Here is a 144179-nt window from a genome sequence, read left to right as displayed (position 1 = left end):
ACCTTACCTCTTAAACTTTTACTAAGTAATACAGGTCAAAACCATAAGATAATGCCAGAGAATGAGCCAACTAAAACCTTTTGAAGAATACCATTATGTATTTCAAGACCTGCTGCCATAAAACATTGCAATAAATTCTCTTACACTATACAGACAACTTGACAAAGTGTAGGAAAATTAGTAACTACTCCTGGCAGCTTTTCATAGAATGGGAATTGTTTTTGACAAATACTGCAATTGATAGATCAGGGCACAGTTTACAACATTTCATCTGTGTCCATGATCACCTAAATGACACCCCTATACAAATATATGTGTGTGTGTGTGTGTGTGTGTGTGTGTGTGTGTGTGTGTTTAGATCTATATATACTTATATAGCTAGCACTATATATATATATATATATATATATATATATATATATATATATATATATATATATATATCTATATATATCTATCTATCTATATATATATATATATATATATATATATATATATATATATATATATATATGGGATCAGTACTGATCCCCGAAGGAACTTTTGACCGAAGCACAAACAGCCGGGCATACATCCGCAAAAGTGCTTTTTACCGAAAAAACACTTTTGCGTAAGTATGCCTGCAGCTAGAGGGCATCGTGGGGGAATGTCTGTTGCGGAGATCATACTATGGTGCGGATAAGGGAATATTCCCTTTTCCTCACTGTATTGTGATCTCGGAGTGAAAATATTAAAGTAGGGGTGTGTGGGGGGCAGCCTCCCATATGGAGGGTGCAGGGGGGCTTGCCCCCTGCATAAGTAGCTTTATTGCTTTTTTTTTTTTTTTAATCACACTTTAACAGAAATGTTTTTTAGGTGAAAGCGCTTTTGTTAAAGTGTGTTCAGTGATTGTGGATTCAGACTATTGAATTTTCGTTAGTCCTAGATCTATATACACATACACACACACACACACACACACACACACACACACACACACACACACACACACAATAGGTCTTTCAGTCACAGACTCCAGTAATCACTGGAGGAAGCTTTACAATTGTTAAATATAGGTTTGTTAAAGGAACAGTTCTTCTGATGTGGAAAATGCCTCTTTTTTTAACTTCTGGGGTGAGCAGATTTTGCCAATAACATTTGGTTAGCACTAAATGGATATAAACCTAGCTTTGCCTAGTCTTTTAAGAAGCTCATCCACTTTGGACATGGAACTGGAGTTACATTTATTAATACTATTTAGTTTTTTGAAATTATTGCAAAGCTTCATAGACCCATCAGTCTTGTGGACCACTACAATGGGGTGATTAGATTCACTTTGAGATTCCTCTGTATTCTTCTATATTGCTTGGTGTCAAAACTATGATGTTCAGCATGGTTTCAAATTAATTTTGTTACCAGACATTGTTTCTGTATCATGTTAGATTGAATTGGTTCTGTCAGCTACTCTGAAAATGCGGTCTTATTCCATAGTACAAACTACTTAACTTCATGTTGCTAGAACCTTCATAATATCCCACTTATTTCGAATTCAGAACAAGCTGTGGTGACCTTAACTTACTTTGTAAGCAAACTTACAACAGAGAGATGTCACTTTTCTTCCAAGGCTTCTAAACATTTAAATTTTATAACTGCCGTAATTTCCTTATTCCAGATGGTCTCACTTTACAGTTTTATTTCACATATCTTTTCTGTGACTTTAAAAAGTATTTACACTTTATCTCCTGGTTTAACACCTGTAAGATGAGCTTTTTTATTATATGTTCTTAGTTTAATTTCTCCAAATCTTATGCGTTTCTAATAACATGACTGGGATGGACCCCATTCCTAAGTCAGAATATAATTAAAGTTTATGAAATTAATATTATTTTAATCTTGGATGTTAGCCAAAAGAACTCGACAGCACTGCAATGTGCCCAGAATTGAGTAATTTTGCAGTTCATACAAAGCTACATAAATCGATAGCATATATAAATATGACTATATTTTCATCTTTGTTAAACCCATTGCTACTACTACTATTGTAACTGTCTGGGTATCTTTCTTCCACATTGTTCTTATTTCTTCCCACAAATCTTGATATAACATGACTTTGTGTCTCTGTATTTGAGGCACCATAATCACTAGGTATAGCAATTTCAGTGATCAATGCTACTTTTGTCTTTGTTTCTTAGACTGCTATATCTAGTTTTCTCACATCAGTTTTTTGAATTGTTAGTAATGGGTGATCCAATATGATGTACACTTCACAATTCTCTATAATGCTTTGTGGCTCATCTTTCCAATGCTTCTCATCTACTACTATATTGCTGGGATTGCACAATCCCCCAACAGTCTTGGAACATTATTATGCCTTTCAGTGAACAAGCCCTCTACCATGAAAATATCACAAACAGCAACAAAATGTGTGACTGCTTCCAATTCTTTTTTATACAATCTACATTTGTCTTTTTCTCCACATATTGAATGGACTTTGTAAACCAACATGTATGCAGTCCACTTTCCCAGGCTACCATTGTTAAATTGTCATCCTTTGGTTTCATCTGCTATGATTCTTGAAATATCCAGTTTATTACTATGGACGTTATGGCTTCCAACCTATTACAAATGCTGACAAATTGTTGCAATATGCTTTTAAATGAGGTATTTTTCTCCTTCATATTTCTTTTTCTTTATCCAGTAAAGATTATGGATACTGGCCATACAGTAATTTAAACAAACCCAGTTAAAGCTAGAGGTTGTTTTCATACAGATAAGATATGGTAGTACTTGGTCCAACTTTCTTCTGCATTGTTCAATGACCCACTGTATGTAGATCCTAATGTGGACTTTATGGTCTTAGTAAACTATTCACTTCACCCATCTGTTGGATGTTGATATGAAAGTGTTCTCTGCAGGAAAAAAAAAAGAAAGAAAAACTTGGAAAATGGCATGCATTACTGTAGACATGAATGCAATGAGCTTCTGTCAGTAAAAAATTTCTCATGGTGTTTCTACTCAAGAAAACAGCAACATTAATTTCTTGGCTAAGACCTTTATAATGATTCTTTGTAAGGACCCTATCTCAGGAAATTGTGTTGCATAGTTATTAATTCCTAGATTGTACTGATATATTTTACTCATTTGCACAAGTGAACCCACAATGTCCATTCTTATATGTTGAAACCTGCATCATTAATGGCAAGGTATCTCAGGTTTGTTAAATTTTAAATTGGGTACTGTCTTTTGATGCTCTGGCCAGGGTACAAATAAATATCTCTATGTCCTTTAAAATATCAAGGCAGTAAAATCCAACTAAAGGCTTAACATTGGTAAAGTGTTTGGATTGTGTTTGTGGATTCAACATTGTCTTCTCTGTTCTTAAATGACCACCACCCAGAATCTAGCTATGTGTTTACTTCATTATAAGTTTATAAATGGTTTCAGAACTAATAACCAGATTAGTATATGTTCTCTGTCTTTTTGCCCTGTAGAGCAGGTTATGTCTTTGTTCAAAGTATGGGTATCTAATCGAGCTGTTCTCTTTTTCTGGTTCCACATCTACTGTCTCTATATATTGTCACTAGCTCTACTAAGTGTATTATCTTCCCACTCAGCCTTCTTAAACTTTTCATGGCTTATATGCAAGTCAGCCAGGTCAACAATGATGTCATCATTATTTGATTTGTAGTGAAGGCTGTGACCTCTTAACCTGCAAATACAGGTATTGGTTTTCATCTTCATATTGTTCTCACTTCTGTAAGATGTAATTCATAAAAACAATTTTCCTCTGCTATGGGTAATGGTAGCATCCCTAGTTCGGTGTTTATTTTGCTTTTCATATCCTTAGAGTCCTGAGTCTTTTTCTAACTGCCTCTTTGTATAGGTGTAGGATGAAGAAGCTTATGACTTTGTACAGGTTCCCTTTCTCTTTTCCACAATTTGACAGATTATCTTTCTCTCTCTGTCTCTCTTTACCTACATCTCTGAGAGATCCTTAGCGGTAGGTCACTCCTTGCCATTCTCTGTACTGATATTTTATTACTTTAAACATTGGAGATTTTTGTGAAAACCATGTAACAGAATTATCTGCTCTTTTCACTGAGAACCGACTTTTGGGTCTTTGACAAGTTTCATTTCTGCAAATTTTTTCTTTATTAAATCCATGTGCCACTGATAACTCCTCTGCTTGAAAAACTACTCCTGTAGTAAATTTTCCAAAGCTCTTTGGACTGTAGAATGTATTGACCAATTATCATAATGTGGGTTAAGTTAGGCATTAAAACTTCTGTGTGTTACATTTCTTCCTAGAAAATGTTTTATTTCTACTAATCTGATATTCCCTTTTGCCCTCAGGTACACAGATTACCTTAAATTTCCATGCACAAGTTGTTTTTACTTCCAAACATATGATCAAACTAATGTAATCATGATTCCCGAGTATAACAGTTCCTGCAATTCTTTTTCATCTACTTCAGTGTTTATTTTACTCTTACAAACATATTGTGATCTGATTAATGTAATCATGCTCACTAAATCTCACAATATTGCAGTTCTTTTTTCATCTGCATCTGTGGTGCATTGCACTAGGTTAGCAACAGCACAATTAAAAACAAAAACTGTACAGATCTAATAGCTGGCATTGCTTCACATTCTATAAGCATGGAATCAGATATCACATGTTTAGCAGTTGGTGTGTTGGTATTCATAATGTTATTGGCATAAAATTGCTGCTAACTGGATCATACCTTGCTATATATATGCCCCTATTTTAGAACCCCTAAATCAAATTTATTCAGATGGTAATACTTTGTGTTTGTTTGCAGGAAAGTACAAAAAAGCTATGTGCACGATTACTATTATCCTTGGTGCACATGTCTCATTCAGAATGTAAATCTTCAGCTAGCAATAACCATTGTATTGCAATAACTAGAAGAGTCAGTGTCACACTTAAAAAAACTTTCCTAAATTAAACTACAGCTAAGATTTCCAATTTTTTTACATTGTTTACTTCTGGTTCTATTTTAGAATAGCTACTACATTGTGCATTTGCAATATTACTGTTTTATCTAAGATGAATGTCCAGTTTTGAAGTCTCGATGACTATGCCCAAAGAAAAGCAACAGCCCTAACTAGCATTTTTTTTCTTTCACTTTTTGATAACCATGTGCATCATAACTTTCCTGGCCCACATTTGCTTTCAAGATGCCATTAGACAAGTGTGAGGATAGTATCCTTGCACACTCATCTTGGAAACGGTTTTCAAATCTCTTGAATGGTATCTGGTAAATTGGTTTACCATCTTCTGACCTAGCTTTCTTCAGTGTGTACTAGGTTTGTGTTTTCCCAACAAAGTAGTATATTGAGGAGTCTAGTTAGAGTCTACTAAAATTCTCATTAAAGTTTTTGTTTTGTTTTAACAGAACAAAGATGTTTGCAGCACAAGGTTTTAAAGGTAGTTGAAAAATAAACATTTAATTACAGCACAAACACATTGTAGGGAATAACACTTTCCACTACATGAGAACTCTTTAATTATAACTTAATATAATATCTTTTTGTGGACATTGTGAGTCTTCGTACAGCCTCAGGCCATCTAGCCTCTTCATAAAACACAACTTAAGAAGAGTCAATAATCCTGGAAGAGGAGATGAATAGCAATTGCATTCAATTTTAAGAGCCAGTAATTCCCCTTTTAGAAGCATGATTTACTTATACAGACCTGAATTCAAATGCATGGGTAGGCTAGAAATAGCACAGACAGGGTATGCTGGCTTGGAACTACTATTTATGATAGCAGTCTATGAAAAAAAAATATTTCCTATGCCTGCATTCTCCACCAGTGTAGCATATTGGTTAGGACTGCTAGAGACAGTTTTGCAGTTTTTAAACACAAACCTATTGATGTGAATAACAAAAATAATGCATTTTTTCCAGCTAGGGGAATGATATGAGAAAAGTCAATTATAGAAATGCTTTCTCACACCTAGATTAAAGCAGATTATTGCTTACCAATCTCAGTCTTTCAAATGAGTTTCTCATTTAGTCAGTTATATTCCTTCTCTCACAGGGCAACAGTTTGCAAAACACAGTGTCAATTTTCTCAAGAGAACAGTTCCTCAAATCCAGCTCAGTTCTTCTCAAGGGCCTGCAGGCTGCGTTTACCCACAGAATCATGCAGGTTCCTTCCCCAGAATTCTCCCAAAACCCAAAATATCATAAACTTGTCTCCATTCATGATGCTAACATATACTGCCAGAAACATCCTGTGCCCCTCATGAATTATGGACATCTGCTTCATTCTCACCAGGTTGCCTCAAAGATCAGTACCTTCTTTGTATGATACCTCCTATAGTATAAAGCATTACACTACATCTTGCATTTATGGTTGACTCCAAATACACTACATTACAATACATATATGTGTGTATTTGAATATGTGAGAATATATAAGCTTTCATCATATTACTGAGTTAAAAATCAAAAAATACTGGACTCATCACAGCAGCATTTTTGTATGTGTGTGCATCTGTATATGTGCTAAAAAGTTCTAATCTTGACCAAGAAAAAAATTATGTGGAGCCATAAAACTTACAAGTTATTCCACATATTATCCGCAAAGTTCAACACACTAGGCACATCATGTCTGAATTTTCTGTAACCCTGCAAAAAAAAAAGTCTAAGTCTGGTCACTTAAATACTACTTTACTGATGCAATCACCTCCAAATCACTTGAAAATTGCCACCCTTTCAAACTAGTTTTTTAAGGTTTGGAAACAGGAAATAGTCAGATGGAGCAAGATCTGGTGAGTAGGGTGGGTGGTCTATGCACTCATACCCCAATTTTGTCAAAATGTCCATTGTTTTGTCAGCCTTGTGAACAGGTGCATTGTCTTGCAAAAAGAGAACTCCTTTCCATAGCTTCCCTCTCCTTTTTTTCTTTCAATGCCTCCTTTAATCAGCAGAGCAAGTTACAGCAGTATTCTGCATTAACTGTTTGGGTCCTTGGAAGATAGTCATTACAGCACCTTCCTGATCTAATTAATATTAGGAATTAATATGTATAATTTGTTATAAAATTTTTTGTATTGTTCTGCCTATTCAATTATATTAATTTTTTATATTAATATTTATAATATTTATACAGGAATTTTTCACAATAATTTATTTGTAATAATGTAAATATATTTTTTTATAATAATAATAATTTTATTATAATTATTACAATTTTTATAATATTTTATTATTGTATATTGTTATAGCTAGTTATTTGTTCTATATATATAAATATGTACTGAGAGTGGTGAGGAAATCAGGTTTATTTAGAAATGTATATTTAACTTTTGATATCTTGTTCAAAATGTGGGTATTTCTCTTTTAATTATTAATTGTCAGTTAATTAATTATTGTATTTAAATCCTAACTGATTGTTTCACACTGTTTTGTCTGAAGAAGGCTTGGTAGTGACCGAGCCGAAAGCGCTAACATTAAACAGTGTTTTTCATTAAGTGGAGTTTGCTCTTATCACTTCCAGACCCATCTTGCTTGTGTTTTCAACGGTCGAGTATTTTGAAATTGTTTGTACATTTTGTGGCCTCCCAGACCTTGCTGCAAGTTCAGTCACGAAATCTCCATGCTGAAAGTTTGCATACCACTTCTTCACAGTTGGGTAAGAAGGACACTTATCACTTAATGTTTGCATCATACATTCATGGATTTCCTTTTGAGTTTTCTTCTACAGAAATAGAAACTTCATGATGGCTCAGAGCTTCATAGTTGAAAAGTCCACACTTTTTGTCAACATGGTTCAATCAATGATCTGAAACAATGTCAAAACATAGTATTATGATTCTGGAAATTTGCACTTTATAAGATGAACTAACTGTCTTTTCAGCTACAGAAACAAAATAACGCTCAGAATTTAGAAAGTTGGTCAGGCTTAGAAATTTTCAGCACACCGTTGCATATTGGTTACATGACAATTTATTGAATGGTTGTATACTGAAAGTCATAATACTGAAATCAAAATCTTGAAATATCAGAACATTGAAGCTTTACAATTTTAAACTCAAAATACCTGCTAACATTCATGTAATACATACATTCACTGCACTACTATACAACATATCTGTGACACAAGGGAGACACTGCCAGCCCAGCTGCCACATTTGTGAATACCAACATGATGCAATTGCTTATGTTACCAAATGCATTAAAATTATATGTTATGTGTATATTAAGCTACTGGTACACACGTGTGTTGAACAGGGTTTGTACAGTACTGAGTTTCAAGGATGTTTCCACAGTGTGCCCTACTGGAAAAGAACAGAAATATATATAAACTACATACATGTGCAAATATATGTTTTAATAGTCGAAACTGGAACATACTGAGTTAAGTTGCAAAACTTCAGGAAAATAAGTTGAAATTAAATTGTTTTAAAGTTAGTTTATATGCATCAAGAAAACAGGATGTCTAGAACTAAGGTGCCTTTTGCATTGCTTTGTAAGTGTTTTATTGTTTTATGTATTCTAGCAACTACAAACATCTGAAGGTTATGTATTTTTCACAAGGAGATGTCAAATACTACAATGGGGGGGGGGGTTAGCCTGGGAACTGAAGTCAGGTGATAAAAAATGATGTCATCCAAGCTAACCCAGCAGTAATATTTGATATTAATTTAAGAACTCAATCAGAGAGAGACTGTGGATTTTGTATTTTGTCTTGGACCCAGCAAGAACATCCACTCATCATCACCATCTGCACTTGCCTTGCTGTAAGTAAGATTTAGGGCTTAGTATCTCTTTTAGATATAGATATGAATATAGTAATGATTAGTTTAGATATTTTCTGCATTTATTTGAAACTGTCCTGCAATGTTGTTATAAAATATTTCCTGTGATTTTGAACTCTGAATTTACTGTATTGTGTTACTGAGTATGGTCTTGTTCTTTTGTTATTTATTATTAAATATATTTAAACCCATCTTTGTGGCTGATATTTGTGAGACACATTTAAGCTCTTACAGTACTTGCATATCTATTTGGTGACATTGTACAGGCCACTCCATTAGCCTTGCTTGGTCAGACTACCATTTGTATTAATAGTAACATTACACAGTAGGATTGGACATCTTTTGCTAGGGCCTTGGGGTTGGGAGGGTGGCCTAATGGTTAAGGTGTTTGCCTTACAAGCACAAGGTGCAGGGTTTGAGTCTCACAAGGGATAATTGGCTAGGCTTAAAATGGCTCGCAAGAGCAGTTAGCTTAGTACTAATCTATGAACCTATGAACCTATGAACCTTATACAAGCTGATATGTAGAGGATGATGACAGTGGAAACTACCTTATAGTCTGGGCAGAAGGTGGCATAGCTAGTAAACCTGTGCCAGCCTTTGCCAGGTGTGTGTGTGTGTGTGTGTGTGTGTGTGTGTGTGTGTGTGTGTGTGTGTGTGTGTGTGTGTGTGTGTGTGTGTGTGTGTGTGTGTCAGCTACTTGGGCAGGGGACACAAAGCACTGGTTGGGCAGATCCGGTGCTGGAGATCTTGGCCTGGACTCCCAGCTGAGATCCTAACCCTATAGCTGTGCCAGTGGGGCATCTTACTGGGGATCTGGAGAAAGAGGGAGAAACCAGCCCCAGACTGACTGTGATCTCTTTGTTCTCTTAAGGGAAATTGCACTGTATTATGTGTGTACTTCCTCCCAGTGTGTACATCCTATAGTTGTTGCCAGTGCTGAGGCTCCTTGATTACTGGGCCAGTGCAGGGGCATCGCGATATCAAAAAACAATATCAGTCCACTATTAGTGAAATTCAGAAACAATCACTAACAGAAGCCCAGCAGGTGGGGCACGTCCACCTCTCTACACATGTAGGGAAGTAGATATTTTGATTTCAGTATTTTTAACACTTCAGCATTTTGAGTTTTCAACAGTATGCATTCAGTATTATGACTTTCAATAGATATGGATATAGGTATAGATAGACAGATCACACACACACACACACACACACACACACACACACACACACACACACACACACACACACACACACACACACACACACGTACAAAGTAGAAGATATAGCAAACAGTGTAGAGTGTTTCAGATGACCAATTTGAATGGATTTTTTCACCAAAAGATATAATAATCTATAACAGCTCTACATTTCCTGTCCATCCCCAGGTCCCCACTCCAAGCCTTGACTTCTGTTCACTCTGCCCCCATAATTTGCTGTATGACTTGAGTTTGGATAAATACAAATTAGTGCCAGCAAAATGTACAGAGATCATTCCATACTATTTTTTAAAGAAGAATAATCTCAGCTGCAGATGCTTAAATTCTCGAAGTTATTATACTAACATCAGATGACTTATAAATGGATCACCACTTATCCCATCCCCTCTTTATGTGGTTATATCTACATTATGTTGCTGAAACATATCAAACCTTGTCATTGTTAGGCTTTTATAAGTTTAATGGCTTCATTATGTTGACAAGAAGATGGTAGGCCAGGGAGATAGATTATTGAACAGATAGCTGGATCAACAGAGGGACAGACAGCTGGAAGGATGGACAGAGATGCTGAGACAGGCAAACAGACATACAGTCAGACAATAGAAGGGTGTTATTTTCTTGCTGTGTTGCAGTAAAGACATTACCTCTTGTTGCTATTTCATATTAACACATCTTATTCCGTCCTTCATCAGTTTAACTCCTATGGGAATTCACTGCATTCTTCATAAGCCGAGGCAGTGATATGGGTTTATAAAAACTTGGCACAGAACCAGTTTACTTCCTTATGCTCATTGTTTGCTGGGACAAGCTGTGCATCACCCCCCCCCCCCCAGAGTCCAGAATCGTCTTAAATAAGGATCACAGAATGAATGAATGTATGATATAATAGTTTTTCTTTACTGAGGCTTCTGAATTTGGAAATTATAAATTACATCATTTAAGTACAATCACAGTTGAGATAATTACCCAATATCTAAACTACTAAACCTTCAAAACATTTTTGCTTAATCTGTTTTACATATTAGAGAATGAAATTCTATAATTATGGTATTTTAGACTATATGCTTTGCTGCAGTTGCTTATGCCCTGATATTGTCTGGCGTACTGTAATTATGTTATAATATTGAAAATCTACATTTTCTTCAGTTAGATCTGAACATTTTTTGCAGCACAGTTGCTATCTTTCTAGGTAAACAAAACTCTTGCTCTGAAATGTCCTTGATGACTGCTGTTAATTTTGTTTCTAATTTCAAAAGTCATCAAATGTTTTATGGCGTTGATCCATCTAGGACTGACACTAAATGGAAGACAAAATTTAATTCACATGCAGTACCATGAGGATATTGGTAAATTTTCTAGACGGCACAATGTTTGTGCTCAGTACGTGCATTGTTCAAATTAAAACTGTAACCTTGTTTCTTTTCTCTACTTTTTACATACAGTGCCATGAGGATATTGGCAAATTTTCCAAGTAGCAGTGTTTGTGTTCAGCACACGCACTGTTCAAATTAAAATTTAATTTCTTTTCATTCTTCTACATTCCTGATAGGAATTAATTATCATTAACATGAGCCCTTCAAAGTTCTTATCATTTCATTCAATGCAATGTATTCTACAGAACTGCCTCCTGTGGTTCGGCATTTCTTAGTCTTAGACACCTGGAACAAGCAAAGAAAAAAATACTGATTTGTTCATTTGTGCAGAAATAACATTTGCTTTTCAGATATGATTTATTGTATATGTCCCCATTTCTCAATGCAGTTTGGGCAAAGGCTTAGCATTATTGCTTAATATGGTATTTCAGGTATTACCATGTCAGTCTGAATGGTTATGGTACAATAAAATGAGTAAAGCAACATATATAGGATTCTATGATAGACAGGCTCAAGCAGGTGGATTACAGCATGCTAGGACATAAAAATATGCTTCTTAAGAAGCTATCTCATCTTTGATGTGGTATTGATTCTGCAATACAGAGTGGACTCAATTGGTTCTAAATACTAACTGGCTAATAACCATACTGTCTGTTAATATTTCATTCTCGTCAGATTAAATATTTGCTGCAGCAGAGTAAAACATCTCATTCGGGAATCTTTGAGCAAATTAATTGATTATCAGTTGTAAGCATGGCTGTTATATTTACACATTAAACAGTACTATCAGCTATCCAGCCCTCAAAGCAAAACTACCTTGGGAAACTAAAGCAAGTGAATTGGACCCTGCTTTGCTGATTAACAAACTTCCCCCAGAAAGATACATTAAAACATAAAGTATATTCAAGCATTTTAATTTTATTTATTTACTTACTTCCTTATTGACGTATTTATTTTTGGGTTATTGACTGGCAGTTTTAAATTCTCACCAGAATTTTCTTCTTCAGGTAAATCTCTTTTGCCTTCCATGAGTATTCAATACACAAAAAAAAGCCATGAGTAAAAAGGTCACAAAACTCAGTGGAATACTGCAACACACATACAACTGAAAGGCGAACATCTTAAAATCTACTGCTACTAGGTTCAATGGTAAAATTTATGGTGTACAATCCCCAAATGACTTATTGCTGCTATAAGATTGCCACTGTATTTTTTTTTCAGTTATGTAGATCATAGTTTTAATTAAGTAATTTTAATGATGATAGAATGTATTTCCTTTCCTGTTTTTGAAGTAAAATTAACCCTTAAGCTGTTTTTGAAGTAATGAAATAAAACATTTCTGAACAGATTATGCTCTGGAACGTTGATGCAGCCATGGTATTAAACAGAGAAATATATTCTCTACCACTTTCACAGATATCTAGTGGAATGCAAATGTTTTATATGTGCTCTTACTAAACTTGAATGTAGCATACTAGCTCTGGCATTTCTGTTTCCCTATAATTTGCAGCATACAGATCTTAAGACTCTTCCTAATAAACTTCAGCCCTCTTATGTTGAAGTTCCTTCCTAAAAGTTGATGTTTGTTACTGCTGTGTTTTTCCATTGTTCTGTGTAGCAAATGTAAGGTAATGTTTGGTAACAGAGTGACCACAATACCTGCTGATGTGAAGTAAGAAAGCCAAGATACTAATATCTTGTACAGTACACTGTTCATTGGGAGAGCAGTCTGTTAGTTGTAGTTCAGGAAGCTGACATGGGTCATGAGTTGAGGATTCTGAGGAACAATCAATATTTACATCTGCAGGTCAGGTTATTTCAGAATTGGTGTTACTCTTTAACCAGAGTATTGCATCCTCAAAGAGACCAGTTGCCTGGGAGGTTAAGTATAGTCTTAGAAGTCTACAGGATGCGTGGTGACTGAGAACGACTGTGCTGATGTACACCTGTCTAAGTTCTTAGTACAGGCATTGCTTTTATACAGAATGCAATTCAGGTATTTGTTTATAAACATAGTGACACCATCAGCCCCTTTGTAAATTTTCACTTTGGCAGATTAGTCTTGCTAGTATGTATGTGCGATCTGAGCCTAGATCAGTGTTACTGAGTTCTGTGAAGAACTGGATTTACTTAGCTTTGTTGAGTATACATTAACACTAATGATGTTTAGCTCATTGACCTCTGCCCAGAATGCATCACTGCTGTCACATTTTGTAGCCCAGGTCCCAGCTTGAGTTAATTAGTAAATGGACTAATATAAGAGCTATGGTTTAGATGAATATAACTGGCTGGATTTGGAGATCTCATAGCCATAGTCTTAGAAGATCAACATCCTGATTTTTTTATACAAAGTTTCTTTTTAGGAAATAGATGGTAGTAGGTAATGTCTAGTGTTTCTTTACTAAAGAAGCTTTTGAGGGATGGCACAGGCTGACCTTGAGAAGAACCTAAGGATAGCATTGTCTTAAGAGAGTATGGTGTGAATGACTAATTTAGCTTTGATGTCTAGGAAGTGCCAACAAGCTCTAGGGGATACAGATATTTATCTGTAGTTTATTAGGCACAGGATAGTGTAGACAGGCAGGGGAAAAGCAAGGGTCAAGTTGTGCATTTCCTTATATTTTATATTTGAGACAGGACATAAAAATAATATAATTTCAAAGAAAAACAGAAAAGAAAGTATACCAAGTATTTCCTTCTGATATAACCTGTTTAAAAGATGCTTAAATTAAACATGTGCTTTGGGGACAAAAAAATCTGTATACAGCTAATGTTAGGAATTTTAGTTGAAGTCCTTAAACTAGCAAGTCTATGTGGTCTTCTATTAGTATTTAAATATGTAAAGACAGAACAGATGGTGTCAAAGTTAGGGTACTGTAGAATATTCAGATGCATTTGGAAAAAGCAGAAGTGAATTAATATTTGTATGTATGTATTATTATTGGAACATGGACTGTTTCAAACTCAAAACGAGGAATGTTCCTAATGCACTTGAGAGGCATGTATGGAAAGAGAGCCTACATGACTAAGCAATAGAACAACTGGGGGAGATTATCCCAGGAGCTTTTAGCAGTAAGTAACCCTACTCAGCAAAGGTAAGTTCTCAGCACATTAATGCAGTTTCTTAGTTCTGTTAAATATTTATTATATAGCAACAGTAACTTGTACAGAAGATGTGTAAGTTGTTACTGATAGCAATAATGCAGGCACATGAAAGCTGACATTTTGAGTGTTTAGATTTTTTTTTAGGGGGTGCAGTCACAGTAGAAGTAAACATGACTGCAAGAATATGCTTATAATTTCTTATTCTTGGAAAGTTAAAGCATAGCATTCTTAGCATTTAGTTTTTGAAACATGCTCTTTGGGAACAATTTATGGAATGGGTAAACATAGTATGAGTTTACTTTCTTGGAAGATTATATATATATTATAACAATATTCAGCAAAGCTGAATTCTCTTGTCTCTGGTAAGCTTCAGTACTATTGTTATATCTTACGTCAAAGAGGAGAAAGTCCCTACTGTCTAGCAATTATAACAATGCAGGCAAATGGAAGTCAAAGCTTTAAGTGTTTAGATTTGTTGTGGAGAAACTACTTGTACTGCAAGCATGTGTTAACAAGGGAGGGACTGTCTTCAGTTTCTTACACTATTGATATCAACAATGTAGGCAGATTGAAGTCAGGGCCTTCATTGTACATTTATTTATTTATTGGGGGCAATTACAGTACAAAGATTTATTATTGCAAGAGGACTATGTAGCACAGACACTAGAGACAGTGGTTCTGGTTCAAGTGAAATTTGTTTATAGTGGGAAGAAAATAAATTTAGAGATCTCTTCCAAACAGATGTGACATATTCTTGCTCAACTTAAATACTGTTTACTTACAGTTCAGTGTAAAGTCTGTCAAAGAAATATATCAGTTTCTGACAGTCCACATGCTTGGTGCTTCAGCTCAGGTCAGGCTCTCTTACAACTCTGAATATATCCACACGCATGTATCTGGTCCTGAGTGTCCACAGTCAGGCTTGTGTCATTCTGAGCAGATAAACATATAGATCTGGATACTCTTCAGATCCTCTGGTCAAGGTTCCTGAAGTGTGTCCACTCAAATGCAGTGCTAAAATCATTAAATGCTTTGAACTTCAAGGGTGTTGGAAGAACATCTAGGCTATGACATTTATGGTTCTGTTCCTTCCCTGAAGTTAGTCTGATTACAAAGACTGGTTAAGCTCATATTATACCAGAGTACAATCTTAGTGATAATAACAGATATGATGTCATAGCTCCCGTGATGCCTATACTTTAGTGCTAGATACAATTATAGGCGGAGACTAATGATTTTAGCACCACATAGATATTTATGATATTAGTAAAATCAAATGATAGTTTAAGTATATTTCTGGCATGTGAGTTACATATTATAAGAGTATGTTGGCAATAGCTGAAACAGATTCTTGCTGATTGGCAAAATATCAACCACATTTCCCTGAATGCATATAATGATAAATAGGCATTGAAAATTTAAACCAAACACTTTCTTTGTATGCCCTCTGTACTACACACATCATCTACTTATATATACTAACTCTGTGGTCGCACAATAGTGAAAAAAAAAGGAAAAAGTCTTAAACCCCACTGTCACATGTTCTTGCACTAACTTAATGTTTGGCAATCTGAGAGTCACCAAAAACCATCAGCCAATTTTCAGCTCAACCAAAAAGTCAACAAAAAAAACTGAATCCATATAAATATATATATATATATATATATATATATATATATATATATATATATATATATATACATATAAATGCACACACACACACACACACACACACACACACACACACACACACACACACACACACACACACACACACACACACACACATCCAGGTTACTTTTTTATAAATCTATAAAGCTCATGAATACTAAGCATTTGTGGGAAATATGTTCAGACAGGGTATCCTTACAAAAGGAGGCACACGATCATCACAGTATGGTCATAGAACCAGTTAAGAAATACTTGTGTATGTGAATGCATGCATTATATTTCTGTACTTAGATGTCAGTACTGGGAATGCTGGATGAATTTCTTTTTTTTCTCAGAGGCCTGTATACTGATATTACAGTAAATATCAGGGCTTTGAAAGTGACATTTTTCTCTTTCTTTTATTATGGACATACTGGATAAATAACCTAGTACCTTTCAGATCAGAAAATTCTATATAATTGTGAAAGTAAAAGTAGTGTAAATAAGCAAAGAAACATCACTGATGTTGAAGTTTGCTCACAGATAAAATGCATAAGTTTCAGACATCTCTGAAGTAAACTAATTATTTGACTGATTTAAAAACTTGTGGACTGATTCAGGTGGTATGGAACTTTACAAGTTGTTTTTCACTGCACACTGAGATGTACGAAACAACTGCGGTGGTGGTGCTGTGGTAGCGTTGTCGCCTCACAGTAAGACGTTGTCCTGTTCGATTCTCAGCTAAAGCGTCTTCTGTGTGGAGACATGCTTGAATGGGCATACCTTCGTTGAAAGTTGTGCATCAGGGCTGGCAACTCGGCACATAAAAATCTACTGCCAATCATTAGCGGACCGGAGTTCCACTGTGGCGACCCCTAACTGGGAAAAAGCTGAAAGACACAACAACTGAGATGTATGAAACCTCCACTGCTATAGTCAACAATGACACACAGCTTTAAATGTAGTAGGAAACAGGCATCCAATCACTTAGAATGATGGAACATACACTTAAAGAGTTTGTTAGAATGGATATTATTTTCTTCCTATACAGCTTGTTTAAGTCTAGTCCTAAAGAATGTTGCACCAAGGGTAATTTACACTGAAGTCATAAAAGCAGGTATAGTCACAGGCATCCCACATACACAGACATTAAAATCTATTTTAAGTAAAGAGAATGAAAAGTCAGACATGGTTTAACATACAAGAAGATGGCAGAATGTGTTATTCTATATCTGTTCAGTGTGCTGCATTTATGTGGTGAAAACATGGACTGGTTTTCAGTTTTTATAAAGCTCTGCATTATCATAAGATGTTTATCCTGATTAACACAAAAATAAACATCACACAAACAAGACCATTCTAAAGCAATTTAAGACTGATTTGCATACCTACAGTGCAACATTTGATTACAATTATTGAAGGACAAATATTATACGATACACATTATAGGGACTTTGGGGACACTAAATACATCTCAGTTTGCTATACAGAGTTTGGATTTAGTAATAAAAGCACAGCATGAGAAATGTTCCTGTCATAAAACTGTCAAATATAAGATTTATAAAAAAATGTGTTTGTGTTAATGTGCTTAGGGTTTTCATATATAACATTTAATAGTATTTACATAGTGGAAAAAAGGTTCAACACTATGACAAATGTATTCCAGATCACATTCTTATTTTGTCATTCTGAGCACAGTAAGGCCATTCATGAATATGCATTTCACAGCATGTTTAATGTCCAGCTACTCCTACAGTTATAATTTTCTAGGTATGAAATATCTTTTACTACTGATCTTTACAGGCATCATTTTGTCTTAGCCTAGAGTTTTATACTGGACTCTGGGAAGGATACTGCATTCAGCTCTCTTTTCCCATGTACTGAACACCGGAAGATTTTCTAGTTTATATTGCAATGGTGACGTTGCTATGGTATCTTAAAAGAAATGTCAGTAGAGCAGTAGTGGCACATTCCAGTAAATGAATTCTGTGCACATTCAAAGGATACTACACACATGATATTAGGTTGACAGCAAGGGAGCCCGCAGGATTTTTTGCAGGGGGGTGCAAACCCAGAGCCCCACCCACATAGCTCACCCCGCCCCCCTGCCAACACAGCCCCGCCCAAGTCCACCCACCCCAAGCCCCGCCCACACAGCCATTCCAGTGTCCCATTACTTGGCTATTTCTCCCCATTTACTGTAGACACTGTTCAAATCTGTGTGCATACTGTTTTATGCTTTAGTTCTACAATGATTACAGGCAGTTGGATTTAATTTACAACTTTTATTTCAAACATTATAGCCCAAACACTGAGACATTTACTAAACTTAAACAAAGCAATAGTCTTACAATGAAAACAGACTTGGCATTAAAGCTTCTCTACTTTTGAAACTCACATTCAATGAAACAGCATTGAAACCCACATTCAAAGAAAATGCATCTGGCCAGTGGCAGGTTATTTACCTTTGAACTGTTTTCAAGCAATAGGCTCCTTGCACACAGTTAGGGCCATGCAAAAGTTATTAGATTTACCTGATTGAATTATATCCCTTGTATTATACAGCAGCACTTGTTTGAGTGACTCTGCTGAAGTAAAAGTAATCTGAATAATTCCACATTAAAGATATCTGAAACTAATGAAGATGTTGTTGCTGTATATTTCAGTGTTTCATTTACAAATTCAGTGCCTGTTGCCATCAAAGAATAAATTGCCTATGTTAAATTAAAAAATGGTAAGCTGGTATATTGCAATAGAAAATGGATGACAAGCTGAAAAACAGGTTCATAGTTATTAGGCATCTCATCCAAAGGAGGGCATCCTGAGGACTGCAGCATACAAATGTATATGCTGTAGGAATAGAACCTCAAGCCTTTACATTAAGATGCAAGTATTCTACTTGTGGTGCTACTAACATAGCTTTAAAACGTTATACCACAATAGAGATACCATTTGCTAAACAAAACAGTTGCACATTGTAAATAGACTTGGCATGAGCAGCAGTGGACTTAGCTTCCTTAAAACTCACAGTTCCTTGAAAATGCACTTGAAAATTCCACCTGTTAACTCTAACTTGGGCATTTCACTTTCTCACAAACATACCACACCCTCAAGGCCTCAACCTTAGTGCAAGAAATCTGGACAAAGCCTAAAATAAATAGGGACAGATTATAAATATGGCTCTCAGAAACTTAGAAAATTACAAGAGTAACAGGATTTGTGTTGGTATGCATTTTTCTAAATGACATCTAAAACTGAAATGTCTCATTTAGCAACTTCAATCCTTTTTAGGAGGAATATGGGGCAAAAATCTGGACAGCTGAGGGGTATGCTACCTCCCTCTAATACACACACCAAATAATTCTGGTCAGACATTAGTTCTGGGAAGGTTGCACTGAACGGCACCGTGCTTGAGCTGAAGTGGGTGAAATCCTGGTAGCCAGTGATAACTGATCTCAGCATTGTGGAGCATTAAAGCATTTTTAGCAGAGCATTGTTTCATCACTACCTATTGTGTTTACACATAAGCTGTAGTTATTTTAAACATTTGCCTTTTTTGATTACTACAGAGGACATTTACCCACCAGAGCTATTGTGTTTTGACTTCAGTGTGGAGCTAGTTGTTGCAGGGCTTGGCTTTTAAATAAGGTAGCAATGCTCAGTTACCATATACCATTAAAGCCACCCTGACCCAACTACAACTGTACTAACACACAGACACTGCTATAAGACACTGGTCTGCAATAAAATGTAATGAGCTTCTGAAAATACTGTAATCCTGTCCTTTTATTACAATGAATATAAAATACTTCGAAATAAGGTAAAAATTAGACTGACAAAACTACTTTTCCACACTTCAAAATAATAAAATCAAACCCTCAGAAATTTTGGAAAGGTATCTCTACTCTACTTAACCCCAGCAAACCAGATACCCCTACCCCAGACCCAAATGCTCCTGACCAAGACTTGGCTACCCAATTTAACTCTTTTCATTGAATCCATTTCCAAATTAACGCCATCTTTCTCTAAGACCACTACACTGCTACTACTTCCTCATTCCCGTCTACTAACTCCCATCCCTCCACTCCTCCTACTACTTCATCAGCTTCATCTGCCCCTAATTCTCCCTCTTCACACTCATTTTTTCTCATTTAAACCTATACCCAACTTCTACTATAAAGAAATTCCTTATGAAACTGAAGCCATGCACCAATGCTCCTGATAACATCCCTTCTTACTTTCTTGGCAAAGCTGCTGAAGCAATCGCTACCCTATTAGCATTTTAATCAACTGCTCTATCCAAGAATGTATAGTACCCCAAGTCTGGAAAAGGGCCTTTATCATACCTCTACATAAAAGGTGGCAACAACAATGTTACTAATTTCCGCCCCATCGCTATTCTGTCCCCCATCTCTAAACTCCTAGAAAAGTGTATCCAACTACAACTCCTTCCACATCTCTTAGATAATCACCTACTAACTCCCACACATGGAGTCAGACAACATCATAGCATTATGACCGCCCTCCTCTCCTTCCTTGAAACTGTAAATAAAGCCCGCGACTCTGGCCAAATTGTTTCTACCCTACTACTCGACAGTGGCGGCTGGTGACTTCAAATCACAGGGGGGCTGCAGGAGACGCTGAATGGGCGGGGTCAAAGGGAAGGGGTGTGGTCAACCATAAAGGGGAGGAGCTATGCACAAAACCACAAAAAAACTAACTTTAATTAAATACGCTGCCCTGGGTGGCAAACCATCATTATGAAAGTCCAATCAAGACAAAAATAAGTGTAGAAGAATAAAAATATTTCAATGCATTGGCTGCATGACAGCTTACTTAATATCTAGATGGAAACAAAAGGTTGTGAGGCATGAAAAAATAAATTACTTTTTAAATACATTACTGGAATGCCAGTCAAAATCAAGTATAAGAAAAACCAGAAGCACTCAACTCAAACTACTTCTCCTTGCACTGCAGTTCTAATTATAATATATTCAGCTTTATTAAAGTACCAAGCAACATGCTGAAAGTAGAAATCTATGTGATGCATCCACTTGTAAAAATGTTGCTTAGCCGAAAAAGACCTGCTGCGTGACGTGTGATGGGGAAAACATGATAAAAGTAAAAATGAAAAGCAAACAAGAAACAAGCTCAAGATACATTGCTTAAAGGATTACTGTACAGGTTATGGACCACACATGATTGGCATTCTGTTTAGTTTACGGGTAAAGCCTGTAGAGATGACTGGAAGTCTCCAACAAGTGTAATGAGCTTTTTAAAATAATGGAATCCTGTCCTTTAATACCCAAGGCTTATACATTATCTAGTCAAGTATTCTCTGCATGGCAACAACAGAAAGGCTTTCAATGTTGGCAATTCTTTAACAGTATGCTTATTAAAGCTTACTTGCATCTTACGATGTCAGACAAGCTTACCTTATGGTCATTAAAGCATTGCTACTTAAACACAGAGCAACAGGCACTTTGAGTAATAAGCATAAATCAACAGTACAAAAATATGACAGAAACCAGACCATTCTGCAAAATCAAGGACAGGCGAAAAGCCACTGTAGTACTTATGCAGTGTGTCCTCCCCATCCAAGGTAGATACAACTACTCCTTGCCTTGCTTGGACACATCCAGAGTCACTACATGGGGAGTGGGGTGCAACAAGCATGTCACAATTTGAAATCTCTCTGGCTGACTGTGATGGCCCTGACACATTTGTCATACCTCTCAACTTCAAGAGCAAGAAATCTGGACAAAGCCATACACAGAAGTGGGACAAAGGCACAACAAGAAGGACAATTTTTAAATATTGCTCTAATAAACTTAGAAAGATAATAGAATAGGTCTTGCATTAGTATGAATTTTCTGAAGGGTATAAAATCTGAAACTCAAATGTCTGTCATTTTCTAACTTCAGTCTTTAGTGATTTGTCACTAATTTGCCAAAAACACAATTTTATGAAAAATTGACCAAAAATGTGATGCAAAATATAAAATAGACACACAATACAGCTTCTACCTGTCAAAGAAGGGACACTTTAATATTAGTACTGCTACCTTGAGCAGCTGACAAAATAAAAGAATCTACATGCATTTCAAGTAATCTATAACTTTGATTATTACAGTTATTTCTTAATTGTAAACCCTCCATGTTTTCTTCCAAAATTGCTATTTTGCGGAGGGATTATTAGGGGAAGAGCAACATTTTGAGCCAAAATTGGGGACAGTTGAGAGGTTGGCTATGCCTAATTCTATAAAGCAATTTATTTGCATGTACCTCTCAACCTGTTAATGCAGTAAATCTGAACAAGGCCAAATATATTGGGGCACATATAAACAGTACTAAAATTGCTCTTGTATAAATTGAGACAGTTGATAGAACGGCTCTTACTTTAACATGCATTTTTATGAAGGTTATGAAGTCTGAAACTTATTATTTAGTGACTTCTGGCAAATCATTTAGGAATTAAAACTACAAATTTTATGAACAACAAACCAAAATAAGAAGCAAAAATCTATTCATTCTTTGAAAATCTGGACAGTTGGGAGGTATAGTTCAGCTGGGCCTGTCTGAGTTTGCTGCCCTTCCCCTGACAAAATAATGGTTGAACTGGAGCCTCTGCAGCCATTCCAATTAACCATTACTTGGCTATTTCACTCCATTTACCATAAACACTAATGTGCATACTGCTTTACTTCAATGATTGGACTTCATTTGAAAGTTTTATTTTGTATTTTACAGCACAAACATTAAGTAATCTGTTAAACAAAGCAATGCAGTCTCACAATGAAAACTTAGCATTAAAACTTCTCTGCCCTTGAAACTCACATTCATTGAAACAGCATTGAAACCCACATTCAAAGAAAATACATTTTGCCAGTGGCAGATAAAGATTAATTTTGGGCTGTTTTGAATCATAGGACCCTTGCATATGAAACATACATGTGCTCTTTGATACACCTTCCTCATTGTACTAAAATTATATTCCTTGTACAATACAGTACACTTGTTAGAGGGTGTTTTAAATTTGTTTTGAACATTTTTCCAGTAAGCAATGAAACAAAACATATGCACCCATAATGGCAAAACTGCCCAGTTGAGAACATTTATCATAAAAAGTCTACTCAGACTTCCACAGTCCACCATTATTAGTAAATATACACAATTCTACAGTCCACCATTATTAGTAAATATGCACAATTCCACAGTCCACCATTATTAGTAAATATGCACAATTCTACAGTCCACCATTATCAGTAAATATGCACAATTCTACAGTGCACCTTTATCAGTAAATATGCATAATTCTACAGTCCATATTCAGTGAATTCAGTTCTTGCCATAGCTGTCAACCTTAGCACAAAAACCTGGGCGAAGCCAATAATGGGGGAATACAGTCCCAAAAATAGGGACAAATTTAAAATATTCATCTTATAAACTTAGAAAATTGCTAGAAAAAAGGTTGTGCTACTATGTATTCTGAAGAACATGAAGTTTGAAATTCAAATGCCGGTCAATTCTACTGCGGACAGAACAAAAACAATTTTCAGCAGAGGGATTAATACTGCAGACACGTCTGTGTAAAATGGCAGGGCATCAGAGCAAATCCACACAAACACAGGCAGGAGATGCAGACTCCACACAGAAGCCACCCCAACCAAGAATCAAACCAGAAAACCTATAGCTGTGAGGCAACAATACTACCACTGCACCATCAAATCTGCAAGGAATTAAACATTCAGAAACCTGAAGTCTGAAATTCAAATGCCTGTCAATTTTACTGCGGACAGAACAAAACAATTTTCAGCAGGGATTAAAACTGCAGACACGTCTTTGTAAAATGGCAGGGCACCAGAGCAAATCCACACAAACACATGGAGGAGATGCAGACTCCACACAGAAGCCACCCCAACCAAGAATCAAACCAGAAAACCTATAGCTGTGAGGCAACAATACTACCACTGCACCATCAAATCTGCAAGGAATTAAACATTCAGAAACCTGAAGGCTGAAATTCAAATGCCTGTCAATTTTACTGCGGACAGAACAAAAACAATTTTCAGCAGAGATGCAGGGATTAATACTGCAGACACGTCTTTGTAAAATGGCAGGGCACCAGAGCAAATCCACACAAATACAGGGAGGAGATGCAGACAGAAGCCACCCCAACCAAGAATCAAACCAGAAAACCTATAGTTGTGAGGTAACAATACTATCACTGCACCATCAAATCTGCAAGGAATTAAACATTCAGAAACCTGAAGTCTGAAATTCAAATGCCTGTCAATTTTACTGCGGACAGAACAAAACCAATTTTCAGCAGGGATTAAAACTGCAGACACGTCTTTGTAAAATGGCAGGGCACCAGAGCAAATCCACACAAACACATGGAGGAGATGCAGACTCCACACAGAAGCCACCCCAACCAAGAATCAAACCAGAAAACCTATAGCTGTGAGGCAACAATACTACCACCGCACCATCAATTATGCAAGGAATTAAACATTCAGAAACCTGAAGTCTGAAATTCAAATGCCTGCCAATTTTACTGCGGACAGAACAAAACCAATTTTCAGCAGGGATTACAACTGCAGACACGTCTTTGTAAAATGGCAGGGCACCAGAGCAAATCCACACAAACACATGGAGGAGATGCAGACTCCACACAGAAGCCACCCCAACCAAGAATCAAACCAGAAAACCTATAGCTGTGAGGCAACAATACGACCACTGCACCATCAAATACGCAAGGAATTAAACATTCAGAAACCCTTAAGTCTGAAATTCAAATGCCTATCAATTTTATTTAACATTTTTTAATCAGGACAGTCTGACTTGGAACAAATAAACAAATTTTCAGCAGAGGCCCAGGAAGAAATAATGCAGACATGTCTTTGTAACATGGGAGGGCACAAAAGCAAACCCACACAAACACAGGGAGAAGATACAGACCCCACAAAGAAGGAACCCCAGCCAAGAATCAAACCCAAGAACCTGCAGCTGTGAGGCAACAATGCTACTACTACACCATCAAATATCAAGCATTGCAACATTTACAAACCACAGATATTATGAGGAACAGATCAGATCGAATATGAGGTAAAAATCTGAAATTTTTTTACAAATGGTGGTGGGTAGGGAACTCAAGTCTTTAACACCTGCATACAGGGTACAGGGTTCAAGCCTGAGGCATTCCCTACCACACCACCATAAGCACCTGGGGCATTTACACACACACACACACACACACTCCAGTAAAGCACAAGCACCATACACAAACTCCAGTAAAGCACAAGCACCATACACAAACTCCAGTAAAGCACAAGCACCATACACAAACTCCAGTAAAGCACAAGCACCATACACAAACTCAAGAAAAATAAACATTGTAAATTAAAAGGCACCTTACCTGAATGAATACATCCAGAGTTAACGTCCGTACATACATCCTTCCCGCGCAATACTGAAGACCCGTGAGATCCACATGCTCCTTCCGGCACCCCGGAGATCCCTGAGGCTCTGTCCCGAGTCCCTGCTGCTCCTCTTGCAGTCCGGACGTCCCATAATCCTGGCGGGTCTGTGCACTGTAAAAGTGCACAGACGCTTCCTTGCCCCTATGGGGGCGCGACGGCTGCCTTGAGCATGCGCATAGACCGATAAGCCGGGACTCGGTCTATGCCAAGTCCGCCAATTTTAAAAAATGTTTTTTATTTTTCATTTTGTTTTCTTTCTTTTTCTTTCTTTTTTTATGTTTGAGGGGGCTGCAGTCCGGCAGCCCTATGCCACGAGCCGCCCCTGCTACTCGACCTCTCTAAGGCCTTTGACACACTCTCACAGCCTGCTACTAACTAAACTTTACCCATCTCCCTCCTCCTTGGAACTGGTTCTCCAGCTACTTATCTAACAGATCTCAAGCAGTCAAATGGAAAAAGGCCACCTCCTCATTTCTAAATACTCCTACTGGGGTACCCCAGGGCTCTATACCGAGTCCCCTTCTCTTAAATATATTTATAAATGATTTCCGCAACTCTATCCCATTCTCAGACATCATCCAATATGCCGATGATTCTGCTATTATCTGCTGCCACCTCTATCCCTCACTCCTAAAACTGACTCAAGATGCTTTTACAACAACTGAGCAATGGATGAAAAGGAATCACCTAGCACTCAATGCCTCTAAAACCAAATTAATGTTATTCATCCCTCTAAGGCAACTTCTTTCAATATAAACACATTCCACATCTCTAGACAAAATAATCTACCCCTGGAACTGGTGTCAGAGACCAAGTTACTTGGGGTCCAAATTGATACCAGCTCAAATTCAACTCCCACCTACAGTTAAATATCAAGAAAACCCGGTATGCTTTACCGACAAAATCATTACCTTACACCTGCTACCAAAATCACCCTCTACCTCATTTCTTATCCTCTCCCTTCTCTATGGAGCTCCACTCCTAACTAATCTACAGACCTCCAACACAACTTTCCTCTTGCTACAACAAAATTGCCAAGTTCGCTACCAACCACAAGTCCTCCACCCACCACTGTTCCTCTCTCCAAAACTAAAATGGCTAGAGCTACCCAGTTCTCACATATACTCAACTAAATCTTGCACATAAGCTCATTTTCAACCCTCTCTTTGTCCCTCCCTTTCATCAGCCTTTAAAATGCACCTTCCTGCAAGAGTATCAAGATCCAACAATCAAAATCTATTAGAAGTATATAAACCAACTAGTCCCCAGGCAATTTCAGTGCTTTTGTGCTAAATTTCCCTTTAGTCTGTATTACCTATTAATTTCATCACTAGATTGTACTCGCTCTAGTTGTATTATTTTCAAATTGTTATTTCTTGTATGATTAACTTCTGTGTAATTGTATAATTTGTATATCTATTAATAACCTTAGTTTTGGAGCTTTTCTCCCCAGGACTCCATTGAAAACGGGTTCATTTGGCCCAATGGACTATCCTGGCAAACCAACTGCAAATAAAATAAATAAAACTGTCATATGCATTTCAATACCCAAGGCTTATACATTATCTAGTCATGTAAATATTCTCTGCATGGCAACAACGAAAAGGCTTTCAATGCTGGTAATTCTTTAACAATATACCTTACTAAAGCTTACTTGCATCTTACAATATCCGACAAGCTTACTAAAGCTTACTTGCATCTTACAATCTCCGACAAGCTTACCTGATGTTCATTAAACCATGGCTACTTAAACAGAGCAACAGGGCACTGTGACAGCATACAGTTCCAGAATAAGAAGCATAAATCAACAGTACAAAAATCTGATAGAAAACCAGAACATTTTGCAAAATCAAGGACAGATGAAAAGCCATGGTCGTATTTGTGATCTACTTTGGATGGGGGAATACTCTGCACATTTACACTGCATAACTGCTTCTTGCCTTCCATGGACACATCCAGAGCCACTACAATGGGGAGAGTGGGGTGCAATAAGTATGTCACAATTTGAAATGTCTCTGGCTGACAGTGATGGCTCTGACACTCATGCCTCTCAACTTCAGAGCAAGAAATCTGGACAAAGCCATACATAGAACTAGAAGTGTGACAAGCCTAAAAATAAGGCCAATTTTTAAATATTGCTCTTATAACTTAAATAGAACAGGTAGATCTTGCATTAGTACAAGTTTTCTGAAGGGTATGAAATCTGAAACTCAAATGTCTGCCATTATTTTCTAACTTCAATCTTTAATGACTTGCCACTAATTTGCCAGAAAAACACAATTTTATGAAAACGGACCAAAATGTGATGCAAAATACCTGTCAAAAAGGGACACCTTTTAATATTAACAGTTAACTTGAAGCAGCTAACAAAATAAGAGCATCCACATGCATTTCTGAAATAGAGGTAATCTATAAGTGATCATTACAGTTATATATAATTGTAAACCCTCCACATTTTCTTCCAAAATTGCCATTTTGGAGGAGGGATTATTAGGGAGAGCAACATTTTGAGCCAGAATTGGGGACAATTGAGATGTTTGGATATTCCTAATCTACAAAGTGATTTGCACGTACCTCTCAACCTCTTAATGCAGGAAATCTGAACAAGGCCAAATATATTGGGGAACATACAAACACTACTAAAAATTGCTCTTGTATAAACGTAAAGACAGTCTTGCATTAGCATGCATTTTTCTGAAGGTTATGACATCTGAAACTCAATGTCTGTCATTTAATGGCTTCATTCCTAAATAATTTGCTAGAAAATCACAAATTTGGGAACAAACCAAAAATAAGCAGCAAATATCTATTCATTCTGCAAAGATATGGACAACTGAGAGGTATAGTTCAACCGGGCTGTCTGAGCTTGCTACTCCCCCCTCACAAAATCATCGTCAAATGGAGCCTCCCCCTGCAGCCATTCCAATGTCCCATTTATCATAAACACTAATGTGCATACTGCTTTACTTCTGCGATGATTTAGGATTTCATTTGAAAGTTTTATTTTGCATTTTACAGCACAAACCCTAATACATATCTGTTAAAGCAATGCAGTCTCACAATGAAAATAGACCAACATTAAAACTTCTCTGCTCTTGAAACTCGCATGCATTGAAACAGCACTGAAACCCACTTTACATTTTGCCAATGGCAAATATTAACTCTGGGCTGTCTACAAAATCATAGGCCCCTCGAACATAACATACACATGCTCTTGATACACCTGCCTGACTGTATTACATTATATTCCTTGTACAATACAGTACAGTTGTTAGAGGGCATTTTAAATTTATTGTTTTGAACATTTTTCCAGTAAACAATGAAACAAAAAGCATCCACTAATGACAAAACTGCCCAATTCAGAACATTTCCATCATAAGTCTACTCAAGTCCACCAGTATCAGTAAAAAAATATACACAATCTCTGAAGTAGTAAACTCCACATTGAAAAAAATTTGTAACTAATAAAGAGGTTGAAAGTGCCTGTTACTCTTGAAGAATAAATTGCTTTTGTTGCATGCAATAAAAAAATGAAAAGCTAGTAATACCGCAATAGGGAATGGATAGCAAACTGTTAACAGGTTCATAGTTACTAGGTATCTTTGCCAAAAAGACTGCAGCATCCACCCCCTTTACAACACAATACAGAATCAGCAATGCATTTACCTACTGTGGGAGTAGAACCCACAGCCTTCAGCATCTAAAGCAAGTACATTATCTGTTGTGCTATTAATGCGAGCAGACTAAACACAAGCAGCACTAAACATTTGCTCCCCTGCAGCTCTCAGCTCCTTGTAAAATCTACTCCGACACCCAGCTGTATCTCTGAACTTTTAAGCACAAGAAATCTGGAAAAAGCCAAAATTTATTGGGGGGGGGGGGACAAAAGGCCAAAAACCAGGGACACATTTTAAACATTGCTTGTATAATGTTTGAAAGTTGCTAGAATAAAATGCTGCGTTACCACCATACATTTCACTGCCACGTCTTGAACCCAGGGGACCCCGTGCAAAACAGTCAGAGCAACATACCACTACGCCAAATAAACTGTTTTGTGAAAGAGGAAGACTGAAACTTAAATAGCTACCATTTACTGAATTCAGTTCTCACCATAGCACAGCTGTCAGCCTCTTAGCACAAAAGACCTGAACAAAGCCAATAATGGGCGACTACTACAACCACCAAACATTCAGTGAATTCAGTTCTCACCATAGCTCTCAACCTCTTAGCAAATAACACCCGGACAAAGCCAGTAATGGGAGAATATAGCCCCCAAACATATTCAGTGAAATCAGTTCTTACCATAGCTCTCAACATTAGCAAAAAACCTGGATGAAGCCAATAAATACCTGAACAAAGCCAATACTGGGTGAATACAGCCCTCAAACATATTCAGTGAATTCAGTTCTTACCATACCTCTCAACCCTAGCACAAAACCTGGACGAAGCCAATAAAGAATATGAAGTCTGACAAGTGTGTCCATTTTTTTTTAACTTTTGTTAACCAGGAAAGTCTGACTTTGAAAAAAAAAAAAAAGCTAAGTTTTAGCAGAGGCCCAGGGAGAAACACTCCAGACAGCCAAGAATAAAACCAGAGAACATGTAGCTGTCAGGCAACAAGGACACAAATGCAGAAACCACAGATTTTATGAGGAACAGAAAAAGTATGAGGGAAAATCCTGCAACATTTTCGCAAATGGTGGTGGGTAGGGAATTCAGGCTCTTGCCACTTGGGTCCAAGGTACAGGGTTCAAGCCTTATTCACTACCCACCACCATGTACACCTGGGGCATTTTACACACACACACACACACACACACACACACAACCTGAAAGTGCCCCATCTTCCTTCCACACACACAACCTGAAAGTGCCCCATCTTCCTTCCACACACACAACCTGAAAGTGCCCCATCTTCCTTCCACACACACAACCTGAAAGTGCCCCATCTTCCTTCCACACACACAACCTGAAAGTGCCCCATCTTCCTTCCACACACACACAACCTGAAAGTGCCCCATCTTCCTTCCACACACACAACCTGAAAGTGCCCCATCTTCCTTCCACACACACAACCTGAAAGTGCCCCATCTTCCTTCCACACACACAACCTGAAAGTGCCCCATCTTCCTTCCACACACACAACCTGAAAGTGCCCCATCTTCCTTCCACACGCACAACCTGAAAGTGCCCCATCTTCCTTCCACACGCACAACCTGAAAGTGCCCCATCTTCCTTCCACACGCACAACCTGAAAGTGCCCCATCTTCCTTCCACACGCACAACCTGAAAGTGCCCCATCTTCCTTCCACACGCACAACCTGAAAGTGCCCCATCTTCCTTCCACACGCACAACCTGAAAGTGCCCCATCTTCCTTCCACACGCACAACCTGAAAGTGCCCCATCTTCCTTCCACACGCACAACCTGAAAGTGCCCCATCTTCCTTCCACACACACAACCTGAAAGTGCCCCATCTTCCTTCCACACACACAACCTGAAAGTGCCCCATCTTCCTTCCACACACACACACACACACACACAACCTGAAAGTGCCCCATCTTCCTTCCACACACACACAACCTGAAAGTGCCCCATCTTCCTTACACACACAACCTGAAAGTGCCCCATCTTCCTTCCGTTCGTTTCAGCTGCCGCTTGCTAAGTGTCAGGTCCCGCCCGCTCCCATCTTCTCTCTTTCTGAGTGCTGCAGCTTGCTAGGTCCCACCTGTGTGAGTTCCCGCTCACAAACCTTAAACTGACAACGATGATGTCAGCACGCCTGCGACTGGACTCCTTCTTAAAGGAGAATGTGCATAAAAAAAAAAAAAACTTTTTTTTTTTAATTATCTAGCCGCAGCCGATTCCAGGGGGGTGCAAGTGCACCCCCTTGCACCTGCCTGCGGGCGCCCTTGGTTGACAGAATATAATGATGTCTTTAAATGTATATGATTTGGTTAAAAGCCAAAAATATACCTAAACAGCTCCCTATGAGATGCATTAGTGCAACTGTAACTAAGATCCAGTCTTCTTAAAGTCTTACTTAAGAATTGCTATGTTATTTAACAGTAACAGAGATTCAAAGTTACCTTGTTACATGTTTTCCCTATTTATTTGTTTAGTTGCCATGTATGAATCAGATAGGTGGGCTAGCCACCTAAGCCCTTTTAGCCATACATCAGGTGAAAGACATCAATACAGAAACAGTAAACAAATTACAAAACCAATTTTTCAGACTATCACAGGAGATTACTAAAATAAATGTTGCCTATAACTTGATGGCAAGGTTATACTTATAATATAGTACTATAGTATGCATACATGCCAAGTTAAACAACTGAGAAAGAGCATTAAGTGGCCTTATGTATAATGTACTACATGTATGCTTTAAGTTTGGCTGAGAACAGGCTTCATTAAAAAGTTTAACCATTGTCCTTGTAACATTTGTAACTAGATTAATTGTTCATAGGTAAATACTAGCCAAACGGTCTGCAGACTATTACATGCCTAGCCAAGAACCAGACAGTGACCAAAGGTGAGAATCAAACCCTGTGCTTTTTGCCTGTGAGATAAATGCTTTAGCCATTGTGCCAAACCTCAACCCAATGGAGAAGCTTCACTGGCCACTGTGTGATTGACAAAATATCTGTCCAGCTCTACTTCTTTAAAGCTAAAGGCTTACCTTTACAGTAATCTAAGAATTATCTCTAACAAAATCGAACACCTTTGGATATCTATACTTCAGTACCCCCAAATCTTTCACTATCTACACAAAAAGCCTCCTCTTAGGCACTCCACTTAAATCACTTCCCATAGGTGAATTGCGATGATATGGGGAGTACCCAGTGCTCCCCCTCAAAAATTATCTCTCCTTCTCAGACTGACTTCACCTGCTGCAACCTGCCTATCGGAATCATGGGGCACAACAGAGCCTTGCACAGCTCCTGCTTTTTTATGCCAGCACTTCATTGCTCCATGATGACATCTGCCCAGTGAGCAAACATGTAAATCTCCAGGAATGTCAAGTGCTTCTCCATCCATTAAACACCCAGCATGTCCCCCACTGGAGGTGTCTATTGGCCCCCAACTGTATCCTATATGATGCCAGCATGTCTGGACTGCAATCACAACAACATTTCTACTAATTTCATCTCCAGAAATGCTGGCTGGAATACAGCCACTCATTTTCTCCTTGCAATCTCTGAACTTCCTTAATGGCTAGAAAATATGCCAACAATGGCAAACCCAGGAAATAGCATTATCCAAAAATCACAGCCATCAGATACACAAATCCTAACACCCAATTCTCCCACATCAAGGCTCTAAACCTACCCGACCTCCCCTTGTCTAAAGTTGCAAACACTGCTAAAAGGTCCTCTGCCCCAAGGGCTTCAGACTCTACAATCCTCTGGGCCCCATCTGCATTTATCAAATCAAGTACATTCACATATTCTCCTGCTATATCTTTTGTTTCACAGGCAGCATAATATATAGAGTTATAAACACACCTGTCCCATCAAAAAGCATTGTGTTCCAAGCCAGTCTGTGGAGAATCCCTACTAACTTGCGGGTCTACTTTAATTAAACGAAAGCGCAATCTGTCAAATACGAATCCGTTGACATGTAAACAGCGAAATACAGAAATGTCAAACGCACTAAATAGCGAAATCTGAAATGTTGAATTGTTATAGTTGGCCCGTCTGCGGTATAGCTCCGTAAGGTAAGTGTGCAATAATTACAGACCTTAGGGTTAGGGTGCGGGTTAAGGTAAGTGCATAGATAGGCAATGTATGTAAGATTTAGTGTAGGGCTTTGTTATGTGTATGTGTGTGGAATATTTACTTTGTGTAGGTATAGTTCTGTAGGCTAAGTGTGCAGTAGTTATGGACCTTAGGGTTAGGGAGGGGTTAAGGGTAGTGCATAGATAGCTGTGTATGTGGGGTTTAGTGTAGGGTTACAAGTGGGGTTTTGGTGCTTTAATTCAGGGTTAGTAGTAGGGTTTTGGATAGTGTATGTATGTATGTATGTGTTTTTTGTTGTTGTGTTTGCGTAGGTAGTATGTTACGGGCGGTGGGGTTGGCCAACTATTGCGGTTTTGATGTTTAAATTTCGCGGTTTTGCGTGTTCGACATTATCGCGTTTCACTGTTTATGTGTCGATGGATTTGTATTTGACAGATTGCGCTTTCATTTAATTAAAGTAGACCCCTGACTTGCGCCCAGTGACTCCACAGAGCCAATCATATCCCTGCCCAGTAGCACAAACTCAAACCTCCCACTGGAGGCTGGGCTGCCCTAGCCATCCTGTTACCCTTCCGTAACTGACTTCTGCTATGCACCCAGCTCTTGAGCCCCTATTTGTCTAACCTCACCAATTCATGAAGCCTAACTCCTTCTGCCTCACTGAAGCCCTGGAGAAACCCTACCAAACACTTGGCAGTTATTGCACATGCCCATGTCTATCTTTCTTGTTCAATAAATAAAGAATTACATGTTGACAGCTGTGGCCTTGACAACAAATCTACCCCTGCCCCTTGCTCTTTTCTTTGTGATGTCCTCTTTGTCTTGCTGGATTTACTGGCACTGAGCTACTCTGATGTTTATGCTTGTAATTGCCTCTCTTGACAGATTCCACAGAATTTCCAGCAACAGGTTGTGATAGCGCAACCCCACCCTTAAAAAAAGATTCTGCTTGTGCTTCAGTCTTGGTCCAACCATGCTTATAAAGCTTGGATGTGTACCACAGTAAAAAAAAAAAAAAAACATTGCAAATAACCTCTCACTATTACTTTTCCTCCCCTTGACCTGACCGACCTTACATTGAGCCATTAGCCATTCCTTCCCTCCTTTTTTTTTATTACCACATAAAGACTGTATGTTGTTGTTGTCTTTCAGCTTTTCCCAGTTAGGGGTCGCCAAAGCAGAACTCTGGTCCCCTAATGATTGGCAGTAGATTTTCATGAACACCAAGGTGCCAGCTCGGCATCCAACCTTCAACAAAGGCACACCCATTTACACATGTCTTTCGAACACCCACCCAACCACAGGGAGGACATGCAGACTCCACACAGAAGGCACTCCCCGCACTCCAGCCTAGAATCGAACAGGAGAACCTCTTGCTGTAAGGCAACAGTGCTACCACTGCACCATCGCATGTATGTTTAACTATAGGCACATGCTGTTTCCTCTGTTCCCCTTGCTCCATTACCTTATTATTTCCTATTATTTTTTATTTATTAGTACTATTCTCCTTGCTTATTTCTTCTTCTTCTTTTTTTTATCCCCCCCCCAATTCACCTAACTGCATATCACCCAACCACAAGGTGCCAGAGCTTTGAAAAAAAAAATAATACGGCAACACAGATCCAGAACAATAACATGATTTTAAACATCACTCTTAAACTTAAAATAAGCAAATTACCGCAAACCAAATCAAATGCTGTACCAAAGAAACAGCTACTCACAGCCTTAACCTTTTGCACCAGTTGCCAGACCTTCCAACTTGTTTGATTGAATTGCATTTAATATGTTTTTTTTTTAATTCATTTATTTATTTTAACTAATATAGCAACCCAGCTATCTCTAAAAGTTGTGCACTTCTTGTATTCTCTCAAGTGCAAAGCTCCACCACCACTGTCATTATCCTTCATTGACTAACACAATTTGCAGCTTCCTATGCAAATTAGAAATTTCTTTCCCTCTTCTTTTTACTTATTTATTTATTTTTTTGAACTGCTAGCACAATTACTCAAACAAATGTCTGGCTTTCCCCAACCCAAAAAGCAACCCTCAGAAGCCTGCCTCACACAGCTCATCATGTGATGACTGCCCTGAACACATGCAGAACCACAGCCAATGACCACAGGCACTGATCCACTAGGCATTTACTGCAAACCTACACTGTCTTTCTGCTGGATAAACCCTATGTCACCGAAATAACAAGGTAGGCCCTTTTTGGGCTCCACTAAATGCTGCTATCCATCTATAGCCTTGTGGTTATTAAAATTATATTTTAAATCAAATGTTTAGCTCACCGAATGGAATGTAGCAGCCTATTCTCACACCACCCAGTCTCAGTGCTGCCAAAATAACTCACATCCCTGTACGTGGACCTCAGCCATAAGCCTGCTGTGAAACCAACCCACTCTCTTGGAGTAAAAATCCGTGAATACCAATGATAGGAGACACTTGTAAACAAACCTCATGGCATAACTGACACCTGTACATTTCCTGCACTCAGCATAAAACATCCCCACACCATCCCTCACCAAAGACAAACAAAAACATGAACCACAGCTGCCTTCCAACCAGAAACTAACACCACCCCCAGTGCTATTTAATCCTATACTTTTTTATCAATTAACTATAAAACTAGCAGAAACAAGCCATACTTACCAGTAGCTCTCATGAAGACAACACTTACCCGAAGACTGCCACACTAGGATACCTGCTAAATGAGCTTTGCAGGTCGATTGGACATAGGCAACCAAACGCACATGTGAAAGAGGTCATCCCCCCCAAACCTGTTTATAAAATAACCTCTCCCCCTTTCCCTTCCCACTTACCTTAACTCTTATCACACTGTTCTTAAACCCTAACTTCTTATTTCCTCCTCACCACACACACATACACACACACACACACACACACACACACACACACACACACACACACACACACACACACATACACACACTCTTACTTAGCAGCATCCCTCATGCTCCTAGAATCAGGCAGGTGCATCTGCCTGGCAAACTCTTTCTATAATATAGACAGCCATTCCCCAGGAATTATTCCCAATGTATAAATATCAAAAGAAGATAAGGAGCTACTACAGATTTGATCCAAAATCACTCAAGTTTTACCAAGACCAAATTCTGAGTCCTCAGTTCCAAAGAGCAAATAATCATCCTTGTCATGTACATTAATTCTAAGAATAAACCCCATTTTATGTATAAAAATAAACCATTTAGACTGTACTACTGGACATGGTCAGATCATATGGAAATAATTAGTGCTCTCCTGAAAGCAGTGCAGGGGAATTTAGTGCCATAAATACCAAATTTTGGCCAGGAAAACTTGTACTAATAGTGGCTATGCCCAGTCACGTAACCTGCCATGACTCTTGATACAGTCCTCAAAGGCTAATGGAGTGTCAAGCATACTGTTCCACTTTTGTCACATATCAGCCAGAATTGTGATTGAGTTACCTGCCACTATATTATATAGCCATGGCAACTTTGGTAGACCTCTACCATTGGAACTATTATTCAGTGAGATTATAAGGTTGGCAGTGTGATCATTATATATTAACTTGATTGTTCTAACAAACCTGATATGATAGCTCTAATCTGCAATTATTACCACCACACTGACTTAATCTGGTGAAACTTTCTTTTGATATCCTCAAATGAAAGAACAAGCTATTACACATATCCTTAATATACACAATGCTTGCTGATAGCCAATTCTGCAATTGAATAAAGTGTCTGTCCATCAGAATAAAAGGTTTATTGCACAAACACACCAGTGGAGAGACAGATTTGTCCTTCTTACTGCTTCTAGATTTATCCCACCTGCAGCCCTCATCTTATACCAACGAGTATCCATCAACCTGTACATATGTTGCATTCTGAGCAGTAATTCTGTATTAAGCCAAGGTGGCTTGTTAGTATGCCTGATATAATACTAGCCTGTCACTGAAACCGCACATGCAGAGGTGTAAGGGACCCCAAAACCTCCATAGGATGTTGGTTTGTATAGTTTTTTCCTAATAATCAGGGACTTCTTCATATTGCAGAGGAGATCAGATACGATCCTGAATCTTGCTGACAATGCATGGGAAACAAAGGCAACATGGGATAAATCTTGAAGAAAAAACATGACTTCGGGAAGTCATTGCATCTTAGCCAGCTGTAATCTGTTATGGAACGGTAGACTCCTTTTTTTCCAGGCAGCCACCTATAAAGGATAGCTATAGTGCTCAAGCACCATGCACAGTAAACTAAGTATCCACTGTCATAAAAGGAGTGATGTTTGTGAAAGTTGCAAGAGGCCTGTGTTTGCCTTGTTAACAATAAGTCGAGTGATCCTAACTACATTATCTGGGATGCTGAATATGGTATTATACTGTATATATAGGATGGTAGCCAGAGCACACAATTGTCTTAAAAGCAAGTTGCTAAACTCGGTTTGATGCTCCTTATGTAATTTTACAGGTATGCAGTGCTTTTTTTCAAGTAACTGTCAATTAGCAACACAGCTAATATAAAAAAATAAGAGGGATAAGAGACACCCCTGTTTGATTCCCCTCTTCAAATCAGGTAAGGCACCCTTCACATGTACTTGCACTGATGGACTTGTATACAAGAATTTGGGCAAGGTAAAATACACATGAGGAAACAACATTTCAGAGTCAAAGGCTTTCTGAAAATCTATCATTATAGCTCCGACAGATAAATTAAGCTTTTGGCAGAGGACTTGGTTATTCATCAAGACTCTAACTACATCTGGTCACTCTTGTCTTTCCTTAATAAAACCCAAATATTTATCATTGACTAGGGAGAGAAGTAGACCTTCCAATCTCTGAGGAAGCATCCTGAAAAAGATCTTAAGGTCTGTCTGAAAAAGTGATATAGGTTGATATTTAGCAGCGTCCACTGAATCCCTAATTGGGTTTGCAAATATCACTGCTTTAGCCTTAACTAAACTCCTTAGAAACTTCTTCTTTACTGCTTGCTTGTACATCTCCAAATGTTTATAAAATTCAATACACAGACCATCAAAACCTGGGGCTTTGTCTCATAGGAGATCTTTTATTGGCTCATGTATTTCCTGAAGCATAACGTGATTGGTTTGGCCAAGGTGGCACACATAATATTAGATAAGGGATTCAGTAAGAACCACCCAACCATAAGCTGTTCCTCCTGCTTAGCTCCCCAGCCAGCACGGCCAATTGTGTGTCCATATTTTTCTGCTAAATTAGCAGCAATTTTGTCTGGGTCCTCTGTAAGCTTTCCTTCGGTATCTCTAAAGGTTCAGACAGACAAATCATTAGTTTCCCTCTCTACATTTTTTTGCACATCAGCTTGGTATACATTATCCCATTTGCCCAGTTGTTTAATCTGTACCTTTCCCATCTAATTGCTATATGAAACTATTGTAGTTAATTGTACTACTGCTTTGCACTTTTAACCACCTACCAAATGTCTTTATGCTGGCAGCCTTTATCTTCGTTTTTAAGGTCTGTGGCTTAGATTTTGACATTAATTTTATTTATTTTACATTTATTTGCTGGATTAGTCTGGCTAGGCCAGTGGTCCCTTTTCAGCAGAGACCCAGGGGAAAAGCCCCCTCCCCCAAAAAAGGTAACAGAAGGAACAAATAAAAAATAGATACACTTACACAGAATAGTAATAAAAATAAATGTACAATGAATGAAATCAAACTATGTTATATATACAAATCAGTGTATAAATATATACAGAAAGCTAGTTTGGACAGAGTAAAGGTAAGATGTATAGCAGGACAGGGCAAAATAGTGACATAATTATCCAGTGATAATATAGAAACAGAGCCAGTTGTTAGCTAGATGCTCTTTAAGGAGTTTGAATTTAGAAGTGGAGGGGGTATTAAGAATGAGTTGAGGAGTGCAGTTCCACATTTTTACTATTTGACATGAAAATAAGGATTCACCAAAAGAGTTATTGGCTTTCATAACTTGTAATAGCAGTTTATTAGATGAACAGAGGAAGCGACTAGTGTTGCAAGGATGTACTAGATGTAGAAGAGCAGGACAGGGGTTAGGTTGGTATAGGATGCTGTGGGCAATACTTAGCTGGTCGAGTGTTAGTAAGTTTGGAAGTTCAAGCCAGTGTAATTGTTTCAGAGTAGTACAGTAGTGGATTCTGTTGTGCAGATCAGCAGCAAAATGAGCGATTTTGGGGTAGCATGTTTCAAGTTTAGGTAGGTCAGTCTTCCTCAGATTCTAGAAAATGGGTGAGGTGTATAGTAGTGTAGAGAGGAGGTGTGTTCTGGCAATTGCTTGTTTAATTGATGAAGTGAGGAATGTTCTAGACCTATATAGACATCCAAGCTTAATATGTACTTTTTTAATGGTGAGGGCAATGTGGTTATCATATTTCTGTCCAGAATCTATTGTGATACCAAGTTACTTAGTGCTATCAACTGGTTCAGTTATAGTTCCATTAGATGACATTATGTGCATTGGTGGAGGGAGATATGGAGGTTTGTTATTTGAAAATATCATAAGCTTAGTCTTATTTGGGTTTATTATGAATTGTCTGTTTTTTAGGAAAAGTTCTATGTCTGTGAAAGCAGACTGAGCCTTGGATAGGAGGGGGCTGTGCAGATAACAGTGGAATTATCTGCATACTGTATAATTGTGTCATGGGTAAAGGTGGGTCTAAGACTGTAAAGATGGAGAACAGTAGGGGGCCAAGAAGAGAGCCCTGTGGAACTCCTATGGTGATGGGTAGAAGAGTAGAAATTCCATTGTTCCATATCACTGATTGTTGTCAGTTGGTCAAATAGCTGTGGAACCAGGTAATGGAATCTAGAGAGAGATGAACAGATGCTAAGTCAAGCAGTAGTTTTTGATGTGATACAGTGTCAAATGCTTTGACATATCTAAGAAAATGGAAGAGACAAATTGATTTCCTGTAGTTTAGATGCCAGACTTCTCTCCTTGTTAGATTTGAGGTGCTAAGCATGCTCTTATCAACTTTCCTTAAAGAATAACCAAACAACTACCCTATTCTTACCCTTAACCTAATAGGAGTTGCAAAACCCTTCATTACTATTATTTGAAAGACTAATATGCTCTGTTTTCTTCAATAATAAAGGGTCAGATCTCCAATAGGATATTGTATTCTGGCTTAATCACAGCAGAAACAAAAGGGTCACCATAGAATGATCTAATAAGGGTCATATATCTATTAAGGCATCTTGCACATTCTCAGACAGTTCCTTCTCACATGCTAATAGGATGGCACAGTGGTGCAGTGGTAGCGTTGTCGCCTCACGACAAGAGGTTCTCCAGTTTGATTGTCGGGTGGGGTGCTTTCTGTGCGGAGTCTGCATGTCCTCCCTGCATTCGTGTGGATTTCCTCCAGGTGCTCTGGTTTCCTCCCACATTATAAAGACACGCATCTGGAGAGTTTCTCCCTCGGCCTCCGCTGAAAATTGGCTTCATTCCAAGTCGGACTTTCCCAGTTAACAAGTGTTAAATAAATAAAATAATAGACTGTACGTCTTGAATTTCTTTTGTGTAAAATGTATAATCTGACTCCTTTAGGTGGAGGATGAGCCACACATCACCAAGCAGTACCTTGTATTTAACAGTTCTGTGTGCTTTTGTACTATTGGCAAATGCAACCTCCCAGCTGGTACCCTATTTCATATGGTGTCTATGGTTAAAATCTAAAATCTGCTCCTACTCAAAATGACTGATGCCATGTATGTACTGTTTTGACCACATTACAAAAAGGTAAAATTGACCAATTGGCATATTCATTAGGGTCATAATAGCTGGCTCAGCACAAATATCCACTTGCCTGTGGTATTTCTAGAAACTTCCTGGACTGGTCAAGATAATGAGTGATGTACCAGAAATGCAACTCTCTGCTTCACTGAAGAGTCACTAGCAAATAAACATCTCTCATCCATCTGCTAAAAGTCCTATTCCCTTTTTAATGTTTGAGCTTTGTTTGCTGTAGAAGGACAAGTTGGCCATTTGGGTCTATATTAGTTTGTTGCAATGCAACGGCGGCATACACCAGATCGTCGACCCTCATTCAACAAAAATCGTTTCAGTGATTCACTGAATTTACTGAGGGCAAATAAATACTTGCCCTACAGCACAAAGGACTGACAGCTATGCAAATCAAACCCACCCAAGAGGGGGGCTTCACCCCCACCCCCGCTCTGCCCCCCCTAACTTTACATACCAACTCCGAGATCACACTACAGTGGAGAAAAAGGCAAAGTTGTGTTGTTGTGCTGTAGGGCAAGTATTTACTTGCCCTCAGTAAATTCAGCAATTCGCTAAAATGATTTAAGCTGAATGAGGGTCGACGATCCAGTGTTCGCTGCAATTGTATTGCAATAAACTGATATAGACCTGGCCAGTCATCCTTTTCATCACCTGTGGTACAGCATTAGCCTTGATTGCTATTGATACCCCTTTACCATCCCTTGTAATTCACTTAATTATCTGGATCTGATGCAGGGGTAAGTCATGGACTGGTTAGGCATGGTTCTACTTGTCTTACCCTATAATGTGACTCTATGACAGATATTAAAAACCCAAGAAAACATCAGAAAATGACCCTGTGTATGACACTGTCTGATAGGTAGCACAGAGGGTGGCTCTAAACTTCAGCTTTTGATCTGCCCCCACCCCATTAGATATGGAACTAAACAAGGTAAGGTTGTTGTCAGCTTTGAACTCCACTTATAAAAATCAAAAGTCAGTTCAATCAGGCACTTAAGTGATCTTTCTATTGGAGTATTAATAGAAATGCATCTAGTAAGAATACCAAATGAAGAACTATTAAAAAACTTATGGGCTCAGCCCTAACTCATCCAGGGAGGCATCAAACCCCACAATACAAAACAGTCATTAATAAGCCTAATAAATGATATGTCCCCCTTCCCTGGTATTAAACTCAGATAACCATCTATACAATAAACTGTGTCCCTAGTAACTACCCACTATCCCCAAAGCCCTAGTGTGCTACTGCTGGCATAACAGAGCATCCATCAGGCAGCTCATGTGAAAAATCCTGAACACTGCTAAGATATGTCCAAACAGGAAACATTTCTTTAGCAAATCCATTGTGACCTCCCTCTCAGTTACACCGGGCAATGATCACACATACCAAATCAACATTAAACTTACAATGTCTACACATGATGGAGGGAGCCATCAGATATATAAAATAGATATAAAATAATGGCAAAAAGTGGTATTTAGGAGCTTTATCCTGTAGTGCCACCTCTTGTTAGTCCCAGACTATAGTCCATGTAAACAGTAGCATAGCTACAGTGGGGCAAAGGTCAATGCCTCTGGTATAAAGTGTTAGAGGATGTAGTCAGGAGACGCTGCTCAGTCATTAACGTAGTGCAGTCATTTCTGTACTGGAATTTCTAAATGCTGGCACAGAGATGAAATTTGACACTGCTCTTGTGCAATACTGAAGTACTTCAGTGCTTCATGTGTGGTACTGTATATGTTATAGTAAGCCATTTGCTACACATGTATCAAATGCTTGCTTCAGTTTAAAAGCAGAGGAGATTAAGTTCTTTTTTTTTTTTGGCTCTGCAGGGTGTGGCACAGAAGTGGAACCTGGTTGACAGCTGTCTTTAGGAGCCTCACCCAGATCAAGGACATTTTCTTTTGCTCCTCATGTTACAACTGTGGGAATGACAGATTGGGAAATGGCAGCAGGTGTTAGAAGACCCAACCATGTACACAGATAAATAGGACTAGAAAGAGTAGGCAGCTAACACATCGTGCAACTACACTGTCCTCAAAATCCATGGGACAATACAAAGATACAGGTTATAGTGTGCTCAGGATTCTCCAGTGAACCTAGAAAGTTAAAACGAGAAGTTAAACACCACATACACTTTGTGTCAATTATACAATATATTCAACATTAGCATAAGAGAAAGAAACAGAAAAGAAAATGTAACTTCACATTCCCCCCTCCCAAATGTTACTCCCTTTATCTAATCATCCATCACAGCAGACCTTATCATTTTAGTGGTGGCATAGTTCCACAATTTACATATACGTCCCATGATAACAGCCATGTAATATAGGGCAACTTGTCAACTTAATTATCTCCAACACCATCAGCAGAAGGTGCAGGCATGTTTTGCAAAGACTGCTCCAAACTCCTCATTTTCTCATTTGAGATTTCTAGGGCAAACAAAGAAATCTCACTCTCTGCTTTGAGGCCGATCTGCAGAAGTGTTGGCAAGGACCTTTAACCTGTTATGATCCGGCTGAATAGTTGGGAATAAATTAAACTTACAATCACCCAATATAGTGGCCAAAGTTGTCTGGAAATAGTCTCTCTCCACTTTTTGCTTACAGGGTGGTTGGTGGGAGAAATTGATACAGATCTATCCCTTTTCCTGATTGCCATTGAGTCAACCATGACTTCCTGCACCACGTCAGCACATTTAATGGTTTATTCCATGAAAGCCCTTTATGGAACTGGTCTGCTTCTATTGCTGAGTAAATATTTTGCTTTATTTAAAATGGCTGGGAATTTCAGATTTACATACCCATACATTAAAGCAGAAATAGTAACATCTCCTTTCTTTTGGCATACAGCATGACATTATAGTCTGGGGCTACACTAACTGAGTACCCCACTATTGTCATCGATGTTTACTTTCCCTAGTTTTCCCTCAGGAAAGACTTCATGCTTGTTGTAGTCTAGACACTTAATAGTAAAGCACTGATGCATATTCAAGGCCTTATTCTATGAGCTCTAAATTACAGGATTGTGCCCTGCACTCAGAGCTGCCCGAACTCTTTCTTATTTAAATTTGTTGGGTTAGGGCTCTCTATCTTCTCAGGAAGCCCTGTAATTTGCAGGTTGTTCCACTGGGCTCTGCTTTCTAAATATTCCAGTCTGAGCTCTAGCCTTTGTGAATTAACCTGCAATTCCTTGTATGTGGAAGGAATGGGTAGCTGCAATGACCAACTACTCATTCATTTCTGCTTGTTGTTGGGTCAGAAATATTATATTATGGTGTTGGGTATTATGGTTGCATAGTTAAGAATGTGCTGCATGTCACCTACAGTAGATTAAATGAGTTTTGTCAAGAACTTCAGGTTGAAATGGATAGCTTTAGGGTCCTTTATTACAGAGTATGCCTCGACCACCATGGTTAAACAGCTTTGCACACCTCCCCTTGTTCATTAGCTCATTTCCAGATAAAGAAAAAACAAATAAAATTAAAATACCAACTAAGGTTGTGCTCCAACCATTCAGGTTAGTGACTGCTTACATACTTTAACTGATCAGCACTGAAAAATTTAATTTTATTAACTCACAGTTGAGGAAGTCCTTGAGTTTTACTCCCTCACCGTCCACATAACTGTGCATACTCTTTTGGTACTAGACTTTTGCAAGATAACATTTTAGTTATTTGGAATCCTTCCCAAAACTAGGCACAGAGTTACACATATAAGTTGAAGTGACAAAAGTATACTCAAATTAAAGAAGGCAACACTCCCACCACAACAAATCTTGCTGTGAAACAAGGCCATCTCCACAATAAAACTATCATTAATAGCTTGCAACATGAAAATTACTAACATTATGTTTTAGATTCGCTTTATTAAATACTGCAAGCTTTTACTTACAGAAATCTACATCAGAGAACAACATAAAAGATAATTGATTAAATGGTGCAAGTATTACTCTGTTTTGCTGATGATCTGTAAACTCATAGGAACATTTGCTGCAGAAATATGGAATCAAATGTTACACTTCTCACAGCAACCCACCAGAGGGCGGTATAACATAAGAATACCGATGTACTAAACTCCCTCTCAGTAATAGCCATATTCAGAGGTTTATTGTACAAAATTTAAAGCAGCTACAAAGCAAATCTCTGAGAGTGAATGCTTGGATAGGATAAATGCCGCCATAAAACAGGAGTTTCATTATCATTTATTTTCCTGAGGTACCCTTATTATTTAGTCGTAACTGTTGCTGGTATACCACAGTTAAGAAACACAACAACAGTTTTGATTACCCTGTTCCTGTCATTTCTTTCCTTATCTCTGTCTCTGTCTCTCAGACACACAGACACACGCACATACAATCTGTTGCTTTCCGTATTTTGTCCTTCCATCATTTATCAGCCCATTTCTTTCGCATGCTTCTTTCTCACTCTGTATAGAAAAAAATTAATATGTTGACATTAAAGTATATTTTTGCCATCTTTGTCTGTAGAGGCTAAGTTCTACTGCAGAGCAAGGTTGTCCATGTCCCTTTGTTGTATCAGGTTTAAACTGGTAAATTAACTATTCGGTAAATACAGATGGCAAAAAATAAAGTTTCCTTTCTAAGAGATCTCAGATGCTTTATGCCACATCTTTCCCATCCATTAATACCATTTTCCTGGTGGGAATACTGGTTTGCATTTATTCATCCCACAATAAAGGCTGATGCTGCTGCTCTGGTCACACAGAATTTCATACTAGCATCTTCACGGTGATCTTCAGTGCAGTTTTGGGAATGAGTAAACAGGAACCCCATCTCTATGGTGTATCACATTCCCTGTCAGTTTTTGGATCTATTTATTACAATTGAGAATCACCACAGAAGGGCGAAAGGACACTCAGCAGTAGTTTATGAGTTTATGGTCATTTGTATTCATTGTTATAAGTAAAGGACCAACATATGCATGCAGGTATTTTTTTTTAGCAGTAGGTCTCTTGCAGTTGTTTAGGTTCAGAAACCACATTTCTTATTCTCTATACAGTTGGAGTTGGTGAAGGGGGTATTACATTTTATTTATCTGTCCTTTGCTGACTGGGTTAGTGCCCTCTTTTCAAGGGGGAGCTATGGTGGCATTTCTACTACTAGGAGAAATGTTGCCAGAGCATCAAGGAGCTCCCCTACTCTTTTCAGTAGGAGCTGTGGGATCTTTGATACCCATCAGAGCTACCACTAGCTCAAGCAGATAGGAACTTATCATCTTAGCTGAGAGATGACACACTCGGCATCCCCCTAATGCTGCACATCAGTGACAGCAATCCAATCACTTGGAGTGGGAGGAGAACCCATAGCCTTCTAGCCCTCCAGTCCCAAAGCCAATTGTACTATATGTTTTACAACTGCCACTTGTTATGAGTTATATAAACATCTTGGTCAAATCATTAGAAAACTCATGTTAATGGGATGCACAATTTCTTTATATAACTGGTAACAAGAGTTGCTGTGTCATCAGTCCTTATAGATAACAAATTAATTTTATGAAGGAAAGCCAGAATACTATGTATAATCTGCAGCTAGGATAAGTATATCATTTGTGTTGAATTGTAAATCATTATAACTAGCCATACCACCTTCTCAGATTTTGTATTATTTATGTTTGGTTTCTTTAATCAGGTTTGTCTGACTGGGTTTAGTCACAATATCCTTTTCAGTGGAGGCTGGGGAAAGAAGCTCCAGGTAAGCTGTGACACATTTCTTGCCAGAATATTCAATCCTATTGCTCTGATCAAATGCCCGCCCAATTTAAATAATTCATTTTTACTTTATTTTTTTTTTCAAAAAAAGGCTTGGTGTCAAAAGATAGCAATTTATTTTGTTTCCTACTACACCAAAACATTTTTCATATTCAGTCAATACTTCTGAGCAGTATTTAGCGGGTTTTCTTTCTTGTTTGCATTTCAGAGCATACTTACTCATTATCAGGAAAGTCTTCTGAGAATATGGACAGGTGGTAACCTTAATTATGAACACTTCTACTGCATATCAAAGACTTGCTGAGAAAGGAAATGACTTAAGGGAATCCAGAAACTGAGACTACTCTCACTGCATAGCTCAGCTAAGTTAGTTTTCTCTACAATGATGTGCATTTTCTCTTACTATAAGAAACTGATAAAATGAAATGTGTTTTCAGGCTGCCTTAAGGAATAAGCTTGATGTGTGATACATAGGAAGTGTATACTAAAAACTGCAATGCTTGCACCTGCATAAAGCAGTATTATATGTATTTTAAATTTGTCGTGCTGGTATGACAACTCATAGGTGTAATTAAGAATGTTGGTGCAGCTGTCAAAATAAACTTAGGGCATGCTCGAGTTATTTGTTTATTCTTTCAAGGAAAGCCTCCCAGAGGCAGAAATGTTGCTTTCAGTTTGTCTTGAGGATTGAGCCTGAAGTGTGATACAGAGGAAGCTTATAGTAGAAAACTGCTATAAATGTACCTGCAAATCATAACAGTATTGTTTCAACATCTTAAGTTCTATCTGCTTGTGTGACACTCTGTAAGTATAATTTAGAATGCTGGCAAAGCTCTCAAAATAAACAACTCATGCAGAGATGCTGCATTCAGCAGAACAACAACAAAAAAATTAATGTGTGAAAAATTCAGTTAATTAAGGCAGGAAGGAACACATAAATTTGACAAGTGCTGTGCAGCACGCCATCATTGTGTCGAGACAAAATACGCTTTAAGTACTTTGTATGCCATGCAATAAACACTGCAGGTTCGCTGTTAGGTGTGAATGAATGCTTTGCTTCCCTGATTGCAGAGTGATGTTTCATCATTCCCCATCATCTTTTCTGAGCATGGTGTTCTGACATTTACAATTAGAGTTTGCTAGCAGATGTGGAATCAGTTTGTTTCTACAGTCAGTACATACGCATATTTTTTCATGGTTGTAAGTAGTCCCTTCTTCTAAAAACTAAATAAAGCTTTCACAATCAAGTGCTGAAGGCAGACCGCAGGCTTGCACAGGGAAAGTGGAGCAAGGTTGGGTAATCATTCACCTAATCTACATGATGTATGACGAGACTGTCAAGGCATGGAAAGAAAATAAATATACCTGTCTGCTCCAAATGTCTGATACTGGCATAGCTTCTGGATCAGGTCTTCGAGTAGATTACTATGCCAGGAGGTTATTATGGCTGTAGGGCTCATACAGTCAGACAGTAACTTGTATCAGTAGATTTACATTTTCACAGTTTTGCAGAACACATTTCAAAGTACAAATGTCAGATATACTGTTTAAACTGTTATGCAAAGAACTGTTTGAAGGGAGGAAAAATAGCACCCCAGGCCGTATGCATAAACCACAGCCATTTTCTCTGTCAACTTATTATAATAATTTCTGACACCGCTGCCCCTTGCAGAAGATAGATTCCCCCTTGCAGTGACCCCTACTGATGAAAATATTTTGAACAGGGCTGTGTTATTATACAACCGGTCATCATACATAATACCAGTATTATTTAAAATAAAAAATTCATCCTTATGAGAAAAAGAAACGTTAACCAAAGCCTTACTTTATTCCTATGCTGTATGCATCAGAACAGTTTTCTGATTCCATACTTTTATTCCTGATTTTGTAAGCTATTCCTTGATTTAGGATGGTCTTGTCCCTGTTTTTTCCCGATTAAGTAGACAAGATGATGAAAGAGGTAGCTGTTGCCAAATGGATATGTTTTTGCATTCTTTGCCTGATCTGCATATATGGCGAATCAGTTGCATATTTACTAAACTGCATTAATGCTTTAACAAAAACAAAATGTTAAAAAATGTGCATAGTATCCTATATCAGTCTTTTAATATGTTGTGTCTAAGCAATCACTATGCAAGTCACACCAAGTTTGCAACTGAGCAGTCCTTTGCTTACACCCTTAGATAACCTGCATACAACACTGACTATTTCAATAAGAATCTGTGTACATGCTGTCCTCTCTATCTATAAACACACACACTCATCTATCTCTGTATATCTATCCTTCTATCTCTCTCTCTCTCTCTCCATATATGGATATATATATACATATATATATATATATATATATATATATATATATATATATATATGGGAACACTTCACATAATCGAATTATTAAAATCTCGATTTGCATATGGTCGAGACCATATGATCGAGATTTTAATAAATCGAATGTGTGTAGTGTTCCGAAATAACACTTTACTTACCTGAATACATTACGTGCACACAGAGGCAAGTATTGTTGCATGCCTTGTGTGTACGTAATGTATTTTTTGTTTCGTGGTGTTGGCAGGAAGTAAAGAAATCTCCGTTTGCTTCGCATACAGCGAAGACGGAGATTTCCATCTCCCACTGTAGCGCGATCTTGGAGTTGGTATATTTAAGTAGGGGGATGTGGGGTGCAGGGGGCTAAGCCCCTGCAAAAGCCAAGCTTGTGTTTTTGTTTTAATGGTTTCCCTTCAGAAGTTCGAGTTTCCGAAACTCGAGCTTTTGGTTTCGGTTATTTGTAGTTCGAGATTTCGGAAATTCGATCTTCTGAAGTGAATCCATATATATATATATATATATATATATATATATATATATATATATGTGTGTGTGTGTGTGTTTGTGTGTGTGGAATACACCCCTTTAGTTGATTTTTTTTTCATCTGTGCGTTTTGCCTTTTCCTCACTGTAGTGCAGTTTTGGAGTTGGTATATATTTTAGCAGGCCGTGTGAAGCATACACAGAGGATTGCCTTCTGAAAAAATAATATTTTACTTTTGTATTTCATTTGGCTGGGGATTGATCATTTGTGCTTGGTAATTTGCCATTTGATGGTTTGATTTTTTGATAGATGGATATATATCCATCTATTTATTTGTCTCTGTATCTGTGTGTATAAAAAAGAGCAGGCTTCCACCACCAGCTTCGAGTTTTAAGAACATTTTTATTTTCAGTGTCACTGAAACAAATGACATGCTTTCTTGCAGCAAATCATGGGGTGACAGTATAATGCAGATCATTTCCATCCAGGATCTTGAATTCTTTCACACACAATTTGTAATACAACAAGCCTTAAAAATAACACTTCCTAACAGTGTTTTTGATTTTCCATGCAAAGGGTTTTAGTCAAACAATATTTGCAAGCATCAGTTCTTTCCACAGGTTTTCTACTTTGTTCACATACAGGGCAAACAAGACTTAGAAGATCTTTCCTTGTCAGTATCTTCTAGTTTCACTCTAGTAAGTCAGGGACACTGTCATTGTTCACAAGCACATAACCCTCTTGAGACTCCTTTACTAAAAATCCACTCAGCCTACAGGTCAGGAAACTGAATCTTAGCAGCAGAAGTGACCTGATGTAGCTCCTAAGGCAGAGGATTCCTATTAATGTGCTGCCTGCATGCTCCTACTAAAGGGAACTCCTTCCACTAGTACAGCAGTTTGTTTGATTTCATGACCCAGTCCCTTGCTTAGTAACCATAATGTTGCAAAAATTTTACACACACACACACACACATACACACACACACACACGCACACACACACACACACATATATATATATATATATATATATATATATATATATATATACAAACACACACACACACACACACATATATATATATATATATATATATATATATACGGGTCCCCATCAGTTGATCGAATTTTCAAAAACTCAAACTCCATATGGTCAAGACTATATTATCAAGATTATGACAACTCAAAGCTTTTAAATGAAGATTGCGGTACAGCAAGAATTGAGAAATTTACCCTTTTCCTCACTGTAGTGTGATCTCAGAGTTGGTATATATAATTTGTAAGGGGTGTGAGGGGCACAGCCCCCTCCTGCAAAAATGTAAAAAAGGTAGATTTTTTGTGTTTTTTTTTTTTTTTTTTTTTTTTTGTGATGTTCGACTTTTCGGTAACTCGATCTTATGTTTTCTTCAGTATTTTGCTGATCATCTGACATAGTCCCATACACACACACACACACACACACACACACACACACACACACACACACACACACACACACATACAAAATTTAAAAAAAAACACAGTTTTGAATCATTTTGATAAGAACCTCTAAATAACTTAGTAAGAATATTATGCTTACTATAAACCAAAGTACTTACTGTCTTCTGTTTCTCTTATACTGGGGTTGGTAAGTAAGTGGTACTACAGAATAAGTGGGCTGATGGGAGGCTGATTTCATGTGCAGCAGCAGCAGTACTTGCTGTGCTGTATTTCAGCTAGTAAGAGAAAGGATATGTATGACCGGATGCCTGTTCTTGCTTTTAAAGCACCTACATTATATATACACAAACACAATCAGCATTATGATTAGCCTTGCTGATTACATGACTTAATTAAGGCCCTCACAGTGCACTGCTGTAAGGTGAAATGCTCTACAGCATTGCACAATGCATGTGGTAATGATGTTAAAAGAAATGTTATATATAAAGCGAAACAGAGTAAATTAAAAACCTGAGAGTCTGCAGTCTAGAAGACGAGCTAGCATATAACTAATTAAGCTATCAAGGAGAACAGCAGGCAAGGTCTGCTATGGTTAAGCTAGAAGCACTGAAGTAAAGCACTAGTAATATTTATGCTATACAGAATGGACACCTAGACTTGTCACATATCTTATTGATTTACTTGGATTTTTTTATTTATTTGCTATTTATTCACAAGGTATGTTAACTGGTCTATTTTTCCCTTTTCAGCCATGACTCAAGTTCAAAGAGCAGAAAATACATCACGGTCTTTCTAATCAACAGTATTATATACAGAATGAGTACATAGCAAATTCAGAACATAATGGTAATGTTCAATGCAGACAGACTAAGATTAAAAGATTATTACAAAGTGCATTGAGAGAAAAAGAAAATATATACAAAATACAAGCTAAGATATGCATAAATACAACGTAATCATACATATAATATAACTCCTATGTACTGTACATTTGAAGCATGTGCACTTAAGATGCCAGATTCAGAGGCTGAGAAAAGGTTCTTAAATGTATTTTATTGTTTATGGTATGGGATGGTAAGGTAATTAACCATTGTTATGGTAGAAGTTACAAGTTGATTCAGTAAAGAGATGCTCTTTAAATGCATCTTTGAAGCTTTTTATGGTTTCTAGATTTTTGATATCTGTAGGCAGGTGACTCCAGGGACATGTTGCCCTTCATTAATTTGAGAAATATACCACAAAGTTAGTTTGGTAGTTCAAATCTCCAAACCTTTGAAAAACATCATTATAATTAAACCTAAACTTCTATTATACTGAAAATGATGAAGTAGCAGCTATTTCTTCAGTGGACTCCAGATGGTTATTGTCCACAAAATGTAGAAATAATCTGCTCTCACTAAATAAACACAGAGCTTATTCTGTAATCACCTGTTGTAAAATTGCTGGGCATCACTTTTTTGTTTGTATTGATTATGCAAGAATCTCAGATCAGCTTCAGATTTTGGAGAGTGATGCTAAAAGTATTCAGTTTATATGCTTACTTTCATTGCTAATGTGTGAAATTATCCAGTGGAATAATTGTATTGACTACTGAAATAAAGTGCACTCCATCAATACTAATTAACCAAACCTTCTTTTTTCTGTTCCACTTACATTGAAACCACCATTCTAATATGATATTACTGAGGTATATATATTATGATATATCTGCTGCAATGCCAGTGGACCTAAGTGTATCCTATTAATATTCTGCAAATGAAATGCCACTCTTATGGGCCTGGGCCTGTACACTACATCTGAAAGCCATTTCCACTGTCTCATATTAGTATGAAAAAACAATAGTAATAAGTGTAAACTATATAATAATTTTATTTAAAAATAGTTAAAATGTCTCTTATTTAAACAATGTTGCTATACAACAGAAACTCAGCATGGCAGGGTTGTGGGTAGTCTGTACATGTACATTTTCTCATGGTGGAGGGCTCTAGTTTCATCATTCTGGCTGAACCTTCTTGTCTGAATAGCGTGCTCCCTCCGTGATAAAACATGATGCCTACACATCCTACTATACTGTAGTACTGTAATATGCAACATAATTTTGTCATGTGTAGAAATCTCATAAAAGACTATAAAATTTAAGCTTATTTTTGAAATGTATGTACTATTACTGGTGTCCTGTCACAGATCACAGTTGCATATGTACCCATGATGTTTATATGTGACTGAGCATAGAGTACTTTCATGTCAGATAGACAGAGATATATAATAATGAAGACTGGGGGCTTAACACCCTGGTAGATATGATTTATTTATTTAATTACTTAGCTGGTTGTTAAACATGTAGGTGGCTAGTCATCAGATCTTTTGCAGACCCTTTCAGCAACGCCTGTTTTGCCTTAGAATCTTATTCTGTACATCTGAAAATTTGTCACTTTGACATATAACAAGAGTCAGTCAATAACTAGTACTAACCGTACTAACCATTAAGTTACAAATCATTTTTCCTTCAGAAACTGTATTTGAATAAAATATTTTTTCTATCAATTTTCTCAGTAAACGCTATCAACAGTTGACTAAAGGGTCCTTCTGGTCACCTCTCTCTGACTGTTCTTGGTCCTGATATGACTCCTTTGGTAAGGGAGTGACAGCTATGGATCACTGCTCATCAGGGAAGTTGTTGTTTTTATATAAACAAGGTTCATGACCATGTTTTTCAACTATGGGTCAATAGATTTTTAATAATAACATCTATTAGTGACTATGCTATTGGAACTGTTAAGTAATATTCAGAGTAAAACTGACCAGAAAGATACTAGATTCAGCACAGTGCTTCACTTATTAATGGTGAACTCCTCCAAACACCTACGTGCATCTCCTGACCGCATGCCTTACTTATTAAGCTGTTTTTTTTAATTTAATTATTTATCATTGCAGCCTGATTGGACATTGTCCATTTTTAATGTATGGTCATTGAAAAAAGTACCAGCTCACATCTGTTGCAGTCACATGTGCACAATTAAGGTTAAAATCAGGTTTGTATAACCTTTTGGACAAAAGTAAATTTTGTTTGCAAAGTAGCATGTATTGCTTTGAAACCAATGGTTGTCTGCATATATAGGCTAAAAGAAGGAGGCACGCCCTTTATTAGTCCCACCATTTACTCAATTGCCCTGCTGTGATTATCCAATTAATAAGGTACTCGGGTACAAAACATATGCACCATTCTACCTCCGAGGATTTCACTCTATTTTAGTATGTAGTTACATGCCAGCAAAATACATTTGTAAGCATATAGACATCATGTCTCATCCTGAATGCAGTAAAAGACCTGTTACACTACCGAATAATACATACATACACATATATATATATATATATATATATATATATATATATATATATATAGTGGATATATGCCAGGGTTTTGTGATATATATAAAAAGAGACCACAATAAATCATTTCAAAAATGTTCCCACCTTTAATGTGACCTATAATCTGTATAATTCAATTGAAAAACAAACAACTGTTAGGGGAAAAATATAAAAAATAAAACTAAGACAAAATAAAAATAAAACAAACTCAAAACCAGATAAAAAATGAATGAACACCAGTGGAAGCAATAAATCCAAACACAGGACCGTAACTGAGTTAATAGTTAAGTGCTTTCACTCACTTTAATCAACATGAGCTTCTTCAGCTTTATTACTTAATACTGTATGTCTTACAACACATCATATTAGATTATTGTATTTAAATTGGTTATTTTATTTATTTATTTTTTATGTTTATAAGTGGTTAGATTTCTTTAAGAATGTCATGTGATTTAATTGACAACAGTTTATAAATGCATTTTGAACTGGAAAACTGTTTGTTCTGAAGAAGCTCATGTTGATTAAAGTGAGTGAAAGCGCTTAACTGTTAATTCAGTTATGGTCCTGTGTTTGGATTTATTGCTTCCACTGGTGTTCATTCATTTTTTATCTGGTTATAAAAAATAAAACTTACAATAAGCTGGTTGCATAAGTGTGCACACCCTTAAACTAATACTTTGCTGAAGCACCATTTGATTTAATTACAACATTCAGTCTTCCTGGATAGGAGTCTATCAGCATGGCACATCTTGACTTGGCAATATTTGCCCACTCTTCCTTGCAAAAGCAATCCAATGCTGTCAGATTGTGAGGGCATCTCTTGTGCACAGCCCTCTTCAGGTCACTCCACAGATTTTCTATTGGATTTATGTCTAGGCTCTGGCTGGGCCATTCCAAAACTTTAATTATCTTCTGGTAAAGCCATTTTTTTGTTGATTTGGATGCATGCTTGGGGTCATTGCCATGTTGAAAGGTGAAATTCCTATTCATCTTCAGCTTTTTAGCAGACACCTTAAGGTTTTGGGGCAAAAGTGACTGGTATTTGGAACTGTTCATAATTCCCTCCACCTTGACTAAAGCCTCAGTTCCAGCTGGTACTGCCACCACCATGCTTCACCGTGGAGATGGTGTTCTTTTGGTGAAGTGAAGTGTTGTTTTTGTGCCAAACATACCTTTTGGAATTGTGGCCTAAAAAATTCAACCTTGGTCTCATCAGACCATGACACATTTTCCCACATGCTTTTGGGAGACTTGATGTATTGTTTAGCAAATTTTAGCTGGGCCTGTGTGTTTTACTGTATAAGAAAAGGCTTCCATCTTGTAACCCTACCCCATAGTCCAGACATATGGAGAATATGGGAGATTGTTGTCACATGTAGTACACAACCAGTACTTGCCAGAAATTCCTGCAGCTCTTTCAGTATTGCTGTAGTTCTCTTGGCAGCCTCCCTGACCAGTTGTTGTCTCGTCTGTTCATCAATTTTGAAGGGACGCCCAGTTCTTTGCAACATCACTGTTGTCCCATATTTTCTCCACTTTTTGATGACAGGTTTCACTGTGTTCCATGGTATATCTAATGCTGTGGAAATTTTTTTGTACCCTTCTCCTGACTGATACCTTTCAACAATGAGATCTCTTTGATGCTTTGTAAGCTCTCTGTGACCCATGGCTTTTGCCGTAGCAGGCAACTGAGTAAATGTCAGGAAAATCCTACTAGGACAGCTGAACTTTATTTGGGGTTAATCAGAGTCTCTTTAATTGATGGCAGGTATGTACCCAAGAAGACTGAATGTTGTAATTAAATCAAAATGTGCTTCAACAAAGTATTAGGGGTGTGCACTCTTATGCAACCAGCTTATTGTACCTTTTTTATTTTTTATATTTTCCCCTAACAGATTTGTTTGTTTTTCAATTGAATTGTTCAGGTTATAAGTCACATTAAAGTTGGTAAAAGTTTTGAAATTATTTATTGTGGTCTCATTTTTTTTATTTCACAAAAACCTGTTTTTTTAACAGGGGTATGTACAATTTGTATATCCACTGTATTTATATATATATATATATATATATATAGAGAGAGAGAGAGATACACACACACACACACACACACACACACACACACACACACACACACACACACACACTCACACACACACTTTAAATTCTTTTTTTTTTCAAACTTTTTTTATTTTCAATTAAAATAACATTTGCATAATATTTTTAAATATCATTTTAAACACCTATATACAATATTTACAATAGCCTGACTTTCAGTTATATACACTGTATGTTATTAAATATAGAATTAACAGATCAGTTATCAGTGATACAATATTGATTATTGCAGAGTGTCCAACAAAGATATAACTTTCTTCGGAGGATTATTTACCAATGGCCTTGGATAGATTTATAGTTCTTTGATTTTTATTTCCATCAATGCAGTTGTCTTCAGTAAAGTGTAGAATTCTTCCATGGTTAGGGGTGTATTTGAATTCCACCTTCTGGTTACACATTTCCTAAGTATAGCAAATATTGTCCATAACAAATACATATTTGTCTTATTCAGGTGGGGACCTTCATTTACATTTAGTATTATCAATACTTTAGTTAAGGTAAAGGATTCATTAAATAAAGCTTGTAAAAATAATTGATTCCATTCCAATATGATTTAATTTTATTATATTAATGAAAAACATGAATCCAGTCTGCTTTATTTGAGTTTTCACACCTCCAGCAAAAAACATTTTTAGTAGTACTGATCTTTTTAATTCTATCTGGTGTTAAAATGCTCTATGTAAGTATTTCCAGTTAAATATTTTCCATGACTGTGTGTTAGAGATGCAATTAACTGATAGTAAGATGTTACTTTTAATTTCTTCTGTTAACTGCAATGACTGACCTTTTGTTAAGAACTGCCAGTATGATGGTTTGGGAATTGTTTTATATGTTATTAACTCTTTATATAGAATTGAAATGGAATTTTTCTTTTCACAACTATTATATATAAATGCATACAGAAAACATATTAGATTTGGAATATCCTTAAATGAGAAATTACTTATTCTGCATAAACATTCAAGATTTATGCAGAATAATTAATAATTTCTCAGAATGTAAGGTTAACCAGTCCTGTGTTGGAATATTGTAAGCAGTTTTTATAATATGTATATCTAAAACATTTAATTTATTTACACAGTGAAACCCGCATAAGAATCCATTTTGTTCCCAGGAGATTATTGTTTCCCTATATATTTTGTGAGGAAAGTTCTTAGTGATGGTAAATGGGGTTAAAAGGTCAAACCAAAGTTTTAGATCTATGTTTGCATTGAAAAGTTTCCTAAAGGAGTTGATGTAATGATTAATCAGTGTTGTTTTAGAAGGTTTTGTTATATTATATTCTATACTTATGCATAGTATGTACCAGGGTTTGTTTGATTTGTCCACTATTAAACATTTCTAACAGATTAAATTCATTTGTTAATATAGACGTTGTTAATTCTTTCCAGTTGGCAAAATAATTTGGGTTTATCCAGTCTACTGTAGTTTTAAGCACAGATGCTTTTATATATGTTTCTATTTCTGGGAAGTTCAATCCTCCTTGTTTCCAGGGTCTAATGTGATGAGTTAGAGCTACGCTATTCTTTTTGGGATACCATAAAAATTTTATTAAACATTTCTTTAAGAATGCATCTTTCAGGAATTAACTGTATTGCTGATGCTACATATAGTATTTTTGGCAATAAGACCATTTTTATTAATTGCAATCTGTCTTCAAAAGATAATATAATTTTGTTCCACTTTTCTATATATATATTTATTGTTTCAATAATGTTTTTATAATTTATTTATATTGTTTAGTTTATATTTTTGCATAACACAATTCCTAAATAATTTAGCTTAAGTTCTTGTTTTCTCATGATGGCTTTATCTTTAACTTGTAGGTCTTTTTTCTTATTTAAAAATAGAAATTTTGATTTTGATCTATTAAAGTGTAGATCTGAAATCTTATAAAATTTTGTAAATATTGGAAGAGCGTTGCACAACAGGTATTAGTATTTCATCTGAGTATTCAAAACTTGCTAACTGGCGTTGTAATTCCACAGATTCAGGGATCTGAAGAAGGCTTGAAAAAACTGAAAGTGCTTGTCCATTGTTTACATCAGAAGGGTTCTTCACTTTTATGTTCGTTTTTCTGTTTTTATGACATCCACATGTTTTAAAGCTGTGGAATTACAATGCCACTTGACTTTTCCAACAGCAAAGCTCTATATTTCATATAACGTGGACTCAACATGGTAAAAGCCTGTTATAGAAGCTGTTGTTTTGAAGCTGTCTTTCTGCCATTTTGGTTGTTTAGCAAGTTTTGAATACTCAGATGAAATACTAATATCTGTGGTGCAACGCTTTTCCAATATTTACATTGTTTTTTTGCTGATCGTTCTTTAGCAGAATTCACTTCTTTTTCTGGATCTTATAAAATTTCTCCATTACTTCTTCTAGCTCTCCTAATGACTCTCTGGAGTTTGATAGGGTTAATAAAATATCATCAGCAAAAAGCATTATTTTAGATATGTACTAGTCATAGACTTCTATTCCTTTTATTCTTGGATTATTGCACATTATGTCTGCAAGCATTTTTATAGCCAAAGCAAATAAAATAGGAGAAAGTGGGCATCCTTGTGTAGTACCTTTCATTATATGGATAGATTCTGAGGTGAAAGGAACTAATTTAATGTAGGCTAAGTTATTAATATATATGTTTTTAGTAATAAGATGAAGGGAGGAGGAAATTCAAATAATGCTAAAGTTTTAAATAGATATTCCCAGTTGAGGGAATCAAAGGTTTTTTTCTATGTCTAATCCAATTACAAGTGTTTCTCTGTCTTCTTTATTCACATAATCTATAAGAGTAAGTATCCTTTTAATATTATCATGTGTGTGTGTGTTATATAAAAATCCAGTTTGATCATTATTAATTGTCTTTGAAAGTGAGATTTTCATTGTTTGTTAGGATTGACATGAATATTTTGTAATCATTATTCAGTAATGATATAGGTCTGTATGAGGTGCAAAGGTCTGATGGTTTATTATCTTTTAGAATTGGTGTTATGAGAGAATATTTCCATGAGGGTGGTATTTTTGCTTCTGACTGGACTTCTAGAAAAATTTTATGAAAAAGGGAGATTACTGTTGAAGGGAAGAGTTTGTAAATTATCATAATTATGCCATCTAACCCTGGAGCTTTGTTAGATTTACTTTCTTTTATCTTGTCAACAATTTATTTGTAGGCTATAGGTTTTTGGAGGTCTAGTTTTAAGTTTTTGGGATTTTTTTATATTGATAAGGTTTGCATCTAAGTTTATTTGGTTGGTATCTAAATTTTCTTTATGAAGTGTTCCATATAATGGAACTGAAATGCTTCAAGGATGTCTCCTATATCTGATACTATTTTCCTTTTCTTTTCATTATATATACTATTAATGTTATTTGCATTAGATTGTATTTTAATTCTTGTAGATAAGTTATGTAGATATCTGGGAGAGGTGGCTAATGAGTTTATTTTTAATTTTTCCAAGGCTAGACAATTTTTTTGTATTAGAATTTCATTATATTTTTTATTTAATTCCTCTATTTCTTTTTCGACTTCTGGACAATTCTGATTTTTTTAACATTTTGCTGTCAAGAGTCTGGCTAATGATTCAGATTCCCACTTTCTAACTTTGTTTTTGTACCAGCTAAGGGTCTTACCAAATAAATATGTTTTTAATGAGTACCAAACCATGACTCTACTGATTTCTGTTGTATTATTAATTTCAGGAAATAATTGTAGTTCTGACAACATCCAGGGTCTGAATTCTTTAATTTTCGTGATATATGATGGAATTCTAGTTGAGAGGATTAAAGGTTTAAACTCTATTTGGAGCTTCATTATCAGAGTCATGGTCTGAGAAGGGACATGGAACTATTGAGAAGTTGAGGATTTTTGTTTGTAAATCTTGAACTACGAATAATTTGTCTATTCTGGTTTGTGTTCCAAATCTATGGTCTTTATGGGAAAATAATAAGGATTTATCATCTTCTGCTTTAAAAGTGTATATTAAATTAACTGAATCAATCCATTTTTTAAGGATTTTGAAATAGTTTCTATGCGAAAAGACTTCTGGGTGATTTCAGAATCTTCTAAGGTACAATTAAAGTCTCTTCCCAGTATAAGATTTCCTTTATAATTGTTGGAAATAATATCTAGGTGTTTTTCAACCATTCCTGCTCCAATTCCTTGGAACCAATGTAGATTAGCTAAGGTCTATATTCTGTTATTAAATTTAATTAAAACAAACGCTAGTCGACCTTCTTTGTCTTCATATTTATAAATAACGTTTGGAGTGATTATGTTTTTCTTCCAGAGAGTTGATACTCCTTTTGTCTTTGTTCTATAGGAGGATTGAGCTAAGACTGTATAGTCCTTAGGGTTCCAAATAAAGCTATCATTAGTCTTAAAATGCATTTCTTGGAAAAATACTACTTGTGCCTTATTTAGATTTAAATATTTTAGTAAGTTTGATCTTCTGTTTGCATTATTTAAGCCATTAGTATTTAATGATAAGAATGTTAAATCCATTTCAATTTATTGTTGGAAGAAATGTTTGCTTCTTTTTTTTTTTTTTTTGATTATAGTAGTTATACCATAGTCCCGGATAACATTGGATGTTATTTTTATGTGTGTAAACTTGAGAGTGTAATCTGATGTTCTTTCTTCTTTAAATATAAGTAGGGTAAAATTCTGGTCGGGCTTTAAAAAAGTACTTCTATAAAACATTAATTCTAAAGTATCAAATACAAGTAAATATGAATTTCCCATTTAACATGGAATGAAAGTTATTCCTAATCCGATAGATAAAGATAGATCTATTGGATTATCACTCATACCTTTAACCAACAATATCAACTGAGCTCCATATGTTAAATTATTATATGGATACTTTTCTTAAAAGAGATATGAAATTCTATATTATTCTATTATTGTTATATAGTATTTTATATATCAGCATGGAATGTTAGTAGTGTAAACAATTATTATGTTGACTTAGAAAATATCCAATATTTAGTTACCCTTAAGAGATCCCAAACATGTCAGATATGTCATTTTGGATAAATTAAATGCAACAGAGGAGCATACACTAAATAAGCCAACAACAAATAGGTTATTACTAAAATAATTTGACTAAAAGGAGTCTACAGGAGACAATGAGTGATTACCAATGAAATATGAATTTACTGTAGGTGTACTGTCTTCCTTTACTTTCCCACTCTTCAGCTCACCAACTTCAACTTACACTTATGAAAAGACATGGCTTATCAGTGGTACCCTGATTCTGGGTAGAGGCGCCTTACATTCTAATGTGCAATGCTTTTAAATATTTATAGATTTACAAAGCAGAGTCTATGAATGAACTATGATCACCCTGACAATTCCCATCCAGCATAGGGCACCTCTTGCTTCCAGAATGGGTAATCACATCAGGTCTAGAATGAATGTGAAGGTACCTATATGGTAATCAAGACTTACCTTAGGTAAGTATTAATCAAATAGCATTTAGAGCATCTTAGAGAGTTCTCAGGGCAGTTAGAATACTCTTGAGCCTCTCCTCCCTTGACCAAAAACAGAGATTTCCCTTCCCTTCCCTTTCTTTCCCTTATTTTAAATCAGTACTAATAAAAGAAATTCAGGTAACAGAAATAACATTCAGTAGTCCCTCTTGTACATGACTCGCAATCCATTAAACAAGTCAGTGACTAACATCACTTTAGTAAACATTATAAAGACAAATTAGAAATAATTTCCTAGCTCTTTAAATTTTCTGATAAAGCAAAATGTTAACAAAAAGCTATTTTAACAAAAAGTATAAAGCATTTCAAATTTTCCTTGCATGTATACATTTCTACTTATATTGTAGTGTCAATAGGTGTCTTTGAAATCTGTACAATACTTCACTTCAAATCATCCCTTCTTCAATTCAGGTTTTGTTTTGTCAAAATGGCAACAATATTTCAAGGGCACAATTAATATTTAGACTGATGTTTCAAATAAATAACTTGTCAGTTGCCAATTGAGTTAGTTTAGAATGTATGGTTAGTGCAAATATAACATGTTGCAAAAATATGTATTTTTTCGTGTCCTCTAGAGACTGTCATATGCAGGTGATATATATAATGTAGCAGATATAAAACAGATAGCTTATGGATTCAGGTTGTTAAAGTAAATTATGCTTATTAATCAGGCAGTTTCATTTAAATTCACAAGTAATTTGGAAACATTTCAGTTGAGTTTCCAGGAATGTGTAGACCAATGTGAGTAAATGAGTCCACTTTTCCTCATAGACATATGTCACAATTCATTAAACTAAGCAGAGTCTAACATCTGTCTAATAATCATTATAAAGACAAATAATAGTAATTTCCTAGCTCTTCAAACTTTCTGATATTGCAAAATGTTGACAGTAAGCTATTTTAACTTAAAGACTAAAACATTCCAATACTTCCTTGTGAATATAAATGTTTTACTTTTACTGTAGTGTCAAGAAATGTCTTTGAAATCTATGCATTACTTCACTTCTTTCAAGTCATTCATTTTACAGTTCACATTATATTTTGTCAAAATGTCAATAGCATATCAAGGACATATTTAATATTTAAACTGATATTTTAAATGAATAGCTATCAATTGCCATGTGAGTTTGTACAGAGTGTGAGGTAACTGCAAAAATAACATGTTGCAAAAAGTAATATGTATATTTTCATGTGCTCTAGAGACTGTCAGTTTCAAGTAACATATAAAATGTAACTTTTACAGTGCAGACAGCTTGTGGAATCAGCATGTTAAAATGAGTTGTTGTTGTTGTTGGTCTTTCGGCTTTTCCCGGTTAGGGGTTGCCACAGGGAAACTCCGGTCTGCTAATGATTTGCAGTAGATTTTTATGGTGCCGAGTTGCCAGCTCGACGACCATTCACACATGTCTTTCGGAATGCCACTCGACCATGGGGAGGACATGCAGACTCCACACAGAAGGCACTCCCCGCACTCCAGCCAAGAATCGAACGGGAGAGCCTCTTGCTGTAAGGCAACAATGCTACCACTGCACCACCGCGGATAATAGCATGTTAAAATGAGTGATACTTTTTAATCAAGCAGCTACATTTCAGTGCACATGTAGTTTGGGAACATTTCAGTTGTGTTTCCAGGAATATGTAATCCTATGAGGATAAATCATAAAATATATACAAATAGTCCTATTATGTATTTATTTTACCTTGTTTAGGTTGTTTTTCATTTTAATAACTAAACAACATTACTTTTTCTTATTATTTGTTATCTGTGAGGCTAAATGCACTTTGCAGATACACAGTGTCGTTAGAAACTGCAGCAATTGTTTACTGTTGCTATGGCAACACAAATAGAATGTGAAGAAAGATTCACTTCTCTTAACCAACAGTACATTTTTCCTTAATTGTTAATACTAAAAAGAAATAATTCAAAGGACATATGTACATGGAACATTTCAGAGTTAATCACGAACATGTCCCCAATCCCAATAAGCATAACAGTGACTATCATTAATCTAATAAATATTGTAATAACAATTAATTAAGTTCACTATTCCAATTAGTCTACCTTAAAACTAGATTATTTTAGACTATTATTTATCTATGTATAGATAGTGAGTTATTAAATATATAAAGACTATTTAGTATAGTAAATAGGGGAGAATTTAGAAAGGGAGACAAGATGCAGTTAAAATAAATAATGAGAAAAGAGAGAAGAGAGAAAGAAAAGAGAAAATTAAGAGAAAATACACATATACTATGTATGTTGATTTACAGTATAAATATGTTATGTGCTATATAACCCTCCTTCTGTGAAAGAAAAGTACCCTGTTTTACATACCTGAGGTAATGTGAAAACTCTCATGTGACCACTATTTTCAAAAAATATAGATAAATATTCCAGTAGTTAGTTACCTTTGTTTTAAAATTCCAAGCGGAAAAATTGGTCCTTTAAAGTAATGTTAAAACAATTCATATCATAGTAGATGCTTTGAGAGATTTGGCTGTAACAGTATCAGTCTTTTGCTTCTTTTTGACATCTGTCCAGACATTTGTTTCTTTTGTTCTCTTGAGAGAAAGTGACATCCAATCCATATCTTCTGGTAAAGTAATCACATTATTCATTTTAATAAATGAAGAGACTTCCTCTAAGTCAATAAAAGTTCTCATTTCATTGGCAAACAGTATTCTTATCTTAGCTGGATATGCAAGTTGTGCCTTGATGTTATTTTGTTTCAGAAACTTTATCATTGGCCACACTTTTTTCCTTTGTTCCATTATTCTAGATGAATAGTCATTATCAAAGCTCTGTTTATATTTTCTAGGTGCCTTCCTCCAAGCAGATCTTAAAATCAGTTCCTTGTCCAAGTATGAAAGACATTTGATAATTATTGACCTAGGAGGAGAGTTTGAGTTAGTGGCAGGTTTCCCAAGAGCTCTGTGTGCCCTTTCAATGCCAAAGGAAAGTCTTTCTTTTAAATTTAAAAAGTCAGGGATCCAGCTTGATAAAAAGGAAATAACATCGTCACTGTCTGTGTTTTCAGGTAATCCGAAAATCCTGATGTTATTTCTCCTCTCCCTATTTTCCAACCCATCTACTTTATTAACCAACCAAGTGTTTTGTTTAAGAAGCAGTTCTTTCTGTGTTTCCTCTTCCTTAAGTCTGCTTTCTAAGTCACCTAGAGAAACCACTATTCCTGTTATCATTGTCTGGTGTTGTTGTAGCATTTCCTTGAGGGTGTCAGCCTGTTTTTGACTACTTGTTTTAAGATGTTCCAGGTTCTCTTTAAAATCATCCATCTTCAAAGACAACTCCTGCAGGGTAGATGCCATCTGTTGTAGTTCCTTCTTTCAGGCAGCATCCTGGTGAGAATTCTTTGAGTTGCTCATTTTAACAAGTGAATATATCTCCAAGCTTTTTGATAGGAAATTATTTTAAAACTTCACCAAAGTTTCTAATTATGTAAAATAGTCCTTTATCTATAAGATGTTATACTTTGAAGAAACAAAAAGAATAGTTTTTCCTGTCTTATTTAACTAGTTATATGGAGCTCTAAAATACTGCTGCTTTCAGTTAGCCATTCAGGCTCCACTCCCACACTTGAAATTCTTATGTAACATATCAATGCATATTTTTGATATGGGTTATATACTAACACACTGAGAGGAAGTTGTACCCTGAGATGCAATGGTAACTAAATTTGATACAATGCTGCAGTCTGCACTTTATGATAACTGAGAAGGCCTCTGGGTAAAGACTACCAATACAAAAGTGCATCCCTTAAAACACTGACATTTTGCAGCAAAATATTTGGGCAACAAATCCAGATATTTGGATGTGAACCATATTTAAATTATGCTTTTGTGCACAGGTTTCAGCACAGCTGCACATTGCTTTCTGAGTGCTGAGGCACAATTCCCAGTAATGCTTTCATTTTATTTTTCTGTAATAAAATTTCATATGCTAGAAAACTGCTGTTAAGGGCCAATAAATAGTTGTTTCAGTTCTTATTTTATAACAGCAAAATATGTTTATGATTTATGAGTTTATGAATTATGTATTTGTCCCTTATGAGAAAAAATAAAACTATGCATGCTATATGTGAAATGACTCTGAAGGCTACAAAACTGTACTGACAAAGTAAAAACTTGGCAATACTGGTTGCAACCTCATTATACTTCTAAAAATACAAAATATCAGCTCCTTTTCACTCATCCTGACCCATTATTATGTTTCCTTTTTAAGAGGGTACTCTGCCGCTATCAAGAACTCACAAATATAATGTCCAGAGTGAATACTCCTGCTTGCTACTCTCAAGGATATACGCTAACCCCCTACAAACCATTGTCATCGTCATCACCATCATCATCGTCAACCCCCTTTTTGCCATTTTTCCATGGAGTTGGGGTGTCACATCAACATTAATCAGCATGAGTAAATCACCTAGAGCCAACGATTACACTGCCTGATGGCAAGTACAAACTGAATCAGTGATTATTTAAAAGTGAACAGGTAAATGCCCTTTGTTTTCACTCATAGCCTGTCTCTCAGAAAAGTCAGCCACATTTTGTATACTTATGTCTCATTAAGAAAATGAAAGACACAATGGCCACTGAAACATATTTCAGTAATCTTTATGTAATTACCCAATGAATTCACAAACAGTATGGCTGTTCTCACATACCTGACAAAAATAGTTGCATTTTGATTGTGTACATCTATAAGGGTCGATTGTGAAGAAAGTGAAAGAAATAATGACCACAATAATGTATTTCAACTAGTTCATAGACAGATATACCATATCCCTGATGAGTCATGTCAACAATCATTCAATAGTCATGTTGTAACTGCCATGCATTTTCACTCACAACTTGCTTACCTCCCATCCTAATAAAAGATAGCCACCTTATGTGTACACATGTAATGCTAGATGGTAAGGAAAGCAAAAGTAAAAATGGCCACAGGAAAGAATTTCAACTTACTATACTATACAGAAGGTGTTATAAGAGATCTGGGAACACAGGTTGACAGCAACCTCTCTTTTGACCATCATATTGCCACTGTGGTCAGAAAGTCCTTCTATGTTGCACATCTCATTACTAAGGGTTTTGCATCCAGGAAGAAAGAGGTCATTGCCTTCCTCTACTCTTCCCTCATTAGGCCAATCACTGAGTACAATGTCCCATTTGGCATGTACCTCACTAAACACCTGCAACAACTGGAGAAGCTGCAAAAGTACCTCATAAAGATGATCCTAGGCCTTAAACATTTGTCTTGTATGCACAGACTCAAAAAACTCCAACTGTTCTCTGTCTCATATCGCCTACTTAGAGGCGATCTCTGTTTGACTTACAAAGCCATGTCTGACCCAGCTCTGTTAGAAAAGAAATGTTACAGCTAAAGAAATCCCAATCCGTCTGCACCATACGGTCCAGAGACTGCAACCTCATTACCACAATCAACAGAACATGCGGGAGGGACAGGTTCATAACCCAGAGACTGCCCATGCTATGGAATAGACTTCCCATACATGTCAAGAAGAGCACCTCACTGGCCCTGTTCAAGAGAAATCTTGATGAGTGGATGGGAAATCGAAAATTCACCCCAGGGATCACTCCAGTGGCTTTACTCAACAGAGACACTGGGAACTAAGGTCAGGTGGCATGATGCAAGGGTAATCATATGGGCTAGGCTTGTAAAGGCTCCAGGGGCATTGGCCTAGTACACACCTATGAACCTATGAACCTATACCTGATCCCCCACCATGATCTATGCAACAAACAAACAAACAAGCAAACAATTGCTCCTGTGGACACAGTACACTGTTTCCATTGTTACCAAGTCCAGATATCTGCTTCATTTTGATCACAGTGTACCCTTCCATGTCAAAAAAGCAATCATAGTGATGCAGTGTCTATGGATGACAAATGCTTTGTGATTCAGTACAAGGTGGCAGCAGTAAAATGTGGGTTGCTGATCATGTATTTTATATTAATGGTTTGTCCGCAGCACAAATGGCAAGGAAAATTATGACTGCAAACTACACACAAGTAAGCTAAGAATTATGGGACTACTGATGACACATAATCTATTAACTCCTAGCTCCAGGATAAAAAAAAGAGTAAAATTGTAATGCTTCTTCTGAGAAAAAGACTTGTAATAATGGACAGAAAGAACTGCTTCTTGGTTACAGGGAACCTCTGGCAGGCTAGATTATAGCCCATGTGCAACAGGTTGTATAAGCTTGTGCTAAAATTTAGTCTGGTCAAGTTTTCTGATTGATTGATTTAAAGAGTTTTTTTAACTAAACGTATGTTTTCATAAATTATGTATACTGCCTTTATGATTTCACCAAATATGAAACAATGAATAACAGCAAAATTTATTTGAACCTCACTTTATTAAGTTATTCTGTTTGTGAAGTAAATAATGAATAATGAAAGTGATATTAATATAATTTTAACTATGATATGTGATGCCCCAGCACTGGCCCAGTAATCAAGGAGCCTCAATACACTCATTGGCAACAGTGGGGACGTACACACTGGGAGGATGACAAGTACACACAGAGTAAAGTACAATCTCCCTTAAGAGCACACAGAGAAACCAGTCAGTCTGGGCCTGTTTTCTCCCTCTTTCTCCAGATTCCCAGTAAGACTCTCCCCTGGCACAACTATAGAGTTGAGATCTCAGCTGAGTGGCCAAGCTAAGACCTCCAGCATCCTCCTTGTTCAACCATTGTGTCATGTCCCTGCCTAAGTAGCTGACACACACACACACACACACACACACACACACACACACACACACACACACACACACACACACACACAGCACACACACACACACACACACACACACTTTGAGATCTGATTTACATACAAACACACACACACACACACACACACACACATGCACACACTTTGAGATCTGATTTACATACACACACACACACACACACACACACACACACACACACACACACACACACACACACACACACACACACACACACACACACACACACACACACACACACACACACACACACACACACACACACACACCTAGGGATGGCTAGCACAGATTTACTAGCTATGCCCCCTTCTGTCCAGGCTGTAAGGTAATTCCAGCTGCCACCAGCCACTACTTATCAGCTACTTAAGGCCCTTAGCAAAGGATATCCAATCCTACTGTGTAATATTACTACTAATCCAAATGGTAGTCTGACCAAGAGCAAGGCTATTTAGGAGTGGCCTGTACAGTGTCACCAAATAGATATGCAAGTACTCTAAGAGCTTACATATGTCTCACAAATATCAGCCACAAAGATAGGTTAAATATGTTTAATAATAAATAATAAGAGAACATGACAATGCTCAGTAAACAAACACAGTTACTTCAGAGGTCAAAATCACAGGAAGTATTTAAAACAAAATTGCAGGACAGTCTCAAATAAATACAGAAAACAACTAAACTAATCATTACTATATTCCTAACTATATCTAAAAGATTCACTAAGCCCTAGAGACTTACTTACAGCAAGGCAAGTGCAGAAGGTGGTGATGAGTGGATGTTCTTGCTAGGTCCAAGATAAATTACAAAATACCCAGTCTCTCTGTGAGGGAGTTCTTAAATTAATATCAAATATTACTGCTGGGTTAGCTTGGATGACATCACTTTTTGTCACCTGACTTCAGTTCCCAGGCTAACCCCCCTTTTGTCAGAAACTAACAGAATTTAACATCTCTGTGTGAAAAAAATGTATATCTCTCAGAAGTTTACTCGGAGCTGTGCAGCTGCTAGGAAGGCATAAAGCAATAAAGCACTTATGCATCTCAAACCTAGTAATTACTTCTCTTCTAAGATGATACAAAAACTTCTAGACCTAGACACTGTGTCTGCTACTGAACTGAAACTGAGAGATAACATCTTTTGTTTATGGCTCAGCTATAAAGTAACTTAACCTCAAGTCGTCTTACGTTTTGCAAGTTAATCTTCTGTGTTCCAGTAGGGACTACTTGGGATCTCTGTGGATATATCTTTGAAGCTCAGTACTGTACAAACCTTTTTCAACACATACTTTTGTATCAGCAGTTTATATACACATAACATACAGTTCTGATACATATAATTATTTGCAAAATTCTAGATAGCTGTGCTGGCAGTATTTCCTTCTGTCACACTTCTCTAAGAATTATATCAATATTCACAAATGACATAGACTTATTTAAAAAAAATCCAGATAGCTGGGTGGCAATGTGACAATGAATTTGAAGATTTAAAATTGCATGTTCAGGTTTTCATAAAGCAAACAGATTTTATATCACCATTTACAGATTAGTTATGTGTTTCAGAAATGAATTGTAATATGAATCAATAACAAATACATAATTATATACCCTTAATTATTACCTTAAGCCAATCCCAAAGTTAATAAATATTACCTGTGGCAGGCACCATTTTTAAAACTACATCCACCCTTTGAGCACCTTATGCTCAGCCGTGCCAAAAAACTTACTAAAACTGCCTGAACTGGGGCACAGCTAACTGATAGTTCGTGGAAATACAGGGTACATACCTGAGTCTCCACATTCACTATCATATGTTCTTTTATCAGTTTACTCTGTTACCCGATTGTTTCCAGCCCCATCATAATAGCAACTAACAGGGTCTCTGCCCACTTCGATCCTCACCCTGCCCCCAATTCCATCCCACCCACAGTGGTCCTACCTTTGTAACACATGCAAACCCCTCCCATCTTTCCAACAGCCAACCACAGCACTAAACCCAACACTACCTCTTCCATCTTCCCACTACTATCACTCCTCCTCAGCTAACATGTATAAGCATACCATACCTATGCTCACTGCATGCACTCTCCTTGCATATCTTACATCCTACCAAAACTCCATCATTCCCCCACTCAACCACTACCACTGTACTACTACTCACGCCACCACTCATGTCTCACCCTCACTCAGCTCCCCTCCCACCAACTCAAGAACCATCCCTATGCACCCCCCACATATTCTATCAAGTATATTACTCAAACAAAAAGCATCCCTACAACTTAACATAGTAACCCTCCCACCATACCTATTACCCACAGAGCACAAGCATAAAGTTTTCCTAATAAACAAACACATTCAGCAACTGAGAAAACTAATAACCTCATGCATATCAAAACTAGCCCTAAGTGGAGACATCCATCCCAACCCTGGCCCTACCCTCTCCAACCCCACTCCTCATAATCAGACTAGAAAACAACAACTTCTCCCAAATCACAGCCAGTAGAAAGCCAAGTGGCGTCCTTCTACTAAGCCTAAATATTAGAAGTATATCCAACAAGGTCCATGAACTCCATGCCACCAAAGACTTGCACTCCCCAGATATAGTCATCCTGACAGAAACCTGGCTAAAACCTCACATTACTAGTGAGCAAATCCTCCCTACCAGTTACGGCATACTAAGAGTAGACGGGCTAAACAAGAAAGGTGGCGGTGTAACTATAATATTTAAACAGCATCTAAACATCCGAATCTTAAAATCATCAGCTCCACAAATAGGCAATGAAGAAATAATATATACCAACCTCAAAATAAACCAAAATAAAACCATCAACATAATTAGATGCTACTTCATACCTGGCCAAAACATCCCTCCACTAGAAAACCTCCTCAGCTGGTCTACCCACCATCTCCCCCAATAAACTATAATTTTAAGTGATTTCAATATTGACTGGCAATCCTGTTCTGGAAACCATCCAACATGTCCTCTAAACCTTCATGGCTTCACCTAACTAGACCAGTCGCCAACCAGGATAAATAAAAACTCCAACAAACACATTACCCTGGATTAGATACTAGTCTGTAAGAGGCCCCAGTCATATATAACAGGCTGCTTATCAGAAAGCCTCAGTGATCAGTCCCCAACATTCCTACTCAAAAAACACCTATACCAAGCTAAACCTGTCATCTACCATCAAATACATAAAAAAACTAAACTTTAACCCACTCACATTCATCTCATCCCTCAAAAAATGTAACTGGCATCCTCTAAAGTATCTCAGTCTTGATGACACAGTTGAATTTTTTAATACTACCTTCCTGTGCATCCTTAATTACCACACCCCATAAGACTTTCCAGAACCAAAGCACAGCCCTTCCCATGGCTACAGAAAACCACTAAGTCAGAAATGAAAAACAGGGATAAAGCCTGGGAGTACTGGCGCAAAACCAAAACCCCCTCAACTAGACAGAAATTCCTAGACCTATGCAATAGAGTCAAAGCGCTAATAAAACAGGACAAATTCCAATACTACCAGTCTGCCCTAGACTCCTCCCAACACAACCCCAAACAATTCTGGTCTTCCATAAACGCCATCCTCCACCCAGGTAAAGTCAGTACCCCTCCTCCTAACATCCCTCACTCCTCCAAAAATATTGCTACCTCATTCAACACACACTTCACACAAAACCATACTATCACTAGCTAGATAACACAAACCCCACCTCCTACCCACACCATCAACTAGTAATCTCCCCACTCCCCACTGTCTTCTCTTTTCCTCCTGCTCCTACCTCCAGCATAAAAAACTCCTAAATAAACTTAAGCCCACCAAATTAGCAGCAGACAACCTCCCAAGTGAATACCTACAAAGTGCAGCTGATGCTCTGGCCTACCCAGTATCCATCTTGATTAACCGATCTCTATCAGAAAGTTATGTTCCCACACTATGGAAAGTATCACATATAATTCTCCTCCACAAAGGTGGCCCCTCCACAGAACTAACCAATTACAGCCCATAGCTATTCTCTCTTCACTCTCCAAAATACTAGAGAGATGCATTCACTCTTAGGTCTCAGACTACCTCCTTAATAACAACCTCCTTTTCAGTACTCAGCATGGTTTCTGACCAAACCATAGCACCACCACTGCCTCACTCTCCTTTACTAACACTATCCTTCAGCATAAAAACAATGGCTATCTCTCCTCTGCTACTTTCCTAGACCCATCTAAAGCATTTGACATGGTCCTACACAAACAACTCATCTCTGTCCTCAATAACCTATCCTTCTCTCAATCAGTCACCAACTGGTTTCAGAGTTACCTGTCTGACAGCCAACAATACATTGTATGGCAGAATGACATATCTCCCCTACTACCTGTCTCTACAGGGGTTCCCTAAGGATCCATCCTTGGACCCCTACTCTTCTCTATTTTCACCAATAATCTAGCCTCTGCCACCAAACATGGCACACTCATACAATAAGCAGATGACTCAACCATCATCTGCTCAGCCCAGTCCCTACCCAAACTGCAAAAATTCAGACAGGAAGCTTTTTCCCCTGTTGAAACTTGGTTATCTGATGCCCAATTAATACTCAACCCAAACAAAACTAAACTACTCATCTTCCAACCCACCAAACATACTCAAAACAACTCTCACTTTAACATCACAGCAAAATACACAACTATACACCCAACAGAACACACCAAATTGCTAGGAGTGGAAATAGACAATAAACTAAAATTTGACATTCACATATCCATGACCCTAAAAAAAGTCCACAAAAAAACTAGGAGCATTATACAGAAATAAGCAACTTCTCACCAAAGCAGCAAAGATTTCAGTAGCAAATTCCCACCTTATCTCCACCCTACTTTATGCCTCTCCAATATATACCAACCTAAGCAATGTGATCTAAACAAGCTAGAGACCTGCTACAACAAAATTGCCAAATTCGCTACAGGGGCATCCTACTGTAGTCACCACTGTCTCTCACTTGCTGAACTCAGCTGGCTTGAACTCCCTCACGTCCTTCAATGGTATCAACTCACACTTGCTCACAAACTAGTAAACCATCCACTAAAAGTCCCATCCCTCCAGAATCTACTCCAAACCTATCGCTCCACCAGACCACTAAGATCCAGAAACAAAAATCACTTACGGGTCACTACAACCAATAACTCTGCTGGAGAAGCACTATTCTCTTGCACCATAGCCAAATTATGGAACTCCCTCCCACCCACAATTACCTCTGTACCATCATGCACCCACTTCAAAACTTTACTAAAATGCACCTAAAAACATGCTGGCTATGCCCTTGCAATTATATCACCCACCCCATCCACCCACTACCTTTCTTTCCACCCCACTAGCTACCTTGATTATAGCAAGCTCAGATACTCATACGCATAACTAATTATTATACAGCAGGAACTTCTTAATGTAAAAATTGTTAATGTCTGTTATGTTCTTTGTAGATATCTGTAACTATGTTTGTAATTGTTGATTGCTATGTTGATCAAATTGTTAATTGCTATGTAAATCCAATGTAACTACTGTCTGTATATTTTAACTGTTGTGCTTTACACCCTGGGTCTCCACTGAAAATGGACCTACGTCCAGTCGGACACTCCCAGTCAACAAATGTAAATAAAATAAATAAATAAATAAATAATATACATTGTAATCTTTTTAAAGAGGAACAAAATGCATTAGAGTTGTCACAAAGATATGTGCATAAATGGTTAAACTGTGTGGTAAATGTGGAAATATTGTGATTTCTGATAAAATACGAATCCTGGGATTTATAAAGCATCCCATCATGGGTACAAAAAGCTATGGCCAAAGGGGCTGTTTCAATGTTCTCAGAAAATGCCATTGAGAAACACATTAACTAGAGTGAGTAAAGATCTCATCAGGTAATTTATGTGTCTGAATTGCATGGTGATACTAATATTGCTAATTAGCACTTTCTAGTGGGAGTCACCTCATGCAGCTAATAGATAGCATTGGCACAGGCATCTCCTCGTGCATCTTAACACACATGAACATATTCAAACAAACCACACACACACACACACACACACACACACACACACACACACACACACACACACACACACACATATGCGTGCGTGCACACACACTTTTGTGTTCCTCATAACTCGCAGACCATTACAGTCAGTCAATAATACTAAATAGTAGTTCTTCATACAGCTCAAAAATACATTAGTTTGCAAGCCCCTCTTAGTTGAATAGACAACTAAAGCTCTGAACTGTTGTCCCAAGAGTACAAGGTTCAAAGCTTTTTCCCCATTTTAACAAAGCTTTTCTAAGTCACTTAAGGTTATATGTAAACTCTACTCCTGGTGTCCAGTGTTACAGCAAATTACTAAAACTGTAGTAAGGAGCTGTTTTATGTGCTGAGGGTATGGAATTGTAACCTCCCCATTTTTCACTTACCTTTTTATGTGCCTTAAGGCAATACTGAAGGGGCATCCATGCTGTCGAGCATTAGTGTAGAAGACTAAACCTCTGTAGTCTTAACCCGCTGCTTTGTGGGCTGAGGGTACATTTAATTTTCTTAAGTGACTTGCATATTAGTGTCGTCCCTGATGTCTGGTGTTCCCCCAACTCATATGTCTTTCATGCTGCAAAATTGTTGTTCTATTACCTTTTTATGTGATCGTAAAGCAATACTCGAACAATATCCTTGTTGTATGTTTTTCTTCCCACCCATATGTCTTTTGTGGTGCAAAACTATTGTTCTTTTACCTTTTTAAGGGACCTTAAAATAGTAATTAAATTTCACTGTTGTCTAGTGTCCACCCCTCCAATATTGCAAGATTTGCTCATTAGTCAATGAGAGTTTATAGTTATGGTAGCCCCTCTACATACACATACACAAACATACAAAACACATACACACAGCCCAACCCCTTGCACTGACAGCCACACTCATCCAATCACCTCCCCCACACCTACCTTAACTATCCCCTAACTAACTCCCCTATTGCAACCACCCAAGTAGATACACAGTCTCACAGTTTCACACACACACACACACACACACACACACACACACACACACACACACACACACACACACACACACACACACACACACACACACACACACACACACACACACACACACACACACACACACACACACACACACACACGCACACACACTCACACACCCCACAGGCCACTCATCCCTCTGCATACACTCACACATGCAGCCACATGCATGCTCACACTCACTCACACACACTCCCCACCAGTACCCGTCTGCTAAATTTTCTGGAACTTACCTTTAACGGGATCTACAGTAACTACAGAGGGATAAAACTGATCAGTCACAGCATGAAGTTATGGGAAAGAGTAGTGGAAACTAGGTTAAGAAAGGAGGTGATGATTAGTGATCAGCAGTATGGTTTCATGCCAGGAAAGTGCACTACAGATGCAATGTTTGCTCTGAGAGTGTTGATGGAGAAGTGCAGAAAAGGTCAGAAGGAGTTGCATTGTGTCTTTGTGGACTTAAAGAAAGCATATGACAGGGTGCTTAGAGAGGAGTTGTGGTATTGTATCAGTAAGTTGAGAGTGGCAGAGAAGTATGTAAGAGTGGTACAGAATATGTATGAGGATAGTGTGACAATAGTGAGGTCTGCAGTGGGAGTGACAGATGCGTTTGAGGTGGAGGTGGGATTACATCAAGGATCAGCTCTGAGCCCTTTCTTATTTGCAATGGTAATGGACAGGTTGACAGACGAGATCAGACAGGGGTCCCCATGGACTATGATGTTTGCAGATGACATTGTGATCTGTAGTGAGAGTAGGGAACAGGTTGAGGAGATCCTGGAGAGGTGCAGATATGCTCTAGAGAGGAGAGGAATGAAGGTCAGTAGGACTAAGACAGAATATGTGTGTGTGAATGAGAGGGAGGATAGAGGAATGGTGAGGATGCAAGGAGTAGAGGTGGTGAAGGTGGATGAGTTTAAGTACTTGGGATCAGCAGTTCAGAGTAATGGTGCGTGTGAAAGAGAAGTCAAGAAGAGAGTACAAGCAGGATGAAGTGGGTGGAGAAGAGTGTCTGGAGTGATTTGTGACGTATGAGTACCAGTAAGAGTGAAAGAGAAGGTCTGCAAGAGGATAATGTGACCAGCTATGTTATATGGGTTGGAGACAGTGGCATTGACAAAAAGGCAGGAGTCAGAGCTGGATGTGGCTGAGATAAAGATGTTACCATTTGCACTGGGTGTGATGAGGGTGGAGAGGATTCAGAATAAGTATATTAGAGGGTCAGCTCCGGTTGTATGGTTTAGAGACAAAGCCAGAGAGGCAAGATTGCATTGGTTTGGACATGTACTGAGGAGGAATGCTGCTGGGTATATTGGGAAAAGGATGCTAAGGATGGAACTGCCAGATAAGAGGAAAAGAGGAATGCCTAAGATAAGGTTTATGGATGTGGTGAGAGAGGACATGCAGGTGTTTGGTGTGACACAGCAAGATGCAAGGACAGGAAGAAATGGAAATGGATGATCCACTGTGGTGACCCCTAAAGGGAACAGCTGAAAGAAAAAGAAGACCTTTAATAGGATCTCTCCCACTGAAATTAAAGAGTGAATGCAAGCATTTGGCTGAATTAACTCAGCTGGCCAAGCTAACTTATATAAGCAGGCAATTCTCTGATCTCTCAGCTGTGTAAATGGCTTACCACAGGCATTTTCATGGGAGAGCACATAGCTAACTTGCATAATCTGTTTTCCCAGAATACCTTATCAGCATATAGCTTGGCTGAGGAGATGGCCCACTGCAATGATCCTGCAGATTGTGCAGGATCACTGTACTGGACCTGTCTTGAAATCAGGAAGGTTTGCTGCCGTTCGGAATGTATCTGACCAGACACCTGATGCAGCTTGAAAGGCCCCAAAAGTTCCTCACCAAAAGGATAAAGGGTCTCAAAAATATGTCTTATGCTGCCCGACTGAAAGAACTCCAGCTTTATTCAGTCTCATACCGCTTGCTCAGAGGTGACCTGTGCCTGACATATAAGGCCATGTCAAACCCAGATTTGATGAATATGCTTCACCTCAAAAAATCTAGATCCCACAGAACCACAAGGGCGGGAGACTTAAACCTTGACACGGTTATAAATATAACGTGCTGGAGGGACAGATTCATCACCCAGAGACTCCCTATGCTGTGGAACAAAATCCCGGTACATGTGAGGCAGAGCACCTCGCTGGCCTTGTTCAAGAGGAATCTTGACCAATGGATGGGAGATCGCAGATATACCCCAGGGATTACTTCAGTGTCACTGCTTGACAGAGGCACAGAAAAATGATAGGCATAGTTTTTATTCAAACTAAAGGGGTGGCGAAAGCCACATAACTATGGGCTAGGCTTATAAATGCCCTTGGGCAGATAGCCTAGTATGAACCTATGAACCTATGAACCTATAATTGTAGCAGCCTATGTTAGAGCCTGAACACAGCCCTACAAATTTCCAAGGGCATGAACCTGTTAACTGTAAAAAAAAAAAAAAATAGAAATAAAACGAACTGAAAAACAGATAAAAAATGAATGAACACCAGTGGAAGCAATAAATCCAAACACAGGACCATAACTGAATTAATAGTTAAGTGCTTTCACTCACTTTAATCAACATGAGCTTCTTCAGAACAAACAGTTTTCCAGTTCAAAATGCATTTATAAACTGTTGTGAATTAAATCACATGACATTCTTAAAGAAATCTAACCACTTATAAAAATAAAAAATAAATAAATAAAATAACCAATTTAAATACAATAATCTAATATGATGTATTGTAATACATACAGTATTAAGTAATAAAATCAGACACATTATTGTACACTAAATTAATAGGTAGTCAACGTAATGAACTACCTATTTCTAGCCATTGTTAAGAAACATTTAATGTTAATAGTGCCATTGAGGCCTGGAGTTTTGTCAGCAACCAAAACTATTTTTCACAAACTTTCTTTACAGTGTAAGAAAGTCCTATAGTCACCTGTAAAAGGATCAGAATTAACCCTTTCTAATACAAAGAAAAAAAAATTTCTTGAAGAGTAAACATTCTGTTGCATGCACTGCCAAAGCATTAGTTCTATCCTTTTTTCTAATGGCTAAAACATGCTCATATATTCTTTTCTATAAAGCTCTAATAGTTTTTCCAACATAAAAATTGTCAACTGTATCACAGGTAGCACAGTATACAACATTGGTGGTGTTACAGGTGTAATAATCCTTAGCCCAGAACCTTCTCCCTATGTGTTTGAATTCTATGCTGGACACATTACTCATAAATCTACATTGTTCATATTTTCCACAGGAAAAACTGCCACCAAGCCTAGATGTAGAATTCACAGCTATCATCTTATTGTTTTCCAAAATATGCTTAATACTGGTAGTCTTCCTGTAAGAAAAATGTGGTCTTACACCCAAAATTTTTGTGTGTTCGGTATTTCCCATAATAACCTTCCAATAATCCAGTAAAATTCTCTTGATGTAGACCATCTCATTACATATTGGTATGGGAAAAGCTAAAGAAAAACCAAAAGGGTCTTTACACTGAACACTTGGGGACACTTCCCTAAGGGTGTCCCTAATACTCAAAATGGGACAAGCAGAAGTGTTTCTAAGTGCTAAAACTTCCTGAATGATCTTCTTAAGCCAAACTAAATTGTAGCCTCTCTCTCAAAAGAATTGTGTCAATTTGTCTACCTCATGTAGAAAAACAGAATGTTCAGTTGTCAACCTACCGAGGCATATGAATTGACCTTTTACCACTCCAACCTTCATATGGACAGGATGTAAGCTTTCCTTGTGTAGATACTGGTTAACAAAGGTGGCCTTACTAAATATTTGACTCTTGAAATTCATTGACACAGTTGCAAAAGTTAAATGAAGATCTAAAAAATCTATAGACTCCCCAAAACCTCCAACTGTGAATTTAAGAAAGGTGGTACTACAATTCAGATGCTCCACAAAGGATAGAAAGCTACTGTAATTGCCCTTCCAGAGAAAGATCAAGTCATCTATGTAACACCTATAAAACAAAATATTGTCTAAAAAAGGCAAAACATAAAAAAATCCTAACTCCTAGTGGGCCATGACAATATTAGCAAAAGATGGAGCTACTCTGAACCCCATGGCAACACCTGATATCTGCTGAAAGAAACTACTACCAAATTTGAAAAAAATATTGGGGAGAACCAACTCCATAAGGGTACAAACAGTGTTAACTATATTGTTCCCAAGAGATGTATATTGTGTCAAATATTCTCTCAGGTATTCTAAACCTGCCGCCTGGTTTATACTTGTGTATAGAGAAGTGACATCTAACTGGCAAAGAAAAAAGCTTCAGAAACTTTAAGTTCACTTAATAATTCTAATAAATGCCAAGAATCACGCAGATAGAACTTTGATTTCTGAACCACTGGATTAAGTATATTATCTAGCCAAATGGAAATAGGCTCAGTTTTAGAATGAGCTGCTGACACTATAGGTCTAAAAGGAGGGCTAACACGTCCTTATGTACCTTGGGAATACCGAACAAAACTGCCATTTTAGGGTATTCAACCTGTAAGAACCTGTATGTGTCAAAATCTATGCTAATCTCACAAAATAAATCAAATAGCATCGCATCTACCCTTTGAAAACAGTTAAGAATAAATTCACTAGTAGCTTCTTTGTAACATTTGTCATCATTGAATTTTACTGGATCATTAGAAGGTTATTATGGGAAATACCAAACTCACAAAAATTTTGTGTGTAAGACCACATTTTTCTTACAGGAAGACTACCAGTATTAAGCATATTTTGGAAAACAATAAGATGATAGCTGTGAATTCTACATCTAGGCTTGGTGGCAGTTTTAACTGTGGAAAATGTAAACAATGTAGATTTATGAGTAATGTGTCCAGCATAGAATTCAAACACATAGGGAGTAGGTTCTGGCTGAGGATTATTACACCTGTAACACCACCAATGTTGTATACTGTGCTACCTGTGATACATGTGACAAATTTTATGTTGGAAAAACTATTAGAGCTTTACATAAAAGAATATATGAACATGTTTTAGCCATTAGAAAAAAGGATATAACTAATGCTTTGGCAGTGCATGCAACAGAATGTTTACTCTTCAAGAAATTTTCTTTCTTTGTATTAGAAAGGGTTAATTCTGATCCATTTACAGGTGACTATAGGACTTTCTTAGAATGTAGAAAAAGTTTGTGGCAAATAGTTTTGGTTGCTGACGAAACTCCAGGCCTCAATGGCACTATTAACATTAAATGTTTCTTAACAATGGCTAGAAATACGTAGTTCATTACGTTAACTACCTATTATTTTAGTGTACAATAATGTGTCTTATTTTATTACTTAATACTGTATGTATTACAATACATCATATTAGATTATTGTATTTAAATTGGTTATTTTATTTATTTATTTTTTATTTTTATAAGTGGTTAGATTTCTTTAAGAATGTCATGTGATTTAATTGACAACAGTTTATTAATGCATTTTGAACTGGAAAACTGTTTGTTCTGAAGAAGCTCATGTTGATTAAAGTGAGTGAAAGCGCTTAACTATTAACTCAGTTACGGTCCTGTGTTTAGATTTATTGCTTCCACTGGTGTTCATTCATTTTTTATTTGTTAAAAAAAAATGTCAGAATTTTCTGCAAGACTTAGGGCAGGATTCACGAAGCCTCTGTGTAAGAGTTATAACTCTTACACGGAGGCTGCAGTTAAACAGAGTGATGTCAGCATGCTCTGCATATTCATGAGAGCATGCTGAATCACACCTAAGGCTAACATGGTCCATGTTAGACAGTAGGGGGCGTGTCCGTAGGCCGAGCCCTGCAAGCAGCCATGCCCCCAGAAGAGTAAAAGTGCCCAAAGTAAACACCCATGACAGAGTCCATGGAAATGTGAATAAACACAACACAACACATGCTCCCACAGACTACGAACATAAAATGTACAAATGAACATCTTATAATTTTTTTTAAATTGTAAAGATGTTTGCCCGTGAGTGCGCTCGTTTGTGCAGGCGTGCCCGTAGCGCAGCCACAGTTAGCAGTCAGTGGGAAAGCATATAAGAACTAAATATGCAAAGTAAGCCAAGAAGCAATAGCGTAGCGGTAGAGACGTCGGCTGAAGAGCAGGCATCCATGGTTCGAGCCCCCACAACATCAATTTTTTTTTTAGTAAAATAGGCACGAAACAAGTCCCTGACAAATATGTACACATATAAAATCACAATTTATGTAAAATGTAATGAAATAGTCCATTTATTTTGAAGAAATGTGAGGTAACAAAACAATAGAAAATGCCAGATGTGCCTATAGCTGAGCTACAGTTTAACAAGGTGAGTGCATCTGCCCGTAGCTGAGCAGTGGTTTAACAGGTGCAAAATGAGTGCCCGTAGCTGAGCAGTGGTTTAACAGGTGCAAAATGAGTGCCCGTAGCTGAGCAGTGGTTTCACACGCTGAAACTGTGTGACCCTAGCTGAGCTGAGCGTAATATGCATGCTGACAGCCAAATGAAGCATTAACCAGCATAACCCATTTGCACGGAGCTGCTCACCGCGCAAACAAGCTAACCGACGGGCAACGTTGATTGTGTAACGCCCCCACATGTGTCATACACCGCCCCTGTATGCGTCTTGTTTGTCTTGTCTGTTGACCTACCCAACCTACCTCCCCAGCTATACCGACTTCCTTCACCTGACATACCACTCTCACCTGAAAAAAAAAAAAGGGCACTCTGTACCCACAAAAAAATTACGCCCCATACATAGCTGACCATTCCGCACATATGTCTGCCGGACATGGAAACTATCAATTACAATTGGCTGTACAACAAGTATTATTGTTGTCCTTACACCTCTCTCAGTGGTGGAAGGTATCAAATGTCACACCAAATTACAAACATATGCACAGCTGTTGCTGATGAAGAAATGGGCAGCTATGGGCCTTACCTACATCCCTCCTGCAAAACCCAAGCTTGTTTCCCTACTGTCTTACCCTCTTTGTGACCCCTTTTTCACCACTTTCCTGTCTCCCCATTTTCATTTCTTTCAAAGAAAATAGCGCGGGTGTGCGCAAGAGTAAGCACGTTTAAGCGGTTGTAAGCGTGTGTGCGCGTGTGTGCGCGGAGCTAAACACCAGTGCGCATGCGTGAGTTCTGCGCAAACCAGCGCTAACCCGGTTACAACTGCTTAAAAGTGCCTTAGTCACTTTGATTGACAGGTCCTGTAGTCAGTTCAAAAGCAAAATAAAATCCCACTGTCAGTCCCGAACCCAGGACCTTGGAAACAGTAGTCTACATGACTTACCACTAAGCCATGACTGTTATACAAGAACATTGTGCTAAAATAAATATATCATGTAATAGTAGGAATGAATGTAAAGGGAATATATGATGTGTAGTACACAAAGCATGTCATGTAGAATTACTGTCAAAACTAGGGGATTTCCATAACAGTAGTGTGTGCACAGAAACAGCCATGCTAGTTGGTAGCTAGTAGGTAATAATGTCACTGTAGCACCTTGTGAGCCACACACATACTCACAGCAGGATAATCACTGCCCATACCCCACAACCTCTTATAGGAACACATCCGGACCAAGTAATAAAATATGTGGAGCAAAGGGCCAAAACCAGGGACACATTACAAATAATGTTACAACAAACTCAGACAGTTCAGAGAATAACAGGTTCTGCATTTTGTGGGATGTTTGGAAGGGTATGAAGTCTGAAACTTGAATGTTTGTCACTATATTCTGACTTGAGCCCAGAGTGATTTGCCAGAAAAAGCTGTGCATGAGATATTGACCAAAATATGAGGCAGAAATGTGGACAACCTGCAAATATTTGTACACATGAGAGGTCTGACACCACCATATTTGAATAGTTAAGAGCATAGACATAGCAACAGTGAATGAGTTACAGGGATGCCCCACAGACTCCATGTGAAATGTACATACAGTAGGCAGAAAGGTGTTACAACACATGCAATGGTAATTATGGAGTCCTGAAAGTATGCACCACTTGCATGGCAGAAAAAGTGTAGTAATACATATGCTCATGCTATCCCACAGTCACAACTTCAGCATACCAGACAATTTAATGGGTGTACCCCACTGATATGTACCATTCCATGAGGCAGATAACAGATGCACCTGAGAGTCTCTGGGGCCTGCTCAGCAGCATACTCAAATACCCTAATAGATGTCAAGGCCCACACCATGGCCAGACCACACTGCATGCTGTAACACCCTAGCATATATAGCAAGCATTCCAAGGCATACAAGTAGTGACTGTAAAGGGCAAATATGGAAGCCATAGCAACAAAGTGCAAGCAAAAGTGCAAGGAAAGCACACACACACACATTAACAGTAGTAGTAGTCGTAGGTATCAGTGTACATACACAGTTAGTACAGGAAACTGAAGAAATGAATGGAGGAATGTTAATCTACAACACAGCTGGAAATATGAGAGAGATACCAACCTTTACACTCCACTCACAGAACATTGTCCACAGCATACCAGCATGGTCCCTGCCCTTAAAATCTGAAAGGGCTATGCCTATCTCACATACCTTTTTATAGCACTGCTCTGAAATCACAGTGAGAACTGCAATCAGTACACAACTGGCTGCATGCAATTAGCAAATGCTGGCTAACAATTGGTGCAGAGGCCATCACATGGACATATGCAGATACCTACAAAAGTATGCTGTACTCCCAGTCCACACATGCAATACTTTCATTGCACCCTGAGGAGGAAGTGAGAGACAGACAGAGAGAGAGAGAGAGAGAGAGACAGAGACAGAGACAGAGAAAAACGAAATTAAACAGACACAAACAATACTGTTCAGCAACAGCCACCTGAAAGCTGACAACTGGCAAGTGGAGCAGCAGGACACAAAACCAGATGGCAACACAAGCAGCTGTGACAAACACAGGTAATGTAAAGTAATACTATAAAGGTCTACATACTGTGAACCCTCCATATGTGTCATTGGTCTGTATCCATATGTATATGAAGATGTGCAAAGGGCAGGGGACATACAGCAACTATCAGTGAAGGCTGTACATACATTTGTATGTGAGAGCATCTATGTGCACATATCAATGTAGGTTGACTGTAGGTTGTAGTGCAATGTACAAAGTAGGTTTCACAGTTATGTATGTTTAGCAGTATGTTAGTGTGTGTATACAGTATGGTAGACAAACATGTTGATATACCTGTTTATCATATGGATACGTATGTATGTCAATATATGTATGTATGTATATATATATATATATATATATATATATATATATATATATATATATATAATATGCATATATGTATACATAAATAGAGAGAGATGTAGGAATACATAGACAGATGTAGATAGATAGAATATGTACAAACATATATATGTAATACACACATACAGATATAGATATATGTAGATACATATACATAGACAGACTGATCTGACTATCTACAGGTATGACTGTATATGACAACCTCAACACCCCCTGTCCCACCCCCTCTGTCACTCTCACCCCCTCTGTGCCCCCCTCTCCATATCTATAGCAATATATGTACATCAATATATATATATGTGTATATGTATACAGACATATATATATATATATATATATATATATATATATATATATATATATATATATATATACATATAGATATATCTATATACATATATATATATATATAGAGAGAGAGAGAGAGAGAGGTGTATATATATTCTGAGTGAGGTACATGTGTACAGATGTATTGCAACAGGTGCCTGGTGACAAAGGCATGGAGTGAACACCAGTGTCAAAACTGGAGTACCATACCCCATTTCAAATCACCTACACCAGTAACCACCAGATATGTGATTGGCTGCCCACCACTGCATGTGTCAGGGGTGAACAGTGTCATAAATGTATACAATAGTCCCCCCAATGATATTCACAGTGGCACACTATTCCTGGAATACCTGCACATGGTATGTGTCAGCAGACATGGTGTGTCAGCTATGGACATGTAGGTCAGTGTACCCCTCCACACCACATAATGGATGCCATGGTATGTACCTCACATGACAGCTACAGATATGGAGAAGGACACAGTGACATGTATAAAACTGTGACAATTCACTCAAACACATTACCAATGCACAGTGACTGACAACACCACAGAGTACACACATACTACCCACATAAAGGTTACCACTCCTGGATTTACATACGTAAGTCACACAGATGTCCAACAACCATAGTAACACCTCACACCATCCACAACCTAAATGACTGCTGTGTGTCGTTCATGCCACTGCAATAGAGAGCACATGTGGAGGTAAAGGTTCCTACCCACAGATAAGACATACCCTGCAATAAACCACACAGTGTTAAGAAGCAAGACTGCTCATGAGTACATGTCACACATACCCCTGCTGAATGTTAGTCAGATAGGTAATATGCCATATGAGTCACCCTGTGTAACTGTGTGACAGCAGCAAGTACCATCACACCACATGTGTCACAATGGTCAGGGTAGCAGAACAGTATGCTGCTGTAGTCCCAGGGCAATAGCATATTGTATAGTATTGTATTGTAATGTATTGTATTGTGTTGTATTGTACTGGTATGTTGAGGTGCCTCCTTTGTGGAGTGGAACCACTGCTGCTGTGCGCCAGTGTACAGGTACATATCCTGTAGTCAGGCTAGTGTTACATAGCACTTCTATATGTGTGTTTAGCTCCTGTCAGAGTTCATGTAGCATGCAACCGGGGATACCATCAGGTCCCAGTCATGTTGTGCATTCTGCTTTCCTGAGGGCAGCTCTCACCTGGACATCTGTGATGACAGGGAGGTTACAGTCAGCTGGGATAACCATGTCTTATTTTGGGGGAGAGGGAGGGGTGACACCTGCACTGAACCTGTCTGCCACAATGTTGTCAATATCTGTGGTTTCAGTGAATTATTTGTTGTTGTGTACTAACTATGAGCATAGAGGAGGGATTCTGACCAGATTGCTAACATAACTGAAGAAGGCCTTCTGGTTATCTGTAGTGTCCCTCTTGATTTCCCTCTCAAAGTTGCCCATGGATGTTTGTATGAGGGAAAATAGATCCTTACTAGTGCTGCTCAGACATGCCTTCCCTTTATGGAGTTATGCTCTGTCTTGCAGTATCTGCCATCTTTTGTAATACAATCTGTCTATGGCTGGGGTCCACCAGACAGGATGCTGTCCCTTTGTGGAGAGTGTCTTGGTCATATATGGGATTGCATGATCCATGCATTCTCGGAGATATCCGTAGAAATCATTTGTGTAGGGGTCAGCATTGTGGGTTGTGTCTTCCACTGGCCCAGTGGGCTGAAAGGATACCATGTCACTGTTACAAAGTATAAAGTTTGCATCTGCAATGTTATTCACTATAGTCGTTTGTGCTGGTGGTGGAGGTGGGATATGTATATCCAGGGCAATTAGTTTGTGGTCAGCTCACAGTAGTTGATGATGTAGGCCATACAGTACCTAGATACAAACCCCCAGAGTGAGGAGGTGCTCTGGACCTGAATCAGTTTTCTGACTGCTGGGGTTTGGTAGTATGTCGTATGGAGTGTGCCAGGTACTGTTGCACAGTTGCTGGCTGAGCACTGATACCTGGCCATTTACATGTGTATCCACCAATAGACAGACAGATGCTATATATGTGAGATATATTGTATCATAACAGTCGAGTAGCATGTATGTGTGCCAAATTCTGCTGACATATATTGCTGATATCAGGTTATTTTCTTTTTCAGGAACATGGCTCACCTGCGAAATCCAGCTTACTCCGCAGCTGAGGATGAGGAGATACACCAGAGCCTGGTGCGGGATTATGCAATACTCTTTTCCCGCACCAGCCAGAATCAGCAGGAGAGGGCTGCACTGTGGCAAGACCTGGTCCGTCGGGTAAATGACATAGGCAAGCATAATAGGACATATGAGCAGGTACAACATCACTGCAGTGATTTAATCAGAAATGTCCATCAGCGTGCGTCGGATATCCACAGGCAACAGGTCGCCACAGGTGGTGCGGTGGCTACACACCCCCCACTCACCAGACTGGAGGGACTACTCATGAGTGTAGTGGCTCCAGTCCGCCAGCAACAACAACAGCAGAAGACATGCATTATGATGGAGGCTGGAGCCACGCAGCAGCAAGACTATGAGCGTGCAGGTAATATGCCATATGTATAGTTGACTGTTGTGTACACTGGTAGTTAATGCATGTGTGAGGTGTGTCCTTGGTTTGTAGCTGTCATCATAGTATTTAATGTGCAAGTGTGATATCCTCAATATCAGCAGCTGACCTGTGAAAGGCGACTGTTGTACTACTGACCTGTATCATACTCAGTAACAATGGCACAGTTGTGCCCACTGACATTAGTTTCCTCACTTCTGCACATCCTTCCGGTGTAACAGCAATGCAGCCTATCCATGCTGGTGAGTGTGTATTAACAATACCTTTAATAGTCTTGATAGTAATAGTAATATTAGGCTCACTTAGTAGTGCTCTGTGTATGCATGCAGGTGTGTCTGTGTCTGTGTGTTGATATCACACATACTGAGTAGTGTACAACTGTGTGCAACTGTGTGCATGTGTACATGTGCATGTGTGCATGTGTGCACCTGTGCATGCGTGCATGTGTGCACGTGTTCATGTGTGCATGTGTACATGTGTGCATGTGTGCACCTGTGCATGTGTGCACCTGTGCATGCGTGCATGTGTGCATGTGTGCACCTGTGCATATGTGCATGTGTGCACGTGCACATGTGTGCATGTGTGCATGTGTGCACCTGTGCATGTGTGCATGTGTGCATGCGTGCATGTGTGCATGTGTGCACATGCACATGTGTGCATGTGTGCACATGCACATGTGTGCATGTGTGCATGTGTGCATGTGTGCATGTGTGCACCTGTGCATGTGTGTATGTGTGCACCTGTGCATGTGTGCATGTGCATGTGTGCATGTGTGCATGTGTGCATGTGTGCACCTGTGCACCTGTGCACCTGTGCATGTGTGTGCATGTGTGCATGTGTGCATGTGTGCACCTGTACATGTGTGTGCATGTGTGCATGTGTGCATGTGTGCATGTCTGGACCTGTGCATGTGTGGATGTGTGCATCACTGGTAATATTGTGTAGACATTGTAAACTGTGTTTCCTGTTTTCCTCCCACAGGTTCTGGTGCTGCTCTGGTGTCATGCAGCATGGAACCTGAATCAGGTGCCATGGGTACTGATAATGATGACATCTGTGTAATGGCACAGGAAGGTATGCCAGGGTCCATCATTGGTCAGCCGATTGACAGTACACAGCTGTCAACCCCATCAATGCGCACAGTTATCTTGCCAATACACCCTTTGTCACCAATGTCCCGAGGTGATGGACAGCATACAGTGGGCATTGACCAGGGTAATGTGGTATCTGTGGCACATGCCTCCCCACACAGCAGCCATGGGCATGGCCCTGAGATGGTACCACACAGACAGATGTCCAGGGGTTCTCGTGGGAGCATCCATGGGCGTACTGCCCCTGTCAGACATGCCCACAGAGGTCTTACAACCTCAGCTATGTTTCGGGCTGTCATGCAGGCACAGTCACGTATGGAACGGTACACCAGACAGGGTCTGAAAGAGCTGACAGCATGTCGCACAGCCATGACTGACAGTATACATGACATTGCGGCTGCCATCCGTAATTTCACCGATGTCATAGACAGATGTTGTGGGGACATATTAGACCAGTTCCACAACTACATGTCCATGAGCCAGAGCGATGGTGGACGGTTGAGGCGTCGACGTGGGCGTATGCCAGCGACAGCAGCAGCTGGCAGTCATCGCGGATGACAACAGGGCCGCGGATGCCCCCATAGTGCCAGCAGCAGCCCCAGCAATGCTGGGTCTGTGCTGTCATCAGACCACCCCAGGAGACCACATGCACGTGGCTCTGGCCAGGCCTGACAGGGATCTGTGTCCAGACAATGAACACCTGCTTCTGATGACAGTACCCTGTGTGGTTTGGTACCGGATACGGTCTGTAGCACCCCTGCAAGGCACAGGTACCATGTCCGTGGCCAGAGACACTGATCTGTATGACCTGGCAGGTACAGTCTGTCGCTGTCCACAAACACCGGTATATGGCAGCCATGAGGTGGAACTGTGTGCATCCATACACACATGCGAATTGACAACACCTAGGGCTACCGCATACACGCACACACTGCATCAACATTGCCCCACCTTGTACTGCTGTCCCTCACCAACACACATACACATACATGTCAATCGGTGGTATCGGTGGCTGACTCAGGCATACCAAGTTCACACCCTGTGCATATGATGAAACTGTGCCACCTCCTGCAATCTGTAACATCAGTGCAGGTACAGGTTAACATGTTGCTGATGCACAGGGTGACTACATAGATGTGTAGTAATAGTATCATGTTGTTAACAGTACTGTGTGCTGAAATAATTGTGGATATATCACAGCATGCCTGATGCAGTAAGGGTATGATTGTCATGTACTGTTGTCCACACCCATGGTAAGTACCATAGTGTATCATCTGCACATGTTGGCATACTGGTGGGAAGGATGTCAACAGAAGGCTACATACATAGGTAGCACAGGGGATAAGGTAATGAAAGTATTAATACGCAATGATGGACATGTAAACTGCAAGTGGCATGTTGCCCACACTGGACTCTGCAATGCGGATGTTTGAGATATGTGTGCAGTACTACACGACTGGTACAGGACACACAGGAGCACCCTAGCACTGCAAGCTTACATCTCATACCATGCTAGACAGCCCCAACACACAAAACTAACTGTCACAGGAGGGAGAGTCCCCATACATGTCAGGGATACTGTGGTGGCAGGCCAGGTAGCATACATCCTACTAAGTATGGAACCACTGAGTAAAGGCTCAGTGTCTGTTATTTGACATGTGTATTACTGCAGGTATGAGCACATGGGTTTCCATCCAGTTATTGTACATCCTGACAGTACATGGTCTATACACTTGTGTGCGCTGAGACGGGACCCTAGCCATCTGACCTGTGTATTTCCATGTACATGTACATAGTGCCTGCATATTTGCAGTGTTACCTACTGAAAGTGGTACAGCTTGTTTGTTGTACAATGGACTACATGCAGCCCTGCTTACTGTAGCTTTGTTTGCATGCATGTTTGCTTGCAATTACCCTGGAATACTGATCCCACCTGCAATGCATAGTTACAGAGCTTCTGTGGACTCCTAGTGACATCTGCATAGCTTACTATATGTATGTCCATGTCTCACTTGACAGAATGTCACTGTTTGTCCTGTTCACATGTACGTTGCCTGTGACACATTGCATATGACTTACCTGGCATTTGTCCACATGAGCAGTCATATATGCTACTGCTAACTAATCACAGGCACTACACCCTCACATATTCATCTTCTGTTGAACCACCTGCTTTGCTAGGGACGGCTTGCACCTGTCACCCCTGGGCTTTCGGATATTGGCAAAGGCTCTTGCTACCACCATAGTGCCTTTGTTAGGCAAGGCTCAAATGACAAACACACCTTCATAGGTATCACAAGGGATAAGAAACTAAGAGTAATGCTACCCAACGCCAGAGGTCTAAACCTCAAGATGCATGCACTCGAAACTCTCCTTAGCATGGAGAACATCGATATCTGTGCAGTAACAGATGCCTGGTTCAGGGTTACTGAGAGCACCCCAGCACTACCAGGTTATACCTCATACCATGCTTTTCAGCCCCAAAACTTGGAACGAACCACAAAAGGAGGGGGAATATTGATATTCATCAAAGATAACCACACCTCCAGGTTGGTGGCACAGCACCAAGCATCAGAGACTATCCATGTGCAACTAACAATGGGTGAAACTGCCTTCCAGGTTATAGCCTGCTACAGACCACCCTCCCAAACCCAAGAACTGCACTCGGCCTTCCTGAGAACAGTTGAAAATATGAAGGTCTCTCCAAACACCATTATATTGGGCGACGTCAACTACCCAAACATAGACTGGGAGCATGACTCTAGCTCCAACACCCTAGGCCAAAGATTCCTAGAATATATGAGCTCAAATGCTATGGAACAACTTGTTACCACTCCCACAAGAAGGGGAAACATACTGGACCTGATCATCACCAACATGGGGACTCTATGCTTCAGACCAGAAGTGTATCCCTCACTGGTAAGATCAGACCATAAACTAATCTCACTGGATAGTCACATCCCGACCCCACTCCCTGCCCAGAACACCACAGTGAACAACTTCTCTAAGGCAAATTCACACTCCTCAAAACTGAGGTGGAAACCTTCAAAGCCCCCAGGCCTGTGGAAACTACAGACCAGACCGCAGATTCCTCTATAAACGCATTCTATGGACACCTTCAGGAATGCATGGATCATGTGATCCAGAATAAGACCAAGACTCAATCCTCCAAAGGCAGACGTCCTGTCTGGTTGACTCCAGCCATAAACAAACTACACAATAGAAGGAGGAAGCTACTAAATGATACAGCAAAATCCCAAAAAGGGAAGGCATCACTGATCAGTATTAGCAAATAACTACAGGCACTCATAAGATTGTCTTAGGCCAGCTTCGAGAGAAATTGCACAGGACACTAAGGATAATCACAAGGCTTTCTTTAGTTATGTTAGGAACCTGGGTGGTAATTTCCAGATATGCTCATAGGTAGTCCAAAATGTCAATAGAAACACCAAACCCACAGACATTGACAACATTCTAGCTGACAGGTTCAGTGCAAACTTCTCCCCACCCTCCACACCGAAAGGGCAAATATGTATCCCAGCAGAGTGCTGCCCCCCTGACATCTCAGATGCTCAGGTAAGAGCCGTCCTCTCCAAAGCAATACACACTGCATCAATGGGACCAGACAGTGTCCCGGGCTGTGTCCTACATGAACTCCAAGAAGAGCTACAACCAAACATAAAACTACTGTTCAATCTCAGCCTTACTACAGGATATGTGGCCAAAGAGTGGCGTACAGCAACAGTGGTCCCTCTACAGAAAGGTGGTGCCTCAACGGATCCTGGACACTATTGCCCCATAAGCCACACTCGCTCGGTCTGCAGAGCTATGGAAAGGATCATCATGGACCTCATAAATAAAGATATTGGGGACCTACAGACACTGGATCATACCCAGTTTGGCTTTGTTAAGGGCAGATCCTGCCTCTCAAACCTTGTTGATTTCTTTGAAACAGTCACCAAGGCCATTGACGAGGGGAAGGTGGTCCACACAGCCTACCTGGACCTCGCAGAAGCCTTCGATACAATACCCCACTCAGGCATTCTAGAGAAGCTCACCAGCTTAAATATAAGCCCCTATGTCACTAGATGGATTGCACATTGGCTCAAGGACAGAACCCACATGGTTAGAATTGCTGGAGCCATGCCAGACTCCAAACCAGTTACAAGTGGTGTCCCACAAGGCTCAGTCCTGGGACCTCTCTTGTTTGGTATATATTTATCGTAGGTACAGGCCAACATGGAAGGACTGTGGCTGACCAAATATGCAGATGACTGCAAACTGCCCGCCATAATCGACTCTCCAGCTGACACAAGCATCCTCCAAAAGGGCCTCATAGAAACAGACAACTTGTGCCAGAGCCATGGCCTCAAGCTGAATGCAAAAAAGTGTATAGTCATCCCCTTTGGCAAAAACAAAGTGCCCACACAGTACCACATAGGTGGTAATCCATTAAGTACAGAAGAAGTAATTAGGGACCTGGGGACCCAAGTTGATAGCAACCTCTCATTTGACAACCACGTGGCCAAAGTGGTTAGAAAGACATTTTATATAGCCCACCCCATCATGAAGGGATTCACATCTAGATCAGGGGAGGACATCGTGCCTCTTTACTCATCCCTCATCAGGCCCATAATTGAGTACAATGCCCCTGTTGGGATGTACCTTACCAGACACCTGCAGCAACTGGAAAGACCCCAAAAGTGCCTCACAAGAGGATCAAAGGGCTCAAACAGATGCCATATGCTGACCGGTTAAAGAAACCCCAGCTCTACTCAGTGGCATACCGCTTGTTCAGAGGCGATCTGTGCTTGATGTATAAAGCCATGTCAAACCCGGAATTAATGGGCATGCTGCACCTGAGAACATCCAAATCCCATCAGGCTACACACTTGAGAGACTTGAACCTCAGCACTGAAATAAATAGGACATGCTGGAGGGACAGATTCATAACCCAGAGGCTCACTTCACTCTGGAATAAAATCCCAGTCCAGGTTAGGCAGAGTCCCTCATTGACTCTCTTCAAGAGGAATCTTGATGAGTGGATGGGACATTGTAGGTTTACCCCGAGTATCACTTCTGTGTCACTGTTAGACAGAGGCACAGTATACTAACCTCGGAAAAGGGCATGGCAAGATATATTTACAATGGATGGCGACAGCCAAACACATTCTGGCTAGGTTCATAAATGCCCTAGGGCAGATAGCCTAGTATGAACCTATGAACCTATGAACCTATGTACCTTGTTCCCCATCGGCCTTATGTGCTGTTAATCACCATGGCAATCACAATACTACGGTAGCATGTGCAAAGGTCAGTTGTCAGTCACCTCTATGGTACAGTTGTGGAATATGTGGGTCATGTGGCAATGTTACAGCTGCCACATGTACACAGTCAACCCTCTCCCCTACACATGGACGTACAACACATGTATGAGGTGGAACCACATAGCCAAACTGGGGACTAAGCACTCTGAACCCAGTACTGGCATAACCTGTCAGGTGGCATGAAATACTACAGTGACTACAATACCAGTCTGATGTAGACCTACACTGACAGCAATACAAGCAGGTGAACACACTGGGCCATTCGTGGAGCCTAAGAATAGCATCCTGCCTGAGCGGCAGTCACCTCTGCAGCTGGCACACAGGCATACATTATGCCTGAACACATCATGCATAACACATAGCACACAAATCCTGTGTGCCAAACAGTCACAGCCTGTACGGCTAGACAACACACCTGCCACAGTTGTGTTAGGTACCTTTATTGTCCGGTACAGTGAGGTCACGCTCACCAGGCAGGACAAGGTGAAGGTCACAGTGATATGCCCATGCGGCACTATGGTCCACCACATAACACAAGCATACAGGTCAGTCAGAGGCATGGACACATATGACTGAGTCATTGTCCATGCCACATACCTTCTCCTGCTGTACTTATAGGGTGCTGACATCATCAGTGTTTAGAAAGGGGAATGTGCATCCTGTAGTGTGTTTTCCCAGTTGCCAAAAGGGACATTTCCCTCACACAGACCAACCCCACTCACACACACCCACTGAGCATTTGCAGGATTCAAACCTCTACCTAACTATGTTATGACACTCGAGACGGACGCATTAGCAGAGTGCGCTATTTGCATTACAGAGAGGTTTTCTTCTCCTGCTGTACTTATAGGGTTCTGACATCATCAGTTTTTAGAAAGGGGAATGTGCATCCTGTAGTGTGTTCTCCTAGTTGCCAAAAGGGATATTTCCCTCACACAAAATTGCACACACACGAACCCCCCTCATCCAAACACACACACTTGCAGGATTCAACCCCTACCTAACTATGTTATGACACTCAAGACAGATGCATTAGCAGAGCGCGCTATTCGCATTACTGGGAGTTTTCCTTTCTCCTGCTGTACTTATAGGGTGCTGACATCATCAGTGTTTAGAAAGGGGAATGTGCATCCTGTAGTGTGTTTTCCCAGTTGCCAAAAGGGGGATTTCCCTCACACAGACTTGCACACACACCAACCCCACTCACACACACTGAGCATTTGCAGAATTCAAACTCCTAGCTAATTATGTTATGACACTCGAGACGGACGCATTAGCAGAGTGCGCTATTCACATTACTGGGAGGTTTTCCTTCTCCTGCTGTACTTATAAGGTGCTGACATCATCAGTGTTTAGAAAGGGGAATGTGCATCCTGTAGTGTGTTCTCCTAGTTGCCAAAAGGGACATTTCTTTCAGACAGACTTACACCCACCCTGACCCCCTCCACACATACTGAGCATTTGCAGGATTCAAACCCCTACTTAACTATGTTAAGACACTCAAAATGGACGCATTAGCGGAGTGCGCTATTCGCATTACTAGAGGGTGTCTCTTCTCCTGCTGTACTTATAGGGTGCTGACATCATCAGTGTTTAGAAAGGGGAATGTGCATCCTGTGGGGAGGTAGACGCCAAGCACACTCTGGCTAAGCTGTCATTCCCTAGGGCAAACAGCCTAGTGTTGACCTCTACACCCATATGTTTAATTGTCAAATGCACATTATTTGTTGCTGATAGACTGTTTGCAGGTCTTTATTGCCATAGCATTCCCTGTTTGTATGAACAACGTGTGTATCTGTGGAAGATGTTTGAATATGGGAGGGATCCACTATATCACTTATGTCTCTGTTGTCATTTAACTGTGTGCACTGGGCAGATTGCTGTAATGTGGTTGGTTCCTGGAATAACACGTACAAATACCAGATATGTGTGGCCAACTGCTAAACTGAGATTTGGCCTAAGTGTGTGAGCATGCCCAGTTCAGCCTTCCCATGGCATGTTGTTTGACATATGTCTCATTTATCAAAGTGTGTGAGCATGCCCAGTGTGAGATTTCCATATCTTGAACTCTGCAGAACTTCAACAAATATCTCCCGTTTATGGTTGTGTGTTGTGTGTCATGTTGTGTAGTTACTGTCCGACTGCTTTGTGTGTGAACACAACAGGGATTATACTGTGCCTGCAGGGTTTGCATGGGATACTTTGCATACAGTTGTCAACATCCTTTCATACTGACCTAACACTGTAGTACCGTATAGTGTACTGGTTCAGTACTTTGACTGCGGTGGACAGTATCCTGGGCTTTAGTCCTATCACTGCTTTACTTTTCCATAGTGAGCACAACAGCCTGGTTAGGGGCCAGTTGTGCACATCTGACCATGTTGCATTATGTTCAGATATGAACTACTTAAACCAGGCTAGTCCAACATTGGTAGTGTATTCCACAACATAGGTGTACATTTGCAAACACTAGTGATGTGCCCTAGGCCATTTCTAATGCTTGTCGGAGAGTGTGTTTGTCCTTCGACACACATTGTAAATGGAGTTTGCCATGACATATGTCATGGTTAGTATACTGTGCCTCTGTCTACCTGTGACATAACAGTGATACCCAGGGTAAACCTACCATCTCCCATCCACTCATCAAGATTCCTCTTGAGGAGAATCGATGAGTGACTCTCTGGCTAACCTGTACTGGGAGTTTACTCATGAGTGGGGGTGGCTTCTGTGTTATGGATCATGCAGTACAGCTTGTCCTATGTATGTCAGTGCTGGGGTTCAGGTCTGTCATGTGCATAGCTCACTGCCATTCAGATTGTACAAGGTGCAGCATGTTTATTGATTCCAGCTTGGACATGGCTTTATACATCAGGCACAGCTTCCTCTGGGTGGGCAGTATGGCAGTGTGTGTAGCTGCAGTTTGTTTAATCAGGCAACACATGGCATCTGTGCAAGCTCTTTGATACTCCTGGTGAGGTACTGTTGGGGACTTTACAGTTGATGGAGGTGTCTGCTGAGGTACATCCCACAGGGGCTATTGTAGTCAATTGTAACGCTGATGAAGGATGACTGCAGAGCCACAATGACCTCCCCTTATCTAGATCTGACAACCTTCATGATTAGGTGGGTATATGGTATGTTTCTGTAAACACTACAGCCACATGTTTGTCCAATGCAGGATATCTATCACCTTGTGTCCCCAGGTCTCTCATTATATGTTAAGTGAGTAATGGGTTCACACCTATGTGGTAATTGGTGGGCACTTACTGTATATCCACGGGGGTTGACTATACACTTTTCTGCAATTAGCTTGCTGATATGGCTATGGCACCAGTTGTCTGTTTCTATGTGGCCCTTTTGTGGGATGCTTGTGTCAGCTGGAGGGTCAGATATGGTGGGCAGTTTGTAGTCCTCTGCAAACATGTTCAGACACAGTCCTTCCATGTTGGCCTGTACCTATGGGACATATATACCAAATGAGGGAGGTCCCAGGAACAAGCCTTGTGGGATGCCAGTTATATCTGGTTTGTAGTCTGACATGGCTGCAGCATGTCTGACCATGTCAGTTCTGTCCTTGGTCTGGTTTGCAACCCCTCTACTGACATAGGGGTTTATATTTAAGCTGGTGAGCATATCTATAATGAACATGTAGGGTATTGTATAGAAGCCTTTGCAAGGTCCAGCTACGCTGTGTGAACCACATTGCCCTCATCAATGACCATAATGACTGTTTCAAATGAGTCAAACATGTTTAGGGGCAGGATCTGCACTTAAGAAAGCCACACTGGGTAGGGTCCGGTGTCAGTAGGTCCCCAATATCTTTATGTTTGCGGTACATGCTGATCCTTTCCATAGCTGTGCAGACTGAGCTTCTCAGGATTCTGGGGTGGTAGTTTTCAGTATCCATTCAGGCAACACCTTTGTTAAGAAGGACCACTGTTGTTGTACACTGCTCTTTGGGTACATATCCTGTGGTAAGGCTGACACTGAGCAGTAGTGTGATTTGGCATTCCATTCTTCTTGGAGTCCATGTTGGACTCAGCCCAGGACACCATCTCATACCATTGCTGCTGTGTGTTTTGCTTTGTAGATGCTGGCTGTTACCTCAGCATCTGCAATGTCAGGGGGCCAGCAGTCTGCTGGGATAGATATTTTGCATTCTGGTGGGGGGGTTTGCACTGCACCTGTCAGGATGTATGTTGGCAATATGTGTGTGTGTTTGGTATGTTGTTTGTAATATTTGTGTGATTCAGAGCATATCTGTGAATTCCCAACACGGTTCCTACCATCAGTTGTGGAAGCCTTGGGATTATCCTTAGTGTCCTGTACAATTTGTATCTTCATAGGTTCATAGGTTCATACTAGGCTATCCACCCTAGGGCATTTGTAAGCCTAGCCAGAGTGTGTGTGGCTTTCGCCACCCCTTGCTATGTGAATATTATGGCCATTTATGATTTGCTTTGCTGTGCCTCTGTCTGGATGTGACACAGTGAAGACCCCCAGTGTAACTCTACGATCATCCATCCACTTGGCAAGGTTCCTGTTGAAGAGTGTCAGTGAGGGGCTCTGCCTAACATGGAGTGGGATTCTGTTCCAGGGTGTGGGGAGCCTCTGGGTTATGTATCCGTCCCTCCAGCACATCCTATTTCATTATGTGTTGAGGGTGACATCTCTCACTCTCACAGCTCCGATGGCTTTGAGTTTTCTGGGGTGGAGCATGTCCATTACTCCTGTGTTGGACATGGCCTTATACAACAGACATGCAATGCCTCTGTGTAGGCAGTATGTCACTGCATTCAGCTGGGGTGTCTACAGCCAGGCAGCATATGACATATATTTGAGACCCTTTATCCTCTTGGTGAGGTACCTTTGAGGTCTTTCTAACTGCTGCAGGTGTCAGGTAAGGTACATCCCAAATGAGGCATTGTACTAGATTATGGGTGTGATAAGAGAACAGTATAGGGGCACAATGACCTCTGTTGATGTAGCTGTGAATCCTTTCATGATACGTTGTCCAATATAGACAGTCTTCCTAGCCACATTGGCAATGTGAGTGTCACATAACAGGTTACTGTCCACTTGTGTCCCTAGGTCCCTGATTACTCCTTCCATACATAATGGTTTACCACCTATCTGGTAATTTGTGAGTACCTTGTTTGGTATTTGGTGGGACATTCATATTGTCCAGTGTCTTCAGGACGGCTGGGTGGGGTTCCTGTGTGTGAGAGTGTGGTCTGTAGCATGCTACGGACTGTACAGCAGTCTTGCCTACGGTTAGTTGCACATGGGTGGACTCCAATGCCTTGTGCATTGTCAGTTACCTGGACGTATGGGTGTCTGTGCTGAATATGGATACTCACCCTCCTTTTATGTTTTGTTCCAGGTTTTGGGGCCATAACACATGATATGTGGTATAACCTGGTAGTGCTGGTGTGCTGTTAGGAGGCTTGTAGCAGGTTTCTGTCACTGCACAGACATTGATGTTCTCCATACTGGGGATAGCCTCGGGAGCATGCATAATGAGGTTTACACATCTGGCATTGGTCAGCATTACCCTTATGTTTCTTTCCACTTATGTTTTGTTGGGTGGTGGGTTACTCTTTTCAGCCTTGCCTACGAAAGGCTCTATGGAGGTGGCAAAAGCCTTATCCAATAAACAGACGCCCAGGGGTAACAGGTGCAAGCCATCCCTGGAACAGCTGCGTGGCTTGTCAAGCATGACATCCCAAGCAGACAGACATTGGATCCCCTTGGAATGACACCAGTAATTGTGCCACTTATTATAACAGATCATTCCATGTTTGTACTGTGGCATCATTCTTGGTGAGGGTAGGATGCTGCAAATGGTCAGTGTCATACCGGCCTGGACTACATAATCGGAGAGCTCATCTATGTCTCTTTTCATGTAGTCCGGGGAGGTACATCTCAGGTCATTCACACCAGCATGGACTATGACTGCATCATATTTCTACTTGCTTTGGGGTGACCTGCATACTTGTGTTATGTGGCATATTGTAGCAGCCTACAGGCAGCTTACTGTACCCTTTCCCTTGTTCAGTCTGGTGAGCGGGAGAGCAGCGTGTCTCACTATGGAGTCACCTATTACAACTGTATCAGGCATGTTGTTTCTCCTTCTGGCCTGTGACTGTTTGGCACACCAGCTTTGTGTACTATGTGTTGCATGTGCTATGTTTGGAGGTTGTTTGATTGGGTGTCTGCTTTGGAGGCCTCTGTTGGTGTGGTGTGTTTGTAATTCGGGCGTCCGGGAGTGTTTTTCTGTGTTTATGTCTTTGGTTTGCAGTTGTGATAGGTCTATGTGGGACTGGGTTTGTGGTGTGTGTGGTTACCTTCTCCACCTGACTAGTTTTGGGAGTACTGAGTTGAGGGAGCTCAGCCTACAGTTTGGATAGATGGTTGCATCTCTCACATATATTTGTATTTCTTGGGGGGAGTTGGGGGTTGTCTGTGTACTTGGGGCAGGTGTAACATTGCCTCAAGATTCACAGATTCAACTTGTTGTGGCTGGCCTTAGTGGATTGTATGTGTGGACATATTTTATTGCCATACTACTGATCAGTGATTACTTCTTTTTTTTATGTTTGCTCTATCATGTAGTAGTTTCCTCATTCTCTTGCATGGTTTGGTTATGGCTGGTGTCCACCATGCCAGATGCCTGCATGTATGGCATTGTGTCTTGTTTTAATTTAGGACTGCATAATCCAAGCATTCCTGGCAGTGTTCATGGAATGCCTGTATAACAGGTTCTGAGGTGTGGCCCATATTTTGCACCTACACAGGACCTTTAATGGATTCCACATCAGTTTGGAGGAGTGCAAATTTTGCTTTACACATGTTTTTCACTGTGGTTTTCTGGCCAGGGCTGTGGTCAGGATGTGTATATCCAGTGTGATTACTCTATGGTCTGGTCTTACCAGTGAGCAATACACTTCTCATCTTGCCATCCAGTACCCATGTTGCTGATTATCACATCCAGTATGCTTACCCCTCTTGTGGGAGTGGTACATTGTTCCTGGGCATTTTGGTTTATGGATTCTATGAACTTTTGTCCTACAGTGTTGGAGCTAGTATAACGCTCCCAGTCTATTTCTGGGTATTTTCAGTCACCCAATATAATGTGGTTTGGAGGACTTGATATATTCATGTATTCCAACATAGGCCAGGTGCAGTTCCTGATGTTGGGATGGTAGTCTGTAGCAGGCTATAAACTGGGGGGCAGTTTTAGCCACTGTTACTTGACCATGGCTAGTCCATGCTGCTTCTTGTTGTGGTACCAACATGGGGGTGTGGTTATCCTTGACAATTATTGCTAGTCATCCTCCTTTTGTAGCTTGTTCCATGTTTTGAGGCTGTACAGCACAGTATGAGGTGTAACCTGGTAGTGTTAGGGTGCTGTTGTGAGCCTTGACCCAGTTTTCTGTTACAGCACAGATATCAACATTCTCCATACTGGGTGAGTCTAGACTGCATGCATCTTGCTGTTTAGATTTCTGGCATTGGGTAGCATTACATCTAGGTTCTTATCCCTTGTGATACCTATGGAGGTGGGTTTGTGTTTTGAGCCTTACCTATTCAGGGCACGCTGTGGGTAACAACAGCCTTTGCCAGTATCCATACGGCCTGCACTGATAGGTGCACGCCAGTCCTAGCAGGTGGAGCATCATGTCATGCTCAGCATGTCATCCCAGGCTGGCACACATTGGATCCCCTTTGACTAACTGCAATACTTCAGCCAATTATTGCAATTGATCATCTCATTGTCATATTGTGGCATGATGCTTGGTGAGGGTAGGATGTTAGTCACGGTCCTCAGGTGTGCATATAATACATGGTGTTACATTACTTAACACATGGCATTCATGCCTCAGGTGGTGCTGCAGGGCTGCCTCTGTCGGATGCACATATTACACTCCCTGTACATGTTTGTGAGCAGGTCATGTCATTTTAGGCATCCCTGTTATTATTTGAGAGAGTCAGAGGGGGTATCATTCCCAGGGTTCCTACTGAGCCAGAGTATGTGCTATGCGTTGCCTCTTTGCCAAGGCCAGGGCATACTGGGCACGCCTCCTTCTGCCTACTGGGGCAGGCTCAGGTTGTTCCTCGTCTGAATCACGCTCTGCCTGCAATGCCCTTGGCAATGGTGGGGGGCTGTTTGGCCCAGCCCTATGCTGGTCCTGCTGCAGCTGTTTTCGCAAGATCATATTATGTAGCATAGCACATACCATGACAATTTGGGTACATGTAGTTGGTGTGTACTGCAAGGCTCCACCAGATGTGTCCAGACACCGGAACCGTGACTTGAGCAGCCCAAACACACGCTCTATTGCATTACGTGTTTGTGCTTGTGCCTCATTATGGCATTCCTCTTCAGGTGTGTGCGTTTCTGATGGGCGTCATCAGCCACGGCTCCAGTGCATAACCTGCATCCCCCACTAGGTGTCCATGTAGGATGTCCCCATTGGCAAATGTCTGGTACAGCTGAGTCAAATGCCAGATGTGGGAATCATGGTAGCTCCCAGGGCAGCCAGCACACACATTCATTATTATGCCCTGGGCATCACACATGACCTGGGAGTTGATGGAGGGGAAGCCCTTGCGGTTAATGTAGGCCCTACCCTGCTCATCGGCTGGTGCTTTGATGCGTATGTGCGTGCAGTCTATTGCACCCACTACCTCAGGGTATTCTGCTATTTGCTGGAAGAGACACATATTGCTGGCCAATACCTCACGGGCATTGGGGAAATATACATGATCACCGACATGTGCTGACATGGCATCCAGGAACTGGTGCAGTACCCTGGAGGCTGATGCCTGTGATATCCCCATCATATCACCAGTTGGTCTTTGGAAGGTACCTGTTGCTAGTATTCTTAGGCCAACACATACCTTGGTTTCCACTGGGATGGGTTCCCCTCTGTTGGTTCTGTGTGTGAGGTGTGGCCTGCACAGCTGAACTATTTGCTGCAGGAAGTCTCTGTCCACTCTATAGTGCTCTACTATCTCCAGCTCATGTAACCCGTGGTAGGTGACCTTGAGCCTGTACACTCTTCTCCGTCTCCTCATTGTGGGTTGTCTGGCACCATCTGCATTGTCACCACCCTCAGCAAGTCGCCTATGTCTCATTATGACAGCTATGGCAGCCCCTAACATTTCTGCTCTGAGTTCAACTTTTTCAGTTTTCACTTCTAATAGCTTACTCCTGTCTTGCAGTGTCTCTTGAGAGAAACATCCTGCACTGCTGTTTGCAGAGTTTTAAGTGCTGGGCTACTCTTCTGCCTGTGTAATTGCCTGCTTCTAATTGTTTTCACCTGCTAGCTCCAGCAGTATTCCCTGCTAGCTTCCTACGGATTCTGTTGCTTCCTTTTTCATTTCTGTTTCCTCAGGGGGGAGCAGAGTGCATACCAGCAGAAACACGCTCACAGCAGCTTACACACGCGCACACATGCTTACACGGTTCAGAATCTGCTTATTCGGGTTAAAACGCGTGCACACCCGCGCAAACAGCGTTAAACATCTCCCAACACGCTCCCACATGATCAGTCTGCCTTACACGTGCACACACTGTCTTACTCGCGCTTCATGGCGCGCACACGTGCGCATGCACGCCCTGCAAGAAACTTTGGTGTAGGCAACAGTGTACACCTTCCATTTCTTGACTTTCCCATGCTTATATTGTGGCACTCCTCTTTCCATGATATGTGTCTGACATCTGTCATGTAACTCTGACCTCCAATGAACTGCATTTCTTTCTGCTATTCCCCCCTGTGATGTCACCTATCTCCTACTCTATTCCTCCCCCTTATGTATCTCTTACACTACTCAGAATGTGCTCATTTGCTATGTGACAGTGGAATTCAGTATCCTAACACTCATTTGCATCAGATTGCCTACTAATGCTTAGTTACATCTCTTAGATTCAGCTTCCCCCCTTAGCAACCACTAAACAGTGGGCATGTTGTTTTTGGTCTGCTGGTCCCTGCATTGTAAATCCATGTATTGCATAAAACCCACATTTGTGGGTTTATAACCTTCGTTTTTATGTTTTATATAGCGCAGCCCTTTTGCACGGGGCTGCGCTGCGTTTAAAAAAAAATATTTATTTCTCATATTTGCATGGGGGTACCTTGCCAATGGCCACATATTTGGCCATTGGCATGCTGCCTGACACATATGCACCCTTTATTTGGAGCTGACATGGCTCCATTGTGGTTTTTGCAGAAACGTACTCAGTTGTCAACTGAGTACATTTCTGCAGCTAAAACGGCTCTTACACGGGCTGCTTTGGGCTTCCTGGATCGCTAATCAACCTCATTTGCATGCTATTTGACTGCAAGTGAGGTGATTAGCTTATCCACGCCCACTCCGTGTAAGAGACGTTTTAGCTGGTCTCTTACATGGACTTTGGGCTGTTCCTGGATCGCGAAGGCTGCATGGAGTCTTACACTACTCTTAGACTCTGTGCAAGCCTTTGTGACTCCTGCCCTTAGTGTATGTATTCAGATGGGAAATTAGTATTTTTACAAGAGAGAATACAGTAGGTTGTATTATATTCTATAAACTAAGCAGCTAATGTTAAGTGAAGTAAGAAAGCCAAGAACTCATAAAGCATCAGGTCACATTTGTTATGACAATGGAGCAGCAAAGGTATGTTTCCAGTTCTCCTGAGTTCATAATGGGTTGCTTACCCAGAAATAGATTTGCAGATGTGATTTTTATAAAAATATATTACATTTGATTGAAGCCTTATGAATGTACAATGCTAACATTTAATATTTATTTTCCATTTATTAACACTGTGAGTTTGTCCATTATGGGTGATACCAATAAATGATTTGTTTTTGAGAAATTAACAGTACTGAATGGAACTGGACAATCAAACATGTAACCCAAGGAAATGTTTTTCATAATCCATCATGCGCCTGCTCTACTCAATCTTTTAGAAAGAACCTGTTGAGAATATGGTATGGTAAAACATTTTTCAATACACAAGTGGAATCTGAAAAAATGGCAAAAAATATTTTTAAAAGGCTTATTCAGAAGTTGAACTAACTAAAAAAATAAATACATACATAAGTAAACAAACAGAAAAGGAAAGGCTTGTTTAATCAGACTTTTTTGTCTGGAAAATCTTTGGTGTATAGAAAGAAGGGGGGTCATTATTTGCATTAGAACAAGATGTGGCATCATTGGAAGTGTGGTAGTTTTAAGTAGGAGGTAGGGACTTGGGCATTTATTTCAGGGTAAGAGGAGTTTCAGTATATTTTTGGCATGGGTGTTTTGCTGAAGCTAGTAGCAATTTGCCAGTGTATAGGTTTCTGTAGGCAGACTGGGTAGGCTTAATCAAGGTAAACCTTCTGGCTTGGCTTTATGCCATAGGTACATGACTGCACATTAGCAAGGGCAGAGTTAGTTGTGGCACATTGTGGTATCAAATAAATGGGTTTTATTTGTCAGGTGCTGGTGGCAGAGGGTCATGGGATATGTGCTTGTCTTGTGAATCTGCACTCTTGTCATTCAAAAAAAAGCAAGAAGTAGAGGTAACACTATGTTCAGTACTGGCCCAACATCAGTAATCACTGGCTTTTTATCTTACCACAAGGAACATGTTACTGCTTCTGACAAACATTATATAGAGTATCCTCATTTATAGGAAGTAATTTGTCATGCCTGCAGTGTTTAGTCACTCCAATATATTGTGATGCATTTAGGGCATGCGACTGCTAAACCAGATCAGTTTTTGACATTATGTTCCCCAGCTTCTACTTTTATATATTTTCCAGAATTAATATATATTTGATATAAAATATCATGACCATTATTCCATGTGTAAGTAATTGATATATACTGGATCAAAATAGCTTCTATAAATTCCATTTCATTTATACAGATTTGATCGAAAATATAATTCACTGTAACTTGTAACTACTTCTGGTCAATGTAGCAGTTTCTGCAAATTATATTTCTCTTTAATATATCATGTTTCTGCATTCCAATTAATCACAGGTAAATTAAAAAGTCCCACTACTACCTTTTTTTCATATTTTAGCTCATTAAACATATGCCCAATATTCTCATAATTTTCTCTACATACATCTGGTGCTCTGTAAACGACTATAAAGGACCATTTATCTAATCCCTTACCTTCTGACTTTTAACACTGTGTATCTTACAACCAGCACTGCTGAAAATCCTACTAAATCCATATTTAATTCCTTCCTTAATATAAATTGCCAGCTTACTCCACCTGTCCATTTCTTATTCTTCAAGTTTTACATCAAGTCCTTCAATTATCACACCCCTTTTGCATTGCTATTTGTTCTTGCTAACATAAAGTCACAAGTATCGACGTTATCTTCTACAACAGATGTCTCTTTAATTTTAATGTAACATCATGACATGTGTCAAGAAACCTTTACTCTTGTTCAAATGTTAATGAACAAAATAAAACAAAATATAGCTCTTAATATAAAATTGCATTTATTTTGATGACCACTATTTATGAAATAAATAAAGTAGCCACTAAGATACCATTTACAAGAGTAGTGAGTTTAGGCACATTATTATACAAAGGATGTCTCCATGCCGATTATCCTGTTTGTTTCTCTGCTGGGGTGCCTTCTGTGCAGTCTGCATGCTCTCCCTGTATTTGTATGAGCTTTTTCTGGGTGATCCAGTTTCCTCTCACATTTCAAAGACGTGCAGTAGGTAGGTGGATGAATTCTAAATTAGTCATAGATGTGTGTTCATGCACGTGTGACATGGAAGAAATACATAACGATCTACCTCCATTTCCTTTTCCTTAGTGATCTATCTCCATTTCCTTTTCCTTAGCGATCTACCTCCATTTCCTTTTCCTTAGCGATCTATCTCCATTTCCTTTTCCTTAGCGATCAATCTCCATTTCCTTTTCCTTAGCGATCAATCTCCATTTCCTTTTCCTTAGTGATCTATCTCCATTTCCTTTTCCTTAGTGATCTATCTCCATTTCCTTTTCCTTAGCGATCTACTTCCATTTCCTTTTCCTTAGTGATCTATCTCCATTTCCTTTTCCTTCTGCTGCTTGGCAGACTCCATGGATGGTGGTGACTGTTTGTGAGGTCAAAATAAGAGTCAGCTGAGACTCAGATATGGATGGATGGATATGCGTGAACATTATTCACTGCTTTACATGCAGAGCATCTGAACGATTTGAATACCCCTATACTATGAATATTGCTACTCCTTGAATTTTCTTCACTACTGTTTTTTTTAATAGTTCTTAACATTATACTTTCTCTTACACATTCCCTTTGATGTATCAGCTGTTTTAACTACTTCTGGTGCAGTAAACAGAAATGTTCTTTTATCAAAAATTAGCTCTCTCAATCATTTTGTGTCATTAGATGTTTCTGGGGGTTTCATTAGTAACTGATTTCCATATCTCCATAGCTGAAATATGATACAGACAGGGACTAGCTTTGTCATTATGCTTGCTCCTTATAAGTGTCTGCCATCATAAGTCCTATCAATGATTTGTGTTTCATATGATTTATTTCCTTCAGAAATGCATCTTTTCTATCAAAAGGCCATAGATCACAATTATCAGTGGCTTAACAACTAGCTTATAAATATCAAGTGAGTGAAGCAGATGTCTGCATGTACATGTTTATCCTTATTGTAAACTTGTATTAGATTCTTACCTCTGACCCCATCCTATATCATGACCTCAGAGCCCTGCCCAACTCCCTAAATGACCACCTCTCTATCCAAGTCCAATGGTACTCTTTCCAAAAACCTAAAGTTCAACATTTTAGAGAGTGTCACAAGCCTTCTTCTTTCAACCCTGAAACCCTCAATAACAGGCTCACTTCCATAAATTGGGGCTTCCTTAAGTGCCTCCCTCTTAATGAAGCTGTTCTACATGTTAATCTCATTTTTCTTGAGATACTTGACTCTTTTGCTCCTCCTAGAAATTTGAGAATCAAAGCCAACTACTCACATTGGCTCACCAAAACACCCTATCTCTCATGAGGGAAAGAGATCAGAACTGGAAAATGGCTAAAAACATAGTCAGCAACATTTCTACAGAAATATAAAGAACTATGAAATCTAAAAAAAACAGCAATTAACAAAGACAAGAAAACTTACTTTTATAATCCCCATTTCTCGCAAAAGTCTAACGCCAAAAAATTTGGATTACCATCAATAAAATCTTAAATCTAGGTAAACCTTCCACCCCAACCCCTACCCTAATAATTATCCCTTAGAAACTGCCACCTTACTTAATACCCACTTTATCGAATCTATTCAAAAACTTACCCAACCATCCCACAGTCATAACCACCCACACACCACTCACTACACATGCAAAACAACCCCTTTCTCTCTTAACTGCATCTCCACAGCCTACATCAAGTCACTTCTACTAAAACTGAAACCTTATTCTCTCTCTCTACCGATAAACTCCCTCCACTCTTTCTTAAACTCTTAGCTCATTCCATAGCATATCCTGAATCTATCCTAATAAATAGATCTATCCAAGAGTCTACTGTCCCTGACATCTGGGAGTCTTTCTTCACCATTTCACTTCACAAAGCAGGTAACTCCACTGAGCCCTCTAATTACATACCCATTGTCATCCTGTCTCGTCTGTCCATAATCCTCAAAAAATGTATTCACAATCAGCTTATAACCCACCTTATTAATGGAAATCTTCTGACCTCCTCTCTGCATAGCTTTAGGCCACACCACAGCACCTCCACTGCCATCCTCTCCTTCACTCAGACTGCTGATGAAGCCAGGGACAAAATCCTCCTCTGTCTTGCCTCTTTATTGACCTCTCTAAAGCTTTTTATACTGTCTCCCATTCCAAGCTACTTACTAAGCTTACTGACCTTAATCTCTACCCCTCTACTATTCACTGGTTCTCAAGCTATCTATCTAATAGGCTCCAGTCTGTCAGATGGCAATCTGTCTGCTTCCCTTTCCTACCTACCCAAACTGGTGTCCCTTAAGGCTCAGTCCTTGGCCCCCTCCTATTCAACATCTTCACCAATCAACTTTAATTCTCTTGCAACACCTCTTCCCTCATACAGTGCAATGATGACTCTGCTCTTATCTCATGTGCTGACAACATCTAAACTTCTTTCTATCACCCAAAACTCCTTCTCATCCATGGAAAAATGGCTCACAGAGTATCAACTCATACTCAACCCCCCAAAAAACTAAGCTCCTACTATTTCTCCCCAAAACTATCCACCACCTTAAATCCACCTTTACTATTTCTTCGTTAGATAACACCCTTATCACAGCTGAGCCTCACTTTAAGTTACTGGGTACAATAATTGATGACCAACTCAAATTCGACATTCATATCCAACACTGTATCAAAAAAACTAACTAGAAACTGGATCTTCTCTACGGGAATAAGAAATGTTTTGCTCCCAACTCCAAACCCACCCTTGCCCAAGCCTACCTACTTCCATGTCTCCTCTATGCCTCCTCTGAACTAACTCACCTCCAGTCAAACCTTCTTTCCAAACTAGAACAAGCTTACAATAACATAGCTAGATTCACCAGTAACCAGCCTTATAAATCCCATCATTGCCTTGCCCTGAAACAGCTTTAATGGCTAAATTTCCCCCAGCACTTACTACTTGCCCAGCTGCAGCTGACGCTCTCCCTACTTAACAAACCACTAGCCTGCCCATCACTCTTTACCTTAGTATCCCCTTATACCCCAACCCGGTCTTTTCGTAGCTCTAACCAGCACTTTCTAAACATCTATAAACCCAACAAAACTTTTGGTAAACTCCTCTATAAACACTCTGTGTCCCTTGCATGGAATAGGCTACCACCCTACATTCGTTGCATCACTAGTTCCAGCTGCTTTAAAACTGAAGTCAAGAACTACTTTCTGAACTCAAAAGCCTGTCTTTTCCTAAATCATCCATAATCTGCATTTTCTTTTCTTTTTCTTTTCACTACCTGTCTACATATAATAGATAATTCAATGACTGATCTGCTCACTAGACAATACTACATTACGCTATGTCATTAATGTAAATACTTAAATGAACTAGCTGTATTTACTTTATTTTTTATTTCACCGGATTACCGCATATGTGTTTTTTGTTTATGTTGTATTACTGCATTGTTTTTCTTGGGTTTTGTATATTGCCTACTACGTTATCTTTTTATGTTTGTATTGCTGGGGCTTCTCTCTTCAGGTCTCCACTGAAAATGGGCCATTGGCTCAGATGGACTAACCTGGTTAACAAATGTCAAATAAATAAATAAATAGTATTAGATCTTCTTTCTCCCAAATACATTTCTGCATCTAAAATATATTCTCCCTGCCCCTATTAAGATCCAGTTTGATATAATTAGGCAGATTATTCAAATAATTAATAAATTATTGTAATTCATTTTCACTACTCAGAATTATTCCATTATTTTAACATTTGGGATTTTGGGTGCACGATTAGAGAGTTTTGCAAAAGTGCTTTACAATGTTACGATAAAGCAACAAGGCTGTAAGTTTTATGATTTTTTCTGAATAGTATTGTCCAGGTATACATTCAGATAATCTGTGCTATATTTGAGAAGTAGTAATGAAAATTGCCTTTATATTTAATACATAATTAGGCAAATAGATTAAAGGTACATCAAGTCAGTTATGGACATCAGTAATGCTAAGACTTTACATGTCAGAGTAGGAACACTAATATATTGTAATGGTTTTAGCAATAATTATTGACACTATCTTATTTATATATATTTGATTGATGATATTTTTGTCGCCTACTGAAATTTCTGATGACTAGGCAATTCTGCTACCTATAACGCATAAATGATTTGAGCCATTTTAAGCTAGAAACAGTCCAATTAGGACCAGTCAGACAGCCTATATAATTTGAAGACTAGCCTTTCCCTCCAATCAGGCTGAGAGCAAATCTGGATCAATCATTGTAGAGAGTCAGTCAGACTAACTGCCAATAGCAACAGTTGTCCTCCACCACATCCCCTTATGAGGAACATTTAAACAGGTCAAGTAAATGTAATCTCATTCTCTAAATACCTATCTGTTGAAATCTTCTGGATGAATATGATAAGGAAACAAAATAAACTGTACAACATTATGGAGCAATCAGATTGTCCCACATTTTTATTTTAAGCTTTTAGTTAGAATCTTTTGGAAAAGGATTGTGTTACAAAAATTCCACTGTACACTTATTAAGAAATTGAAGATCTACCACAGTAATTGTATCTTCCGTCCTTAGTTTTACCTGATATAGATTGGGCATTGGAGATCTGTTGCATATATGAGCAGATCCCTTTATAATGATGACAACAGATAAAGCCAGACTGAGAAGGAAACTCTGATCATTGTCTTGGGCATTTGATTACTTTCATGCATACAGTTCTGGAAAAAATCTTTACCATAATGAAATATCTCAGACTATAAAAAGCAACTCCAAATCAAATTCTGTCTTTACTACTGAGCGTCTTTAGTCATATTGGCTGACTATAAATGATATAATATGAATAACATAAAAGGAAAATACTTCTGATTATTTTCAGGGCACCACGTAATTGTGAAAGAAATGGGTGAGTGAGTTTCTGTAGCAGCTGATGATTATATGAAAATGAGATAAATATGGTCAGCATAGAGCACTCAGGGGCACTGAAACTATAAGTAGAGATGGTGTTTTGCAAAAAAAAAAAAAGTGAAAACAATTATAGCAATGTCACCTGGCATAAAATAATGAGTGGGGAATCTAAGTATAAAGACATGAAAGAGATTTAAACAGTAAAAATGGATGATAACAGTTTCTGAAAGTGGAAAATGTTTAACAGTGAGTTCATTTTACCACTACCAAGAAAGGTTCAGAAGAAATGTACTGATGTATTAAACTGAAGGCAATTGTAAGACAGAAATATGCCCTCATGGTCTGGATGGAAATGGAGTAATAGAGAAAATACTGAGAGTCTTCATTGCCAGACAAAAAAAAATAGTAATCCCCAGACAAATGTCTAAATACCCAAAAGAAATCATGACTGGCTTTTGTGGGCCATTGTAAAGAAGAAGACTTCTTAATATCCTTTGATGATTACTTAAGATTATCTGTTGTAGAATCTGTGCCTTTCACATTCACAAAGGTAGTGATGCCATCTCTTGATAAAATATTTGCAACATTTTGGCACACTGGTGACAATAAGGACTGATGGGCTGGCTCCATCATTTAACAGCTATCAGTTTCAATAAGTCTGCCTGGACCAAATTATTGCTCATAAAAAAGTTATTCCTCTTTGGCCACAAACCAGAGAATTAACAGAATATTTCATGCAAAATAACTGCAAACCATTAACAATCATAATTACCAGGATGTAAGGTATTCACTGGAAATAACAGACAACATTATGGCGAAAATACACAGAAATACTATGTTTCTTACTGCTGGAGCTGCAATACCCTGTCTTTTAGGATCATGACGATCTTCAGGAGCTCAGTGATGCAGATTCAATAGAGTTTTACTCCTAGTACTTTAACTATAATTAACCCAGAGCCCTTTCTAATATTAGTACAGGAGCAGGCAGAGCTTTACATGTTACCTCTGTCCATTAGGGACAAGGGTGCCAATCCAGGGGTGAATGTGATGCTTCTCATCCTCTCATGCAGATTATAATTAAATAGAGTAAGGGACTTGTATGTTATTTACAGGAAGATGAAGATGTTTCCAGAGAAGTGGCATTCTTTGCGAGACATATCTATCCCTCCTGCATGTTATATTTGAGTTGCAGAAGAAAGTGAAATCTCTTGAGTGGGTATTTCCACCACTTTTGGACTTGTGTATATGTAGTAGATCTGAAAATATGGGGTCAGAAGAGGCACTGTAAGTGAGGCAAAGATCACTCCTCAGTAGCCAATAAGATACTGAAAACTGGGACAGGGGTTTGAGATGATCAGTGTAGCTTTTGTAATGTTGGCCTTTGATTTTACTAATAAGCTGTGCAATGAAAAAAGGACTTCCTTACAAAAGTGGATACATGATGATTGAATGACAACTCACTGTCCACATGTGTTTGATGGTACCTCACTACTAGGATGATTTTCAGGGTTGTGTTATTGATATGATAGTTGCAGGAGACATAGTGCATTCTGAACGATATAATTATACATTTATTGGTGTTTAGTTTAAGGCCATGACTTTGACTTGAACAAATTGATTGGCAAAGGCCTTTCTGATGGTTTGGTATCTTCTGGAGAGATTATGATAGCACCAAGTTTGTAATTATGTACAAACTTAGTCAGACAGAAACCCATTAGTAGCCCTTGACTGATTGGCTGTTTAAGAAAATGGGAGTAGATGACTGGCATGGCAAAAAAGTAAGCAAAGTGGATATTACATGCCTTTCAGATATATATATACATACATGTAGCTTTATACATGTAGCTGCATATTATGCAACTTCTGATTGATTGTTATGTGAGAATGCTATATGAGGGAATTTGGAGCCCAGATAGAAAAATCATTTAGTGTATTTTGTCACTCTGGGTTGTTGTATAGAGTTGTTCAGTAGTTGAAATGGGTGGTAGATTATATTAACTAAACAACATTCATTAATACAACATCTAGGGCAGGATTCACGAAGCCTTCATGTAAGAGTTACAAGGCTTACACGGAGGCTGCAGTTAAACGGTGTGACGTCAGCATGTCATGCATATGCATGAGGGCATGCTGAATCACACCTAAGGCTTACACGGTCTGTGGAAGACAGTAGGGGGCGTGTCCGTAGGATGAGCCCTGCAAACGGACATGCCCCCAGAAGAGTAAAAGTGCCGAAAGTAAACCCCCACGACAGAGTCGATGGAAATGTGAATAAACACAACACAACACATGCTCCCACAGGCTATGAACATAAAATATATAAATGAACATGTTATATTTTTTTAAATTGTAAAGATGTTTGCCGGTGAGTGCGCTCATTTGCGCGAGTGTGCCTGTAGCTTAGCCACAGTTAGCAGTAAGTGGAAAAACATATAAGAACTAACTATGCAAAGCAAGCCAAAAAGCAATAGCGTAGCGGTAGAGACGTCAGCTGTAGAGCAGGCAGTCATGGTTCGAGACCCCCCAACATCAATTTTTATTTTTAGTGAAATAAGCACAAAACAAGTCCCTGACATATATGTACACATATAAAATTATATTTTATGTAAAATGTAATGAAATGGGCCATTTATTTTGAAGAAATGTGAGATAACAAAATAATAAAAGATGCCAGATGTGCCTATAGCCGAGCTACAGTCTAACAAGTTCAGTGCATCTGCCTGTAGGTGAGCAGTGGTTTAACAGGTGTAGAATGAGTGCCCGTAGGTGAGCAGTGGTTTAACAGGTGTAGAATGAGTGCCCGTAGGTGAGCAGTGGTTTAACACGCTGAAACTGTGTGACCCTAGCTGAGCTGAGCGTAATATGCGTGCTGACAGCCAAATGAAGCGTAAACCAGCGTAACCCATTTGCGCGGAGCTGCGCACTGCGCCAACAAGCTAACCGACAGGCAACGTTGAGCAAGCTGTAACAAAACTGCCTTTACACAGACACACCTCCTAGCCTGTCTAGACAGTCATAAAATATAAAAAGCAGTGGCCAGGTTCAAACCCAGGATACCATGCACCATAGTCAAGGTACTGAACCACTAAGCCATGACAGCTGCACCTAGAAATGCAGTAATAGCAAATATATAGGAATGAATAGAAAGAGGAGCATGACAAAGCAGGTTTTGTGAAGCTGATACAATTCCAAAATGGCCAATCACAGATAAGTGCGGGAAAAACGGCATATATAAGCCCCATAGGTGGGAATACACAGCATAACCGATTGTAGAACTAACTTGCAGCCAGAATGTCAGGAGTAGGTGAGGGTAGTTGCTTTCGAGCACAGAGGTGGGGCATTGAGGAGTCCAAATATATGGTTTGGCTCCTTGTCCACAATCATGAGGCCCAACTCATGCAGGGCCAGGTCCTATGGGGAGCATATAGGGCTGAGGCGTGGGACCGGTTGGCTCATGATCTTACCAGTGCCACAGGGATTCCAAGGACTGGTGAGCAGGTCCGTCACCACCATGCGGACCTGAAGAGATGCAAGCAGGACCAACTGAACATTTGGATCCAGGAGGCCCGGCAAATGCCCAATGCCCCACTACTGAGTAAGTTACATCTAATTATGTATGTAAGAAATTAACCTAGCTGATATTATGGAGATATGTATTCCAATATTACTTTATTTATATTACAGCTGCAGGTGTCTGTTCTGCGAACTGCAGAGCCTATGGTGATAGGCTGGTGCGGTTGCGCCACCAGGCAGGTCAGTAATCCTCTCCCTGTAACTGTAAATAAATATAAAAGTATGACAGTTAGCAAAAGAGTGCAGTGTAGTCACTAAGTAATAAAATGTGCAAGTAACAGTGTAAGAGTGTTTGCAAGTATTGCTTGATTACAAAAGTGTGCTGCAGTCTGTAATCCAAACAGAAAAATGAAAATGTCTGAAATAAAGTCTGAAATAAAGATGTCCCACCTGTAATATAATAGTACACAACCTGCAGCAGGCTGAAAAGTACAGCTGCAGAAGATGAGCAAAACACGTGTGAAATATATCCCTGTTGAAATACTAAAACATGACAGAAGTGAGACTGTTGGAAAGGATTGTAATAACTACAGTTAAAACATGTCAATAAAGCCTAGAAGTAAGTACCATCCTGAATTGTAAAAATAAAACAAGTGAGAGAGTGTGAGAAAGAGCTATGAATCCACCAATAAAGTAGTAATAACTCCTGAATAAAGTATATTGCAGTCAGTACAGAATGAAATGAATGTGACAAGCAGAACCAAACTGCGAAATGTGTTCAAAATGTTCCTGCAGCTGGAATGTGTATCCCAAAATCTGGATATGTTGCTCTCAGTCCGCAATATGCAGATAGTATGTTTGTCTGAAATACCAAACATCCACAGTTGTCTATAGCTATATAAAGCAAATGTAGCAGGATGATGTAGCTGAACAGAGCCAGATATGAATGTGTATGAATAAAAATGAAAATGTATATTGATGTAGCAGTAACATTCCTATCACCAACTTGAAGTAGTTATTACATAGGAAACTGTAGGTAGATCTGTAGTGTGTATATATCTGCAGCTAATAGAAATGTACAGCATATGTATTCGTATTTGAAGGTGTTAATTATATTTTCTGCACCCTACCCTATAACCACATATAATCCCATTCCATGTGAAATTGGTATGTGCAATCACAATTAACACCTCTGGACATTTGTCCTGTTGGATCATACATATTTGCATGTACGTTGATGCATCTGACCTGTTCATACATCCAACCCTGATGGCCTGTTGCCATCAATTAACCCTGCATGTTGTTGGACTGTGTATTGCTGTTCAAATTATGCATGTGTTATGCTCGCTGTTCAATGTTGTGAATATCTGGGTGTTTGGTTAATGGGAATACTAATGCATGCTGTTACAACTAATTGTGAATGGTATTTTATGTTACTAACCCAAACTGTCATGACATAATGCAAAACATAGGACGACAGGGAAGGCGGGTTCCAGCGGACCCACCTCTCCCACCTCAGCTGGCGAGTGCACCTGGCAGTAGTGCCCAGGCTGGACCCTCCTCTGGTGGCCCTGTGCCACCTGCGGGTGGAAGTGCTGCAGGGGATGGGGCTTGTCCCCCCTCTGCAAGTGTGGCCAGAGGAGAACCACCACTCACCCTCCATAGCATCTGGACTGTGGTGCGTAGGGAGATCCAGGAAGCTGTTCTTGGGCCCCTACGCCAGCTGGAGGCACAGGTGGCACAACTAACGGGCATGCCTGCTGCCCAGCCTACACAGCCCCCAGCACAGCCCCGTCCTGGGCAGTGAAGGCACAGTGGCAACTGCCCATGGGTGGGGATATCAGTTCCACTGTTGCCATCTGTGGGCTCATGGGCTCTGGATATCTAAACATCCATCCCCGTCAATTGTGTAACCCCCCCACACGTGTCATACACCACCCCTGTATGTGTCTTGTTTGTCTTGTCTGTTGACCTACCCAACCTACCTCCCCAGCTATACTGACTTCCTTTACCTGACATACCACTCTCACCTGAAAAAAAAAGGGCACTCTGTACCCACAAAAAATTATGCCCCATACATAGCTGCCCATTTCACACACATGTCTGCTGGACATGGAAACTGTCAATTACAATTGGCTGTACAACAAGTATTATTGTTGTCCTTACACCTCTCTCAGGGGTGGAAGGTTTCAAATGTCACACCAAATTACAAACATATGCACAGCTGTTGCTGATGAAGAAATGGGCAGCTATGGGCCTTACCTACATCCCTCCTGCAAAACCCAAGCTTGTTTCCCTACTGTCTTACCCTCTTTGTGACCCCTTTTTCACCACTTTCCTGTCTCCCCATTTTCATTTCTTTCAAAGAATATAGCGCGGGTGTGCGCACAAGTAAGCATGTTTAAGCGGTTGTAAGCGGGTGTGCGCAGAGCTGAACGCCAGTGTGCATGCGTGAGCTCTGCGCAAACCAGCGCTAACCCGGTTACAACTGCTTAAAAGCGCCTTAGTCACTCTGAATGACAGGTCCTGTAGTCTGCTTAAAAGCAAAATAAAATCCCACTGTCAGTCCCAAACCCAGGACCTTGGAACCAGTAGTCTGCATGACTTACCACTAAGCCATGACTGTTATATACGAGCATTGTGCTACAATAAATATATCATGTAATAGTAGGAATGAATGTAAAGGGAATATAGGATGTGTAGTACACAAAGCATGTCATGTATATTTACTGTCAAATCTAGTGGATTTCTATAATAGTAGTGTGTGAACAGAAACAGCCATGCTAGTTGGTAGCTAGTAGGTAATAATGTCACTGTAGCACCTTGCAAGCCACACACATACTCACAGCAGGATAATAACTGCCCATACCCCACAACCTGTTATAGGAACACATCTGGACCAAGTAATAAAATATGTGGAGCAAAGGGCCAAAAACAGGGATACATTCCAAATAATGTTACAACAAACTTAGACAGTTCAGAGAGTAACAGGTTCTGCATTTTGTTGGATGTTTGGAAGGGTATGAAGTCTGAAACGTAAATGTTTGTCACTATATTCTGACTTGAGCCCAGAGTGATTTGCCAGAAAGAGCTGTGCATGAGATATTGACCAAAATATGAGGCAGAAATGTGGACAACCTGCAGATATCTGTACACTTGAGAGGTCTGACACTGTCATATTTGAATAAAGAGCCTAGACATAGCAACAGTGACTGAGTTACAGGGATGCCCCACAGACTCCATGTGAAATGTACAAACAATAGGCAGAAAGGTGTTACAACACATGCAATGGTAACTATGAAGTCCTGAAAGTATGCACCACTTGCACAGCAGAAATAGTGTAGTAATACATGTGCTCTTGCTATCCCACAGTCACAACTGCAGAATACCAGACAATTTAATGGGTGCACCCTACTGATATGTACCATTCCATGAGACAGATAACAGATGCACCTGAGAGTCTCTGGGGCCTACTCAGCAGCATACTCAAATACCCTAATAGATGTCAAAGCCCACACCATGGCCAGACCACACTGCATACTGTAACACCCTAGCAGATATAGCAAGCATTCCAACGTGTGAATGTACATGGAAAATAGGAAAGCCACAGCAGCACACTACAGTCAAGACACCTAGCAGGCATACAAGTAGTGACTGCAAAGGGCAAATATTGAAGCCATAGCAACAAAGTGCAAGAGCCACTGCTATACACCAGTTACACCACATGTCCTACAGGAAAGCACACACACCCACATTAGCAGTAGTAGTAGTCTTAGGTGTCAGTGTACATACACACTTAGTACAGGAAACTGGAGAAATGAATGGAGAAATGTTAATCTACAACACAGCTGGAAATATGAGAGAGATACTAACCTCTACACTCAGAGAACAGTGTCCACAGCATACCAGCATGGTCTCTGCCCTTAAAATCTGAAAGGGCTATGCCTATCTCACATACCTTTTTATAGCACTGTTCTGAAATCACAGTGAGAACTGCAATCAGTACACAACTGGAATCATGCAATTAGCAAATGCTGGCTAACAATTGGTGCAGAGGCCATCACATGGACATATGCAGATACCTACAAAAGTATGCTGTACTCCCAGTCCACACATGCAATACTTTCATTGCACCCTGTGGAGGTAGTGAGAGACAGAGAGAGACAGAGACAGCAACAGAGAAAAAAAATTAAACATACACAAACAAAACTGGTCAGCAACAACCACATGAAAGCTGACAACTGGCAAGTGGAGCAGCAGGACACAAAACCAGACAGCAACACAAGCAGCTGTGACAAACACAGGTAATGTAAAGTAATATTATAAAAGTCTACATACTGTGAACCCTCCATATGTGTCATTGGTCTGTATCCATATGTATATGAAGATGTGCAAAGGGCAGGGGACATACAGCAACTATCAGTGAAGGCTGTACATACATTTGTATGTGAGAGCATCTATGTGCACATATCAATGTAGGTTGAATGTAGGTTGTAGTGCAATGTACAAAGTAGGTTTCACAGTTATGTATGTTTAGCAGTATGTTAGTCTGTGTATACAGTTTTGTAAACAAACATGTTGATATACCTATCTATTATATGGATACGTATGTATGTCAATATATGTATGTATATATATATATATATATATATATATATATATATATATATATAATATGCATATTTGTATACATACATAGAGAGAGATGTAGGAATACATAGACAGATGTAGATAGATAGAATATGTAAAAACATATATATGTAATACACACATACAGATATAGATATATGTAGATACATATACATAGACAGACAGTTCTGACTATCTACAGGTATGAATGTATATGAAGATCTCACACTCCCACTGTCCCACCCCCTCTGTCACTCTCACCCCCTCTCTGTCACACCCTCCCCTCTCGATATCTATAGCAATATATGCACATCAATATATATATGTGTATATGTATACAGACAAAGATATATATATATATATATATATATATATATATATATATATATATATATATATATATATATATAGATATATACACATATATATATATATATATATATATATAGAGAGAGAGAGAGAGAGATGTATATATATTCTGAGTGAGGCACATATGTCCAGAGATATTGCAACAGGTGCCTGGTGACAAAGGCATGGAGTGAACACCAGTGTCAAAACTGGAGTACCATACCCCATTTCAAATCACCTTCACCAGTAACCACCAGATATGTGATTAGCTGCCCACCACTGCATGTGTCAGGGGTGAACAGGGTCATAAATGTGTACAATAGTCCCCCCAATGATATTCACAGTGGCACACTATTCCTGGAATACCTGCACATGGTATGTGTCAGCAGACATGGCGTGTCAGCTACTGACATGTAGGTCAGTGTACCCCTCCACACCACATAATGGCTGCCATGGTATGTACTTCACATGACAGCTACAGATATGGAGAAGGACACAGTGACATGTACAACACTGTGACAATGCACTCAAACACATTACCAATGCACATTGACTGACAACACCACAGAGTACACACATACTACCCACATAGAGGTTATCACTCCTGGATTTACATACTTAAGTCACACCCATGACAGATGTCCAACAACCATAGTGACACCTCACACCATCCACAACCTAAATGACTGCTGTGTGTTGTCCGTGACACTGCAATAGAGAGCACATGGTGGAGGTACAGGTTCCTACCCACAGATAAGACATACCCTGCAATAAACCACACAGTGTTAAGAAGCAAGACTCCCCATGAGTACATGTCACACATACCCCTGCTGAATGTTAGTCAGATAGGTAATATGCCATATGAGTCACCCTGTGTAACTGTTTGACAGCAGCAGGTACCATCACATCACATGTGTCACAATGGTCAGGGTAGTAGAACAGTATGCTGTTGTAGTCCCAGGGGCAATAGCATATTGTATAGTATTGTATTGTATTGTGTTGTATTGTACTGGTATGTAGAGGTGCCTCCTTCGTGGAGTGGAACCACTGCTGCTGTGCGCCAGTGTACAGGTACATATCCTGTAGTCAGGCTAGTGTTACATAGCACTTCTATATGTGTGTTTAGCTCCTCTTGGAGTTCATGTAGCATGCAACCGGGGATACCATCAGGTCCCATTCATGTTGTGTATTCTGCTTCCCTGAGGGCGGCTCTCACATGGACATCTGTGATGACAGGGAGGTTACAGTCAGCTGGGATAACTATGTCTTATTTTGGGGGAGAGGGAGGGGGGAAACCTGCACTGAACCTGTCTGCCACAATGTTGCCAATATCTGTGGGTTCAGTGAATTATTTTGTTGTTGTGTACTAACTATGAGCATAGTGGAGGGTTTCTGACCAGGTTGCTAACATAACTGAAGAAGGCCTTGTGGTTATCTGTAGTGTCCCTGTTGATTTCCCTCTCAAAGTTGCCCATGGATGTTTGTATGAGAGAAAATAGCCCCTTACTAGTGCTGATCAGACATGCCTTCCCTTTATGGACTTATGCTCTGTCTTGCAGTAGCTTCCATCTTTTGTAATACAATCTGTCTATGGCTGGGGTCCACCAGACAGGATGCTGTCCCTTTGTGGAGAGTGTCTTGGTCTTATATGGGATTGCATGATCCATGCATTCTCGGAGATGTCCGTAGAAATCATTTGTGAAGGGGTCAGCATTGTGGGTTGTGTCTTCCACTGGCCCAGTGGGCTGAAAGGATACCATGTCACTGTTACAAAGTGTAAAGTTTGCATTTGCAATGTTATTCACTATAGTCGTTTGTGCTGGTGGTGGAGGTGGGATATGTATATCCAGGGCAATTAGTTTGTGGTCAGCTCACAGTAGTTGATGATGTGCCCCATACAGTACCTAGATACAAACCCCCAGAGTGAGGAGGTGCTTTGGACCTGAATCAGTGTTCTGACTGCTGGGGTTTGGTAGTATGTCGTATGGAGTGTGCCAGGTACTGTTGCACAGTCGCTGGCTGAGCACTGATACCTGGCCATTTACATGTGTATCCACCAATAGACAGCCAGATGCTATATATGTGAGATATGTTGTATCACAGCAGTCAAGTAGCATGTGTAGTATGTGTGCCAAATTCTGCTGACATATATTGCTGATATCATGTTATTTCCTTTTTCAGGACCATGTCTCACCCGCGCAATCCAGCTTACCCTGCAGCTGAGGATGAGGAGATACACCAGAGCCTGGTGTGGGATTATGCAATACTCTTTTCCCACATCAGCCAGAATCAGCAGGAGAGGGCTGCACTGTGGCAAGACCTGGTCCGTCGGGTAAATGACATAGGCACACATAATAGGACATATGAGCAGATACGACATCACTGCAGTGATTTAATCAGAAATGCCCATCAGCATGCGTCGGATATCCACAGGCAAAACATCGCCACAGGTGGTGGGGTGGCTACACATCCCCCACTCACCAGACTGGAGGGACTACTCATGAGTGTAATGGCTCCAGCCCGCCAACAACAACAGCAGCAGACATGCATTATGATGGAGGCTGGAGCCACGCAGCAGCAAGACTATGAGCGTGCAGGTAATATGCCATATGTATAGTTGACTGTTGTGTACACTGGTAGTTAATGCATGTGTGAGGTGTGTCCTTGGTTTGTAGCTGTCATCATAGTATTTAATGTGCAAGTGTGATATCCTCAATATCAGCAGCTGACCTGTGAAAGGCGACTGTTGTACTACTGACCTGTATCATACTCAGTAACAATGGCACAGTTGTGCCCACTGACATTAGTTTCCTCACTTCTGCAGGTCCCTCCGGTGTAACAGCAATGCAGCCTATCCATGCTGGTGAGTGTGTATTAACAATACCTTTAATAGTCTTGATAGTAATAGTAATATTAGGCTCACTGAGTAGTGCTCTGTGTATGCATGCAGGTGTGTCTGTGTGTTGATATCTTGCATACTGAGTAGTGTACAACTGTGTGCAACTGTGTGCACCTGTGTGCAACTGTGCATGTGTGCATGTGTGCATCTGTGCACGTGTGCATGTGTGCATGTGTGCATGTGTGGACCTGTGCATGTGTGGATGTGTGCATCACTGGTAATATTGTGTAGAGATTGTAAACTGTGTTTCCTGTTTCCCTCCCACAGGTTCTGGTGCTGCTCTGGTGTCATGCAGCAGGGAACCTGAATCAGGTGCCATGGGTACTGATAATGATGACATCTGTGTAATGGCACAGGAAGGTATGCCAGGGTCCGTAATTGGTCATCCAATTGACAGTACACAGCTGTCAACCCCATCAATGCACACAGTTATCCTGCCAATACACCCTTTGTCACTAATGTCCCTAGGTGATGGACAGCATACAGTGGGCATTGACCAGGGTAATGTGGTATCTGTGGCACATGCTGTTCAACACAGCAGCCATGGGCATGGCCCTGAGATGGTACCACACAGACAGATGTCCAGGGGTTCTCGTGGGAGCATCCGTGGGCGTACTGCCCCTGTCAGACGTGCCCACAGAGGTCTTACAACCTCAGCTATGTTTTGGGCTGTCATGCAGGCAAAGACACTTATGGAACGGTATACCAGACAGGGTCTGAGGGAGCTGACAGCATGTCACACAGCCATGACTGGCAGTATGCGTGACATTGCAGCTGCCATCCATAATTTCACCGATGTCATAGACAGACGTTGTGGGGACATATTAGACCGGTTCCACAACTACATGTCCATGAGCCAGGGTGATGGTGGATGGTTAAGGCATCGATGTGGACATATGCCAGCAACAGCAGCAGCAGCTGGCAGTTGTCGCAGATGACAACAGGGCCACGGTCGCCCCCATAGTGCCAGTAGCAGCCCCAGCAATGCTGGGTCTGTGCTGTCATCAGACCGCCCCAGGAGTCCACGTGCACGTGGCTCTGGTCCGGCCCAACAGGGATCTGTGTCCAGTCAACGAACACCTGCTTCTGATGACAGTACCCAGTCTGGGTTGGTACTGGATACAGTCCGTAGCACCCCTGCAAGGCACAGGTACCATGTCCGTGGCCAGAGACACTGATCTGTATGACCTGGCAGGTACAGTCTGTGGCTGTCCACAAACACCAGTATATGGCAGCCATGAGGTGGAACTGTGTGCATCCATACACACATGCAAATTGACAACACCTAGGGCTACCGCATACATGCGCACACTGCATCAACATTGCCCCACCTTGTACTGCTGTCCCTCACCAACACACATACACATACATGTCAATTGGTGGTATCGGTGGCTGACTCAGGCATACCAAGTACACACCCTGTGCATATGATGAAACTGTGCCACCTCCTGCAATCTGTAACATCAGTGCAGGTACAGGTTAACATGTTGCTGATGCACAGGGTGACTACATAGACGTGTAGTAATAGTATCATGTTGTTAACAGTACTGTGTGCTGATATAATTGTGGGTATATCACAGCATGCCTGATGCAGTAAGGATATGATTGTCATGTACTGTTGTCTACACCCATGGTAAGTACCATAGTGTATCATCTGCACATGTTGGCATTCTGGTGGTAAGGATGTCAACAGAAGGCTACATACATAGGTAGCACAGGGGATAAGGTAATGAAAGTATTAATACGCAATGATGGACATGTAAACTGCAAGTGGCATGTTGCCCACACTGGACTCTGCAATGTGGATGTTTGAGGATGTTGATATGTGTGCAATACTACACGACTGGTACAGGACACACAGGAGCACCCTAGCACTGCAAGCTCACATCCCATACCATGCTAGACAGCCCCAACACACAAAACTAACTTTCACAGGAGGGAGAGTCCCCATAAATGTCAGGGATACTGTGGTGGCAGGACAGGTAGCATACATCCTACTAAGTATGGAACCACTGAGTGAAGGCTCAGTGTCTGTTATTTGACATGTGTATTACTGCAGGTATGAGCACCTGGGTTTCCATCCAGTTATTGTACATCCTGATGGTACATGGTCTGTACACTTGTGTGCGCTGAGACTTGACCCAGCCATCTGACCTGTGTATTTCCATGTACATGTGCATAGTGCCTGCATATTTGCAGTGTTACCTACTGGAAGTGGTACAGCTTGTTTGTTGTACAATGGACTACATGCAGCCCTGCTTACTGTAGCTTTGTTTGCATGCATGTTTGCTTGCAGTTACCCTGGAATACTGATCCCACCTGCAATGCAGAGTTACAGAGCTTCTGTGGACTCCTAGTGACACCTGCATAGCTTACTATATGTATGTCCATGTCTCACTTGACAGAACGTCACTGTTTGTCCTATTCACATGTACGTTGCCTGTGACACATTGCATATGACTTACCTGGCATTTGTCCACGTGAGCAGTCATATATGCCAGTGCTAACTAATCACAGGCACTACACCCTCACATACTCACCTTCTGTTAAACCACCTGCTTCGCTAGGGACGGCTTGCACCTGTCACCCCTGGGCTTTCGGATATTGGCAAAGGCTCTTGCTACCGCCATAGTGCCTTTGTTAGGCAAGGCTCAAAAGACAAACCCACCTCCATAGGTATCACAAGGGATAAGAAACTAAGAGTAATGCTACTCAACGCCAGAAGATCCATATACTCGAAACTCTCCTTAGCATGGAAAACATCGATATCTGTGCAATAACAGATACCTGGTTTAGGGCTACCGAGAGCACCCCAGCACTACCAGGTTATACCTCATACCATGCTTTTCAGCCCCAAAACTTGGACCGAACCACAAAAAGGGGGGGGTATCGTTATTCATCAAAGATACCCACACCTCCAGGTTGGTGGCAAAGTACCAAGCATCAGAGACTATCCATGTGCAACTAACAGTGGGTAAAACTGCCTTCCAGGTTATAGCCTGCTACACACCACCCTCCCAAACCCAAGAACCGCACTAGGCCTTCCTGAGAACAGTGGAAAATATGAAGGTCTCTCCAAACACCATTATATTGGGCGACTTCAACTACCCAAACATAGACTGGGAGCATGCCACTAGCTCCAACACCCTAGCCCAAAGATTCCTTGAATTTATGAACTCAAATGCTATGGAACAACTTGTTACCACTCCCACAAGAGGGGAAAACATACTGGACCTGATCATCACCAACATGGGGACTCTATGCTCCAGACCAGAAGGGTATCCCTCACTGGTAAGATCAGACCATAAACTAATCTCACTGGATATTCACATCCCAACCCCACCCCCCACCCAGAAAACCACAGTGAAAAACTTCTCTAAAGCAAATTCATACTCCTCAAAACTGAGGTGGAAACCTTCAAAGCCCCCGGGCCTGTGGAAAATACGGCCCAGACCGCAGATTCCTCTATAAACGCATTATATGGACACCTTCAGGAATGCATGGATCATGCGATCCCAAATAAAACCAAGACCCAATCCTCCAAAGGCAGACGTCCTGTCTGGTGGACCCCAGCCATAAACAAACTATACAATAGAAGGAGGAAGCTACTAAATGATAGAGCAAAATCCCAAAAAGGGAAGGCATCACTGATCAGTATTAGCAAAAAACTACGGGCACTCATAAAATTGCCTAAGGCCAGCTTCGAGAGAAAAATTGCACAGGACACAAAGGATAATCACAAGGCTTTCTTTAGTTATGTTAGTAACCTGGGTGGTAATTCCCAGATATGCTCAGAGGTAGTCCAAGATGTCAAAAGAAACACTGAACCCACAGACATTGCCAACAACCTAGCTGACAGGTTCAGTGCAAACTTCTCCCCCCCCCTCCACACCGAAAGGGCAAATATCTATCCCAGCAGAGTGCTGCCCCCCTGACATCTCAGATGCTCAGGTAAGAGCCGCCCTCTCCAAAGCAAAAAACACAGCATCAATGGGACCAGACAGTGTCCCGGGCTGTGTTCTACATGAACTCCAAGAAGAGCTACACCCAAACATAAAACTACTGTTCAATCCCAGCCTTGCTACAGGATATGTGCCCAAAGAGTGGCGTACAGCAACACTGGTCCCTCTCCATAAAGGTGGTGCCTCAACGGATCCTGGACACTATCGCCCCATAAGCCTGACTAGCTTGGTCTGCAAAGCTATGGAAAGGATCATCATGGACCTCATAAATAAAGATATTGGGGACCTACAGACACTGGATCCTACCCAGTTTGGCTTTGTTAAGGGCAGATCCTGCCTCTTAAACCTGGTTGATTTCTTTGAAACAGTCACCAAGGCCATTGACGAGGGGAAGGTGGTCCACACAGCCTACCTGGACCTCACAAAAGCCTTCGATACAATACCCCACTCGGGCATTCTAGAGAAGCTCACCAGCTTAAATATAAGCCCCTATGTCACTAGATGGATTGCACACTGGCTCAAGGACAGAACCCACATGGTTAGAATTGCTGGAGCAATGTCAGACTCCAAACCAGTTACAAGTGGTGTCCCACAAGGCTCAGTCCTGGGACCTCTCTTGTTCGGTATATATTTCTCAGAGGACAGGCCAACAAGGAAGGACTGTGGCTGACCAAATTCACAGATGACTGCAAACTGGCCGCCATAATCGACTCTCCAGTTGACAATAGCATCCTCCAAAAGGGCCTCATAGAAACAGACAACTTGTGCCAGAGCCATGGCCTCAAGCTGAATGCCAAAAAGTGTATAGTCATCCCCTTTGGCAAAAACAAAGTGCCCACAAATTACCACATAGGTGGTAATCCATTAATTACAGAAGAAGTAATTAGGGACCTGGGGACCCAAGTTGATAGCAATCTCTCATTTGACAACCACGTGGCCAAAGTGGTTAGAAAAACATTTTATATAGCCCACCTCATCATGAAGGGATTCACATCTAGATCAGGGGAGGACATCGTGCCTCTTTACTCATCCCTCTTCAGACCCATAATTGAGTACAATGCCCCTGTTGGGATGTACCTTACCAGACACCTGCAGCAACTGGAAAGACCCCAAAAGTACCTCACCAAGAGGATCAAAGGGCTCAAACAGATGCCATATGCTGACCGGTTAAAGAAACTCCAGCTCTACTCAGTGGCATACCGCCTGTTCAGAGGCGATCTGTGCCTGACGTATAAAGCCATGTCCAACCCGGAATTAATGGGCATGCTGCACCTCAGAATATCCAAATCCCATCGAGCTACACGCTCGAGAGACTTGAACCTCAGCACTGAAATAAATAGGACATGCTGGAGGGACAGATTCATAACCCAGAGGCTCCCTTCACTCTGGAATAAAATCCCAGTCCAGGTTAGGCAGACTCCCTCATTGACTCTCTTCAAGATGAATCGATGAGTGGATGGGAGATCGTAGGTTTTCCCCGGGTATCACTTCTGTGTCACTGTTAGACAGAGGCACAGTATACTAACCTCAAAAAAGGGCATAGCAAGATAAATTTATGATGGGTGGCGAAAGCCAAACACATTCTGGCTAGGTTTATAAATGCCCTAGGGCAGATAGCCTAGTATGAACCTATGAACCTATGAACCTATGTACCTTGTTCCCCATTGGCCCTATGTGCTGTTAATCACCATGGCAATCACAATACTATGGTAGCATGTGCAAAGGTCACTTGTCAGTCACCTCTATGGTACAGTTGTGGAATATGTGGGTCATGTGGCAATGTCACAGCTGCCACATGTACACAGTCAACCCTCTCCCCTACACATGGACGTACAACACATGTATGAGATGCAACCACATAGCCAAACTGGAGACTAAGCACTCTGAACCCAGTACTGGCATAACCTGTCAGGTGGCATGAAATACTACAGTGACTACAATGCCAGTCTGATGTAGACCTACACTGACAGCAATACAAACACGTGAACACACTGGGCCATTCGAGGAGCCTAAGAATAGCATCCTGCCTGAGTGGCACACACTTCTGCAGCTGGCACACAGGCATAAGTTATGCCAGAACACAGCACATGCAACACATAGCACACAAATCCTGTGTGCCAAACAGTCACAGCGTGTACGGCTAGACAACACACCTGCTACAGTTGTGTTAGGTACCTTTATTGTCCGGTACAGTGAGGTCACGCTCACCAGGCTGGACAAGGTGAAGGTCACAGTGATATGCCCGTGGGGCACTATGGTCCACCACATAGCACAAGCATACAGGTCAGTCAGAGTGCATGGACACATATGACTCAGTCATTGTCCATGCCACTATGGCTGACCTGTGATGTACCTCCCTGGACTACATGATAGGGAACATGGAAGGGCTCTCTGAGCATGTGGCACAGGCTGGTATGACCCTGACCTTGGTTGGCATCATACCCTCACCAGGAATGCTGACGTATTACTGAATGCTGATGAATTACTGTAGCTACAACACCCTAGCTGAAAGGTTCCTAGCATGTAGTCACTGCATTGCTATGGAACAACTTGTTACCACTCCAACAGGTGAAAACATGCAGCACCTGTTCATCAACAACATGTAGGCTATATGTCCCAGACCAGATGTGTATCTCTCGCTGCTAGGATGATATCATATACATCTCACACTGTATATACACATACCACATGCAGCACCCATACAGAAGACAAGAGTCATAATGTTATCCAGTGCAAATACCATGTATTCACATGTGGCAGGCGTCAGACATGGGAACTATTGAAGATCACAGGTACATATGTGTATTTGGCACACACATACATCATCTGTGTCCATTGCCATTACTGGTTTAATCGATGTCATGCATTATTGTAAACAACAACCCACTCACATGGGCATTCTCTGTGACAAAAACACACGTGGCATGTGTGGAATTCAAAGCCATAACTAACTGTGCTATGACAATAGTGAGAGACGCAGTAGCAGAGCGTGCTGTTTGCATTACTGGAAGAGTTGCCCTCTTCCGCTGTACTTGTAGGTTGCTGACATCATCTCTGTGTAGAGATTGGAATATGCAGCAGCTGGTGTGTTGTACTGGTTGGCAAAAAGGTCAGTTCTCTCACACATGCAAATACACACACCCCACTCTGTAGGATTCAAACCCCTACCTAAGTATGCTATGACACTCGAAACGGATGCATTAGCAGAGTGCACTATTTGCATTACTGGAAGGTTTTCTTTCTCCTGCTGTACTTATAGGGTGCTGACATCATCAGTGTTTAGAAAGGGGAATGTGCATCCTGTAGTGTGTTCTCCTAGTTGCCAAAAGGGACATTTCTTTCTTACAGAATTGCACACATACTACCCCCCCTCCATACACACTGAGCATTTGCAGGATTCAAACACCTACCTAACTATGTTATGACACTAGAAACTGATGCATTAGCGGAGCGCGCTATTCGCATTATTGGGAGTATTCTCTTCTCCTGCTGTACTTATAGGGTGCTGACATCATCATTGTTTAGAAAGGGGAATGTGCATCCTGTCGTGTGTTCTCCTACTTGCCAAAAGGGACATTTCTTTCATAGAGACTTGCACGCACACTAACCCTCCTCCACACACACTGAGCATTTGCAGGATTCAACCCCCTACCTAACTATGTTATGACACTCCACTCGAGATGGACGCATTAGCAGCGCACGCTATTCGCATTACTGAGAGGTGTCCCTTCTCCTGCTGTACTTATAGGGTGCTGACATCATCAGTGTTTAGAAAGGGGAATGTGCATCCTGTAGTGTGTTTTCCCAGTTGCCAAAAGGGACATTTCCCTCACACAGACTTGCACACACCAACCCCGCTCACCCACACTCAGCATTTGCAGGATTCAAACCCCTACCTAACTATATTATAACACTTGAGAGAGATGCATTAGCAGAGCGCACTATCCAAATTACTGGGCATTTGTTCTGCACCTGCAGTATTTATAGGGTGCTGACATCATTATTTCTACAGAGGTATGTACATCTAGTACTACCTGTCAGGTGGGGGATAGCATATATATGCATTTGCAGCCACCTACTTCAGGGTCAGATATGCACATCACACTGGCAGGTTATGTTCTATACCATGCTTCGTGACCACAGGACCTGTAACACACAACACAACCAGTCCAGACCACCCCTCCCACATCCAGGACACACACTTTGCTTCCCTGGGAACAGTGCCAAGATATGCAGATGTTCACATACACCATTCCAGTTGTTAACGTCAGGTACAGGTGTATTGTGTGTGGGAACTACTCAGGCCTCTACAACATTACCCTACAGCCACTACAATTTGTGAGTCCATGTGCTATGGCAAAACCACTCACCACAGCCACAAGGGGGAATACATATTGCACCTGACCATCTGCAACATGGGTACTCACTGTTCCACACCAGAGGTAGACCACCATTGCTGATATCTGACCATACCCACCTTTGCCTGGACATCCATATCCCATCCCCACCCCCAGGCAAGGTTATCACTGCAAACAAAGTGTATTTATCAAAAGCAGACTTTACACTTGTGAAGACTGGTGTGGAAGACTTCAAAGGACCCATGCCGGGGGAGTATACAGGCCACTCTGCATAATCCTTGACAATTGCATTCTATGAGCATGTGGAAGGTTTGCATTAATCATGCTATCCCAAATATACCCATGACTGCTCCACAACAGGACACCTGTCATGTGTACACCAGTCATATATGAGCTGTCCAACAGACAGAGTGAGCTAATACATTGCAAAGCAGTAGCCCACAGAGGGAAGACATCTCTGAACACAACTGGCATGACACTTCAATCCCTCATAATCATCACGACACAGTGTTGACAGTGAAATTGTACAGACAATGCAGATAAGGCTCCCCTCAGTCTGTTATTGACACCCACTTACTGTTAGAGGTCCTCAGCAACCCTCTTCCAGCACACACCAACAACATGGATGTGGCTTAGCAAATTCAAACCCTGGGATCTCCACTGTGTCCCTACTTGACAGAGGCACAGCACACTAGCCTCACACGGTGCCTTATGTGACCTACTTTACAGTGGCACAGTAGCCTACTGTACTGGGGAGGCAGACGCCAAGCACACTCTGGCTAAGCTGTCATTCCCTAGGGCAAACAGCCTAGTGTTGACCTCTACACTCATATGTTTAATTGTCAGATGCACATTATTTGTTGCTGATAGACTGTTTGCAGGTCTTTATTGCCATAGCATTCCCTGTTTGTATGAACAACTTGTGTATCTGTGGAAGATGTTTGAATATGGGAGGGATCCACTATATCACGTATGTCTCTGTAGTCATTTAACTGTGTGCACTGGGCAGATTGCTGTAATGTGGTTGGTTCCTGGAATAACACGTACAAATACCAGATATGTGTGGCCAACTGCTAAACTTGAGATTTGGCCTAAGTGCGTGAGCATGCCCAGTTCAGCCTTCCCATGGCATGTTGTCTGACATATGTCTCATTTATCAAAGTGTGTGAGCATGCCCAGTGTGAGCTTTCCATATGTTGAACTCTGCAGCCCACCACATTTGTGGATGAGTGTGAACTTCAACAATATCTCCCGTTTATGGTTGGGTGTTGTGTGTCATGTTGTGTAGTTACTGTCCAACTGCTTTGTGTCTGAACACAACAGGGATTATACTGTGCCTGCAGGGTTTACATGGGATACTTTGCATACAGTTGTCAACATCCTTTCATACTGACCTAACACTGTAGTACCGTATAGTGTACTGGTTCAGTACTTTGACTGTGGTGGACAGTATCCTGGGCTTTAGTCCTATCACTGCTTTACATTTCCATAGTGAGCACAACAGCCTGGTTAGGGGCCAGTTGTGCACATCTGACCATGTTGCATTATGTTCAGATATGAACTACTTAAACCAGGCTTGTCCAACATTGGTAGTGTATTCCACAACATAGGTGTAGATTGGTAAACACTAACGATGTGCCCTAGGCCATTTCTAATGCTAGTCGGAGAGTGTGTTTGTCCTTCGACACACATTGTAAGTGGAGTTTGCCATGACATATGTCATGGTTAGTATACTGTGCCTCCGTCTACCTGTGACATAACAGTGATACCCAGGGTAAACCTACCATCTCCCATCCACTCATCAAGATTCCTCTTGAGGAGAATCGATGAGTGACTCTCTGGCTAACCTGTACTGGCAGTTTACTCATGAGTGGGGGTGGCTTCTGTGTTATGGATCATTCAGTACAGCTTGTCCTATGTATGTCAGTGCTGGGGTTCAGGTCTCTCATGTGCATAGCTCACTGCCATTCAGATTGTACAAGGTGCAGCATGTTCATTGATTCCAGCTTGGACATGGCTTTATACATCAGGCACAGCTTGCCTCTGGGTGGGCAGTATGGCAGTGTGTGGAGCGGCAGTTTGTTTAATCAGGCAACACATGACATCTGTTCAAGCATTTTGATACTCCTGGTGAGGTACTTTTGGGGACTTTACAGTTGATGGAGGTGTCTGCTGAGGTACATCCTACAGGGGCTATTGTAGTCAATTGTACCGCTGATGAAGGATGACTGCAGAGCCACAGTGACCTCCCCTTATCTAGATCTGACAACCTTCATGATTAGGTGGGTATATGGTATGTTTCTCTAAACACTACAGCCACATGTTTGTCCAATGCAGGATATCTATCACCTTGTGTCCCCAGGTCTCTCATTACATGTTAAGTACGTAATGGGTTAACACCTATGTGGTAATTGGTGGGCACTTACTGTATATCCATGGGGGTTGACTATACACTTTTCTGCAATTAGCTTGCTGACATGGCTATGGCACCAGTTGTCTGTTTCTATGTGGCCCTTTTGTGGGATGCTTGTGTCAGCTGGAGGGTCAGATATGGTGGGCAGTTTGTAGTCCTCTGCAAACATGTTCAGACACAGTCCTTCCATGTTGGCCTGTACCTATGGGACATATATACCAAACGAGGGAGGTCCCAGGACCAAGCCTTGTGGGATGCTAGTTATATCTGGTTTGTAGTCTGACATGGCTGCAGCATGTCTGACCATGTCAGTTCTGTCCTTGGTCTGGTTTGCAACCCCTCTACTGACATAGGGGTTTATATTTAAGCTGGTGAGCATATCTATAATGAACATGTCGAGTATTGTATGGAAGCCTTTGCAAGGTCCAGCTACGCTGTGTGGACCACATTGCCCTCATCAATGACCATAATGACTGTTTCAAATGAGTCAAACATGTTTAAGGGGCAGGATCTGCACTTAAGAACGCCACACTGGGTAGGGTCCGGTGTCAGCAGGTCCCCAATATCTTTATGTCTGCGGTACATACTGATCCTTTCCATAGCTGTGCAGACCAAGCTTCTCAGGATTCTGGGGTGGTAGTTTGCAGTATCCATTCAGGCAACACCTTTGTTGAGAAGGACCACTGTTGTTGTACACTGCTCTTTGGGTACATATCCTGTGGTAAGGCTGACATTGAGCAGTAGTGTGATTTGGCATTCCATTCTTCTTGGAGTCCATGTTGGACTCAGCCCAGGACACCATCTCATACCATTGCTGCTGTGTGTTTTGCTTTGTAAATGCTGGCTGTTACCTCAGCATCTGCAATGTCAGGGGGCCAGCAGTCTGCTGGGATAGATATTTTGTATTCTGGGGGGGGGGGTTGCACTGCAACTGTCAGGTTGTATGTTGGCAATATGTGTGTGCGTTTGGTATGTTGTTTGTAATATTTGTGTGATTCAGAGCATATCTGTGAATTCCCAACACGGTTCCTACCATCAGTTGAGAAAGCCTTGTGATTATCCTTAGTGTCCTGTACAATTTGTATCTTCATAGGTTCATAGGTTCATACTAGGCTATCCACCCTAGGGCATTTATAAGCCTAGCCAGAGTGTGTGTGGCTTTCGCCACCCCTTGCTATGTGAATATTTTGGCCATTTATGATTTACTTTACTGTGCCTCTGTCTGGACGTGACACAGTGAAGACCCCCAGTGTACATCTATGATCATCCATCCACTTGGCAAGATTCCTGTTGAAGAGTGTCAGTGAGGGGCTCTGCCTAACATGGAGTGGGATTCTGTTCCAGGGTGTAGGGAGCCTCTGGGTTATGTATCTGTCCCTCCAGCACATCCTATTTCATTATGTGTTGAGGTTGACATCTCTCACTCTCACAGCTCTGATGGCTTTGAATTTTCTGGGGTGGAGCATGTCCATTACTCCTGTGTTGGACATGCCCTTGTACAACAGACATACAACGCCTCTGTGTAGGCAGTATGTGACTGCATTCAGCTGGGGTGTCTACAGCCAGGCAGCATATGACATATATTTGAGACCCTTTATCCTCTTAGTGAGGTACCTTTGAGGTCTTTCTAACTGCTGCAGGTGTCAGGTAAGGTACATCCCAAATGAGGCATTGTATTAGATTATGGGTCTAATAAGAGAACAGTATAGGGGCACAATGATCTCTGTTGATGTAGATGTGAATCCTTTCATGATACAATGTCCAATATAGACAGTCTTCCTAGCCACATTGACAATGTGAGTGTCACATAACAGGTTACTGTCCACTTGTGTCCCTAGGTCCCTGATTACTCCTTCTATACATAATGGTTTACCACCTATGTGGTAATTTGTGAGTATCTTGTTTGGTATTTGGTGGGACATTCATACTGTCCAGTGTCTTCAGGACGGCTGGGTGGGGTTCCTGTGTGTGAGAGTGTGGTCTGTAGCATGCTACAGACTGTACAGCAGTCTTGCCTATGGTTAGTTGCACATGGGTGGACTCCGATGCTTTGTGCATTGTCAGTTACCTGGACGTATGGGTGTCTGTGCTGAATATGGATACTCACCCTCCTTTTATGTTTTGGTCCAGGTTTTGGGTCCATAACGCATGATATGAGGTATAACCTGGTAGTGCTGGTCTGCTGTCAGGAGGCTTGCAGCAGGTTTCTGTCACTGCACAGACATCGATATTCTCCATACTGGGGAGGGCCTCGGGAGCATGCATATTGAGGTTTACATGTCTGGCATTGGTCAGCATTACCCTTATGTTTCTTTCCACTTATGTTTTCTAGGGTGGTGGGTTAGTCTTTTCAGCCTTGCCTACGAAAGGCTCTATGGAGGTGGCAAAAGCCTTATCCAATATCCAGACGCCCATGGGTAACAGGTGCAAGCCATCCCTGGAAGAGCAGCGTGGCTTGTCAAGCATGACATCCCAAGCAGACAGACATTGGATCCCCTTGGAATGACACCAGTAATTGTGCCACTTGTTAAAGCTGATCATTCTGTGTTTGTACTGTGGCATCATTCTTGGTGAGGGTAGGATGCTGCAAATGGTCAGAGTCATACCGGCCTGGACTACATAATCAGAGAGCGCATCTATGTCTCTTTTCATGTCGTCCGGGGAGGTACATCTCAGGTCATTCACATCAGCATGGACTATGACTGCATCATATTTCTACTTGCTTTGGGGTGACCTGCATACTTGTGTTATGTGGCGTATTGTAGCAGCCTACAGGTAGCTTACTGTACCCTTTCCCTTGTTCAGTCTGGTGAGTGGGACAGCAGCGTGTCTCACTATGGAGTCACCTATTACAACTGTATCAGGCATGTTGTTTCTCCTTCTGGCCTGTGACTGTTTGGCACACCAGCTTTGTGTACTATGTGTTGCATGTGCTATGTTTGAAGGTTGTGGTTTCTTGGGTGTCTGCTTTGGAGGCCTCTGTTGGTGTGGTGTGTTTGTAATTAGGGCCTCCGGGAATGTTTTTCTGTGTTTATGTCTTTGGTTTGCAGTTGTGATAGGTCTATGTGGGACTGGGTTTGTGGTGTGTGTGGTTACCTTCTCCTCCTGACTAGTTTTGACAGTACTGAGTTGAGGGAGCTCAGCCTCTGGTTTGGATAAATGGTTGCATCTCTCACATATATTTGTATTTCTTGGGGGGGAGTTGAGGGTTGTCTGTGTACTTGGGGCAGGTGTAACATTGCCTCAAGATTCACAGATTCAAGTTGTTGTAGCTGGCCTTAGTGGATTGTATGTGTGGACATATTTTATTGCCATACTACTGATCAGTGATTACTTCCCTTTTTATGTTTGCTCTATCTTGTAGTAGCTTCCTCATTCTCTTGCATGGCTTGGTAATGGCTGGAGTCCACCATGCCAGATGCCTGCGTGTATGGCATTGTGTCTTGTTTTAATTTGGGATTGCATAATCCAAGCATTCCTGGCAGTGTTCATAGAATGCCTGTATAACAGGTTCTGAGGTGTGGCCCATATTTTGCACCTGCACAGGGCCTTTAATGGATTTCACATCAGTTTGGAGGAGTGCAACTTTTGCTTTACACATGTTTTTCACTGTGGTTTTCTGGCCAGGGACTGTGGTCAGGATGTGTATATCCAGTGTGATTACTCTATGGTCTGGTCTTACCAGTGAGGGATACACTTCTTATCTTGCCATCAAGTACCCATGTTGCTGATTATCACATCCAGTATGCTTACCCCTCTTGTGGGAGTGGTACGTTGTTCCTGGGCATTTTGGTTTATGGATTCTAGGAACTTTTTGTGTTGGAGCTAGTATAATGCTCCCAGTCTATGTCTGGGTATTTTCAGTCACCCAATATAATGTGGTTTGGAGGACTTGATATATTCATGTATTCCAACTTAGGCCAGGTGCAGTTCCTGGTGTTGGGATGGTAGTCTGTAGCAGGCTATAAACTGGGAGGCAGTTTTAGCCACTGTTACTTGACCATGGCTAGTCCATGCTGCTTCTTGTTGTGGTACCAACATGGGGGTGTGGTTATCCTTGACAATTATTGCTAGTCACCCTCCTTTTGTAGCTTGTTCCATGTTTTGAGGCTGTACAGCACAGTATGAGGTGTAACCTGGTAGTGTTAGGGTGCGTTTGTGAGCCTTGACCCAGTTTTCTGTTACAGCACAGATATTAACATTCTCCATACTGGGTGAGTTTAGACTGCATGCATCTTGCTGTTTAGACTTCTGGCATTGGGTAGCATTACATCTAGGTTCTTATCCCTTGTGATACCTATGGAGGTGGGTTTGTGTTTTGAGCCTTACCTATTCAGGGCACACTGTGGGTAACAACAGCCTTTGCCAGTATCCATACGGCTTGCACTGATAGGTGCATGCCAGCCCTAGCAGGTAGAGCATCATGTCATGCTCAGCATGTCATCCCAGGCTGGCACACATTGGATCCCCTTTGACTAACTGCAATACTTCAGTCAATTATTGCAATTGATCATCTCATCATCATATTGTGGCATCATGCTTGGTGAGGGTAGGATGTTAGTCAGGGTCCTCAAGTGTGCATATACTACATGGTGTTACATTGCTTAACACATGGCATTCATGCCTCAGGTGGTGCTGCAGGTCTGCCTCTGTCGGATGCACATACTACACTCCCTGTACATGTTTGAGAGCAGGTTATGTCATTTTAGGCATCCCTGTTATGATAAGAGTGAGTCAGAGAGGGGTATCGTTCCCAGGGTTCCTACTGAGCCAGTGTATGTGCTATGTGTTGCCTCTTTGCCAAGGCCAGGGCATACTGGGCACCCCTCCTTCTACCTACTGGGGCAGGCTCAGGTTGTTCCTCCTCCGAGTCATGCTCTGCCTGTGATGGCCTTGGCAATGGTGGGGGGCTGTTTGGCCCAGCCCTATGCTGGTCCTGTTGCAGCTGCTTTCGCAAGATCATATTATGTAGCATAACACATACCATGACAATCTGGGTACATGTAGTTGGTGAGTACTGCAAGGCTCCACCAGATGTGTCCAGACACCGGAACCGTGACTTGAGCAGCCCAAACACACACTCTATTGCATTACGTGTTTGTGCGTGTGCCTCATTATGGCGTTCCTGTTCAGGTGTGTGTGCGTTTCTGATGGGTGTCATCAGCCACGGCTCCAGTGCATAACCTGCATCCCCCACTAGGTGTCCATGTGGGATGTCCCCATTGGTAAATGTCTGGTACAGCTGCGTCAAAAGCCAGATATGGGAATCATGGTAGCTCCCAGGGCAGCCAGCACACACATTCATTATTATGCCCTGAGCATCACACACGACCTGGCAGTTGATGGAGGGGAAGCCCTTGTGGTTAATGTAGGCCCTACCCCGCTCACCGGCTGGTGCTTTGATGCATATGTGCGTGCAGTCTATTTCACCCACTACCTCAGGGTATTCCGCTATTCTGCTGGAAAAGACGCATATTGCTGGCCAATACCTCACGGGCATTGGGGAAATATACATGATCACTGACATGTGCTGACATGGCATCCAGGAACTGGTGCAGTACCCTGGAGGCTGATGCCTGTGATATCCCCATCATATCACCAGTTGGTCTCTGGAAGGTACCTGTTGCTAGTATTCTTAGGCAAACACATACCTTGCTTTCCACTGGGATGGGTTCCCCTCTGTTGGTTCTGTGTGTGAGGCGTGGCCTGCACAGCTCGACAATTTGCTGCAGGAGGTCTCTGTCCACTCTATAGCGCTCTACTATCTCCAGCTCATGTAACCCGTGGTATGTGACCCTGGGCCTGTACACTCTTCTCTGTCTCCTCACTATGGGTTATCTGGCACCATCTGCATTGTCACCACCCTCAGCAAGTCGCCTATGTCTCCTTATGACAGCTATGGCAGCCCCAAGCATTTCTGCTCTGAGTTCAGCTTTTTCACTTTTCACTTCTAATAGCTTACTCCTGTCTTGCAGTGTCTCTTGAGAGAAACATCCTGCACTGCTGTTTGCAGAGTTTTAAGTGCTTGGCTGAGCTACTATTCTGCCTGTGTAATTGCCTGCTTCTAATTGTTTTCACCTGCTAGCTCCAGCAGTATTCCCTGCTAGCTTCCTACTAATTCTGTTGCTTCCTTTTTGCTTTCTGTTTCCTCAGGGGGGAGCAATGCGCATGCCAGCAGAAACACGCTCACAGTGGCTTACACACGCGCACACATGCTTACACGGTTCAGAATCTGCTTATTCGGGTTAAAACGCGTGCACACCAGCACAAACAGTCTTAGAAGTCTGCCAACAGGCTCCCATATGCTCAGTCTGCCTTACACGCGCGCACACTGCCCTACTCGCGCTTCATGGCGTGCGCACGTGCGCATGCATGCCCAGCAAGAAACCTTGGTGTAGGCAACAGTGTACACCTTCCATTTGTTGACTTTCCCATGCTTATGTTGTGGCACTCCTCTTTCCATGATATGTGTCTGACATCTGTCATGTAACACTGACCTCCAATGAACTGCATTTCTTTCTACCATTCCCCCCTGTGATGTCACCTATCTCCTACTCTATTCCTCCCCCTTATGTATCTCTTACACTACTCAGAATGTGCTCATTTGCTATGTGACAGTGGAATTTAGTATCCTAACACTCATTTACATCAGATTGCCTACTAATGCTTAGTTACATGTCTTAGACTCAGCTTCCCCCCTTAGCAACCACTAAACGGGGGCCATGTTGTTTTTGGTCTGCTGGTCCCTGCATTGTAAATCCATGTATTGCATAAAACCCACATTTGTGGGTTTATAACCTTTATTTTTATGTTTTATACAGCGCAACCCGTTTGCACGGGGCTGCGCTCTGTTTAAACATCGGCGATCGCCGAAAAAAAAATTATTTATTTTTCATATTTGCATCGGGGTACCTTGCCAATGGCCACATATTTGGCCATTGGCATGCTGCCTGACACATATGCACCCTTTATTTGGAGCTGACATGGCTCCATTGTGATTTTTGCAGAAACGTACTCAGTTATCAACTGAGTACATTTCTGCAGCTAAAATGGCTCTTACACAGGCTGCTTTGGGCTTTGTGGATCGCTAATCTACCTCATTTGCATGCCTTTCGGCTGCAAGTGAGGTGATTAGCATATCCACGCCCACTCCGTGTAAGAGACGTTTTAGCTGGTCTCTTACACGGACTTTAGGGCTGTTCCTGGATCGCGAAGGCTGCATGGAGTCTTACACTACTCTTAGACTCCATGCAAGCCTTCATGAATCCTGCCCCTAGTCTTAGAAGTAGTTTTTAGGCAGTTCACAAAGTGGGCCTTGATGTTTGAAAAAAAAAGTGTGCCTGCTGAAATTGTGCCTCTACCATGCTAGACATATTTTCTCTCTTATGCTATATGCTCTCTCTCTTTCTCTCTATCACTTATTAGGTGGGATAGTCTGTAGATTCTTTTCAGCCATGACTTCGGCTTGAAGTGTAGGAGTTTAACGACTTATGACCACTTTCTTAGTGTAACCAATCAATTACATTAATTTTGCCACTTACTATAGAATAATGCCAGAATAAATAAAATGACACAGTTATGACAGAAGCAGTAGTATCTGGGGAGTTGTTAATGAGCGTACCTGAGTGGGAAGTGAATATTTTCCAAAGTTTTTTTTATGAGTGGCTTCAGCTCAGTTGAGTTCATTTTCATAAGTTACATCTTTAGTGGACAGCTTGGTGTCTCAGTGGTAAGAGTAATGTTTTATATTTCAGTATCCAGGGTTTATTCCTGAGTCTCATTACGTCTGTGTGGATCCTGCATGTTCTTCCTTTGTTTCTGTAATTTTCTTTGGACACTTCTGTTTCATTCTACCGACCAAAAGCATGGTAATATTTTTCTATCAAGACTAGAAAACTGTTAAGCTATATTTGACTCTCTTCCACTTGCTATAACTGTAACACTTACAGTTAAACCTTTATTCCCTCCAATTACATAGTTATACCTAAAGATATTTAAATATTCTAAATACATATTATTTCTATAGAACTCTAAGTTAAATATACTCCATATCCAACTATACTTAAATCACATTTTTAAAAGAACACTTATTCACTCTTCCAACTTTAGACTGGGCACAGCTTACATTACAGCTTGTTCCTTTCATTGTTTTAAGCCATTATTCATTGTAACCTGCAAACATTTTAATAGTATTCTGCATTACAAACTTATGTGCTACAAATGAATCATTCAATTACTTTTAGATTGCATTTGCTGACACATTTTTATAAATGCTTATTTTATACTAACTGAAAAGTACTGAAAATAAATTACTTAATTATAAAGTATCACATTGAAGTGTACAGTTCTGTTCTGTAATACTGATTATGCCTAATGAATCCTTATGCTAATAAACAGTACACACAGTATAAATGGTAGGAGACTGAATATCAATTTTTTGCCAGCATCCACAAAAAATAATTGCTGAGACTATTGAATTTATGTCACATGCCGTGAAATAAATCTTCTGTGATAATCACCAATGGCTTAGGTGCGTGGACTTCTTTAAGAAACAGCCAAGCAAATAACACATTTCCATTGCCAGAAGTGCGATTGAACTGAAGCTACAATAGGTGAAGAAAAAATCAAATCTCCTATAATTCAGTTAAACTGAAGGCCTTTTGTTGACATGTGATTTACAGAGTATGTACTTACCTTGCCCCTGTATTTCTCTCATGACTGAAATGTGATCTCTAGTGAAGCAAGACAATGTACACAATGTAAAGTGAACCGTGATGCTATTGGTCTGTATTGTAGTCTTATACTTAAAACATCCAAAGCCAAAAATTCTGATGTATCTAAAGCTCTGTTGATTTACATTGTAAATCATCAGCCATAAAGATAATAGATCATTGTATAGTTAGTTGTCATTGATATTAGAGGTTCTTTAGCTTTAATTATTAGAGTAATCCAAACTGGATAGTAGTGTCATATGACAGTGATAACCAGTCAGTATCCAGTCAATAAAGCTGTATTTTGGGTGTATTAACCTGTTGTCTTTATCTCTTCACTCAATGCTTACCTTGATGGCCAGTCTTGCTATAGTGAAAGCTATCACAAAAGTCAATGGTCCTGAAATGTCAACTGTAGTAACCCATCTATAGGTCTATTACGGCCAGTCATTCAGGTACTGCTGGTGTTGCTGTAGATACAGATGCCTAGATAGGGGACTCCGGTGTGGTATTTAGTTCTATCTATAGCTGGACTCGGTTATCTCCAATGTGGAGTTGCAACAACTCATTTTGCCCAGCCCTTATAAGGCAATGTCTTGTACCAGTATATGCATGCCTCAGCTCCAGCCTTCATTGGGCTCACACAAGTATTAAAGAAGATATAGATGAAGAACTACATACAGTATTTATGAGACTATTGGAAAGGGGCTATGAATATAATCAATTATTAAAATGTAGGGATAGAGTGAAAAATAACATAAGATTAAAAAGTAATAGGGATAATATCATAACTTACCATGATAAGAGGGAAATTGGTATAAAGAAAAATGCTGAACAAATATTTTTTATAACCAAATTCTCTCCCTTTTCGGATATATTAGTCTCAGTAGTCAGAAAATTTTGGTACATAATTTGTGAAGATGATAATATTGGTGAACTATTCCCTAATTATGTTAATTTCTCTTTTAAAAGGGGAAAAAAATTGAGAGAAATCCTAAATAACAATCTATTACAGCATATTGAACCTACAAAAACTAGAGTGGGCACTTTGCATGTGGTTCATGTAGCATATGCAATAGGGTGAGTAATTTTGAAGTTATTAATAATATATCTCATATTTCGAAATATTCCTTTAATTGCAAGTCTACCAGTGTAGTAT

The sequence above is a fragment of the Protopterus annectens genome, chromosome 8.part1 (assembly GCF_019279795.1).
Source record: "Protopterus annectens isolate FY-2018-M chromosome 8.part1, PAN1.0, whole genome shotgun sequence".
In the NCBI taxonomy this organism is placed as follows: Eukaryota; Metazoa; Chordata; order Ceratodontiformes; family Protopteridae; genus Protopterus; species Protopterus annectens.
The sequence above is the reverse complement of the archived record's forward strand: the minus strand, read 5'-3'. Positions refer to the sequence as shown.